The following is a 143,108-nucleotide window of genomic DNA, read 5'->3' as shown; positions in this document are numbered from 1 at the left end:
GAGTGGCATTAAGGATACGAAAATAGGATTTGGACTCGACAATATTTGCCTAGAAAATACAGTGATGGAAGGTCATGGAACACCACAGTTACTTTTAGAAATGGCATAATGTGAAAAGGCATAGACATGATTTTTTCTTATTGTCTTTCATTATAATTTTTTATTAGAGATAGATCATTTTCAGGACTTCCACCTTTAGCTTAAATTTAAGCTTTTTGACTGTGCTGGTTCTCTTGTATAGTAATAAGGCCAGAGCATCTTGAGCGCAACTCCGGCAAGAGCTGATTGCTAACAATAATAAAGTGCAATTTCTCAGTGCAAAGAGCATTTGCACGAGTTGATAAAACTATTGATTATCATCCTTTGGTGTAATTTGATGAACCGGCGAAGAGTGGAAGAGTGGAATCATAGCGAGGTTAAACGAGGTAGAGGAGACCAAAAATGACTTGGTTGGAAGGAGTTAGGAAGGATATGAAGCATATGGATTTGCATGAGAATGAGGTATTTGATCATAAAGGATGGAGGAGGAAGATTTTAGTGGATGACTATACGGAATAATTACTTTTGGTTCATGTAGCCGACCCCACTTATGGGATTAAGTCTTTGATTGATTGATTGTTGTAATTTGATGAACATATTAATTTTATGTATGCAAGTGTATTCATTGGCAACTAGGATGTCGTGTTTTGTTTATGATCCCTTCTGTGCATGAATTTTGCCAAGATGTTCTAGCATCTTATTGAGAACAGTTGTTTTGGTTTTCCTTGCAGGCATGATATCTACCTGACCCAATACAGGGCCATGTTTGTAACTAACTGTGTAATTACTGCCAAAATGGTTTTTCCACAAGGAAGCAAGAAACGGAGAAAGTATAGGAAGGCTAGAGAGCCTGTGGAAGCTGAAGAAGCAAGTTCGACTAGTGTTGAAGCAGTTAGGCAAGTTTGCTGCTCAGTTTGTTCTACAGAGGTCGGAGTTATAGACAAGGATGAAGTTTATCATTTCTACGACGTTCTTCCAAGCGAGTCTTGAGTCCTACCAAAACATCTCCTCAGTTTATTTCATGGAAAGATCCAGGTCTTAACTGCCTGTAACTCCTTGTGCTGAATCTGCTGAGTTACTTTTTCCGCCTGTTTTAGATCAAATGGCTCTCCAGTTAGATGGCTAGTTAATAATGCAATACCAGCTTTCATCTTCCGGTTTATTTTGTATATATTCTTCTTTCTAATGTCCTATAACAGGTGAATTGCTTCTAAAAATCCTCCTGTTCCAAAAACCCATCATTACCGTGAAAGAATATTTTGCTGCTGAGACAGCTTCGAATCAGTTCCATATTATACATTCCTCTGAGTAGAGTTCTTGAGTATTTTTCCCTGGTGGTGTTATAGAAATCTAGATACGAGGTCAGGGGAAATATGAAAGTGAGATATAAGCTATTAAAAATAAAAGTAATTACAACTTATGCAGCTGGTTTAAAGCAATATGCTCGATTCTTATATTCTTATCTCAGTTGATTGCCTACAGGTATAAAAGATAAGGGTAAATTCAACAATTGTCTACTGATAAATTAGTAGACAAAGTATATACTTTGCACGAATATGTATTATGGACAAATAGCCTCAAGCTTCACGGTTTCTTAGTTTAGTATTGCAGGCCAAATAATTGGAAGTTAAAAGGTAAGGGTAAATTCTCAAATAACTATAGAATATAGATGGGAGGATAATTGAATCAATGTGGATAATTGAAACATATAGGGTACCTAATACAATTCAAATAGGAGGATTTTTGACATTTTGAGGGATCCGATCAAAAAACATACTTGTATCTTTGAATTTATATGATTGGTTAATGAGTTATTTAGTGACGTAAAGAGTAGTCAAATCGCTTGAATGAGTTTAATCAAATGTAGTCAGGTTGGGTCATTTCTCATTTCAGGTTCGAGTCATAACCAACGTGCCCATACAAATGAAATTTTGGTTCGAGACATTTGGGTTTTAATTAAATCGTTCTCCGGCGGAGTCGGTTTTTACTGTAACAACTCTATACCTCATGTTAAACTTAAAACCGTTGCAGCCTGGGCCCAAGCTCAATGCTATACGGCCCACAAGTCCACAGCGCATTGTTCTTTCCTGCGTCAGAACCTTTTGCCCCTCTTTCTCTCTCTTTCTTCAGACATTCTCATCCTCTTCACCTTGTTTTCTGCAAAGTGCAAACCACTTCCAGTTCCAGATTAAAACTTGAAGGTAAACCTCTTTTTAAAGTTTTAAAGGCCTAAAATGAAAACTTTAAGGAATTTAGCATCATTCTTTTGGTAATTCTATCTTGTAGACCATAATTCTTATCAAATGATCAATAAAAATTACAACTTTACTAACTGTTCAATTTTTGGTGGTTTTTGCAGTTTCAATTTCACAAGAATTACCGAAAATTGGGGAATTATTGAAATCTATGGAGTCAAAGGCGCCACCTTGTCACCCTACTTATGATTTGAAGGCTGTCATCAAACTTGCTCTTGCTGAAGATTCTGCTGATAAAGGTCCCTTTTTTATCACCATTTTCCACTTTTCCTTTTTTTTTTGTTTAATTTATTTAAATTCTGCTATTATGGGTCTTCATGAATTTAGAATAACCCTTGAATTTAAGGGGTGACGGTTTATGGGTTATTTATTGAATTTTGGGAAAGGGTGTTTAAAATGAAGAAAAAAAAATCATGAACAATGGTCTTTGTGTGGCAGATTGAGATTATTTAGGACATACAATTATAAAGTTGGTATTACATACAAGAGGTTGGGTTGTTATTAGTCCATTTTTGTATAATGGTTGTCAACTGAGAATGGTTTGATAAGAGGGTGGTCTATGGGCGTTCTTATCAAGGGCATCTTCATCTAGGAAAGATGCTTCGAATTTAATTGCATCGGTGTTGATGATGAGGTCTATAAATAAGTTTGTGTCGCCAGTCCAATTGCAAGAAATGGAATTTAGTAAAGGTTGGAATTGACTTGAATTCAGATGGTACAATTGTATAGTTGTTGGAAATGAGATGTAGATGTCTGTATTGACATTTTAATATGCTACTTTCTAGATGGTTGGTTGGTGATGCTGTCCTGAATTTTTATAATCTCAGATTTTTTTCTTTATCGTTCAGCGTGTACTTTAGGGCCTTGTCATTGAGTTGAATATAATTGTCTGCCTACTCCATATTACAAGAAGTTAGAAGGTATCAACTGAATGAGTTTAGAATTGGTCAAGAGATCAAGTAGTAACTTTAAATGAACTATCTGTAACAAGTGGCGTCAAGCTTATGATCACTCCATTACTAGTGAATCATAAAAGTTTGAACATTGTCCTGATCCAACGGTTGTTCTTTATAGGGGATGTGACATCTATGGCCACAATACCGGCTCAAATGCAAGTGGAAGCCCAATTTTTGGCAAAAGAGGATGGAATTATTGCAGGTATTGCCCTTGCAGAAATGATATTCCATGAGGTGGATCCTTCCCTAAAGGTTCGATTGCATCATTACATTTTATTGACATAGTGTTGCTTGTTCTGCTTTTTTTTTGGACCTCTAAACAGTTACATTATCTATCAGGTGGAATGGTGCCAGAAGGATGGGGATCATGTTCATAAAGGACTGAGATTGGGCAAAGTGTATGGTAATGCACTAGTGACATTAGCCATATCATTGAAAAAATATCCAAAATTTCTTCCCCAATAACCAAGTCTATGTTTTTGTGCAGGAAGAGCACATAGTATTGTAGTTGCTGAAAGAGTGGTTCTGAATTTTATGCAAAGGATGAGTGGGATAGCAACCCTCACCAAGGTATATGTTGATGTTGTGATATAGGGAATGCAACTGTATTCTGACCTTGCAGAAAGCTGATTATCACCTTGATGCTCTGCTCAAGTGCATGGACATTTGACTTGAATTTGACTTACAATTACCAAATATCTTAAATGAGTTCAATCCTGTTCGCTTGCATTGTAGATATTAACATGTCAGTCATTCATTATGATCGGTTGATAGATATTTCCGATTAGCTCCAGGCTCCAGTATATATATAGTGTGAGGATTATTATTTTTTTTGGAACATGTACAATATACTCCCTGAAACCATTCACATGTTACTGTCTTATATATCATCAAGCTCTTAAACCAGTATTTTGTGATTAAAATGTTGGACCAGATGTGTTGGTGAATTCACTAGTCTAGTTGATAGTTTTGTTGGTTGAATAGATTGTTATTGATGTATTCACTTGCTTCTAGGAAACAGAACTAAGAGAGCATGACTATTAAGAAGAGGAAAAGGACCTAAAGGTTGTGAGGTGAAATATACAAAATATACAATTGTATTAGAGAGACCTAAATTGTTGTTCAGCTTGCTTGTGCTACAAGATTGATTTTGTTAAACAGATCGCGGTGTCTAAAGTATGCTACCCACTGATATCACTAGGCTTGCATTATGTGCTATATTTTAATGGGTGCTTTGTGGGGTTTGGAATAGTTCTAATATATTTGTTTTGTTACAGCTCGTGTATGACAAAATAGCTAAAAGTTTCATTTGTCTTCAGGCAATGGCTGATGCTGCAAGTCCTGCTGTTATTCTGGAAACTAGAAAGACAGCTCCAGGTTTACGCTTGGTGGATAAGTGGGCGGTGTATATCTTTCTCCTGCTAATCAAGTTTTGTTAATGTTCCAAGTAATGTTGCTGACCTTGGTGTTCTTCTGCTGTTAGGTTCTAATTGGTGGAGGGAAGAATCACAGGCTTGGTTTGTTTGATATGGTGTTGATAAAAGATAATCACGTATCAATAGCAGGAGGTATCACAAAAGCCCTGAAGTCCACAGACCATTATTTACTGCAGAATAATCTCCAGATGGAAGTTGAGGTAGTAATTTGCTTTCCCTTTTTTTAGTTAGCTTGACTTAGGTGAGTCAAGTGCTCTGGAGGAATGTTGTAATTAAGGCAGTTGTGACCAAATTTGTAGCACTCTGATCCTGCTTTGTTTGAAACAGGTAGAGACCAGAACCCTGGAGGAAGTTAAGGAGGTGTTAGAGTATGCATCCCAGAATAAGACTTCCTTGACGCGGATCATGTTGGATAACATGGTTATCCCACAATCTAATGGAGATATTGATGTTTCCATGCTTAAAGAAGCTGTTAGAATGATTGATGGTAGATTTGAAACTGAGGTAGCTCCTAATCTACAGCTATGTATTGCCACTTGGGAATTGATATGTGACTATATTTTCTCTTATGCAAGAAAAGTTAGCATTGATGTGACATTATATCTGCATTTAACCTGTGCATTTTGATTAATGTTAAGTAAATATGGAAACAAGTAAAATATACAAGGATTACAAATGCTACTGCTAACAATCCTCCTCACCTCTTTTTCACCCCAATCAAATAAAAAGAAATCATTCACAATTAATTCTTAAAGGAATATTCGTTAAAGGGAACATGGAAGCTGTTATAGCAGAATCAATCTTCAGACATGCGATAATAAAATTATAAAAATACAGCCAGCAGATGCCTACTAGAATGAACAAAGAAGGAGGGCTTGAATGATATGTGAATACCATATCTGATGCTGTGTATTAGCAAATCTAGTTACCTGTGACTTGCAAAGTAGATTATGTGCTTTCGTTGAATGTTTCTAAAGCTGTTACCTTTGATCTTAGTTCTATTGTTTCTGTATGTTGTGGACCAGAAATAAAGTGTTCATTTTTACGAAATGTTGGTTGATTCTTGACATGTTGGCAGATTTTTACCAGTCTGGGACTAGATACATTATGTAACTCGTGAGGTCCTTTTTTTCTTTTGTTTAGTAATATTATTTTCTTAATTCATATCGTAACAGGCATCTGGAAATGTTACCCTTGACACAGTACACCAAATTGGACAGACGGGTGTGACCTATATTTCTAGGTAAGAGCAAAACCTTCTGGTTTTTCATTATTGACGTCATGTGTCATCAGGTTTTGATATTTTTGTGTTTAAGACTTGTGGTCCGATAAGTTAATTAGTTGAGCATGGTATTGTAGAAAAAGGATTCGAAAATGAGGCAACCAATTACCCTTTTGTGTAATTGAAGGATGCAGATAACTTAGCTTCTTATCTCTGGGGGCCATGGAGTATTGTGGATGCTCTTCCACCCCTAGTTTCAAATTAATGACTTTTTAGGTAAAAACTAAGCATGAATGATGAATTTGGTTGGAAACGCGGAGATAATATGAGTTTGATCTGATTAGCTTGCCGCATTCATTGATTCATGCAATTGGTCATACAGTAACTGACCCTATAGGTACCTGGAACAGATTGAAACTTACGAGCTCCTTGGAAGTTATCTTATCAAATAATAAAGTGACCTATTATAATGGGATGTCTAAATTATGAAATGGGCTTGTTAATTACAGTAGATTACTAACATACTACTGTAGTTGTTACTTGCCACATTCATGGTTTTAACCTTCTTATTTTCGTGCTGTCAGCTTTGTTCCTGTTTGCTACAACTCTATACAAGCAATCAATGCATACTCTATTCCTAAATTAACCATTCATATTTTAAAAATATTCTCTTGATTCTGCAGTGGTGCTTTGACGCATTCAGTGAGAGCACTAGACATCTCCCTTAAAATTGACACAGAGCTCGCGCTTGAAGTTGGGAGGCGTACAAACCGCGCATGATCTGTAGCCTTGTGAATTGGCATGTGGTGAAGTTTACCTCCACCCTTCTTTCTGACTATCTTTACTAAACAACTTTTAGTTCCTGCTAATACATGTCATGAACGCTGACCAAAGAGCAAAGTGCCCTTTGTTTTCTTGATACACTTGATTATACTGCACTATTAACATTGTGTTCAGTCCTTGTATCCGTACGTAATGACATTGCTGATGCTCATCGTAAGATGCTGTCTTCATTATGCTTCCCCATTCTCCCTTTCACAGCATGACTGTTACACCTAGACTCCACCATTTGCGGCCTCATACTAGTTCATAGTGTGTTACGACTGTATGCACTTTGGCGGAGCTTGATGGTGCTTAATACTCCATATGCTGCCCTTCTCTATAAAAATACTGTAATTTGGCATTCTTGTATCTTGTTGGTTTGATTTTGTACGGAATGACTATTGAGCAGTTTTGACTTTACTTAATGAATTAATATAGTGATTTTAATTTCCTTCTTTCTAGAATTTATTCTTCCATTTTCGTAAGGTTGTGCATCAAGGTTGTGCTACTATGTCGTCTATGTTGCATCAAAAGGTGGTAACTCTACCAATAGTTGCAAAAGCTCACCATGGACTTTGAATTTTCGCAATTTTGCATTAGCAATTCTAAAACTATACTTAATGTAACATTTTATTAGATTTGTTTCAATTTACTTGTTAAAATATTATTTTTTAGAGATAATATAATAACGTGTCAACTTAAATGAGAAAAATGGAATAATAAATCATAAACTATTTAATTCATTGTGAGCTTCGACATGATTCAAGGCCATGCTAATAGAAATTTGTTGTAGGGTTCTTTAAATAATTTTCTAAGCATAGACCAACATATAATTATTACATAGTATTGTTATTTTATAATAACAAAAGCAAACTCTAAAAAAAAATTAATAACACAAGCAAACACACTCGTGTGTCAACCCTAGGAGAAGTAAAAAGGGCTTTTGGGTCCTATAAAAAGGACCCATTTGGACTCCCTTATATAGTATGACCAAGTCCAACTTTGGGTCATAGTTGGGGGCCCATATTATACAAACCAAACGACAAAAAATTTCATAAGAAATAAAATATTTATAAAAAAAAACGAATCAAAACATTTGGATAATCTTACACAAAAAAAAAAAAAAAAAAAAAAAAAAAAAAAGGTGGTTATAAATTATGCAACATGCATGACCACCCAAAATAATACAAATAATAATTAGATTGTAATTAAATTGTTTAATGTGATTGCTTGGATGTACTAATCTATACTTTTGATTATTAAAATTAAAACAATTATAAGCCAAAGGAGTACGTCAAATCCTCTAGCATCATTTTCAATCATAGTTGTAGTTAAATTATTATGATTGCCATATCTATAGTGGTTAGTGAAAGTAATCATATATTTATTGTTTTTTGAAAGAAAGAAAATTAGTCCTATTATAATAATCCAAGTATTTGGGGGACAAAGAATGCACCAAAAAATGCCCTATTTGATATAATGCATTTGTAACTAAGTGCTTTTATGTAACGACATTTTTCATGTCACTCGTTATCTATAATTCTATATGATGTATGTTTGATTTTCGTGTTTTTTGGGAGCAACTCTTGGATTAGATTACCTTAGACTAGACTAATCTATTGTTTGTTATTATATTTGCTAATAACAATATTTTCGCAAATGAGTTTTTTTTTTATTTTTTTTATTTTGGGTATATCATACTTAATACTTAATTCGTACATGATGAGTTTGTTTCACCTAATATATTTATACTCTATATGGCAAACACTGAACTCATGAGATATTTCCATAACCATCATACTTATCTTGGTGCAAGGTACACCAAATGGTATTTTGATCATTTTGATGATTATTGAACATTTGGTATTTATTTAATTACTCCGAATCAAATTAGCAGCAACATAACCTTATACCCGAGTAGGTATATATAAATATAGCCTGATAGTGGGCCAATAAATATTGAATGGTGAAAATTTCATGAGCTAATCAAATGAGCTATACTATCCATTTCCTGCCATTAAAATATTGATTATGTGTGTTAAAACAGTGGCGTAAGTTTGATTTCACTTTTCTTAATCAAATCTTAGTAGCACCTAGCATCTTAATATTTAAGTAGATGGTGTAGTATGTGATTCTAATAAGGGTGCAATATGACCCAATATGTTGAGCAATATTAGAATAGTAATCTAATGACAGAGATATAGTTTTGGTTAACTGCTACAAAGTTTGTCTATCCAAAGTAGTTCTAATTTGCATGGTTTGAAATAGGGAATCGATTCTTATCTAAAGTTATTTTATATGAATTAATTAATTAATTTTGTCTGAAGGATGTTATTTGTGTGTAAACTTGTTAAACAAAAATTTGCTTGGATTTGCCTAAATCATTTGAGCTTATTTGAAATCATATTTGTTGAAATAAGTCAAAATAATTTAAAAATAAGTTGATTAAACATCACCTTAGTACATGTACATAAATGACTATTCTTTTTTAGTGAATGATACAAGTTAAATAATTGTAAGGTTTTGGATTTGGAAATCAATAGGGATTCGTGAATTAAATTGCGTTCTATAGGGACGAATTATCTTTTTCATCCAAATTTTGGCTCTAACTACAACTTCCAATCAATAATAACACTCCCATACACTTCCAAGCACGTTGATTTGATCATACAAGTTTTAAACGTACAAAAAACCTTAGTTTTAACATAATTTCTTTATATCAACCTCAAAACACACCATAAAATTTAAATAAATACTTTTGTGCCTACTCCGTAAAACAATATTTAGATAAACGTACCCTAAAATTCTCTCAAAACAAAACAAACATTTTAAGTCAATTTTTAGTACAATTGTTTCATTATTTGTGTATTTAAGTATTTAACAAAACTCTAACCACGTATTATGCTGGAAAAGGTGGGCCACAATTGATAGAAAACAAGAGTACAAAGGTCAAAAGTTGTCACTAATTAAAAAAATTAATTCTTGAGATAAAGCTAATGTTGACTATAATTGGAGGAACTATTATGCTAATTGATTAGGGGATTTTGCTCCCACCAATCGGAATGCGCCACGTGGGCCAATCAGGTCCTGCCAAGTGTCCCCCAGTTGGACCTCTCAGGGCTTTCCACGTGGCACACGCTTATTCGTCCACCCTGGACTTATTATGTCATGACACGTGGCATACTCCATGCCTAATGGAGAAGCCGGTCACCTAGGCCCAACTTCCGAGGGAAGCCCAATCAGCCCAAGGTTAACCTATACCTAGATTGGCACGTTTCCCGAGGTTATAAATACCTCCCTTAATCCTCATTAAGGGAGATTACGCAGATTACACACATTAAACACTTCACCTAGAGAGACCCAATCACTTTAATTTCCGCATTAATTACTCCTTAATCAAGTACTAACTTGACCGTCGGAGGCGGATCTCCAATCATCTGGTACAGGCGTCCGGTTCTAGTCTCGGAATTGTAACTCTCCCGCAGGACATCAGAAAACCCCGAAACATTTTGGCACCGTCTGTGGGGAGAGTACTTCTGAGATGGCACCCACGTTTGTACCGGCTCCTGAAGAGAGACGTCCCCTGGACGATCCTCTAGTTCAGTCGGACCACGATACTGAGAATGAATTTGAAGTTGAAGCTCACACAGCTTCAGACGGGACCCTAAGGGCCCGACGTACCCGTCATACCGAAAGGAGGGAACGGGAACATCTTCAAACTGGAAGCGAGCCAGCAGGCGCACCGCCTGTTCGGCAGCAGCCGACTGATGGGTCTGCTCCCATCACAAGGAACAAACTCATGACCTTCATGAGGGACTTCAAGGGAGAAATTCAAGAGTTGATCAACAAGAAGCCGCCTGCTCTGGACAAGGAGTAGTCGGCTAAGAAACCCTCCACTTCACGGAAGAGGAAGCCAGTTCAAGGGCGAGAGGCGACCCCTCATCCTAAATCTAGGAAGTGGGAGCCACCTGCCCTTGATTTCACAAAATACCGTTTTTCTACTCCAGGAAATAGGAAACCTGTTCGTCATATTCAAGCGGACGGGTCGAGGAAAACATACACAGACGCTCGGCTACTGCTAGAGCAGAAGAAGAGTGACCGATTGTCAGAGTCGGCCTCTACTTCAAACTTCCAAGACAGTCTGCGAAATACCTCGATGAGGCATACTCAGTCGTATCATGAGGGTCAGTTAGGCGGCACCTCCCGTCAGTCCGGCTTTCATAGCGACCAGGCGGTACCAAACTTACCGTTTGTACCGCAACAACAGTATTTTTTACAGCCACCTCCGTTTGGTGGACATGCAGCAAAAAATGTCCAACCTATGGACTGGCAGCTACGGTTGCTTAGACTTGGTGAACAGCCGTCGGCCTTCTCCAAGGAAATTACCGAAGCCGCTCAGCCGGCCAAAGTGAAAAATGTATTAGTAGGCGCCTATGATGGCACTACTAACCCAGAAGACCATCTGATGGCATTCACCAACCTGATGTACCTTCAAGGGTTGGATGATCCCACTTGGTGCAAGTGTTTCCCAGCGACTCTCAAAGGAATCGCACAACAATGGTTCGGCAACCTGCCGACTGGTTGTGTAAATAACTTCAAGACGCTTGCTTACTTATTCACCTCCAACTTCGCCATGAACATCCCTGCAAAGAAGACGACCCTTGATTTAGGAACAATTCAGCAGGGCGAGAAGGAGGGGCTTCGTTCTTACATCAGGCGATTTAACCTGATGAGAATACAGATTCAAGGGTTACCGGATGAAGTAGCCTATACTGACTTTTTCAGAGGTCTCAAAGACGGGTCGACCTTCAAATTTGATTTGGTCCGAAAGAGGGTGGCGACTCTTCAAGAGGCCTTGATTGAAGCGGAAGCCTATATATAGGCGACTGATCTTTGTATTACGGTAAAACAGTCAGACGGGAAAAGGTCCGACAAAAGAGAAGGACGACAGAAGCAGTCGTCAAACAAAGACGAGAAGAGAAAAGAGGTCTGGGCAACTGATTCCTCTAAACAGCCGTCCCAGAAGAAGAAAAAAGAATTCAAACCATACTCCCCAAAGTATGTGTTTAACAAGGATAGCCAATTTATCCTAAAGGAAATCAAGGGACGGATCTCAATTGAGAAGCCGGTCCCCATGAAGGGTTCTGCAAACAATCGGAACCAAGAAAAATTCTGTGATTATCATGAAGATGTTGGTCATCACACCAATGAATGCATCACTCTCATGCGGTATCTGGACCGCCTGGCTGAGCAAGGTGACCTTGACACTTATGTCAAGAAATCTACGGGGAACACTTCCTCGAAAAAGCAGTCGACCAAAAAGAATCAATAGGCCGACAGCTCCGATACAGATGATGCAGTCGTCTACACCATTGCAGGCGGCTTCTCAGGAGGCGGCCCCACTATTAGGGGCAACAAAGACAATATCAGACGGTTAGATGTAAATTCCGTTCACCAAGAACGGCCCTCCAAATATTCATTTCCTGAGATTGTCATCACCGAACAAGATCTAGGAGGGGTAAGAGGGCCGCATGACGACCCTATCGTTATTGAATGTAAAGTGGCCAACCAGAGAGTTGGCCGAATCCTCATAGATACCGGAAGCTCCTCAGATCTCATCAGTAGCAAATGTCTGTCGAAACTAAAATATCAGACTGATTGCATACATCCGGCATCCCACCCTTTAGTAGGGTTTGGAGGAGGAGTCGTCCACCCAGTGGGACGAGTGGATTTACCCATCCGCCTTGGCGAAAAAGGGGAAGGACGACACATGGTAGTCCGGTTCCTGGTAGTAGAAGAACTCTTGGCCTACAACATGATTTTGGGACGACCAACCCTGAATAATTCCAAGGCTGTTATAATCCCATCTCTTATGTTGCTCAAGTTTGAGAGGGATAATGGAACAGTCGGGTCCCTAAGGGGAGATCAGAGGATGGCCCGAGAGTGCTATCTCTCGGATGTCAAGCCCACTGTTATGGCCACTATGTCGAGCGGTGGAAAAATAGACCTTGACAATGTCAAGAAGAGTGCGCGTGTTCAAAAAGCAGGCGGCAAGAAGAGAAAGGCATCCCAGACAGGGGCCGCAAGAAAAGACAGAAAATAGCAATCATTGGCAGAGGAGCGGTCGGATGAATTCCGCCCTCAGCCAGCTAGTGAGCATACGGACCTGATCTTAGATGACTCGCGTCCTGACAGAACAATCAAGGTTGGGACGACTGCTCTAAGGTGACGACTTTCACAAACTATTGAAAGAATACAAGGACATCTTTGCATTCGAGGTCCATGAAATGCCAGGCATTAGTCCTGATCTGGCGGTACATAAACTGGCCGTGGATCCGAAAAAGAAGCCGGTACGGCAGAAGAAGCGGAACCATGGCGAAGAAAGAAGTCAGACGGCAGCCGCCGAAGTTAAAAAATTACTTGATGCAGGGTTCATTCGGCAATGTTACTTCCCAGACTGGGTTGCAAATGTGGTGCTTGTTAAAAAGCCGAATGGCACCTGGCGAATGTGTGTAGACTACACAGACTTAAACAAGGCGTGCCCCAAAGACAGTTACCCTCTGCCTAAAATTGATAACCTGGTCGACTCAACAGCCAGCCATGCTTTGATGAGCTTTATGGACGCCTACTCTGGTTTCCATCAAATTCCTTTATGGAAGAAAGATCAGGAGAAGACGGCCTTCGTCACTGATCAGGGGTTATACTGTTACACGGTCATGCCGTTTGGTCTTAAGAATGCCCCGGCCACTTTCCAGCGAATGATAAACACTGTGTTCTTTGATCAAATTGGGAGAAATGTCGAGGCATATATTGATGATATGATTGTCCAGTCTAAACTTCAGAAAGATCATCTGTCGGACCTCCGAGAAACTTTCGCCTCACTTAGGCGGCACCATGTCATGCTCAATCCCAGGAAATGTTTCTTTGGAGTTGAGTCTGGGAAATTTCTCGGATTCCTTATCAATCAGAGAGGAATAAAGGCGAACCCTGAGAAGGTGCAGGCGGTCATCGACATGCATTCGCCTCGTACCATCCGAGAGGTTCAGAAGTTAACAGGTTGTCTGGCGGCCTTGGGAAGATTTCTAAGCCAATCAGGCGACAAATGCCTATACTTTTTCCAGGCAATTAAGAAAAAGGCAAGGTTTGAATGGGGGCCGGATGCTGAGGCGGCCTTCCAAAAATTGAAAGTTCACTTGCATTCCTTGCCGACGCTGGTCAGCCCTTTGCCCAAAGAAGTACTCTACATGTACCTGGCCGTCTCTGATCATGCGTTAAGCGCTGTTCTCCTTGCTGAAAGGGACGGCTGTCAGCTCCCGGTCTACTTTGTCAGTCACGTACTGAAAAATGCCGAGTTGAGGTATCCTTTAGTGGAGAAATTTGGTCTTGCACTCTTCATGGCTGTTAAAAAATTGAAACCCTACTTTTTGGCACATGCAGTCGTCGTGTATACAGACCAACCTATCAAGCGGCCACTGACCATCATGGATTCGTCAGGCCGAATGATCAAATGGGCCATAGAAATACAGAGCCTCGAAATTACCTTCGAGCCTAGAAAAGCAGTGAAGGGGCAAGCCTTTGCTGACTTTATTGTTGAGATGACTCGTCCTCCTGACTCTCAAGTTCCAGACCAAGTCTGGAAGGTATATGTGGATGGAAGCTCTACTTAAAATGGTTGTGGAGCAGGCGTCATATGTCAGTCTCCAGAGGGCGACAGGTACGAGTATGCTCTACGCTTCAGTTTTCAGGCCTCAAACAATGAGGCAGAATATGAAGCTTTACTAGCCGGAATCCGCATGTGCAAGGCGGCAGGGGCAAGAAAAATAGACGCCTGTTCCGATTCACAATTGATAGTGAGTCAGTACAATGGCGAATACGAAGCAACCCATCCGGCCATGATCAAGTATTTACAGGCGGTCCGACAAGCAGTCGGCTCCCTTGAGGATTTCCATCTGACCCAAGTGCCGAGATCAGAAAACAACCAGGCGGATGCACTTTCAAAATTAGCATCATCCGCCTCCTGTGATACTCCTCGAACTGTTTTTTGGGAAGTAATGGAGAGGAGAAGCATTGAGGAAGACCCTATTGGAATCTTAGACAGAAGCTCAACCTAGATGGATCCAATCAGGGCATATCTGACAAATGGTACCCTGCCGGATGATCATCAACAGGCGGCAGCACTGAAAAAACGAGCAACCAGTTTTGAAATAATAAAGGGAGAACTTCACAAAAGGGGGTACCTTCAACCCTTCTTAAAGTGTGTTACTCCAGAAAAGGGGCGAGAGATACTAGATGATCTTCACTCTGGTTACTGTGCTTCCCATATAGGCGGTAGGACGCTTGTTCAACAAGCAAGGCGGTAGGGCTACTTTTGGCCTACTTTAGAAGCAGATGCGATGGAGATGGTGAAAAAATGTGACAAGTGCCAAAGGTTTGGCAAACTAATTAACCGTCCGGCTACTGACCTCACTACCATTCATAGCCCACTACCGTTTGCTAAGTGGGGCATGGATATTCTGGGTCCATATACGCCTGCTACAGGCGGAAGGAGGTACATACTTGTTGCCGTCGACTACTTCACTAAATGGGTAGAGGCGGAGGCTGTAAAGGGAATCAAGACGAAAGATGTAATTTCATTCATTTGGAAAAATGTCATCACTCGGTTCGGGGTTCCCATGTCTATGGTTTTTGATAATGGTCCCCAATTTGAGACGCCTGTTCTCAAAAGTTGGTTGGGTGACCAAGGAATTGCACACTACTTTGCATCTGTCGGCCTTCCACAAGCAAACGGCCAGGTAGAAGCCTTTAATAAAATCATCTCAGACGGTCTCAAGAAAAAGATTGAACGAGCAGGCGGCCTATGGGCGGATGAATTACCACATGTTCTCTGGGCCATTAGGACGACTGAAAAAGGGGCGACTGGAGAAACTCCATTCCTCCTAACTTATGGTGCGGAAGCTGTTCTTCCAATAGAACACTACGAGCCGACTCTTCGAGTAATGCTATATGACGAAGAGGCAAACTGGGAAGCCATGCGCCTGGCATTAGACTCACTTCCTGAAAGGAGGGGCAATGCTGTCTTGCGCCATGAAATTTACCGCCTGAGAATGACTAAATCATACAACAAAAAAGTACACAGGCGTCCACTCAAAGTGGGGGACTTTGTACTTAGAAAAATGGAAGCAGTTGGAAGGGCTAATGAGTCTGGCAAACTAACTTCCAACTGGGAAGGACCCTACCGAATCTGTGAAGAGGTCAGGGACGGTACCTACCGTCTGGAAACACCAGACAGCCAACCGTTGCCTCGAACTTGGAATGTAGATAATCTTAAGAAATATTTCTTTTGAATGATATAAATAGTCAAGAGCTACTTAATAAAAGTTTGCATACTTAATATTCAATTTTGTACTAAGAGGGGCACGCCTACTAACAAACAGTTGGCTACTCTCCATACTCAGTTTTCATTTTGTACTTAAGAGGGGCACGTCGCTTGTTTCACTCAACCGGCTACACTCCCATAATACAGTTCACCAAGAACTATCAAAGGCTCATAGCTAAAATGATCAGACCAGGCGCCAAGCCAATTGATCAAAATATAAAAATTCAATTCGACCTGTCCCAACGTTATAGCAGGCGTCCGACGGCATCCATCCGGATGAAATTCGTCGCAGAGAGCAGCTCCCTTTTTGGGTGGAACATTGTTCTATAAAATCATTACACGGAACCTATACGACTGTCTAACCAAGACAACCACGTGGCCGTTTCCCGGACAAGGATATCTCTCACTTAACTGACTAATCACGTCAAGCAAGTGTTCGCAGTAACCATCCGGGTCAACCGACCAACTGAACTACTTGGGATAAGAACAGTTGGTATTTTATGAGTTAAAAGCCAACAAACATTGGCGAATAAAGGGGAACAACCGGTACCCACCGCTTGATACCTCTACTACTCAGTTACTTGGCGACTAGGTAACAATCATGTTTACTTGGTCACTCCTTAAAAATTTAGTATGAAACTAAAAAGGTGTTCATACAGCACCTGTTCACACTAGATTAAATATGGCGGGGAACAGTCGGCCTAGACGGCCTAAAGTCTCTAGCCTAAAAACATGACAAGTAGGAAACCACTTTCCTACTTGGTTAGTTTTACAAATGACAGAACCGCCTGCCTAAAGGGGATCCAGTCTTTAAAATGGTTCGAATACCGATTGGATAAATGGCTGACTGATCGTCTAGCCTGGAAACAGACAACCAGTCGTCCAGGGGCATAGGCGGCGTGACTAACTATCCGTACCTGTCTGCAACTATCGGCCATGTAAAACAGTCGGTATAGTGTACAATTGGATATCAGAATATTCAATACTTAAACAAATTTGAAGCAAAACAAAAATATTCATTAAAAGGAAGCCGGTCATTGAAGACCGGCAAAATATTCAGAGCCCCGGCCCCCTAGCCGGGTAAATACAAACAAACGGCACGCAGGCCGGGGAAAGAAGACATAAAGCTTATGAAGGGGGCAGATCTTCAATATTAGCAGCTGCCGCCTGGTCAGCACTCTTTTTGCTGGACTCGGCTTAAGCTGCATCCTTCTTCAATGCATTACCCCCAAGCGGCACAAGCGCCACTACCGGCTGCTCCTCCTCCTCCAACGCCTCTTCCTCAGCAGCCGCCAGGATCTCTTGATTATATCTATCAGAACACTAGCGGTACGTTTTTTCCCAGGAGGCAAAGTCGGCATTGGGGAAGAGGCGACCCCAAGTCATGCGCTGGATTTGAGCAGAGTCTTCCATCATCTCCCGGAAAAGCTCTTTCTTTTCTTTCTCGGCCTTTTCCGAGAGCTCCTGAGTAAGACTCTTCTCCTGTGTCACCAGTCGTTCCTTTACGCTCGCCAAGGATTTCTCCAAGGTTTCGTATGAGGACATCTTTTGGCGAAGAGGTCTCAGCTCAGTCTTGAGGTTGTTGATGGTCGCCTCCAGCTCGCTATTCCTCTTCTGGGCCGCCTCTAACTGAGCCCGGATAGCGGCGGTAGCCTGCGCCTGATAATAAAGAATATCAATTGTCAAAACTTCATTTTGGGCAATTTGAAACATTGCCTTATCACAGTCAGAGGCGGCCATAGCTTTTGCAGCCTTTACCTCTTTGTTCTTCCGGTCAAGCGGCTTGCGAAGGCCGTTCACTCGGAGCAGGGCCTAAGTAAAAAAGGGGAACAGGCGTCAGTTTCCAAACAAAAAAGAAAACAGGCGTCCTGGAATTCAAATACTCAAAAATATGCTAAGTATACCTCAGCAAGGACCCCTGCAATCCCGTCTAGGTCAAGGGTGCCGACACCCCTGACCGCCTCCCTTTCAGCTGGAGGTAAGGCCTTGATCATAGAATTGGCCACTTCGACCAAGTCAGGCTCCTGAGGGCCGGCTGCATCAAGCATAAACAAACGGATTAGACCTAGTAAAGAAGGGAGCAAGTCTAAAATTTACAAGGACAATTTCATACTTCTAGGTGGCCCAGCTGAAGTTTTAGAAGAAGTGGCCGGCTGTTTCTCAGCCGCCGCATGTTTCCTGGCAGAACCAGGAGAGCTCACAACAGTCGTCCTCCAGGCTTTGGGGTCCGGCTGTTGGGAAGAAGAAGCTCTTGGAGCGCCCGTCTAAAAAAGAAGAAAAGAGTCAATATATGCATAAACACAACTCCAAAAAGAGGGTGAAAGGTTCGAAGCCCACCAAGGGTGCCCCCTTGTTGGGGGAGTCGGTTGAAGACTGTTGCATGATGGAGGCCCGCAACATGGCCGCCGCAGTCTTGGAGGCGGTAATTTTTCTCATGGCGTCCGCTGCAAAAACAAATAGCAAAGTTAATAAAAGTCATAATAAGAAATGCACGGAACAAAAGAGTATTCGACAGGCCGGCTACCTCTTGAGCACCGACTGCTGAGGCCACAGGCGGCCAAAAAGTACTCGTCGTAGAGCCATTTGAAGCTCGGGACGCAGTGCAGGGGTACTTGCTCTCGTACCCCTGAAGTAGAGTTCACCTTCGACTCTACTTTGAAGAGTCCTTTATCTAGGATCTCTTTCTTAGCCTTGGGGGGAACAGGCGGCATGCTGCGGCCGCCTGCAAGAAGGGGTGGATTCCTGTTCCACCTGTTGAAGCGCTTGTTCAGCTCTGTGTCTGAACTCTCAATGATAAGGAAGGTGCTCCGCCAGTCCTTCCATTTGTTTGCTTTACCTCTCGTCATGAGGTAGCCCCTGTGGCTCGTCACTTGATACCAGCCGGTACCGCCTGCCTTAGGGGTCCGGCTGAGGTAGTTCATGTGGGCGAAAGCCTTGAAGTTCGGCTCCACCCCGTGCAGTTCGCACCCGGCCACATAGCCGAGTACGTTGACCCAGGAGTTCGGGGCTAACTGCCATAACCCCAACTCATACCCATCCAAGATCCGCTGAACAGCCGGATGTAGTGGGAAGCGCAGCCCAGCCTTGATGGCCGCCTCGTAGCAGCCAAAGCAGGCGCCATCATAACTGGTACCAGCCGGCCAGACGACTGTGTCTTCTGGATCCGGCACGAACACTAAAAAGCCGGGGCCCATTGTGTGGTTTGCGATAAAGCTCTCCACTTTCTCTTGCATGGCCGTGATCCGGCCCCGAGGTACCGTGCAATAGTAGGGGGTATTTTGCTCTCGGTGAGAGGCGGATGGCTCCGCCCAATCGTCCCCCTTCTCAACTGCGTGAGAAAGCCTCGCCTCTTGTAGGAGACTGTTTTTCTCTTCTGTGTCCAGAGAAGCATGGCCAGAAGAGCTAGACTCGGAATCGTCCTCTGACGAGTCCGAAGAGGACGACTCCTCCCCTCTCCCGGAAGGGCCCGCCTCCTCTCCTTTAAAAGGAGCAGGAGAGAATGTAGAATTGTCAACTGTAAAATGGGAAGGGGTAACTTTGACTCCTCCCTCAGAACTGCCGGCTTTCAAGCCGCTTTGTTTCACTTCCACATCTGGCGCCTGGTCAGATGTTTCACTAATCGGCACCCTGTGGGAGGAGTCGTCTGAGTTTGAGATCCTGGCAGTCTTTTTTGTTCTGGCCATCATGCTCTGCATAGACACAGATACAATCGGACTTTGTATAAAGGGCAAAGATGGGTCCAGAAAAGGGCAGGCGGCACTCCTAGTCCTAGATTCAGCCGTCCCCGGTGACCGGCTGATCACTAACCTAGGTCGTGTCGTGTGTTTCCGTGGTGCCATTTCAAAAAAGAATAAAGTAAAGAGAAAATTAAGAGTAAGAGAACCGACGGTTACCTGAACGAGTGACGATTGATGAAGTTCTGAAAATCCTTTGCAGTCGGCTTGTCAGAGCAGGCGGTAGGCAGAAAGGGTCCAAAATGTCAGAGCAAGTTCAGGGGTCCGAATGTTCTCTCACAAAGTTTTCAAGTGTGAAAATGACCGAAGTCAACACTCCTTTATATAGGCGAAGTGAGAAGGCGAAGGGTCACTTCCAGAATTCAAAATTTTGGCGGGAGAATCTCTCGGCCTCTCGCCGAGTGACACCTGTAGCAGGCCGTCGCCTGTTACAGGGCGACACCTGTCACAGGTAACACGTGACCAGTCACGTGCCACCTGTGAGGGGCAAATGATTAGGGGATTTTGCTCCCACCAATCGGAATGCGCCACGTGGGCCAATCAGGTCCTGCCAAGTGTCCCCCAGTTGGACCTCTCAGGGCTTGCCACGTGGCACACGCTTATTCGTCCACCCTGGACTTATTATGTCATGACACGTGGCATACTCCATGCCTAATGGAGAAGCCGGTCACCTAGGCCCAACTTCCGAGGGAAGCCCAATCAGCCCAAGGTTAACCTAAACCTAGATTGGCACGTTTCCCGAGGTTATAAATACCTCCCTTAATCCTCATTAAGGGAGATTACGCTGATTACACACATTAAACACTCTCACCTAGAGAGACCCAATCACTTTAATTTCCGCATTAATTACTCCTTAATCAAGTACTAACTTGACCGTCGGAGGCGGATCTCCAATCATCTGGAGCATCCGTTTGTTTTGCATGTACAGGCGTCCGGTTCCAGTCTCGGAATTGTAACTCTCCCGCAGGACATCAGAAAACCCCGAAACACTACTCGTATACAGATTACAGAGTATTGATGTCAAAAAGCTGACAAATACAGTATTACAAATAACTGACCAATAAATAATGACCAGTACTAATGACATAATCCAATTAATATTGTTAATAAACTTTACGGAATGTATAGTACTGTATATTTCATGCTAAAAGTATTTTCAATGCTAAAAGTATAAAATACGAGTAACCAATTAAATTTAAATGTGTACTTTCACACCTATAAATCTTATCCAAAAAGAAAAATAAGAATTAAAGTGTTTCGTTTCACTTTTAATCAACCCCAAATTTTTATGGATGAATATACCATGGTATAGTAACCTACAACATTGATCATCACGTAAAATATGACCTAAAGCTTACATCGATTTAAAACACTCAAATATGTTGAATATCAACTTGTGAACTCGAGTTTGCGATTTGTTCTCTCCAACATGTGTTATTATAATACTTTGTATCATGTTAGTACATTCACCTCCATATAGCTCTGAGTTATGCACCGCAATCACCACTACTTGGTTGTCCATTTGCACTTGTAATTTTGGGATTCTCATTCTTATAGCCAGTTTAGTTTCAAAGTCTGCTTTAAAAGAAGCTAAGAACAATAGATTCATTAATACATATATGAATTGAAGGGCCAAGAGATTATAATAGTAATTAAGTCAACATTTTTAATATTTCAGCTACCTTTTTAAAATTAAAAAAAAAAAATGACCAACCATTATATACCTATATCCAATTATTCACACAATATAAGTAAGTTATTTTACATTGAAAAATAAAATAAGTTTAGACACACGTTCAAGGGTAGCTTTGTGATGCATGTCAAAGTGTGAATTGTGCACCCCACTAGAAAGGTAATTGCCAATTTTCCATGCTGTTGTAATGTTTTGTATCTTCTGTGTTTAATAGAAAATTACACTTGTGCATTAAGAAAATGGAACCCACTTCTTCATCCTAAGCTATTTTTAGAAATCGACTCCCATATGTGGCAGAATTAGTAAGACAAACAGTGAGAATTAAAATGTGAGTTTATTGATCATATTAATCATCACATGGATTATTAATCTGTAAGGGTAAGTTTGGTTTAATTAATTTCGACTATATCTTTTTTTACTTCCTACATACATTTCAATAAATAATTGTGTTCTATACAAGACTTATAAGTGTTGTATAAAAAAAGTTATAAACATGTATTGTTCAATCCGTTTCAGTGTTTATTATATTTAAAAAATTATTTTATTTATGTATAAATCACTAGAGATGTCAAAGGGTTTGTAACAAGTAATTTGAGACATATGAAGTTTATTTAAGCAACTTTGATTTAAGGTATACTCGACCTTAGAAAAAATCTATACTTAATTAATTGTACATAATTAATGATGGAGTATATAATAAATCGATTTCGGATTTCATCCAACCTTAGCTTAAACTTTTCGTTGAGATGACGGTCCTTCAACATGGTATCAAGAGCCAATGTGATAAGAAAGTGTGATAGAGTATATGAATCGATCTTGGCCTTCAGCCATCAGCTTAAATTTTGGTTGAGTTGGCCTTTTAATACATAATTTTAAATTAAAAATGCTTAGATTAACAAATTTTAGCTTATTTCAAACAAGTTTTAAAAAATTAGCCTCATTATGACAATAGGCAAATATTAATAATGCATATAAGGCCTTGTTTAGTTCAACTTATTTTTACTTATTTCGGAAAAAATAAGTTCAAATCAGATCAGAAAAAATAAGTTCAGATAAAATCATCGTTTTATGTGTAATTTTTTATCGCTAAATATCTTTAATTTCGTAATAAAAAAATTATGAAAATACATATTAATAAAATACACATTATTACAAATTTAGCAAATCCCACTTAATATATTTTTTTCTTGCAGATTATCGTACACTTAAGGTCAAAGTTTGGTCAAATCAGCCAATAAGATCAGATCAGATCAATTCAGGCCAGTTTAGATAAGCAAAAATAAGGTGAACTAAACAGGGCCTAAGTTACAATATTTGACTAAAAAAGAACCAAATCCTATATATTATCATACTTTATCTATCAATATTAAGGTGCTTAATCTAGTACATGCCAATGATTGGTAATGGTCTAAATAAAAGAATATCAAATCAAATAAAATATGCAACATGTTTATCTTTACACTATTTGTCAATTATCTCTAAAGTTTTGAGGGGAAAGAAAAGGTAACAAATGGGATGGCACTACTGTAAAGATAAAATTAGTTGGTGAAGAGAATCAAGAGATGAAGTGTCACCCTAAACCAACTGGATCTATGAGACAATCACCTATAATAATTTTTTGTTTTTTATCATCGACTATTTATTTTGAATTTTCAATAGTTTGCCTTTTTTTTCTTTTATGTTATTGGATGGAAGAGACATACGATGTAACGTAACTACGCAAGTATAGAATTTAACGAAATAATTTCAGTGAAAGAAGCATGCACAAAACGCGTATTGTAGTGATTGTTTGCTAACTTGGGCTCTTTGAGTAGAGGTGGTAGTACAAGTTGACTTGTTCCGAACTTTAATTAAAATGGTTATCTTCACTTGAAAATTTGAACTAAGGTTTTTTTTAAAGAACTTTTTTTCATGGTATGTTTTGCACTATTTTGATTTGGTTGGTTTATCTCATAACTTTGATTGTATTGTATAATATTATGGTATTCTTGTACATAAGAAGAAGAAAAATATATACTTTGTATTATTGTTATTAAATAAACCAAGCAAGTTTGGTAGAATTAGAGGGAAACTTACCTTATAACTTTGAGATCATAAGCTTATTGAGACCCATTAACTACATTTGCTTGGGAGTAGGGGGATTCCCTTACCTCCTCCTTTACTCTCAAACATTCAACTTTAATCATTAACACTTAATTATTGTTTTGTTTAAAACATGAAAATTGAAAATATGCTTAACAAAAATCCAATAATAACATATTACTCCTCATATATATTCCCTTACTTACTACTTTACTAGTATAAAACTTCTTTATGTTTTGACTTTTTTTTTTTTGTGAGACATTTATTAATTGTTCAAATGACTATAACTTATAAATAACATCTATTTCTAAATGTCGTAGAATAAAGCAATACTCCGTATATGATATGTGAATAGTGATTAAAGTCATGTTTAGTTCACCTTATTTTTATATATTATTTCTAAATGTTGTAGAATAGAGCAATACTCCGTACATGATATGTGAATAGTGATTAAAGTCCTATTTAGTTCACCTTATTTTTATATATTATTTCACATTAGATCAGAAAATATATCTATAATTTCAATTAAAAATATTAAGATAATTACATCTTTTAAATTACACATTGTTACAAATCTAATAAGACCCAATTAAGTTTGGTCAAATCAAATAATCAGATTAGACCAGATTAGGTTAGATTAACTAGCACTGATATCAAAGTGGAAAAACAATTACTAGTGTCAAACAATAATGAGACTATGTAAGTATTATATAATACATCAAGACTATATGATTACTCAAAACTTCTTCTATGCCTACATGCTTTAAATTTTGTCACAACTTTAACTTTTTATTTGATTTAACTTTTCATATCTTTTGCTAATGTATAATTAAAATATCAATTTCTTAAAAAAAAAAAAATTGAAAATCAAAATGTGTGCTAAAAGTCACCATATGTTAATTAAGTAGGGGCAGAAGGAGTACATTATATAACATTCATTTTTTTAGTAATTGATCAAAGATAAGTTAGTTTATGAAAAACAAATTATCTGTCTGTTTTCTTTTAAATTGTAGCTTGATCCATATTTTTTAAATGTTACATTAAAAAAAAACCAAGAAATTACCGTTTTATTTTGTCTGAACTTATATTGTTGCAAAGCTTAAGGCTCCATGTACCATTCCTTTCCAATTACTTTAATAAGTTTATCGAACATAATTAAACAATACTTCCCCCTTTTTGTTTTAAGTGATATAATGTCTTTTTTTTAACATACTTGATAGAATATGATAAATATTCTAGATATTATTCTGTATAGAAGGATATAGTTTTGTGAATATTCTGTAAAAATCTTTGAGATTTCCTAATGTAGTAGGACTCATTGTTGTAACCCTATATATATGATTCAATGGAATACACTCCAACCCAAGGAGTTTATATTATCTAACATGGTATCACAGCTTAGGTTTTAGATCCAATCCTAACTTCCGCAATTTTTTCCCTTTACCGTTTTTATTCTGCCCTAGCCATCTACCCCTAGCCACCCCTAACACCATTGCCGCCAATCACCATGGTCAAGGAAGGTGAATCGTCAATCTTTCATCCGGCTCTTGGTGTTAGTAATATTAAGAATGTTATTCCTCTAATTCTTGATCGTGAAAAAGTTCAAAATTCCAATTGGGTTGAGTTATTTGAGTGTTATGCTCATGCTTTTGATGTTCTTGATCATATTGACCCAAAAACAACACATCCTGTAAACCTATCCGACGCTATGTGGAAAAGGCTTGATTCCGTTGTCAAGAATTGGATTTATGGTACTATTTCTACTTATTTGCTAGAAACAATTTTGTGCAAAGGGGATAAGACACAACAAGTTTGGGATAAACTTAAGGGAATTTTTCAAGATAATAAAACCACTAGGGCGGTTTATCTGGAAAACCAATTTAATCAATTGCACCTGTCAAAATTCTCTGACTTCTCTTCTTATTGTCGAGAATTAAAGAACTTGAAGGATCAAATTTCTAATGTTGATCAACCCGTGTCGGAGCAAAAACTCGTAATTCGACTAGTTTCAGGGCTAGTGAATACATATTTTGATATTGTTGCTGCAATGATCCAACAAACTACCCCGTTGCCTTCATTCGAAACAGCAAGGTCACCCTTGAGAAGTCACGGCGAGCCAATGACTCATGGTCACAGGCATCCTCTTTTGTAGCTCAATCCGGCAACACTACAAGTTCGACGGCCCATAATAGCAGCAGGCGGCACCGGCCGGTCAGGGTGGCGGCTCCAGTGGTCGTGGTCGTGGTCGCGGCCGAGGTCGAAGCAAGGGTCGTGGTCGATCTCCACAGCAGTAGCAATCACAACAGCAAGCTCCACAATGGGGCGCACCTTAGCGTTGGAATGGCCCAACAAATCAAGCCCAGCAAGCCTCCCCACAATGGGGTCAAGCGCCATTCCCACATCCTCAACAATGGGCTGGCCCACGACCCCCCTACCCGGCACAGCAACAAAGGCCTCAGCAGGCCTATTTCTTTGGGCCTCCACAACAGTCCCAAGCGGCTTACTCTTCTCATGGATCGGAGTATGGTTTGACAATGACTCCAACCGAGTTGGGAAATGCGTTTGCAACAATGAGTTTCCCTAATTACGATCCGTCTTGGTACATGGATTTCGGAGCAACTTCTGACATGACAAATAATGCCGGTAACCTCTTACCCCTTTTTAATTTAAGCACATCTAATTATATTCAAGTGGGTAACGGTCAACGCATTCCAATTACGGGTTATGGTCATTCCACTATTGCTAATAAATCTCTTTCCTTGCGTGATGTTTATTTAGCTCCCCAAATTATCAAAAATTTAATTTTTGTTAGAAAGTTTACTTCTGATAATTCTGTGTCAATAGAGTTTGATCCTAATGGTTTTTCAGTGAAGGATCTACGAACGGGGAATCTAATAACCAGATGCAATAGTACTGGGGTCCTTTATCCTGTGACCACGGCACCGACAACTTGTCTAGCCACTTCTCTCACAGCCTTGTCTCCATACACGTGGCACAACCGCTTATGACATCCCGGGGCACCCACTTTTAATTTTCTTAGAAGTAAAAATTTGATTGATTGTAATAAGGAACACGACTCCACTTTTTTCGTAGGTTGTCAATTAGGAAAACATACTCGCTTGCCTTTTCATAATTCCAATAGCACTACTTAATCTGCTTTTGAGATTATTCATGCCGATTTGTGAACTTCTCCTATTCGTAGTGATAAAGGTCACAAATATTATCTAGTTCTATTGGATGATTATACTCATTATGTGTGGACTATTCCTCTTGTGTATAAGTCTCAAGCTTTTCAAACCTTTTCTTAATTTTTGGCAATATGTTCTAACTCAATTTGAACGTCCTATTAAATCCTTTCAAAGTGATCACAGTCGTGAATTCGATAATGACCCGTTTAAATTATTTTGTGTCAAAAATGGATTGGTTTTTCTCTTCTCTTGTCCTCACACATCTTCTTAAAATGGCAAAGCCGAACGCATGATTCGTACTCTTAACAATGTTAAGCGTACTCTATTGTTTCATGTCTCTCTTCCACCGTCTTTTTGGCATTATACCTTAGAAACGACCACTTATCTCCTATATATTCTTTCTACCAAAACATTCAATCAAATAACTCCGGCTCAAGCTTTATTTGGGGTTGTCCCGTCCTATAATCATCTTAGAGTCTTTGGGTGTCTTTGTTTCCCGAACTTATCAGCAACAATGCCTCATAAGCTTGCACCTCGCTCCACCCCGTGTGTTTTCTTGGGCTATACTTCCGACCACAGAGGCTATAGGTGTATGGATGTCACCACTAATAAAATCATATCTCTCACCATGTCACTTTCGATGAACATACTCTTCCATTGACACATATCACTAAGTTTCAATCGACTGATTACGATATTCTAGCTTTGGATGACCCATCACCAATCTCGCAACACCATTTCCGTATGCAACCCACTCCACGCCCAACCAAACAGCCCACTCCATAAGGGGGTTGTGGCGCAGCTTAGCAGGCCACAGGTGGGCTGCGACACTCACTACCAACCCACGGCCTAGCTGGTGTTGGGATTCCTGCGGCCCAGACAACAACCCAGCAGCCTCACCCCACTAACCCAGCACCTACGACCCAACAACACAGCCACGAGCCCACCTCGCCATCTAGTCCACATCCCCCAAATCAGCCCAGCAGCCCATTTCGCCAACCAACCCAATCCTTTCTCCAGGCACCTCATCCACATACACACCACCCCACTTCGCGGCCTCACGCCAATTATTCCGACTAGACCACCGCCATTATCACCTCAAATGCAAACTAGGTTTAAGCACGGAATAGTTAAACCAAACCCCAAATTCGGCCTATCCGCCATCATCCGTTCTCCGCTTCCAAAAAATCACAAACAAGCCCTTTCTGACCCAAATTGGAATGTTGCGATGCGTGATGAATATAGTGCTTTAATTGAAACGGGGACATGGGATTTGGTTCCTAAGCCTGCGGGGGTGAATATTGTTAACTGTATGTGGTTGTTTCATCATAAATTGAATGCTAATGGTGATCTTGAAAGACACAAAGCTCGATTAGTTTGTGATGGTAGGTCTCAGGTCGAAGGGGTTGATTGTGATGAAACCTTCAGTCCCGTTGTTAAACTGTCCACTATACGCACAATGTTGAGTTTGGCTATGGCTCGTAAGTGGTCTATTCTCAATTTATTTTCTTGGCATTGCTGTTACTCGTACTCCTTCATATCTGTTTTTTTCTCAGCAGAATTATGCACAAGAAATTTTGGAGCGCTCAGGCATGGCTAGTTGTAAACCTGCGGCAACTCCAGTGGATACTCAATCCAAGCTTAGTGCAGGGACAGGACCTAAATTTCATGATCTAACACTCTATCTTAGTCTTGCAGGTGCATTACAGTACCTTACTTTCACTCGCCCTGATATAGCTTATGCAGTTCAACAAGTGTGTTTATTCATGCATGATCCCAGATAGGCTCATTATGAAGCATTGAAATGCATTATGCGTTAGATTCAGGGTTCCATTGATCACGGGTTACATTTATATCCTTCATCATCCATGCACTTGATCACTTATACTGATGCAGATTGGGGCGGGTGTCCAGACACTCGTCGTTCGACCTCGGGTTATTGTTGCTTTCTAGGGGACAATCTCATTTCCTGGTCGTCCAAGTGTCAACCTACTCTTTCTAAATCCAGTGCAGAGGTAGAATATCGAGGCGTTGCTAATGTTGTTGCCGAGGCATGTTGGCTTCGTAATCTTCTTTTGGAGCTACATTGTCCTCTCCGGCAGGCCACTGTTGTTTATTGTGATAATGTCAGTGCCATTTATTTATCTCATAATCCCGTACAGCACCAACGCACCAAGCACATCGAAATGGACATTCATCTCGTTCGAGAAAAGGTGGCGTTGGGGCATGTGTGGGTCTTGCACGTTCCATCACGTTATCAGTTTGCGGACATCTTCACGAAAGGCTTACCTCGACAACTATTTTTGGAATTCAGATCCAGTCTCAGCGTACGTCCTCCTCCCGCTATGACTGCGGGGGTGTGATAGAAAATGATAAATATTCTATATATTATTTTGTATAGAAGGATATAGTTTTGTAAATATTCTATAAATATCTTTTGAGATTTCCTAATGTATTAGGACTCATCATTATAACCCTATATGTATGATTCAATGGAATACACTCCAACCCAAGGAGTTTATATTATCTAACAATACTCCATCTAAATATTAAATTTCTCTCCTCTTATGCTTCCCCATCAAAATTCAGTACTATTTTTTTTTCCTCTCACATCCCTTATTTTTTAGTACAGAGTAACATATAACTCTATTATCTTTTCTCATACTTAGTAATTTTTTTAATACTCCATTTACCCCAGACCACTTACATCATTATATATCGAAGTCAATTAAAGGTGTGTTCTATTCACTTGATTTTTACTCATCTGAAGTTACATGAACTTATCAAACATTATTAAAACTTACTTTAGTTGTAACTTGAACTTGGATGACCTTAATCAAAACTTAACTTTTCCGAACTGAACTTATCAAAATCATTAGATCTGAAATAAGTGAGAATAAGATGAACAAAACATGCCCTAAATTGCCTAAAATTGTGTCGATTAAAGTGTAATCCCTTTGTGTTTTTTTTTTTTTAATTAGTTCACCATTAGCGCTTTTTGCCTTTTTTACATTAATCATTTAGCCAACTTTAACTTATATTTGTAAATTACTCGTGTACAGTTACTCCGTGATGTAGTCTTGTAGATACCAGTTAGAATTGTCGGAACACTGATTAAAAAATAGAGATAAGGGAGATGGGGCCCATGAGACAATGGGGTCCAGTAAGTACCCCACCACCCATGTGCCCTCCTTCCTGTCTCCACCAGCTCCTGCTTCCTTCTCTCTCTCTCTCTCTCTCTCAATCATTTCTTTCTCTCTCTTCATAACCCAATATTCCTCCAATTCTTCCTCCCCCACTTCACTCCTCTCCCCTTCGTCGGCGGGCTCCCCCTCCTCCTTTCTCCCCTATATCTTATTATTTCCCTCTTTTGGGCCCCCATTTTTTATTTTTTCTTCCATATTTTTATAAAGATTTCAAATTTCACATTCCGTAAACTTTCCCCCATGTCGGCGACAGACGGAACAACCAACGGCGGCGGCGCTTTAATCGAACACCCTCACTCTCTCTCCTCCCAACACCAGCAACCTCAGCAACAACAGCAACAACAACGGCAGAATAATTCGACAACAACCGCCACTACGGCGCTAGCAGTTAAGAAAGCGCCAGCTAAAGATAGGCACAGTAAAGTTGACGGCAGAGGTAGAAGGATAAGGATGCCTATTATTTGCGCCGCACGTGTGTTCCAGCTCACACGTGAGCTGGGTCACAAGTCCGACGGTCAAACCATCGAGTGGCTCCTCCGACAAGCGGAGCCCTCGATTATTGCTGCAACCGGCACAGGCACCACACCCGCCTCGTTCTCGACTTCTTCTCCTCACTCTTTGGCTTCGCACCATCATCTACGTACTGCGGGGCTTTCGGCTTCTGGGGACAATAAAACGTCCCCGTCTCCGTCCCCGACACCGTTTTTGCTAGGGAAGCGGCTTAGGACTACCGCCGAGGAAAACGAGGCTCAAAACGGCGTCGTTGACAAGGAAGACGTTGTAACAACAGCTTCACTTGGCCCGACTGCTGGCTATTGGGCTATTCCGGCCCGGCCCGATTTCTGGAGCTTTGCTGCTGGGCCTGAGATGGTTGTGGGCCCGGGTGGTGCTCTTGGACAACAAGCGGCGGCTGCGGCTGCTATGGCGGGTAGATTTCTCACTCATACGCAGCAACAGCAACATGTTACGCTTGGAGAAGCTTCTAGAGTTGGGAATTACTTGCCGATTGCGCAGGGACATCATCTTAATCTTCTCGCTTCGTTGTCGGGAGCTCCGGCTTCTGGTGCTGGTGGGTCTTCCGGCGGCCGGAGAGACGATGATCCTCGTTAATTCTTGATGAATTTGCATGAATTGGGAGATTGTATTGTAAGTAAACCAAAAAAAAATGTGCATTTGCTGTTTAATTTTGTGTGTTGAGAGCAGGGAATTTTTAGTGAATTTTGTGTAAAATTAGGGTTTATGTTTATCGAGTGTGAGTGTGTGTTTTCTTTCTCGAAGGGGAGGAAAGAAGAACAAAGTAGGAAGTTTGCTGTTTGATTGATTAAATTCAATTTTAGGGTTTTTATTTTTAGGGTTTAGGAATCTCTTTCCCTTTTTTTAGGGTTCCTTGTTTTTTTGCTCTGCTGCTGCTGTTCTGTTCAAATTGGAAGGGGAGGAGAGAGATTGAGGATGAAGAAAGACTGGATTAGGTGGTAAATTGAAATTCATTGTAATTTGTCAGCAGAGTTTTTGAATTTGTTCAAATGAAAAACTAAAAAATTATAGGAAAAACCTATGGGAAGGTTTTTTCCTGTGAATGTGAAGTTGCAATCTTTTTGTAATTCTATCTTCTTTGATCAATTGCATAATCCTTTGCAACTCTTTTCATTTCACCTCGGTTCAGTTGAATTCGTGGCGTGGAACTCGTTGTGCTCATCGCCATTGGTGTGGCGAATGCCCGGGTTTCTCAGCTGTAGTAGCTCTAGCATATTTGGGGACTGTTGTGTGGTTATTATGTAAATTTTCTTCTGTTTTGAGCTACTTAGTGAAGTATTAGAGATTGATTAGATGATAGCCTTGTGCTCTGCTGTTGTGCATGCATGCATTGAGTTGTGGTGGACTTATGCTGTGGATGTTCGCTCTCAATCTGCGTCGCCGTGATACTAGGCTGCTGAATTTACCTTGTTCAGTGATTAATCTGTTATGTTCTTGTTAGCCTATTACATTTTGTGCGATCAAATTAGCTTGTAGCTAAATTATGTATGTATCTCTTGTATGTAATTGTCTGTAAATTGTAACTTGATTGCTTAGCTTTAATTTATTTTGGTGTGAAAGTAATAAAGGAGCCCATCTTTTGCTGTTCTGCAAACAATGTTTCTTATTTCTACGGAGTACTTTTTTTTTTGTTGTTGTTATACAACACGATAACACAACACGAACTTCATATGTTACTTAGAGAAACCCAAACTCCAACACAATGTGAACACAAATCAACCCGAACTGTTATTATTTCAATTTCTTACATAGTCTTTGACGTATTTGGTGAACAAGCTGAAATTGACACGAAATCATTCACAAACCCGATCTATGTCTTTGTTTTGCCAGCTTTTAGTTTTATGTGAGTTTGTATCATTGGTGTTATGAGCTGTTGAGGAAAATGATTGTCATACTTAGCTCTGGTTTGAGGTAACTCTGTTCCCCCAGTTCTAGTAAAAAGCTTTAAAGAAAGTTGTGGTTGTTTTCTTGGAAGTTTGTTTCAGTTTAATTTGGCGATTGTTATCGCGTTCTCATTTAGGCAGATTCTATATTGATGGAGAGGACAGAATTGTTGGTAAGATATTACGATTTCCTCTTTTAGGTGGAGTGATGATAAATTGATGATAAGGAACGCTTGGATGCTGTAGTTTCAACTTGATAGTGTGTTGATTGAGTCAACACATATTAGCTGTCAGGTTCAGGAATTGAATGACCTTGTTCCTGGTGGGGTTTTTTGTGGTTGCTGTGATTCTGAAAATGACACCCCTTTTCTTGCTTCCTTAGAGTTTTCATTACCTTCACAGTACGGGGTAACCGACTTTTAAACCCGAATGTAACATCGTTCCAACCCTCCGAGGGCCCTGTCCATGGTGCTGCAAATCTGTAATACCTTAAATAGGCTAAACAATGATATATAACCATTTCTGTTTAAGACAATGTCACTGCACTTTACATTGTCAGACCATCCACCTCAATATTCGTCGACGCTTAAAATCGCCAACATTGATGGATGGCAACATACTCAATACATAAACACGCGCCCAAATTTCTGTTAGTCTTGCTCTGAAGCCTTGATTTTCCCTTCAAGGCTTCATGCTCAAATCTCATACTGGAAAATAAGCTTAATGATACTATTAGTCTTGGCCATTTTTTATCCCTTCATAATTTTTTAATGAGCTTAGAGTTAGTAGGAATAATAATGAAGTTGCATGGAAACTTCTTGTTCTATCAACTTTTGACGACAGTAATGTTGTAGCTTTATTTAGGTAATGTTCATATTATGATGTGACCAAATCCCTAATGAACCCAATTAGTGGCTACTAATTATATGCCAGATTTGCACTAGGTGTGTTTATATGATTATATTAATCATGTCATTAGAACCTTTTGTGTCCTGTCAATTTGTCTGTTTCAATTAATGTTATCTTGCAGTTTTAAGAGATTAGTGCTGTACCTAAGCCTAATTTATACTAGTATACTATTAACCACATTCCACTGTAATTGATATATGCCAGTTTTTAAAACCATATAGCAGCAACATCTACTAAAGTGATCGTTTGGTTGGCATAAAAAGCGAAGTAACACATTTATCTACACTGGTTAAATCAAGGCCAAAACGAGGGAAGTTATTTACCTAACAACCGACCCTCTACATTTACCATCGAACAAACTTTTATGCTTTAATTTCCACAAAGTGGAACTCAGCTTGTTACAAGAATTTCCTAGAAAGCGCAACTTCTTACATTTAATCAAACGATCACTTACTTAAAGCAACGACGGTAGGGTATCGATGGGTGTAAGTGTATAGTCAGTGAATAAATGGTATGTTTGATTCAAAAACACGAGGCATGCTAAGAACCAGCAGGCAGAAAGTAAGTTGAACACTACACTCTGCAATGTAAGTGGCAAAATTTAGTGGTGAAAACTGAAAAAGAGAAGGATGGGAGAAGAGAAAAGACATACATGCAAAGTTACAGTACAAGTACTCCATCCTCAGCCTTTTTTTTTACTTAGTTTATTTATTCTGGGCTCCTCATAATCAATGCCAATGATTTTTCACCAGCTCATATTACTTAAGTTGTTGGTTCCCCTTTTTCCTACTTTTGGATCGATTTTGTATTCATTTATTTTCTCACTCTTTAAAGTTTATGCTAAACTTGGAAACAATATATGAGTACTTGAATAAATTTGACTACTTTTTGTGTTAATATTAACAAAAAAAATAAAGAGTTCTATTCAAACAAAAAAGGAAATATTTATTAGAAAATAATGTGCATGTTTTTATTTATTTAATTTTTTTTTTTGTTATTTTATCTTATTTTTATTTGAGGAATAATGTGCATGCTTTTTAAACTCGAGGATTTTGAATAATGAATAAATTTTGAGCTTCTTTGATGAATATATTAGGTTATATTTTGGATTTTCGTAGTTGAAACATGTTAATTTTGATAATTGATTTCACCCTACATAGTTATATTTTGTTAAAAGTACCGTATAGTAACACATATACGGAATATGATTACAAGTTTTGATAATCTTAATATTATTTATAAAATTATACTCTTATTATCTTCTTTTGAAAAATAAGATGGTAAAGTTTGTTCGTTAAAAGTAGTTAGAATAAAGTAAAAGTAAGTACGTCAAATAAAAACACCTCAAAAAAAAAATCAAATACATCAATAAGAATACGTAAGGGGTTATATGAAGCAGGTGATGTTGCTTGAAATCGTTGGTTGAATGGTTGTTGTTCTACTTATTGGTTAAATGTAACCAATTAACCTCAACCGACTCGATTGCCATCTCTAATAATGAGTAACACATAACACTAATGGATAATATACTCAACTATGAAGCCGAAGTTAGAGTTTGATTGGATTAATGGAGCTAGTAATCGAAGAATTAAACTGTATGGCACGAAAGCACACTGACAATGAGTGGGGCAGTAGTAAAGAGCAGAAAAACGTCAGTTCCCTATCTATCCCAATACAAGTTGGCAGTTGGCAAGCACTTTACTGTGTACATTTAGTGAGTACTTGTAACTAACATGTGTTGTGTACTGGATCTTATGTCTTCATGTTTGTCCTACTTTTCACATCTTTCTTGGCTGCTATCATGCATCACAGCCACACACCCATCACTATCGCGTACCATCAGGATTCAGGAGACGTTGGTTCATGGTTTAATTGGCAAAATTGATCCGTATCCGATAATTAAACTCAAACCCATATGAGTAGCTATCTCGGTAGTTGCATAATTTGATCCCAGGAATTTAGCGATGGACCCATACAACCTATATTACTTAAATTCAAACTATAAATGACTCATCCATCGAATACAACTAGAGTATATGAATCGAGCATCTTACGGAAAATATAAGTATGTAGTATATGAAATGAGGAGTTTGGGCTTGGGTTTATTTGGTCATGTCAAATTGTAATATCCAAATCCAAGGCCTGATGAAGTCCAGATATATCTGGGCCTAGCCTAATCAATTACAGCAGCATTTTTTTCATTCCACTTAAAAGAGAGATATGGAGTCTAAGGTACATTTTTTTTTTGGGATATTCTATTTGGTGGCCTCGTGGTTTTAAAAATTCTACATGGAAGACGAACTTTTTTCCAACTCTTTTCAGTGGCACCAAGGTTTAGAAAAATATACATAGTGACCTTTTTTAGGTTTATAGCTAACCTTTTTTAGCTAAAATGGTTAACCTTTTGATTTCTTTTTAAATAAATTAATTTAAAAAATAAAATAAATAAATGGTTTTTGTTTCAAGCAACCGTGACAATGGCTGTTTAAATGTTAAACTTCCCTATTTAAAGAAATTGGTTGTTAGGAGGACACACTCAGCCATTTACCTCGATTGTCCTTATCTTGAGATCTTTGATTATACTAATAAATGCTGTGATGAAATAACATTTTCCCATCTCCCTTGTTTGAGGGAAGTGTATTTGAGGATTTTTTGTAGAATGGACGGCTGCTGCTTATCTAAGTTTGTTCATCACCTCACCAGAAACGCTCCTAAGCTTCACCATTTATTTCTTGTGGTAATTACTGAGGTTGGTGAAAAAGTTTTGAGTTTTTAATTTGTAAGGTCTATGCCATATCACTTTAAGTACGTATTTCAGATATTCCTTCTGGTAAGTACTAACATGTCTGTCGTATATCTTCAGGTACCACCAACGCTTGCAAGCATTGTTACGCATAGTCTGAAGCAGCTGCATTTACATTTATGCGTTCCTGTAGGTTTTGATCTTTTCATTATAACTGATTTCTTGCATGCTTCTCCCATCCTTGAGGAATTACATATAGAGGTTAGTCATTATTGACTTCGTCTAAAATCTCAGAATCCATGCTGATTATAATTCTGTTTTTTCTTGGCTATTTAAGTACGTATTTCAAATCTGTCTTCTCGTAAGTACTCGATCTCTTTGTTGATATTTTAAATTTTTCGACGGATTTCAGATGAAGTATCGCTTTGAAATCAAACGGAGCCCCATAAGACAGTATCCGGACCGCCTACATTCTCAGTTGAAAAAAGTTACGATCGAAAGATATAGTGAAATGTGGAAAGAAATGGAGTTTGCAATATATTTGCTTAGAATTCAATTGCACTTGAGCAACTGGTCATCGTGCCGGAAAAAAAATATAAGTTGAGGAAGGAGCTAAATTTCAACTTGCTCCAAGGAGTACATCCGACTGCCGAAGTCATAATACTCCCTCATAAGTCATAAGCAATCTTTATGGGACTCCTTATTCGAAGTACTCCATCCGTCTCATAATATTTGACACAGTTTCTATTTCTCAGTTCTTAAATACGACACATTACTAAATATGGAATGAGATAACTAATAAAAAAATATTTTTTTACATTTTTTCTCTCCTCACCTACCCCACTAAAAAAATAGTTTTCACATTTTTTCTCTCCTCACCTACCCCACTCCCACCCCACTTATTATCATCTTACAATATAAAAATATAAAAAAGAATCTTTTAAACACTAACAAATGTTTTAAATAGACCAACTTGTAATTTTCTTAAAATACGTGTCCACCTCAACGTCTCAAGTATTATGGGACGGAGGGAGTATACGAAGACTTGGATTCCCTTTACTTTTTTCTAATTTTATTCCGTTGTCTTTATATGTTATCCGTTATAATTCGGAATATGAATGTATTTATTAAATTTAAATTATACCTCCTAAGATTTTTTATATTGCAACAATTGTAATTTAATGCTAGCTAGGGCGACTAACGCGCGCTATAGCTAGTCACGTTCAGGAGCTCTTTCGTTTTGATCTTATGTCACAAATTTAGTTGTCGACAACATTGATGAGGGAAAATATGTAAACAAATGTTTTTAGGGATATAAATGTCTGTACACTATTTTTAATAGTTAGAATAAAAAAGACAATTAACATTAATAAGGGTAAATAAGTAAATTAACATTTTAAAGGTTATAATTGTCCTAACACTACTCATAAGAATTATTTCATACTTTTTATAAGGTAGGGACTAACACTATTTTCATAAGAATTATTTCATACTAGGGGGTTGTTAAACGTCGCTCCCAATTTACCAAACATCGCTCGCATTTTTTGCTTGAACTTCCGTAACTACCCCTTGTAAATAAATACTCACAACACTCATTTCTGAAATCACATTTTACTCTCATACTTCACTCTTATTTAATTTTATCTCTCTAAAATTTAGAAAAAAAAATAAAAAATTAGTAAAATCTGAAAATTAAAAATTAAAAAACTAGTAAAATCTGAAAATAAAAAAATAAAAAACATCCACAACCCACCAACGACAGCCACCAATCCAAGGAGGCGAGCAGAAATCCGGCGATGGCAGACCGGCGGCGAATCCGGGTGACGTACGATGTCGAGGCGACGGCACCGAGGCGACCAGGTAGGGGTGAAACAAATTCAGGTTAAAACCGAACCGAACCGAAAACCAAACCGAATAAGAATTATGGTTCGGTTTTTTTCGAAAGTGGTTAGGTTTGGTTTTGAAAAATTAAAAATTTCGGTTTTCGGTTTGGTTTCGGTTTGAGAAAGTGAAAAACCGAAAAAAACCGAAAAAAATCGAAAAACTGAAATTATGGCCCAACCTAGCCCAATATTCCAGATTTTACCCTAATCTATCCTCTTGACTTCAGACACTCACTTCTCACTTTCTCACCCTACTCTGCTTCTCTGCTACAGTGGTACTCACCACTCTCACACTCTCGCTCTCCTCTTGACTGTCGACCACCGTTCACCGTCGAGCGTTCACTTCTTAATTCCTCCAAAGGTAATTTTTAAAACTTTGCATATCAAATTATCAATTGCGAATTTGCGATTATGTATTTATTCGGTTTAGATCTGAAAAACGAAAGCTAATTTTTAGGGTTTTAATCATGAATAGTGTTAATTATGAAAATTACTATTAAAGATGAGTTTGAATCATGATAAAATTACAAATTACAAGTACAAATTAGTTAAACATTCAGATCTGTTCCTTCCCTTGAATTCTCTAGTATTTTGGGTGAATATAAACTCGATTGTGTTGATCGTGCTTCTTCCCTTTCGTTTTAACTTATGTTTTTTTAAAAAAAAAAAATCATATTATCGAAGAAGAATCGTGGGGTTTAATACTTTAATGGGTTTAATCGTTTATTCTCAGATTTCGCAAGTTTAATGGTTTTTATTCTGTTTATTTTGCTATTTTTAGGCATTTTTATTGCGTAATCTATTGAATTACTGATCTTTCAGTTTCTAGGTTTTACTTTGATATGTTGTGATGTTGTCATTGTGTCAAGTATCATTGATTTTCTAATGTATCTGCTCTTCCTCTGTGACTCTGTTGACATGCAAATACTTATGTTGGTTTTTTTATGTCTTGCTCTATGCTGGCATGCTGCTGACTTGCTCTTGCTGCTGACCTGTTGTTATGATGTTGTTGTTGGCCTGCTGCTATGGTGTTGCTGCTGGCCTGCTACTTGTTGCTGTTATGCTACTACTATTTCAAGTTGGAATGTTGAACAATTTTTTTTTTTTTTTGTGGATGAAGTGTTGAATTCTTGAATTTTTAGAACTTGTTAATGTTGTAATGTTGACCTGCTACTGCGTTGCTGTTTGCTATTTAAGCCCAAAAAAATGGCAGATTAAAGCCCAAAAAATGGCAGATTAAAGCCTAAATAAACAAGGCCCAAAAAAATTCGGTTTGGTTCGATTTTCCTCTTTGGAACCGAAATTAATACGGTTTGGTTTGGTTTGGTTTCAAAAGTAAAGTGGTGCGGTTTGGTTTCTAAAATCCAGAAACCGAATTAGAGTGGTTCGGTTTCGGTTTGGGCTATAAACCAAACTGAAAACCGAACTTTCACCCCTACGACCAGGTATGGCTTTAAATCGAACAAAAAATTGCAACACTATTCATCCGCCTGAAATTTCCGGATGTCCGAGGTGGATTCGTCTGAAATTTCCGGATCCTCCTTGGTTCATCCAAAAATTTCAGGCAGAAATCCCAATTTTTTTTTCTTTTTTTTGTTTTTTTTTTCGTGATTAATTTTTTTAAAAAACTGATTAATATTATTATTATTAGTAATGTTATTGTGGTTTACATGTGGTTCTTCAAGATTTGTATGATCCGATGCAGCTCCTCTTCAATGATGCGAGATACATTTCGAAGTATAGCAGGATCACTACCAATGACCTCATCTACCAGGGAACGAAAATGTGCAGCTTCCTCGGTTGAATTGTTAACGAATACAGCTATATCAACACCATCACCAATAACCAAGGTCCTCTAGGATGGATGAATTTGCCTAATATACAAGCCTGATTGTGCAACTAGCGAATCATGTATATGGCAAGCACATGGTAAACCATGGGTCACACGCATTGCACATCCACAACGCTCATACACCTGGTAACTCAACTCCCTCATCCTTATCGTCTCATTATCGAGAATTTTCAAACAATGTTTGAGACACTTTGCCATTTATACGTGACAGTGACAATTGTCTGTACTTCTCACCAATTATCGATCTTGATGCCTCCAGACCATTTTGAATTGCAATGATCTGATTACCAATATGACAATGTACTCGGGCCCATACGGTATCCAAAGAACCTGTCGTTGATTCAGATTATAAAAAATATTATGATTTTTAATTAAAATTACCTAAAACTAAGTAAAGACAACAACTACAACATTATAACAACGAACCTGTCGATGATTCAAACCATGTCTTCACTGCCGAATGTTGGCTCTCAGCTCTACAATTACTCGTGTTACCAAAGTGAAAAACTTGGTTCGTCCAAAATGTCACAAATTTGATTTTATGACAAAGCTATGTTCTCTCAACGTAAGTAATCACTGCCGGATAACTTGCCCACCTAGCTTTCATTATATCTACAACAACATTATAATCCGCCTCGGTTGTAGCATCCATGATACGTTTCCATTTGCCATTTTTAAAACCCGCACCGATCTTCTTATTTTTGAACATATCAGTCACCCTAGCCTCCACATCTTTATTAATGTGCCATCGACAAAGTAAATGCGACGTCTTTGGAAACACTTCTCTCAATGCCGTACAGAGGCCAAGCTCACGGTCAAACAAAAATACCGATGGTTCTTTATCATACCCAATCAACTCCCTTAATCTCTACAACACCCACCGATAGCTTGTCGTGCACTCGTTGCGCATGAACACATAACCAACGAGGAAATTCTGATTTGTCGGTGTTACACCTACTATCTCAAAGAACGGCATCCCGTATCGGTTGGTCTTGTATGTCGAATCCATACCGATTACATGTGGGTATGTGCGTAGTATGTTGACCGTGATTGGGTGCACCATAAATGCATGTTGTAGAACGCCGAGGTCATCGGCCATGACCAAGTAAATATACTGACTCTGTCTCGCCAAATAAAGAAATTGTTGAACAACTCCTCTGCCTTCAGACATCTCCGTTCTCAAGTCATTCTGGCAATTGTAAACGTGTCTGATGTTTAGATGATCATCAGGAAATTGCTCTGCAATATTTGCCATGATGTTACGTGGTGCAACCTTGGACTTTGTCATGTCACGCACAACCTTTTTTGCATAAGGGCTCAAGCCACTAATTTTACGATGACCCTCCTGATACACAATCATTGGGTGGTTATGGGTCCCGGTTTCATCATTTTTTGCACGGATTTTCCAATTGTCTGTGATGAATTCATAATATATCTTGATGTAGAAAGGACAACCATTAGCTTTGGTTTTTGTGTCCTTTCGTATTGCATTCTCAAAATCTCCCGACTTGCTCTTTCCTCCCCGATAACATTTCAAATATTGATATAGCCGACCATCTCTGATTTTGTTGTAAGACGATTTAACCAAAATAAATCCCAGATTTATGGAAACAGCATCCGCCCATTTAACTGCATCATCAAACGTTGGAGATAACGTGACGTGACAAAATTCACACTATAATTCACACCATCACCGCCGTCTTCAAACTCCAAATCCTATAAAAATAAAAGAAAACATACAAAATTCTCCAATATTATTTTGTTTTATTATAATATTAGTAACAATATTTATAAAACAATAATAATACTATAATATCACTAATCACAAGTTAAATAATAAGATTGATCACAATAATATATTTAAAACACTAATAATAAGCAAATAATAAATAAACCAACATTAACTAATATCACAACATTCCCTTTAAAAAAAAAACTAATATCACAACATTAACTAATAAACCAACATTAACTAATATCACAACATTAATATTATCGCATTAACTAATATCACAACATTAATGTAATCCCCCGTAATTTTGTGAAATTTAAAATTATATGTTAACATATTTATGTGAATATTTAATTATGATTATTTATTTACATAATTTATTTTACTATGATTTAAGCAAATAAATTTAATGTTTATAAAGTTAATAAAATTATTTCACTACCCATATTTTAATCATAAAATATTATGCAAGCCCAACCCATTAATTACTAAGCCTGTTCTTTTATCTAAAACCCACTCACTTTAAGCCCAAGTAACAATCCTAGTTTTATTAGAACTAGGAAACCCAAAACCCCACTTCTTATTATTTAAACCCACCTAAAATTTTCCACCTTTTCACTCCAAAAATCTTACGTTCGAGTGTTGCTGCTACTGACTTCCTTCTTGCTCATCCTATTTCACGATCAACAAAAAAAAAAAAAAAAAACCGCTGCTGCTACACCAGCCACCGCAGCCACCGAGCGCCACCACCACCGGCGTCCGCCTGCTGCCGCGCCGCCTAGCACACCACCAAGGCACCAACAACCCCCTTGCGGTTCTTCTTCTTCTCTTTTTCAATTCCTTCTCCTTTCCTTCTTATTTTTACCCTAATCCTTCATTGTTTTGATACTTATTTTTATGATATTGTTAATTGATTTTAATGGTTTAATCATGTGATAATTTATCTTAAATTATGAGTTTTATGAATCTTATTATACACTTTAAAATTTTAAAAATTTTGTTCATAAAAACAGGGCTTAAATATGTTAGTTTTCATGTTTTGGGGTTTTAAACTGTGTTCTACAAGTTATTTAATTAAATCATGATTATATTGTAATTCTACTATGATCATGATGTTTAATTCAAAAACAAATTTTCAGTTTTCCGTAATCAAGTTCTGATCTCCGTTCTTAATTTTTTTTAATCACGTTTAGATTCTAACTCGTTCGATTTTTACAATAAAATAGTGTTTTTGTGTGTATACAACGTTTTAATTAAAACTCACTACCTTTGGTAATGATCACCACCCTCTCGTGGCCAAATTCAGCCTCTAAATATGGTGTTGGGGCAGTTTTTGATTTTTAACGAAGGTTTAATGTTTAAAATAAATTTTTCAGATTATTAAAGTTTTAATCTTGGGTTTAAATTGTATTGATTTCATGTGTTTCAAGTCTCTAATTTCATTAAACAAAGGTTGTGGTTATTTTATGATTATAAAGTTTGGAACTTTAAAGTTTAATTGCAAAAATAAATTTTCAGATTTTTGGTTATTGTTTTTGGAGTCTTTAATTACATTGAATTGAGGAATTTTTGGGTTTAAAGTCTACTAACTTTCTATATAATGTATGTAGTGATAAAGATTTCTATAATTTCAAGATTTCATGTGTAAAATAAATTTTTAGATTTTCATAAAGCTTTAAACTAGCTGTAATTTCATGAATAAGTATGTATTTTAAGGTTTTTATGTAGGAAACTTAAAGAACTATATTTAAGCTTTTAATTCTAGTAAAAGGGAAGGTTTTAAAGTGTTGTTTAATTGAATTTTGAAGGTTTTAAAGTAAGTTATTATTGTTGTAAATTTAATTGCTTGGGTATTGATTGAATTATTATTGTTTGGTTTAGGAGAGGACTTTGTAGAAGGCGGTTTCTAGTTTCTAAAGTGGTCAACCAACTCGTTTACTCAAGGTACGTACAAGGATACGAAAACCTTGACTTTAGGAGCATGTTTAAGGACTTGAAAAATTAGAATCATGTTAGGGAAGCTTATAGATTGGTTGAAATTGTTTGGTAGTGAGTTTGATTGATGATTAATGTGATGATTGGTTTGATTCATGTATGAGAAATGCGTATTGATTTTTCTTGTAAGTGTTATTTATGCAATAACTTGCAAGATGAGCTAAGAGGCTAAGGTACATAAATATGTGGAATGAATTATCTTATTACTCGTTCATGTTTATGAATTGAAATGGGTAAAGGGAGAATTAAAGTCTTATGAGACGAGGTTGATGATTTGAGGTGCCTTATGCACTTAAGGTGTTTATACACCGAGGTAGTTAAAGGATTTTATAATAAATATTGCTTGTCACTAATAAATCAAGAATTGAATTGGAGATTTAAATTGTTTGAATGATGGATGTATGATTGATTGTATTATTTTGCATTTGAGTCATCACCAAGTTTAAACTTGTAAATCACGTAAAGTGCAAGATGGATGAGCAATAAAACTCTGGATTTGTGCACATCTAGAGTATTGACAATCAGGGGTTGGGGTTCACGGGGTATTAGTCGTGTACTTTCTAGAGGTCGTCTAATCTACGAGTCTCTTGTTTATAAATGCTTTTTAAACTATAAGGAGTTAGATGAGATCTCATACAAGCTATGGCCACGGAGTCGCGCCCGTCTGCCGTTGGATGTTTATTGATGTTTTCGAAAGGAGGCATGGGGTTTTTCTTTTATTGATGTTCCGAAATGGAGCATGGGGAGACAACCTTGTCAATTGCTTAATCCAATCAATGAATGAAATGAAATGAATTATTGTTAGTAATTAGTGAAGTCTTGGTAATGACAACAGTTGAGGAATGTGTTTGAGCCAATAACTAAATTGTGTGTGTTGATTGTTTATTAGTAGCATGCTAGGAATTCTTTGTTATACTTCGTAGTTTGTATGTACTCAGCGTTGCTGATTACGTGCTTTTGTGTGTCTTTTTCCTGGTCATGGCCTTTGCCTTTCAATGACCCTGTAATGATCCAAATTTTACACTTGTAATATTGAGGAGCAGATTAATCACAGGTTTTTACATAATCAGAACTTGCATCAAGGTGGTGGGATTTTGAGCGGAGTGTTGGATATTTCCACAGTATATTTCATTTCATAAGTTTGGATTTATTTAAACTCTAGTTTGATTTATTTACTACTTTGTTGGGTTTTGAATAAGGTTCTTAATGGTTCCAACTTGTAAGACTTAATTTGGTTTTATTCGTTGGTTTTGGAACTTATTTATAATTGAGTTAGTTTTTCCGCTGCTAATTTTTGAATTAGCCTTAACGTTTGAACACGTGGCGGTAGCACGCCAGTAATTCTCTTGCATTTTATTAAAGGAATTTATAGGATTAAAGAGTGAATTATTAGGGTGTTACAATTAACTAATATCACAACATTAACTAATATTAACTAACATTAACTAACACTAACACTAACACTAACATTAACTAATATCACAACATTAACTATTATTAACTAATATCACAACATTAACTAATATTAACTAATATTAACATTAACTAACATTAACTAATATCACAAAAATAACTAATATTAACTAATAATACTAGTTATAATTACTCAAATTATCACAAAAATAATAATAATCACAATAAAAATTATAATTATAATACAAAGATTACATTAATAAATTTGATTAATTGGTTTTAAAAAAAAAACTGATTTGATTAATTAATCAATACAATACAAAAAAAAAACAAAAAAAAATAAGACATCCGCTAAGGTGGATCCGCTTAAAAATTATTGCCCCCATGCAGGATCGAACTACAGACCTTCAGTTTACAAGACTGACGCTCTACCACTGAGCTATAGGGGCATTTTGATTCTTATTCTTGAACAACTACGAAATATAGCAATAAATACTTTGTTGTTTAGTTTTTTTTTTCTAAAAAAATTAATTTTTTTGGGAGAAATTCAGCACATAAGAAAGAGAGAGAGTGAAGAATCAGGAGAGAGAAAAACAATGGCGAACAAGGGCGGAGGAGGAGGAGGATCGGCGGTTCGTGCGGCGGAGATGGAGAAGATGAGCATTGAACAACTAAAAATAGTGAAAGAACAATCAGATCTTGAACTCAATCTTCTTCAAGACAGTTTAACTAACATTCGTACTGCTACTTCTCGTCTTGAACTTGCTTCTACTGCACTTCACGACCTCTCTTCCCGCCCTCAAGGTTACCCTTCTCTTCTACTTCTCTGATTTTTATTCAAACATAAAAAAGATTTGATTTTTGATTAAAATTGATTATGATTATTGTTTTTGAACAGGGAAGAAGATGTTGGTGCCTTTAACTGCGTCGCTTTATGTTCCTGGTACTCTTGATGATGCTGATAAGGTTCTTGTTGATGTTGGAACTGGTTACTTTGTTGAGGTCTGTTTCATTTTTCTCTCTATTTTTATTGATTGTTGTTGTTATTGGGGTTTTAATTGCTTGAGTTAGGGTTTTTGATTGATGTTTGATGGTTATGTAATATTGGGTTTTAATTTATAACAGCATTTTTAGTTGATGAACTTAATTATTTGCTATGATTTGATGTTCTGGTTTAGTGAGCATTGGTTATAATGTGTAGTTCAGTTAGTGTTGATCGTTTTATTTGCTATTATGGTAAGTGGTAAGGGTGTATATTTGTACTCGCTCTTAGTTTCTGTCATTCCGAAGAATGGTAAAGCATGTCGTTTGTCTACTCGTTAGTTCTACGTTTGTTGTTACCTCAAATTGATCAATCCCTTGCCTTTCCATTATTAAGAAATCTTGAGTTTTAATGTTTCGATGTAATTACATTTTTGAGGGGGTGGGGTGGGGAGTTTGGGAAGTTGGGGCTTGTTGTTTTTTTTCTATCTTGTGTACTTATTTGTTGTGGAAAAGAGGGTGTGATTTCTGTCCATTTGTATTTTGATGTGTGTTGCATATCCTGTTCAAGATACAATATGGTTTGACTTTCTTATGCTTTGCATATGAATCAGAAAACAATGGTTGAAGGCAAGGACTATTGTCAGCGCAAAATCAGTCTGCTTAAATCTAATCACGAGCAACTTGTTGAGGTATTCCTAATCATCACTGTTTGAGTTTTTTTTTTTTTTTTTTTTTTTTGGTTGAAATGCGAAATTACTTGTTTTGGCAGATGGAATCATGACGATAATGCTATAATTTGATGTTGTGAAATATATGGCATGACATTTTGTTGTATTCTTATTATCTTCTTTCACATAATTTATTAAAATGCACATTGTGGGCAATTGAGTAGAAGTCCAGAAATACCTTATCGTATGTCTGACTGTTGTTTATAAATGATTTGTTGACTATCTATTTGGTTTTTGTACTTTTATGTTTTTTTATTGACATTCCTGATAACATTCCTTAGGAGGTTTTACTTACAATGAAATATACACATTCAAGCTGCTTGAATAAAGACGTCACATTTTTTTTTGGGCTAACCTGAGTATGAAAATTCTTGGCTTTGTATTATGTGTTACTTTATCCTTTCTATTGATCTTGTAGAAAATAAGGGTATTATGTGAGGTGTCCAAGATTAACCTTTGTTTATCTATCTAGAAATATGCTGCTTTTACTAGAAGTTTTGTTTAAGGGATTAGCTAGTCAATAGCAAAAGTCCAATTGATCTTTTTGAGCCTTTTTGCTTTTTAATGCTTATAAGAAGTACTTCGTATATTTCAGCAGTTTTCTCTAGCAAGTTAAGGTTCTAAAATGCAGACACTGTTTAGGCTATTCCTTTACTTCGTGTTAGTGACCACAAAACAGAAGAATCTTTATGGTTTATGCCGTTATGGCATGCCTATTATGCTGAAGAGAGGTTATTAGATGTTTAAGAGCTTGTGCTTTTGGTTGCAATTTGTTCTTGGATGGAAGGAATATTGATGAATATTATGAAACAGAAGGTAGATTGCTAATAAGTGCACCCATAATGGTAGTGTAGAAATTTGAACTTTCTTAAGACATCTTTTACCTATGCTCTTTCGCCCTGACTTTGGTACAAACATACCATGAGCTTAAGTCCCTGGGGATAACAATGTAAAGGCTCTTGCTTAGATTTTAGTATACAATGATTGAAAAGTTTCTGATGGTTGATACCTTGGAATTCTCATCAGACTAGGGCATTGTCAAATCTAAAATGGTTTTGGGAATTTGGTCAATCTCAGTGTTTTGCTAATCTTCTTTTATATTTAAGTCAAAAAAATAGTGTATGATGGATTGATGACTGTAGGAACTCTGATGCCTCAGCTAAGGGTTAATGAGCTATGAGGTCAATGACCACCATAGGTTTTTCTAGCTAATTAAATCAAGATGTTAGTATCAATTGATATGGTGTTTTCACTTTCTTTGTTGTGCCCAAAAATCCTTTGCTGGCACATTCTACAGTCCCTTGGTCATGGTGCTTTGCCACAGATATTACCCCTCCATAGTTAGGAACTTCGAGCAACTATAGGTTATGATTAAACTATGCAGTGGGAAAATTTGCTCAGATCAGGAGGGTAGTTGTTTGAGATATTTTAAAGCACTTGTTGTCGACCAATATATCTTAATAATGGGTTTGAAATTTTTCTTGAAGACTAGGATTTATTTTTGGCCATTTGGGTATATGATGTGTATTCCCTTGATCCCTCCACAATTTGCTGCTTAAAGAGTTCTAAATTGGGCTGTCCTTCAACTTAATGTGGTCAACTTGAAATATATTTATACCTATCAACAAGACACTAGCAAATGAGGAAGAGGATCTTTGTGGATGACCACTGACACTATTTATGGTTGTTGTACCCTTTATCCAGGGGGTTTTGTAAAATATACTGCTTTCAGGCCTTTTTGACCTTGTTTGTCCTGAGACAGTAGTGTATATCTTGAGATACCCTTTTCTTACTTGGTATGATGAAATGAACTTCATTGTAGCGGTAGTATGGTGGAAAATGATTCCTTGTACAATCACACTTCCTCCATTTCACTAAAATTCCTCACTTGCCTATTTAGAATGTTTCAAAATGACTGTAATACTTGGTCCATTCTCTCTCTTTTCTCCTCTCTGTCTTTCATGAAATAGAAGTACCTTTTAACTTTTAACCTTTTTGCACTCTTTCTCTTGGATAAAATGACGTGGCAACCCCAAGTGTTGAATTACAGTGAAATGTTGGAAGTATTATACAGTTAAGAATGAAATTATTAACAGCTGCTGATTCTAGTCAAGCATTACAGCTTGAATTGGTGCTCCTGAAAGAGTAATGTTGCATAAGTAGGATCTTGACAATTATGTTGCTTCCCTTCTTTGGTCTCTGTTTTGGCTGCTCATGACTTCCTTTATGTCTTGATTATCCTCAGTGTAACAAAGTGACGTGATTTGTGTCATTCTAAGTCAAAGATTGATGTCTTCATCTTCGTTGTACTGCCTGCTGGCTACACCCTCATAACTTTATGGTGTTGTAATTGTGCCGTGCTTTTAAATTTGAAGGAAACTTGGGGAGTGGGGGTGGGGGGGGGGGGGGGAGGGGTAGTATAGTAGCAAGTCAGTGTAGCTAATCAAATTTATGTTATATGGCAAAATTCAGGTTGCATCAAAGAAGAAAATTATAGCCGATGAAGCCGGAGCTGTACTACAGGCCAAGTTAAAGCAGATGGCACCAAGTTCATGAGAGAATCTACTTGTAACTCAGTTTTGTAATTCAGCATTATGGATCTTTAGAAATTGTAACGGTATTTGAATTGTCTTTACCAATTACCATCATATTTATAGGCTTGATAAAAGTATTTATTTTTGGAAGATAATGTGCCTCTATTTAAAAAAAAAAAAACACACACACATATATATATAACGAAAAAATTGAATTGACTAAGTTAGCTAAATATGATCCTAAATTCCTAATTGAATCCAATGGAATACATTAATATCCTTGAAGGTTATTTATTTTTGGAAAAATTCTCTTTGGTACTCTTGTGTTTTTTAATCTTCTTTTTGATGAAATGCAAAAAAAAAACTTATTATTTTTGGTAATCGTGAATTTTAATATAAATTAGCCATTAATATTAATGATAAATTTTGATTAAAATCTATAATTAGGTTATTGCTAAATTATTATTTTTTTTAAAAAAAAACCACCACCTCCCTCCCCTCACTAGCCTAGCCACCTTGCCCCTCATGCCCAGCTCGACCCCCTTGCCCCACCGGCTGCGCTCGAATCCTCCCCTTGGTGTTAGCGTCGCCCCGATCCCCCACGGTGCTCCCTTTTACCCCTAAACCACCAACTCTTATTGGGAGTTTTCGAATTGGGTTGATTCGATGTAGAGGTTTGGAATGAGCAATTACAGGGGGGCGAACTATAAGGAAGATATTGAGAGAATTTGAGGAATTTTGTTAATTTGGAGATGGAATTTTAGGGTTTTGTAAGAGTTGAACATCCATTGATTTGGAAATGAATCTGTTGGATAAATCACACCCTTAATGTTGCAATAAAAGATTGTTGTGGTTTTTGTCTCTTGGGTTTTGAGTGTGATTAGGTCTAGCTTATGGTTAAAGTGTTGAACCACTCTTTATGTGTCATGTGTAGATCTCAAAAGAATGCCCCAGTCACATTCCTACCTTACGGTCATCGTTTTGATGCTAAATCCCAAAGAAACCTCCTCTTCTTAGTCTCTCTCCTCCAACCACCATGGAACCACCTCCTCACCATTGCACCACCACCGCAGACTCATCCCTCCCAACCCCACAATGCTTCAAATGCGGCGCACCCACCGACCTCCCACCACCACCACCCCCACCCGACTCAACCTCTCCTCCTTCCTACATCCCTATCCGCCTCCCCGCCGTCAACCTCCCTCCCGACACCGCCGCCAAAACCCAACAATCCATCATCCTCACTCCCGTCCCTCAACCCCACCCTGTCCCCCCTCTCTCTCCTCCTTTCCACTTCACCACCCCCGTCAAACGCATCACCTCTCCTTCCGACGCTTCCCGTTTCGTCCATTCCTTCCCCGGCAAATCCTTCCTCTCTTTTGTCGCTTTTCTCTCTCACTCCATTCGCGGTCACAAGATCTCTGACCCTTGCCCTGTTTCCGACACCCTTTCCAAAATTATCTCCGTTCTCGACGCTTTGAGCTCATGGGTTGATGAGATTCCGCCTGCCCTGCAATCCGCTAGATATGGGAATCCTGCTTTTAGGGTTTGGCATGAAAGAATGACTGAGAATTCCCACAACTTTATGCTTGATATTTTGCAACAATCTGATCAACCTGAGATTAGGGATTCTGTTATTGAGCTTGTTCCTTATTGGCTTGATAGCTTTGGTAATGCGTCGAGGATTGATTATGGGACTGGGCACGAGACCAATTTCGCTGCTTGGTTGTATTGCTTGGCTAGATTAGGGTTGATTCATGAGGAGGATTATCAGGCTGTTGTTTCTAGGGTTTTTGTTAAGTATTTGGATTTGATGAGGAAATTGCAGCTTGTTTATTGTCTTGAACCTGCTGGTTCTCATGGTGTTTGGGGTCTTGATGATTATCATTTCTTGCCATTTGTGTTTGGGTCTGCTCAGTTGATTGATCACAAGTACATGAAGCCGAAATCGATACATAACGATGATATTCTTGAGAATTTCTCCAAGGAGTATTTGTACCTTTCTTGTATTGCTTTTATTAAGAAGGTTAAGAAGGGGCCTTTTGCTGAACACTCTCCTATGTTGGATGATATTAGTGGGGTGCCTAATTGGAATAAGGTTAATAGTGGTATGCTTAAGATGTATCGTGCTGAGGTCCTCGAGAAGGTGCCTATTGTTCAGCATTTCCTCTTCGGTTCCATCATTCCGTGGTATGATCACCTTTCCTTTCTCCCCTAGTCCTTTTTCTGAGAATGTTGCATTTCCGAATTATGATCACATCTATAGATTTAGCTACTGAAGCTCTGTTGTAATTGTTGATGTGTGTGTGCCAATGGCAATATGTATTTACTATTTGTGGTATTACTTATTAATCATTTGTGTTTAGCTTTAGTGATTTAGAGAATTTGGTTTATCTAAGCTTGTGCCTTGTTTAATTGTATGGTTTCTGTGATCTTTATGGATATAATAAATAAGAGTAATGGTTGGTAGGTTATTTTATGCGACACGTTTGGGTGGGCTTCTGAGTCGTATCAATAAACAATAGTGTCCTATGGAGTTTGGGCTTTGAGTATGGCACATTAAATGCAGGTTGGGCTTTCAAGTTGGATATATAGACAATTAGGGTCATGTCAATTGTGGGTATGAGATGACTTGCATCAACTTGCTATCATTATAAATTGGAATTTGGGCATTTACTTAAGTGATGCTTTAGAAACTGAAGATTTGGTCGGGTTGACTCATTGATGCAATGTTGGGATTTCAAAAAGCTTCCAAAAGCCACTCCGTTATTCTTTACTCTTCAAAGTAAAATTTATGATGATCCGTTGAAAATTTGAAGCTATGTCGACATTGGTTAGAATGGAAGTGCTGTGTAACTTTTACTTTCCCTTGATCTGCTGGGGTGGAAATTAGGTTGGTGGTTAATAGGCAAATTTTCATCTAGAGCAAGGATGATGATGACTTAATAATTGGAAAATGATTCTTTGGATGGAATTACATTTATTTATGTTTGAAACCAATCATCTTTAGAAAGTATTGGTAAATATTTAGAACTTGGAAATGTACTTTGGAGAGCCATGTTCATACTCAGACACAGGACAATTGACAAAGTGATCAATAATATATTGAGTAGCTCATGTCAAACAAATGGATAGTGTCTTTGCTTGTCATTTGTTTTTGGAAGGATGGGCAGAAATAGTTTGGGTGTCAAGTGGGAGCCTTGGTTAAGATATAGGACTTTAGAGTATGTGTTATGTAATAAGTCTGTTAATCTGGGTTAGATGCTTGTGAGAAATGATGAATTCTAGCCTAAACAGTAGTTCTCAATACTTGTGAAATTTTTTGGGAGAATTTGTTAATGCTGTCAAAATGTGTTGGTTGGAATTATGACATTTGTTCCATTATGCATTAAGATATAGGATCATCACTATTGTCAAAGTAACGCGAAACCTAATTTTGATGTAATTGTTTTCTTTTGCCTTCAGATATCTTTAAAGTTGGATATAGATTGATTGATGTGTGATGGGAATATTGGCTGATTCCTAATGTCACATTGCCTGTAACTTATTACGTGCTTTTTAGCTGGAGCCTGTAATTGGTTATGGTGTCAAATAGAACTGCACTCTGCAGTCCATTTCAAGCTGTTCCGACTCGCTCAAGCAAAGTTCACCTTTCTCGTGTGCTTGACAGTTATCATGAATGTTTGGCCCAGATTTTTCTGGTGAAGACAAGAGTTCCTTTTAGCTGAGTTCTAACTTCATCTTCCATATCTTACAGCCTGGAGTGTAGGGTAGACTTGTGACTCTTATCATTATCAAAGTATTCTTAGGAGGAACTTGGGTCAGGGGGTCTATCCACAATGAAATCCTTGCCCTGAAAGAAATTCTAGAGATGTTCATAATGTACATATGATTTTTTGTATCATGTGTGGGCTTTGGTGTTTCACTTTCAGGGAACCATTTGAATTTCATAGTGAGCTATGACATGAGCATCTTACCTATCTTCATATATTTCTTCTTACTAGTTTCCAATTTCACATATATCCATTTAACTTTTGAGCCTTCTTTGTAGAAATGTTATACTAGTACGAGTAGCCTAATTCTTAAAACTGCTGATAAGGTCTGTTATTCGACATTCTTTTAAAACTGCTGATAAGGTTCTGATATATTGCATTCTTTGTAAGGTAATACTTCTGCTTGGACAAATAGGGTACTTGAGGAATATTGTGAACATTATTCAACTTGATTAGCTTATGTTCTACTAAAGTCCTCTGGTCAACTTATGTGATGAACATACTGGAGACGTGTTGATTGACACTTCATTGTAGTTATTCTTACTACATCGCTATCTTGACTGCCACATGCTATTTTGTGGTTTGGCTTAGTTAAAAAAAAAAAAAAATTAAGTTTCATTTTTAGCTGGTCTATATAATCATTTCTCTAAGTTAACCAGCATGGGAATTTTTAACTTTAAAGTGCTACTCTGTATAGTAGAGGGTCATATTACAATATCCTAGCTCTGAATTTTGTTTTTCTTGTTTGTTCAGGGAATGAGATGCTGCATCTTTTTTATTTAGACCTTCATCAAGAAGACAGATGGCCTGCCACACATGTGTGAATGTTAACTCGAAAATGACTGGCTGATTGGAATGGAGAACAATGCTTCGAAAGTAAATACACTCTTCATTGTTTGAGACAGAGTATTTCCAATTTGGCTGTTATTTTAACATTTTGTAGTTTGTACATGCATGATGATGCCTGTGTGAGCTAGGTCAGAAAGTAAAATAACGACTACATGTTAGGTAATAAGTGATAGTGTTTGTCATTGGATCTTTTGAGTATTGGCACTTCTTCACACTAGTTCCCTGAGCTATATGGATAATGTTTTCACTCGTATTTAAAAGAAGTGTCACCTTGCACCTTTAGCACGTGCATTAGATGGCTCTTGGGCCTTCTCTTGCTCATGGTGGACGGACTCAACTACTCAAGGTTCGCAGCAATTGATTGTCTGCTCATGTTTGTAGGTGACAGCTCCATTATTTCCATCTATAATACGGAGTATGTTTGTTGTACTACCTTCGTCTAGTCTAGTCTAGTTCTGACATCACTTATTTAATTACATCATCAACATGACAATCGATAATATACAGTGGAGTTTTCTTACTTGATGCTTAGCTTGTGTTGTTTTTCAAGATTTATGAAGCCAGAAACATGATCACCTGAGAAAGACCCATCAATAATTAATATCTTCAAGATATATGAAGCCAGAAACTTGATTATTTCAAAATATTGAGTAGAAACCTTGACATAGTTTGGAGACATTTTCTTGTACAGTAAATGATTCACTTGGTGTTAACTTTTCATTTTGTTAATGTATTTAAGTACGTAACTACTTGAGCAAGTCATCTAAAATCTGCTCAAAGGTTCTTTGCTTCTTTCTATGGTTTGGGCTCACGGTGGCCATAGAGAGCAAGCCATAACCAACACATCGAGTAGTCTTTACTAGATTCTTTGATCTTTTTTTTTTTTTTTTTTTTTTGGGTTGCTCTTTCTACATGGGTTTCAACTTTCAAGGTGAGCTTGCAAGGCACACATACAAGGCATGTTACGGCCTTAAAGCCTGTTTGCTGACTATGCCAAAAACTGAACCCAAATACCTCACGATGTCTTGAACGAGTGTCAGTGTTATCATTTAGGCTGCTATGCTCAAACCAAAGATTTAAAGATGATCCATGAACTCTAACTCATTGGGTTGCAAGCACACCTTCAGTCCGTATTAGTATGATATAGTTCGCTTTTAAGTTTAGCCTATGCAGATTTGTTTTTGAGCTCTTTTTCATAAAACCTTATACAATTAATATAATTGTATAGGTGCACACTTATAAGCTAGTTATTCCTTATTTTTTTTCATATGAAACTTGGATTACATACCCTATATTGCGAGTATAATCTAATATATTTAACATAGAGAGAACATATCTAAAGCATATGAGTCGAGCATGATATCAAGTCGAAGGTGCTTTACATGATTCAAATCAAGTGGACTTCTATCACTTCCTAATTCCTACTACAAATTGGCAAAGTTTAACAACAGAACATGTTCTAACTTCTAATGAAGTGTATTGTTGTAAGTGAAAACTTCTAAAACAAAATCACACATCATTTCATGTTGTCAAACAACTATATGTCATTGATGTCTTATTTTCCTAATTTATTTTAACGATAGTATAAATAATACTCAGTATATTTTCTTTTCCAACAATTCAACAATGATGAATTGTAAAAAGTTGTAAAAGCTTGCTAAATTTATACCACTAAAGATGTCGGAAAGTATGATAATGTAAGATCGATGAAAAAAAAAACAGGTTAGATAGAAACTTTGCAGTTTCACTAAGCATGAAGATATGGTTAGGGCAAAATAATTAGACCCCACATCACATGTCCTTAAACTCTAAAGGGGTTCTACAATCAACATTTGTGATCGGGTCACCTTAGTGGATTTGGCCATAATCCCTACTTTTTAAAGATACAACTCATAATATAATAATCACAAGAAATTTTATAGATATTTTTTTTGCCAAATATTAATTAATTTGTTATATGTATGTTTAGATCGTAACGTTTGTTTTAATATAGAGTAAACTGACAACAAAGCATGTTTGTCCTGCATATTTGCCGGGTGTAATTATTTCATATTTTTATGGTCGGTCTTTGACTAACTTCCTTAATCGAGCTTAATTTATTTTGGTATAGTGAGAGCTCTATACGACAATGACATAGACAATTTTATATTTTTATTTTATATGGTGATCTATCTTATCAACTAAGCTAGTTAATAACTTATGACAATTTTACTTGTGATAAACGAACGCAAGTAACTCATTGTATAAATTAGTTTAGCGACGATATGACGTGACATTTTTTCATATATATACTTTTTTTTTTTTTTTTTTTTTTTTTTTTTTTTTTTTTTGTATCATGAGTGATTTCATGCATGCTTGTCAATGCATTACTTTGGTTATTAATATTTTTAATCATAATTTTGTAAAAATTATAAAAAGTTGATATTTGAAAAGTAAATTTTGAGATAAATCTAACTACATTCCATATGACTATTTTTCCTTATGGATAAATTACAAAAGATGGTCAAAGTAGATTATATGAATAGTATAAAAGTCTTTATGGTGCAGTAAAAGAAAAATGGAGGAAGTATATAATTAATCTCACTCCATATTGATGTATTCTCACCCATACATTGATACATAATTCATAATAGAGTGAATTTATAGTATAATGAAAGAAGGGTTTGTTGTTATATATATATATATAAAAGGAGGGAGTCAAATGTGAACATGTTCTATTAAATCAAACGTTAAGTACATGGTTCGATGAATGATTGTATGCATTAGCACTACCCAACAAACAATTATACAATAAAAACATATTCAATTAGTTAAGGCATTAAGTACATCGTTCAATATAATGAATGATCAATATCAAGCATTATCATTGCCTTGCAAACAACTATATGAAGTATACTCCTCTTATTTTTATTAGGTGCATTGACTTTGTTCACTATCTTTGACTTGAATTTTATTTACCAATATTCATAGCCAAAGTTATTTTATAACAAATATTCATTCATCAATCTGACACGGTGCACTTATTTTATAACAGATTATTGAGAACGCGGATAAATACCAACCGGGCTTAAAGTCTTTAACTACTAGGAGTATTAGTGATTTTTTTTTTATTTAATAACAAATAAATAATAATACTCCTTATGGTACAATTATAAGTTAGATGCTCCTAGCAAATTGATAATAATACTCCTATATTGAAACTCATTTGTCAATGAGAAAAATAGGAGCAAATAAGTGATATGATAAGCTATCACAATCATGGAAAATGTATGTTAGGCATTAAATGGGTTGGGTTGTCTAATATATTAAATGGAATTTGTCAAAAAACAACGTAATTCAATTTCAATTTTCATGAACCAGTCGTAATAGGTGGAGTGGTGGACTTTTCAGACACCATTCAACCCTTAAATGTCTTCTAGTTTTGACCATGATTTACCAATTTAAGCCACCCACATTTTTATTTCATGGAATTTTTATATTTTTTCTTCTTATGATTTTTGAGAGCCATATTTGTCAACATATATAAAAATAAAAATAAGGACTCGTAAACTAGGGGTACCATGTGGAGTGTGGTGTGGTGCATGTATAGAGCAATTCGTTTGAGTGATGCTCATTGCTCAATATTAGGGTTTAAAAGGTATTAACAATATTGCCAAAAAAAATAAACTTAGCTTTGTCCAAAATTTTACAAACCACAAAAAATGATATATATAAATAAATAAATCCTCAATAAAAATAAAAAAATTAAGAAAAAAAATCATACTTTGATTAATTAATGTTTTTAATTTCTTCATAATTCTCTGCAATATTGTTTAAAAAAAAAATAATTCTCTGCAATATATTCCCAATATATACAATATTATTTAATCTTATATTTTTTTTATAGATTCATTTGGTTGGAGGGATCAAATTTATTTGTGATTTTTTAAAGCATAACTTTTCCTTTATGAATATTTATTACTGTAATAGATACATCGTATTGCATGTAAGATCATTTGTGGATAAACTTTCATTTCAAAAGTACTTCGTATATAGATTTTTTTTTAAGGACTGTATATAGAATTTCTTTATTAACTCATGATTGCCATTTACAAGGACATAAAAATTAAGATATTGTCTAACAATTTTTTTAAGGAACAAGGGTACCCATTTGTAGGGTTTGGACTTAAGTTAAGTCAAACACCAACATGCTCAACTTAGTTTAATTTTACTTCACTAAGCTCAAGCTTATGCTTAAATTCGACTCAAACCGCATCATTCCCTTCAAACTCAACTCAAAAGATAACTTTCGAATTTGAGCTTTGTTGAAGGCAAATTCAAGCCAATGAATTATGAGCCCAACAAACATTTTAAATACTCTGCACTAACAACCAATAATATTATTGCTACTGTATAACAATGTAAAAAAAAATTTTCACGTCAAATAGAACAACCTTTATTACGAAGTACATTAGTATTACACCTTGAGTAACAAATTCAAAATTTATTCAAAATTTTAAGTCGAGACTCGAGACTTAATTACTTATTTATTTCAAAATTTTAAGTCGAGACTCGAGACTTAATTACTCGAGACCCGAATCAATTAAATACTGTATTAATGCTTTATTTATTTCAGAAAAGAAACAAAAGGGTAATCTACCAAAAATATAACCTCCACTTTCCTACAGAAGAAATTTGAATTTTTGATTTAGGTGCCGGCATGATTACACGCATCTCAGAATCACCAGATTTGAAACGTAAACCAGGAATAAAAAACACAAGTTAAAAAAATTTTGTGTCTTTCTTTTTAATATTTTCAAATCAACTTCCCCAATTTACAATTCCTCTGAATTCAACACTAGTAGAAAGAGGAGAGAGAAAGAGAAACCATTGCAAAATAAGCTGCTAAATCCTACACGCCTTGGATTTCCTCAACTCTACTCTTCCCTCATTTTCTACTCATTCTTTCTAGTTTTATATAATTTCCCTAGTTACATTTTCAACAATCTACTCAGTTTTTTCACTGTTCTTTGCTTTTTGCTGGATTTTTGCTTCTGGGTATAAGAATTATCCTGATTTTGTGGGTAATTTTTGAAGCAAATTGCTGTAATTTTTGCTGGTGAAACCCAGGTTCTATTTGTTAACTGTCAGATTGTGAATTCTGAGATCTGTTTCAAAAGATTTAGTTCTAATTTGGTCCAAACAGAGGTTGATTTTTTGGTGGGTATTTGATCAAGGCAATATTTGAGACTCCAAATTTGTAAGTCTGCAATCATTTTTTGATTCAATTGTTTATCCAATTTTATTGGGAATTGCAAGAATTTTTCTGGGTATTTGGGAATAGTGGAGTATAATTTATGCCTCATTGCTTGTGTTTGCATCTTATGTTGGTGGGACAGGTAGTTGTATAATATATAGTATAAGAGTGGGTCAAATTGAGGTTAAACTATATGAAATTGAATTTTCTGCATATTAATTTTGTGTACAAATTGTGGGGTTTGATTAAAGGAGACTACTGAAAGGTTGAAGAAGGTCCCCTATTGTGCTCACCAGATAAGTGATCGAAGTGGGTCCTTTCTGATAAAGTTTGATAATTGAAGTCCCTTTGTTGAAAGAAAGCAAGCTCTTTTTTGAGGAATTATTGATCTTTTAGCATAATATGGCACCTGCTGGGACTCATTCATCCTCAGGATCGAGGAATTCGTCGGGTAAGAAGGCGCCCAAGGGCCGGGTACCACCTTCTTTTAACTCTATTAAATCGTTGCCCGCCGGAATTAGGTTGATGGAGTCATCTGAGAAGGAGGGGCAATCAAATGGGGGTGATTCTGACTATAATAACTTAGAGGGGGTTGAATATGTTGCTGGCCAAGGGGAGCAGGTTAATGATGATTCACCTTATGGGGAGAGGGCTGTGCCTGTGTTGGATGAAGATTCTGAAATCGGTTCTTCGCCTTTGCCTTCGGTCCCGTCTATTGCTGACTCAAAATGGAATGACACTGCTTCTTATGCAAAGAAGAAGGTATATTGCCTGCTCTTTGATAGCATGTCTTTTAATGAGTCATGTATAGTAATTGTTTTTTTTTTTTTTAAGTTTCCTTGATCAACTGTAGTGATTACTGATAATGTGAAGCTTAGCTTTGGATTCATGTTTTCCAATCTTTAATTTCATTTCTTTGAGATAATAAATGCATTGCTTGTTCTTTGTAAGTTTGTAATCTGTGGTAGCATTCCCAACTTACGATCAGGATGCTTATAAGTCATCTCATTGTTGCAAACCTGCTATTGGTGCCACTTATGTCAATAGTATCATTGCTTTCTAGGCTTAAAATGGAGAAGCCACTTTGTTGTACTCCCTTTGTCCATATGTAATTGTCACATAAATAGTTCAAATTACATCATCAGCTTAACTTTTAATACTGTACAAACTACAAAGGAAACTTCTGGTTTGTTTGAATTTGCTTTTCACTTGGCTTGTTATATTGAATGTTACCCCTGATTGCCTCTTCCTAAGGATTATTATTTGTAGTAAAACTTGACATATGAAGAACAATTGTGAATTAAATGCGGGAGGAAAGAAAATTGTAACATGAAAAGGTAAAATTCTTCTTCTTCAAAAAAAAAAAAAAAAAAAAAAAAAGAAAATTGTAGAAATAATTAATCTTGTTGCTTCTCTTTTTGGTTTGTATCATCTGAGCCTAGATTGCTGTATCATGCATCCAGTTTATGAATACCCTTTTTACTAGTTATGTGGGTTCAGTATAAGATAAACCTGAACTTCATTTATTACCTTGTCGCTTAATATCTTTCATTGACCTTTCATTTGATAATATTTTTTTTTCCTCAAGGATTTGTGTACAAATAAGGTAATGTTTATTCATATTAGGAAATCAGATCAGACCACATCCATTTAGATCATATTAGATAAATTTAGATAACATCTGATGAGATGAATTGAACATAGCCTAACTCATTGCTGTTCTGAATTTCTGGTACATTGTTAACGTAGCCACATCTCTGATAATAATAGGGGTGTGTTCTGTTCACCTTGTAAAAAGGGTTTCAGGGCTAGTCTGGCTTAATAAGAATGTACCCTAAATGTCAAGCCACCATGTAGTCTGGGCAATACCTTCGAGGTAAAAGTTTTCTTTGGATTACATTTCTTTCCTCACACTTGGTAGTGTGCTGGTTCCATTAACTATTCGATTCCTTACTGATGTCTCACTTAATCTACTTTGGAGTCTATCAGATACTTATCTTTTGTGCCGTACAATTTAGAATTTTACTTAGTTCCTATATAATTACTTTTATTATTTGAGGAATGAATATTGAGTCTTTATTTTGTTACAATAGTTTTTAGAGAATTTTCCGTTTGTCATGAACCAAGTTATGAGACATATAGCTGTTGTATAATATTCACGAACAATAGTCTTTGTTGTTGTGATTGTTATGTTATGTGCTTATGTCTAGTCATCATCTAATGATATCACAGGTTTTTGTTGGTGGAATCCATATGATAAGGTTTCTTTGTACTCATTGTTGAACTTTGCTCTTTCAGAATGTTCAGGCTTGGTACCAACTCTCTGATGGGAACTGGGAGCTTGGAAAGATCATATCTGCTTCGGTAACAGAAAGTATCATTTCTCTACCAGAAGGAAAGGTAATTGATGATCTGAGAATGGAGTTTCTTTGAAAATTACTTTTTCCATGTTGATTAATCTTCTTCCTGGCCTCCATCATTAGGTTTTAAAGGTGCAAAATGATTGCTTATTACCAGCAAACCCTGATATCCTTGATGGCGTGGATGATCTAATGCAACTAAGTTATCTGAGTGAACCAACAGTTCTGTACAATCTTCAATACAGATATGATAGAGATATGATTTATGTGAGTCCTTTTCTTGTTAACTGTTGGCAAAGCATATGTATTTGTTTTCTTTTTCCTCACAACTTTTATTTCATTGTATGTTAGACTAAAGCAGGCCCTGTGTTAGTTGCCATCAATCCTTTCAAGAAAGTTCAACTATATGGAAATGAATATATTGAAGCATATCAGCGTAAATCCATTCAGAATCCGCATGTGTATGCAATTGCAGACACAGCCCTTCGGGAAATGAAACGAGGTGATTGCCTTTTTCCTTTTACATCCTTTATCTAGTGCGTAAGATGAGTACATTTAATAAAAAAATTACTCTCATATTATGTATCTCTAATATTCTGTTCTTTTTGGTTGACAGATGAAGTGAATCAGTCTATTATCATAAGGTGGGTGTAATCTTCAAACTTGTGTGTTCTTGGAATTCGTATGTATCAAGATTAGTTTTTGCATCACCTAATCAATTATTTCTTCTCCCTCTTTTATTAATGATGTTTGTGTACTGTTGAGGTCTTGTGATTTGAGCTTCTGAAGGTTTCTATATGTTGGCAAGCAGGTCAATAAATGGTTTTATGGGGGGCTAAAGCATTGATTTGATTTTCCAGTTCATAGTTGTTTCTGCTTTTCTGTTTGACCTTCTTCTATTGCACATTTGTATTTCTTAATCTTTTTGCTCATATTATTACGATCTTACATACTACTCTACACCAGGTCAATTAATTTGTTTTCATCCGCAATTTTAGTTTCTGTTTCATGTAATTCATGTGCGATGTGCAGTTTTTCCAGCATTTTCAATTGGTCAACATCATTGGTCCTGAATTATTTGGCAAGATGATCAGCATAATTTCTTTGTTTAGGCCCAGTTATCATAGCTAGTAATTCACTTATCAATTTTAGTAATCCATAATTTCCAATATACCCTCTTTCTTTGTTAACCTTGTCATTTTTTACAATTCTCACCATTTATCCTACTATTTGCTTTAAAATCAACTTATCAATTTTAGTAATTCTTAAAACTTGTTTGAAGTCAACTATGAAATGTATGGTGGAACGAAGGGAGTAGTATGCTTGAAGTTATTTGACTATGTACTTCCTTTTCACAAAATCACTGGCAAGCACCTTGTAAATTTTTTATTTGTCTGCTTTTTGAGTGGAGCAACAGAGTTGTATCCTTTTGCAGTGAAAAGATAACAAGGACAAGTTTAGAATTTAAATGAAGATGGACAAAATGTTGTGATGAGAGCACTCAACTTATTGCTACTGAAACTCATTACATATTTATGCAGTGGTGAGAGTGGAGCAGGAAAAACGGAAACAGCAAAGATAGCTATGCAGTATTTAGCTGCATTAGGAGGTGGTAGTGGAATAGAGTACGAAATATTAAAAACAAATCCCATTTTAGAAGCTTTTGGCAATGCTAAGACTTTACGAAATGACAACTCAAGTCGATTTGTAAGTAATGTCTTTAATTTTGAGGATTCAAAATTTATAATGGGCAGGTATACTATTGAGAGCATGCAATATTTACATCATTTAACTTGGATCAGGGAAAATTGATTGAGATCCTCTTCAGCGAGACTGGGAAAATTTCTGGGGCAAAGATCCAAACTTGTAAGTTTGATGATAGCTCTGTGAATTTGCCTTTTTATCTGGTTGTTTGTTTGTTTACTCTCAATGATATTTGAAATTGATACATTCATACTCAACTATTACTAACCTTTTGTCCTTTGTTCTCATCACATAATTTGTTTTGTGGATGCAGTCCTACTTGAAAAGGTTCGCTCATCTTCTGCTGATTTCTTTGCCTTAATTTGCTTAAAAATCCTAGTTTCTGATGTGACCTCATTTATGAACAGTCCAGAGTGGTGCAATGTGCTAAAGGTGAACGTTCGTACCATATATTTTATCAACTTTGTGCTGGAGCTCCAGCTGCACTTAGAGGTATGTTTGCCCTTATGCTTTTTCCATCTTTTTTGTGTTTTCCCTTGTATTGATCTTTTTACTGTAGGTGTTATTTGTTAACAGTCTTTACAGATCTTTACTTTCTCTACATTTCTGTGTGAAGTGTTCCGGTTTTGCATACAATATAGGAACATGTTTAATTGGGTAGACAAGTTCCAGTTCAGATTAGTAGTTTCAGATGAAAAGAACTGAATATGTTATTTATGATTTGGTGAGGTAAGGCCTACCATGATCAATAGTCAAAGCCTTAATAGTAGGGCACTGTCTGCCAAATTTCTCCTCTATAATGTCAACTTTACTCTTGTTTTCCTAATGTATTTAGTGTCTCATTACAACAATAACCAAAAAAAATAAATAAAAAATAATTCAGATCAAGCCTGTCACCTCGTGCATTTATGAATAATCCATTCTAGGATCTTGGACTCATATCATAGGTGTCAATGTATGTGATTTGCTATCATATGATTCATATCTATTTTACTCTTTTGTTTGATTTTTCAAATCTTGAAATTAGTTGAGTGAAATAGAATTTTGCAGTTACTTGTACTTCCGTGAATTATTTAAATATGATGAGCTTCAATCAGCTATTATAAGTTTGACAGTATGCATCCTTCACTTTGAGCCCTCAGCTGTATTATTGGACTTCCCAAAGTTTAAGTCCCTCAGCGTGTACACAAAATTTCCAAATTCTGAACGGCCAATTTCATTTTGGTCTGGTTGCATGAAGATCCTCTGAGTTATCACTGTTTTCTGAAAAAAGTCATTACCTGTGACCATTTTGCTGTTTTGCTTGCAATGTCATGATGTACTGTTCCTATGATCAATTTGTTGTAAATCTCATATATTCAATATCCTTTTCTTCCTGACACACAGAAAAATTAAATTTGAAGAGTGTTGAGGATTACAAATACCTGATGCAGAGCAGTTACACCATTACGGGTGTGGATGATGCTGAACAATTTCGTATTGTTACGGTAGTCTTTTTCTCCTTGTTCAAAAATGATTTTCAAAATTTTTAATTGTAAAAGTGATTTTGATCCTTTTTGGATGTTTTGAAATATGTTGATAGGCCCCTGGACTTTGCTCTTGTTATTTATGTGCATCATTTTCAGGAAGCTTTGGATGTAGTTCATGTCACAAAGGATGACCAAGAGAGTGCATTCGCAATGCTTGCTGCGGTCTTGTGGCTAGGAAATGTCTCTTTTACGATCATTGACAATGAAAATCATGTAGAACCTGTGGCCGATGAGGGTAAGCTTGTCCTGGAATGTCAATCATAGCTTGTGAAACTCTTCTTTTTCAGATATCTTTAAAGTTTAAACCCAGAAAGAACATGAACCAGAATTTGATAATCTGTGCATTTGATTCATACAATTTTTCCGCGCATTATGGTAATACATTGATAATCTTACCACTTTTGTACAAGTAACACCATTCAAGAAATCAATTTTGAAAGGAAAATTATTTAAGAAAACAAATTAAAACAACTATGCAGAGAGTGGGTCTTTTCTGGCCCATAAAGAACCTGTTTTACACCCTTACGAACAGGGGGGAAAAAAACCTATTTTCTTATCCACCACCTAAAATTATTGTTTATGTAATGTGCTTGTAAGAATTTTTGTTTTGATTGTGATTTTAACTCCACTTTTGTTATTCTTCCTTTTCCAGCTCTGCTTACTGTGGCAAAATTGATTGGTTGTGAAGTTAAGGAGTTACAGCTTGCTTTGTCTACAAGAAAAATGAAAGTTAGAAATGACATAATTGTTCAGAAGCTGAAGCTATCTCAGGTAAATGATTTTCTTTCTTTAGAACATTGACATCAACACAACCCCATGGTATCTTAGGCTCTTGCTAAGGCAAGGCCGCACAATATGATCCAAATTCCAAAATGCAAGGGATCTCTATTACTTCACAAGAAATTAGAAGTGCGTTGTGCATATTGTTTACTGAGTTACGATATATCTAGTGAGTCATAGTCCGAAACAAAAGAAGATAAAGTATTTTTATACACATGTCTCTAATTATTAATGTATTCCTTTCCTGTAATTAAGGTAAAAATCAATTTAAGTGAACTTTCTGAATCCAGACACTTTGGCTCTTTATATTGGTTCTCATTCTTACTCCATCTTTTATCTCACATTTGGCTCCATTTATGGTCTGTCTTGCATGCTGTTGTTATACTAAATTGGATTGTCAAAGTATTGGCCTAAAAAAAGTACATTAGCGGGAGCAGTAAGCTATATTTACAAAGAAGCTGATCGAGCACATACTGTACCATATCAACTTTTTTTTTATTTTAATTTTAATTTTTTTTAATTTTTTATTTTTTTTATGATAAATGATAGAGAGGGTATTATCCAAGATAAAAAGGAGAGCTAGAGTTAATGCCCTCAACTCAACTGCTGCTTGTAATATAACAATTGACTTCAGCTATACAACAGTTTGAAAATTGAAAAAACTTGACTCTTGACACAATTAGGCTTTGCTCTCTGAGAAACTAGGATCTCTTTCTTTTCTGTTAACGGCCCAAGCCACAGAACCATCCTCCGCATTGCTTACTCCTTCCTTTTCATGTCATAAGAACAATCTTTGTCCACATAAGGTCGATCCCAAGTGCCCAACTCATTACACAAAGCTAACTGCCAATTACATGCTTACCATATCATCACCCTGTCTCGTTTTATGAAGTTCTTGCCTATGTTGTGATGAGGATATCAGGTGTAAAAAGCCTTGGTCCTGCATTATCGTTACTGACTACTGACTTGACATAATGGAAAATGTATATTGTTATTATTTTAAAAACACAGATGGTTTTGATGCTTGAGATGCAAGGCTCATTATAATGAGTCTATTCGAGAAGTAGTTCTTTCACACCATAATATAATGCGTATTAAGAAATGAGATTTCATTCAACATTTTAACAAGAGAAACTTGACATTATTTTACCACCAATTACTTCACTTTGATAGTGTAAGATCATGCCACTTTAGTTTGAAAGCTTGATCGTACAGTGGCTTCACTAATTGTCGTAATTGATATCCATACTAACGAGTAGATGAAGTAAAATCAGTTCTCAAATTTTGGAAATTGAGACATCATTGTAAGAGTATAAAATGACATGGATTGGAGGGATTTATATTAATCTGATTGGATATAGGATAACATTTTTATGAATCTTATTAGTGAATTTTTGGCTGATCAATTTTGATGTTTATAACATATTAATATCTTTCAGAACTATATCCAAATCTTTGCAATTTAATGTTGAACAGATTATGTAACTTTACAGGTTTACATCTGTTGCATCTCTGCTTGTATCTGCCTAAAGATAGGAAGTTTGGTACCAACTAGTTGTCTCCATTGGATTTGGAGTTTCGGACCTGAATACATGAGACTAGCTGTTTGGTTAAACTATAGATACCAAAAGAGCCAAGCATAAAGGACTATATGTGATGAATTAAGCATGAGATCAAACAGATTTGAACATTAGGTGAATAGTTTTCAGTCTAACAGATTAGATGAGGGATTGTGCTTCTTGTCATGTTTTGCCTGACCCTTATCTGATCTTAAGTTCCTGCTGGGCATTCAATGAGTTGTGTCTTTTTGCATTTTAAATTTTAATATATTCTAAATGACATTGTTAGAGCATGTAAAATGAGTTTGGATTTTTGGATTGATCTGTACTTTCTTTTTCAGGCAATTGATACTCGTGATGCATTGGCGAAATCTATCTATTCCTGCTTGTTTGATTGGCTCGTAGAACAAATCAACAAGTCTCTTGGTGTTGGAAAAAGGCGTACTGGAAAATCCATCAGCATTCTCGACATATATGGTTTTGAATCATTTGAAGTACGTTTTTTTTTTTTAAAAAAAAAAAAATAAAATATTATTACCGATTTTTTGTTGTTTTTGCTTAACCTTCCTATCTATGTTTTCTTTCCCCCTGGGCTTCTGTTGTTCTCACTTAACTTTCTATTTCATTTCTTTAACTAACTTCAACATACTTATTATATATTTTGATTCAGAGAAATAGCTTTGAGCAGTTCTGCATCAATTATGCAAATGAGAGACTGCAGCAGCACTTCAATCGTCATCTGTTCAAATTAGAGCAGGAGGTTAGTTTGTAAGGAAAGTTTGGATATACCAAACTCCTTATTAGGTAAATGTATCTCTATAAAATTTAAGGTCAGGCATTACTTCCTTTCTGCCGAAGTTTGCATGCCACTAAACCATGCCCATATGTGATTGAAGCCCTGAAGGGGATGATGATTTTCTGAATAAAGTGTGATGGGGTGGTTGATTATGGCTTGCTTCGTTATCGTTGTACATTAATCAACCTGTAGTTGTTAGTAATGATAATGATACTAGTGAATTATCTGATTTCTGAGAATGAAATTTGGCATATGTCATATATCCATACATACCAATAATATTACTATACCTGACTATTTATTGATTTTAATCCAGGAATATATTCAAGATGGAATTGATTGGACAAAAGTTGAATTTGAAGACAACCAAGCTTGTCTTAATCTGTTTGAAAAGGTAATATCTATATTTCTGTTCATTTGAAGCTGAAACACTTAAAGGACTGTTAATATTAAATTTTGACTGCGACGACACATTCTGTTGAATATCCCGTTTGTTATGCAAAAAACCAAATAATGTACTTTGTATTTCATGTAAATTCTACTGGAGCATGACCCGTCTTTTTTGCAGAAACCTCTTGGGCTGCTGTCTCTACTTGATGAGGAGTCCACCTTTCCGAATGGCACAGACCTTAGTTTTGCTAATAAGCTTAAGCAGCATTTGAAGTCCAACTCATGTTTCAAAGGAGAGCGTGAGAAAGCTTTTACTGTGTCTCATTATGCAGGAGAGGTAATGAGCAGTTAAATTCTTTTAGTTTCGTTTGCTGTATTCAATCAATTGTGATTGTATTTTGAAAATGCTGAATGTTAGCAAGTTGTTCCTTTTGTCATAATCATACTCTTGTTATTCATGATTTACTTAAGCAAATTTGTGATAAAATCACTCATTTCTCTCTTCAATGTTATGGAAGGGAGGACTATATATCTTAATTTCCAGAAGAATAGATGGGATGCATCTTAGGTTGTTACTTATGACTATCTGCTGATATATATCATTGGTGTGATGTTACTTCACTTTGCAGGTTTCATATGATACAACAGGATTTTTGGAGAAGAACAGAGATTTGATGCACTTGGACTCTGTTCAACTTCTGTCTTCTTGTAAGACTTCCCTCCCACAAAAGTTTGCATCAAGCATGCTTGTACAGTCAGAAAAGCCTGTTGTCGGTCCTTTATTCAAATCAGGGGGAGCTGATTCGCAAAAATTGAGTGTCGCAGCAAAATTTAAGGTACATATCCTGTCTCTTTGCTATGAATTAATGTAGCATTGGTGGGGAGGTTGGTTACTCTGATTGCAGTATCAAACTAAACTTATATAACTCAAGGTCTGAGTAACTTGCCCCTTGATCTTTAATTGACCATGAAGGGCAGAAGGCTGTTTTAACTTCGCAGGTTGTGTATAAGTTTAGTTGAAGTTCTTTTGTAGTATCATTTCAAACTATGCTCATTTCTTACATCTAAGAATTTGCAATGATGACAAAAAGAGTGAGATGCCTGTTTCTTAGTAATGACCTGTTCTTTTTATTTTGGGGGTAGAGGGAACAAAAAAACTGCTAGTATAAGCTTATATTTCGCTGCTCAACTATTCTAACTGCATGTATGGTGTACTTAGGGTCAACTATTCCAGCTAATGCAACGTCTGGAAAGCACAACGCCCCATTTTATCAGATGCATTAAACCAAACAACTTGCAGTCTCCTGGAATATACGAACAAGGACTTGTACTACAACAACTAAGATGTTGTGGTGTCCTTGAAGTAGTTAGAATTTCAAGGTCGGGCTTTCCTACCCGAATGACACACCAGAAGTTTGCCAGAAGGTGTAGATCTCTCGTGTGTAATAATTTTATAGCTCCCAATATTTTGTCCATTTACAGCTCTCAAATTATAGTTAACTTTCATTTTGTTGTTGATTTAGGTATGGCTTTCTTCTTCTGGAGAGTGTTGCATCTCAAGATCCGTTGAGTGTTTCAGTTGCAATTCTTCATCAGTTCAATATCCTACCTGATTTGTATCAAGTTGGTTACACAAAACTATTCTTCCGAACAGGACAGGCAAGATTACCCTTTTGTTTTCCCTTTGTTCGTTTTTTAATTAAATTAATCTGAGTCATTGTTACTGCTTCCATCCAATATTATTAGTGACAATTTTCTTGTCTAGATGCTTTTTAATATTTGTCAAGTTTTTAATAGTAATAATAGTTATATAGATGGACATTCTGATCTTAAAAGTCTAAATGGTGATTGGGTGGTTGTGAATTGTGAGGCATTGTAATTAATGATGTATACATTATTTCCCCCCTTAAACATGAGCAAGTATTAGTGGATGGTGGGTGTATTAGGTTTATATAAGGCTATGTTCTGTTAAAATACACGGTTTGCCTTCTAATAGTAATTATAGTACCCTGTATTACTTAAATAAAGAAAGGATTATCTTACGTGATAAAAAAAAAAAAAAAAGTAGTTTCTTTTTCAGTCACTTGATAGAAAGACTACTCATGTAGTTTTTTATATTTTATCTTTAAATGGTAAGGAGGACCCTGACCTCAGTCCTCACGGTTTTCTTTATCCTCATGTAGTTACGTGAGGATATATGGTCAATATATTAATTATTAATGCTATACTAAACATACCAATAAGAAAAAAGAAGTCACAAATTACCATTTACAAAAAGTAAGGCTTGTTTTCGGTAGTGGTATAATGAGAAACAATGAAAGTCCAAGGTTGTAGAGAATTCTGCTTACTGTATTTCTCTTGCAGTTTGGAAAGGGAAGGCCTTTGGATAGACGGTTTTTTCCCCCTAACATATCTTAAACCTCCTGAACAAGAATCGGGAAATATGAGGATTGTTTATCTTCATAATTTTTTAACCTGTTTGTGATTGTTAACCATATTAACAGAAGTATATTTAATGCTCAGATTGGAGTGCTTGAGGACACAAGAAATCGGACGCTTCATGGCATTTTACGTGTTCAAAGCTGTTTCAGAGGGTACAAGGCTCGGTGCCTTGTGAAAGAAACTGAAAGAGGAATTTGCACACTTCAGTCATGTAATATTTCTCCTCGGACTTATTTGTCAACTATCTGTATTAGCATGAAAATAGAGATGTTCTGTTATCACTGTTCACATTTTATGTTTATGAGTCTATTTGAAAGCCGATGAGAATGAGACAATATGAGTATTAAGACCATGCTTTGAATTGTTTAACACATCAGGATTTGATGAATGAATTATTTAAATTGGTTTGGCAGTCATTCGCGGTGAGAAAACCAGGAAGGAATTTGCAGTCTTACTTAGGAGACAGAGAGCTGCCATAACTATACAGAAACAAATAAAGGGTCAGATTACGAGAAAACAATTCTTGGAAGCAACTGATGCATCGATAGTGATACAATCAGGTAAATTCAGTTCTTTTTGGTTCTGATTGGATTGCCTTTTTTAATATATAGTTTAAGTGGACCATGTAGTGTAGGTAATTTGCCTCTTCTTTTCCCCTTATACTGAGTGGTGGCTAGGGGAAATTCAGATGGTAAGAAAAAGGTACTCCCTCCATTCCATAATAATCGCAATCGCAACACTAGGCATTGCACAAAGTTTAAGGAAAATTATAGGGTAGGGACCATAGGGGGAATTTTATAATATACTTCCATGTATAGTTCAATCAATCAATCGAAGCCTTAATCCCATAAGTGGGGTCGGCTAACATGAACCAAATTTGATTATTCCGTGTAGTCATCGACATAAATCTTCCTCCTCCAGATCCAATGCTTCATCCTCATGCAAATCCATACATTTCATATCCTTTCTAACTCCTTCCAACCAAGTCATTTTCGGTCTCCCTCTCCCTCGTTTAACCCCTCCATGGTCCCACTCTTCCACTCTTCACACCGGTGCACCTTCGGGTCTCCGTCTTACATGCCCAAATCAACGCAGACGATTTTCCCTTAGTTTATCTGCAATGTCTGCCACACCTACTTTCTTGCGAATAACCTCATTTCTGATTCTATCTCTTAGAGTGTTCCCACACATCCACCTTAACATGCGCATTTCCGTAACCTTCATTTTTTTAATGTGCTCCTTCTTAGAAGCCCAACATTCTGTACCATAGAGCAACACTGGTCTTATGGCAGTCCTGTAGAATTTTCCCTTTAACTGTAAGGGAATGCTTCGGTCACATAACACTCCTGTGGCCGCTCTCCATTTAAGCCACTCCGACTTAATCCTGTGAGCTACGTCTTGATCAATGTCACCATTCTTTTGGATGATTGACCCAAGATACTTAAAGCATTCAGTCATGGTCAAATCTTTTCCATCCAAACTCACCACTTCATTGCTTGTCCCCCTCTAAGTACCAAAACGACATACCAAATATTCAGTCTTACTCGGACTTAGCTTAAACCCTCTAGATTCCAACCTTTGCCTCCATTGCTCCAACTTAGCGTTAACCCCATTCTTATTTTCATCCACCAAAACGATATCATCTGCGAACAACATAAACCATGGAACCTCATCTTGAATTGGTCTATTTACTTCATCTAGAACCGTTGTAAAAAGAAAAGGGCTTAATGCAGACCCTTGATGCAATCCGATTGTAATAGGGAAATCTTTTGTCAACCCTCCACATGTCCTCACATTTGTTGACACATCCCGATACATAACCTTAACCAGGTCCACGTACCTTCGTGGGATACCTTTCTTCAACATTGCCCACTAAAGTATCTCTCTTGGCACCTTGTCGTATGCCTTCTCTAAATCAATAAAGACCATATGAAGATCCTTCTTCTTTACCCTATAAAACTTCATCATTTGTCTTATCAAATGGATTGTTTTCATAGTAGATCTCCCAGGCTTAAAACCAAATTGGTTATCCGAAATGCTTGTGCATGCCCTCAACCTATGTTCAATCACCCTTTCCCACAACTTCATAGTGTGGCTCATAAGCTTGATCCCTCGATAGTTAGAACAACAATCTTGAGCGTCTCCTTTGTTTTTATAGACCGGGACCAAGGTGCTCTTCCTCTAATCTTACGGGATCCTTGTAGCCGTCCATATCTTGTTGAAAAGGTCTGTTAACCAATCAATACCAATCTTACCCAAACACCTCCACACCTCTATTGGTACACCATCGGGGCCAACCGCCTTCTTAGGCTTCATCTTCTTCAGTGCAATCTCCACCTCTACTCTTCTAATCCTCCGCACGTACTCCATGTTGATATCTTCATCACTCACGGAGGTATCTCTTGTCACAACTCCATTACTTCCATTAAACAATTCATCGAAGTACCTCTTCCACCTTGATGTCCTCCTCTTGTACTAGGACCATTTGGTTCTTATATTTGACACACTTCACCATGCCAATATTCTTCCTTGTCTCTTGTCTTCTCTTTGCCATCTTATAAATGGTCTTTTCTCTCTCCTTGGAGTCAAGCTTTTCATAAACCTCCTGATAAGCCTTTTCTTTTGCTTGGCGAACAACTGCCTTTGCCTTACTCTTAGCCTCTTTATACGCTGCAAAGGTTTCGTCACTTCTACATTTTCCTAAGGCTAGATAGCATTCTCTTTTTTGCTTAATTATTGCTTTCACCTCTTCATTCCACCACGAAGTATCAAGCTCTTCCCCTTGATTCCCCTAAGACCTCTTTGGCCACTCTCAGGAAACAGTTCTTCATTCGTAACCAAGTCATGTTTGGATCCACCTCTCCATTCCAATCCGCCTCCTTAATTACCTTTTCTGTAAAAACCTTAGCCTTTGCATTCGTTAGAGTCTACCGTCTTATCATTGGCTCCTCCTATCTTCCTTTTTCCTTCGCCTTCTCTTTCAAACAGATAGTCATTACCAAAAGCCATTGTTGGGTGACCACACTCTCTCCTAGGATTACCTTGCAGTTTAGGCAACTTTGTCTATCCGTGCTCCTTGTGAGCAGGAAGTCTATTTGTGTTGCATTTGCTCCACTCTGAAAAGTTATCAAGTCTAAATCCCGCTTCTTAAACCAAGTATTAGCCAAAATTAAATCATATGATTGGGCAAAATCCATTATAGCTTCACCACCTGCGTCCCTCTGCCCATACCCAAAGCCTTCATGGACACTCTCATAGCCATCTCGGCTCTCCCCAACGTGCCCATTTAAATCACCTCCAATATATAATTTCTGTGAGTGGTGGACACCCTGTACCACCTCGTCTAAATCCTCCCAAAATTGTGGTTTATCTTCTGCATCCAAACCAACTTGGGGAGCATAAGCACTAATAACATTCACAATCTCCTTGCCACATAGCAACTTCACCCTTATCAACCTATCAATCTTCCGATAGACCTCGATTACCTCTTTCGACAACCTCTCATCGAGAATCACACCAACTCCGTTCCTAGCTCCACCATTCCTAGTCCTGTGGTTTCTTGTCCAACGTACCACACCTTATACCCCAAAATCAAGCCTCGAGCTCCTTCTCCTGTCCACCTTGTCTCTTGGAGGCACATGATGTTTACGCGTCTTCTCTTCATCACTTCTACCACTACTTCCCCGTAAGAGACCACACATTCCAAGAACCAATCCGCAAACTAGAGTCCTTTCTCCCACGCTCCCTCATAACACACTCACTCGTACCACGCTCCCTCCTGTTCCCAACTGCAAGCCCTTGATCATTTGACACCACACTTGGGCAATGTGGCGCGTCGCTTCCGGGCGACGACCTAGCAACCCTTGCATACTTACCACTGCACCAGGTCTCGGAAGTGCAACGCGTTGCTCAGTAGGGAACGCCCCAATGGCACGCCCTTGCTCATTTGACACCACACTCGGGCAATGTGGCACGTCGCTTCCGGGCGACGACCTAGCAACCCTTGCATACTTATCACTACACCCGGGTTTAGGAAGTGCAGCGCGTCGCTGAGTAGGGAACGCCCCCACGAAAATACCAGTTTGGCTCATGTCAATGGATGTGACAAAGTTTTACACTGGTTGGGCCTACCGAAACCCTCCTCCTTTATCCAGGCTTGGGACTGGCCTGGCGGAGTTACTTCCATGTATAGTTATTGGAGATATATTCATTTGTTAGTTGGAGAGAAATAATAAAAAGAGGTTGGTAGGAGAGAGAAATAATAATATAGTAGTGGTTCCTTTTTAAATATGGAAGGTTGGCAGTTATTATGAAACGGACTTGAAAAGAAAGTGTTGTGATTATTACGAAACGGAGGGAGTAATGCAAACGCTATGATGGGTGTTATGTGATACTCCTATATTCAACCTTTAATGTCTTTACTGCATCATCATTGATTATCCTTTCATCTCTAAATGTACGGAAATGGAGATATATCTTTTTGGCCAATTGCTACTTTTGATTTATGCTCTTCGAAACTCTTAACTAATAATAATTTTCCTTTATGCTCCTTTGGCATAAATCTCTTACAGTTATTCGTGGCTGGCTAGTCAGAAAATGCTCTGGAAATATTGGCTTGCTAAATTTTGGTGACAAAGCGGTAATCACTCACTCTTTCTGAAACTTTCTGTAGTTTATTAAAATGATTGATTATTTGATTGTTTTGATTTGATCTCCTTGTTAAGCAATTTTCCTTTGTAAGTATTTTTATTCTAGTTTTTTTACATTTTGACAGAATTGTTTTCTGCATGGGCCAATAGCCAGCCAGTAGTAAAATTTCTTTGCATTGAGTATGTGCCTAGTTTTGGGCAGCAGGGCATGCAAATTGAAGCCTTCTAATTTCATTATTATCCTAACTTGAAAAGGAACTTGAGCTGCTTCAATCTAGTTATTTATGTAAGATATTGGGTAGCAACTCTAGCAAATTTGTGTCTATTTAGGGTTTTGTTGGGTTTCAATTTTGCTAGTATGTTTTGCCCCAATATTTTGATTCTTCTTATAAATTTGAATAACTATTATTCTTCATTTTAAATAAACCAATTAATGCATTTGTCTATTGTCTCAAATAGGGCAATGAATCAGATGAAGTTCTGGTGAAGGCCTCTTACCTTGCAGAGTTGCAGCGACGCGTTCTAAAAGCTGAGGCAGCCCTTAGAGAAAAAGAAGAAGAGAATGAGATCCTTCATCAGAGGTTGCGTCAGTATGAAAACCGTTGGTCTGAGTACGAATTGAAAATGAAGTCTATGGAAGAAGTTTGGCAGAAACAGATGAGATCACTACAATCTAGCCTTTCTATTGCGAAGAAAAGCCTTGCAGTAGATGATTCAGCCAGGCATTCTGATGCATCAGTAAATGCAAGTGATGAGAGAGAATATAGTGGTGATACTGGCGGTGATGTTACCTTCAGAAGTCAAGAAAGCAACGGGGTTAGGCCTATGAGTGCTAGTTTGAGTGTGATTAGTCGGTTGGCAGAGGAGTTTGAGCAGAGAAAACAAGTATTTGGAGATGATGCCAAGTTTTTGGTGGAGGTGAAGTCAGGTCAGGTAGATGCTTCTCTGAATCCTGACAGAGAACTGAGAAGGCTTAAACAGATGTTTGAATCCTGGAAGAAGGATTATGGAGCGAGATTGCGGGAAACCAAAGTAATTTTGCATAAGCTTGATAGTGAGGAAAGGGTGAGTGACAAATTAAAGAAGAAATGGTGGACTAGAAGGAACAGCACACGGTTAGGCTAGAATTTTAGTTTGTTACAGGATTGATTACTGAACTGTGAGGGCTGTCATGCCAAAAATTATATAAGCCTATGTAATTATGAAATTGAGTTGGTTCACTGTGCAGCATAGATCCTGCCCCTCCCAAAAAAAAAAAAAAAAAAAAAAAAAGGAAAAAAGAAGTGAAGCATAGAATTTAAGGTATATGTGTATCATTTTCGGCTTTTTTTTCCTCTTTCAAAATTCTTCTTTGTATGGAACCTGAACTACAGTCAAAAGGCTATGACACCGATTTTTGTGTTGTCGTCTTCAGCCAGACGGATTAGTAGCAGTGAGTTGAATGTTTCAGCTGACTATTTTCTATGGCGAAAATGTAACTAGGTTTTTTTTGGTGTATATATTTGTTTGGTGTAGTGAAGTTTATAGTATTGCTAGCTGCTGCCTGTCATTTGGAACTATTGCATCATAAACACTGTTACTATGTTACATTCTGTCAAACTATTTTTTTTTTTTTTTTTTGTCGTTTGAAAAGCACAGAATTGAAAAGCATTACCAAGAGTAAGTGTGACTGAGAGATGCAAAAACAAAGAAGAAATTTGCTGAAGCCTTGTTGTATGAACAGCAAAGCAAGCTACTTAGTACTCACTAGTGTCCTCAGCTATATGCCTATATTGGCAACATTCCCCTCCCCGGCTCTCCCTCTTAGTTCAGCGGGTGAGGGAGGGAGCGAGGAAGAGAGGCGTTGGTGTTACTCCCAACATCCTTAAATCCTTTATGTTGTCCCATTATATTTTTGGAGGTCAAGTTTTTTTTAAAAAAAATAAAAAATTTACCATGGATTCACATTAATCTTTAAGAAACAATGTAATCAAATAGAATATTGTCCACCTCATTTGAATATACATCCTTTGTTCAAATGAAGATTTTAATGGCTTAATACATATTTTGTATATTGTAAAATTCTAAAATGGCAAACGAATGATTTTTAAAACGATAGAAAGGGTAGGTTCCATAACCAAATCGAAGACCGAAAATTTGAAAACAAGACCCGAGATCATGTTGATTACACTAGGATCAAATCAATAAAATTGGTCCAAATCTATTCCAAAATTGACTGGATCGATTTAATTATTACGGAGTATTGAGAATTTTGAATAGTAGTACGGAAATGGAAATACGGATTAAAAGAAAACTAATTGTAAAGTTTATTTTCAAACATTATACTTCGTAAAAGAGAAAATTAATCATTCTAAAGACTTTTACTAATTCAATATAAGCCTATTTCTACCGAGTTTTTGACTAGATTGGACCAAATACTGATAATTATACATTTCGACTCAAATATTGGACTGATTTTCTTAGGTCTGATGTGGTTGGACTTATTTCTAGTTCACACAAGTTTTTGAGCATCCTTCTTCTTTACAAAAAAAAAAAGAAAAAAAAGAAAACACCTCCCTTGAATTCGTCATTGTGGTGGTTTTTGAGCTTTTTCTTCGTTGAAGAAGCTTTTGAGGGAAAAATTATCAACAAATATTCTTTTAATTCAATTTAGGGTTCTTTTAAGGTGGTTATATTATTGCTCATAAACGAGAAGAATATACTTTAGTAAGTTTAGGGTCAATTAGTTAAAATACCAAGAATGAGACACCAATTTAGTTTTTCTTCTTAAATTTTCTACAATTTTTATTAATATGAGTTTTAATCACAGTTTGACATAGTTTTTCAGTAATGTGAGTATCTTATCTCAGTAATTTAATTGATTATGTTATTAAAATGAGTTGATACTAAAACAAGTCACCGAAGTTTGATAGAAGTTGCAATTTAAGTCCTCCCTCCTTCCTTTTATTAAGTGCTTGTTTTTTGAATTAGGTGTCCCAAAATTAAGTGATTATTTCTATTTTTTGTTTCATTTATAATTACCTACATACCTCAACTTTATACCTTTTAACATACTAAACTTCCCTAAATACCCTTTAAAATTGGTTTTTTCTTCTTAAATACTCCCTCTGTCCCTTTATTTTTGCTCCATTGCCATTTTTTGAGTCAAACTTTGAAAACTTTGACCATAATTTACCGTTAATTTATAAAAGATAATATAGTCATGAGTGGTCTTGTTAGATTCGTCTCATTGTATATTTTATTAATATCATGTTTTTATAATTTCTATGTATATGAAAATAAAGATATAGACGTTTTAAGACGCGTCTTAAAGACCGCGCACAGTCAAATAGGGCAAAAAAATAGGGATAGGGGGAGTAATATTGTTACAAACCATCTTATAAAACCCCGGATTCTGACGGTTGACTAGCATTGCCGGCGTTGACCTAGTATGTGACCAACTAAACCCCCTTTTCAGTTAATTTTTCCCCTTTTCCCTCCGTTATTACTTCTTCTCTCCTCCACCCCAATTGAAGCACTGCGACTGGAATTTCACCATTGAAGCTCAGACCTGATGCCCAGACGCAATTGAGGCAAGTACTACTTTATTTTGTAAAGTTTGAGGAAGTAATTCCATGTATACCAAAATTAGGGTTCATACATATGAATTCGAATTTGTTGTTAAATTAGCCTTTATTAATTCGAATTTTTACTACTCCCACTCAACTGGTTACATGTATACTAAAATTAGACTTTATTTGATTTAGTCAATTATTGAACTATTGATTTTGAATTTTGATACACTGGTTAAGTAATGAACTGATTTTACCTTTTGTTAATGTGTGTATTGCTTATACTTGATATTGATATACTTCGTATGTAATTTCAATTTTGCAATACTTGATACTGATATACTTCTATGTAATTTTAATTTTGGTGTCAAATTTACAACAAATGTTTGATGTCTTTGATGTACCAGCACTGTTTGAATGCAATAAGGAAGCAGGAGAAAATGCAATACTCTGAAGAATGGAAGTCGTTATTTCCGATTTCTTCGGTTCATTCTCCTCCCCTCCTCCTTACCAAAAACCCGTCTTTATTGGGACCGCTGTTCTTCAATCCCGTCCCTGAGTCTTTGTCCCTTCTCTTCTCGTCGCCTGATCTCTCTCCTCCTTTCATCCCTCCTCCTCCACACCTCTCTTTACCCAGATTCCTTCAAGTTTCCACATCCCATGACGTCCTTCCTACCGTTGCCTCTGCTATTTCCGCTTCCTTAAACTCTGAAGAGCATTGTAGAAGCTCCAACTATATCCCCCATAACCGTCTTGAGCCCCTATACTGCCCCAACGATCAGGTTTTTGTTTTCTTTCCGACAGGGTCCAATCTTGATTGTGTTGGATATCTTGTTTTATCAGTAAGAGATTCCAAATTGGTTGTTGATTTTAGTACAGATGGTTCTGTTTTGACTTCCCAAATTAAATTTGATCATCGGATTGTTCAATTGACAGCGTGCTCTCTTAGTGATTGTACATTTCCTGATGTGGGGGGTCCTGCTTGTGTTGGTTTCTTATTGGCTTGTAATATGTATGCTGCTAATTGGTTTAGTGTTCGAACTAGTGGGCACTGTTTAGACTCCAAGAAGCCTGCTTTGGTTTTTATGGGCAGTAAGAAATTCACAAGTAGCATGGTGGCTTATGCTTGTTGGAATCCACATCTGCCTGGAGAGTGTGTGATCTTGTTAGAAAGTGGAGCATTGTTTTTGTTTGATATGGGTTCTTGTGTGGATACAAGGTTTAAAGGGAAAAGAATCAAAGTTGCTTGGGATGAACTTGGTGAATCAGCAGGTAGTGGGTGGTTCAGTTGTGAATTTAGCTGGCATCCGAGAATGCTGGTCGTGGCAAATTCAAAGGCTATTTATGTGGTTGATTTAAGATTTGGGAAATGTCAAACAAGCTGTTTATTGAGGATTGACATGCTTGGAGTGAGTGACCTGCATGCGAAGGATAAGTTTGTTGTGTTTTCAAAGGCTGGAAATGATGGTTTCTTCTATACTGTGGCTTCTGAGCAATGGCTATTTTTATGTGATGTTCGCAAACCGCTATTGCCAGTTCTTAGATGGGCTCACAATGTGCATGAGCCTCGTTACATGACTGTTTTGTCTCTGTCTGATCTGAGATCCATGCCACACGATAAAGATGCAGGAGCCTCTGCTGTTATCTTAGGATCATTTTGGAACAATGATTTCAGTCTTTTCTGTTATGGCCGTCCTCACCCTGCTACTGCAAAATCTTTCTCTAGTAAAATTTCAAATTTCTCGAATTCTTTTTATGCATGGGAGCTTCCATCACCTCTCTTGTTGGCTGGTCAGAATTGCCACTGTGGCAGTTGTCTTTTGAGGGAGGAATTTGCAAAGGATGATCTTCTTGAGTGGATTGAATGGCAACAGAAAAGGGAGTCAGTTCTTGGCTTTTGCATTCTGAACAAGCATCTCTCTTCTTTATTACCGAAGGCCGGAGAGCATGGGGGTTTTACACTTTTCCGATTGATGTCCACTGGAAAGCTTGAATCTCAGCAATACTGCGCCTCTTGGAAAATGGCAAGGATTGTGGCAACCACACATGGAGAAGTGAATCCTCTCAAAGATTCTTTGTTATGCTCTATGGGTGATGAGATATATAGATATCCCAAGAGGTTCCGCTACATTAAACTTGAGAACCTTAATTATCATTTGAATAGTAATCTGGCCAAACTATTGTTTACCAAATTTAAGAACATTCCAGCTTCCGCAGGCGTAAAGAAATTCTCTAATGAACGTTTCCATATAATTATGGGTGAGAAATTAAAGTCATTTGGCTGTGATCCACCAATGTCATTCCTTTCAGTTGCTGATGTTTTCAGGGATGTTGACATGCCAACAAGCCTTTATGAAATTGTGAGTAGACTAATGTGGACCTCCTTACCTATGAATATTTTGGAGGTTGCTTTTCCAGAGTATAGTGAAGTTCTTGAAGTTGAACATAAAAAGTTTTCTCTGGATTTTCCAGTCATTCCTGACCAAAACCAGTCTCCTCCTTTCTTTCTAAGAGACCCTTCCCACTTCACTAATCAGAGGTCAGGCAGAGGACGACGCAGTGAAGATTTTGTGGGTCCTGTTTTTCCTCTTCCGGCATTAGTTGTTCTGAATGAGATCTCAAGATGTGGATATTCTTTCGTGGGTGAAGTAAATGAATTCTCGCCTGAAGACATATTTACCCAACAATGCAAATATGTAATGCGTTTGACCAAGGAATTGGGCACCCTTATTGTTGGTGACAAACCGGACAATTACCGTGCAGCATCACTCAAGGAAGACAGGAATGAGTCAGAACCAAGACCGGTATTCATGTATAAGCCATCTGCATTTTTGGATGAAATTGAGGAACATACGGTTTCTGATTTAGGGGAGAGATTCAATACAATAGTTGCTAAGTTTGCTGAGGATGACAATGATTTCTTTGCTGGACTTTGCCCAATGGAACTAAAATATGATGATGCCAAAAAGATGGAGTTCTCTGAGGCGGAGTCAAGTGCGTTCAAATTATTAAAAGAACAGTTTTCACACTGGCAGAATGACTTTATGCCATACCACAATCTTCAAGTGCAACTTCAAAAAAATCAGCCACATTTGAGACCTGCAAAGTAATTGCAGGATCTGAGACATTCTACAGATGATTTGCTTCTGATTTTGCTGATTTATGCATTTCCCTGCACAAGAATCAATTGTAGTGTAGAATATGTACACTGTAGTCATAAGATTTATATGTGATACGCAAACACAAATTTTGGTAGCATCAATAAATTTGCTCAATTACTGGTATTCTGATTATGCATCTGCATTTTTCTTGTTGAATTTTTTGGGTTGAAGTTAGTATTAGTTTTATTTGAAGTAGGGTCATAGAAGTTGCAGCCTAAAATTAATTTAAAAAACCGTTTCACTATGTAAAGGTTCTATTTTAGTCTACCAACTTGACTGCATTAACCGGATTAAGAAAATTGTTGTTGCTGCAGTAATAAGAAAACCGATATATTGGGATATGGGCCAAGTGAACTGAATTACCTCTACTTCTTGAACTCAAGCGAATTGATAAACTGCATTATAGCTTTGTGGGTACAAAATTCAACATTTTTGTTGATTGGATATATTTTGGTTATTTGCTGTGCATGAATCCAAGAAATAAAGTACATGCCTAGATTTCCATTGGAACCAGGTAAGTTTCTCACTTGCAATTTCTTTCGTTAATCGTTTTTTCCCCCCTGGGTATTATTGCATTCCTTTTACTTGAAATTTTGCACCTTTTTTTTGGGTTTATTATTATTTTAATTGTATAATTTGTGATGTTCATTGTAGAACTATTGACTGAAACAGTGAAACGGGTAATTTGTACTTTTATAATTTATATTTTCATGAGTTTTGTTGAAATCAATTTAATAGATGGGTGTATGTATTGGGTTTTCTTGCTTTGTTGGATTGTTATTTTGTTGATTAGTTTGATGGTGGAAATGAACAGTTTGCTGGGAAATTGAATGTGCAGCTGTTTCGATTCTTTTTCTTAATTTGGTATTATACAAAATTTGTACTCCGAAATCAGTCTACAAAACTCGGTTTACTGCTATTAATTTGTAAGAATTAATTTAAATATTGCTCCAAAAAATTTCAGTCAGATAAAAATTTCATAATATTGTCTAAAGTCTAAACATGCTAGAAAATATATATTTTTACTGCCCCTAATTTTATGAAACACACATCATCTCCAAAATTGGCCGTCGAAAGATAAACTTGTCTGTCCGCCTTTCTGGTGTGAGTTGGGAATCTCAGGATTGCGATTACTGCTGACTTGCTGCTCAATTTTGTTGGCATAGTTCTTTCTGCTCTAGCCCATAATCACAACATTCGGTGGTCAAATCATATCCTTAATCCCCTATTTGACTTCGTTCTTTTTATTAGTATTTTTAATACTATGTTTGTCCTATAAATCTATAATCAGCAATTTGTAAATCTAATATTATAGTTTAATGACATTATTCATTAATTCCTCTACCAAAAGTTTATTCAGCTTAGTGACACCATACAGATGCGGCTAATTCTGTCGACAATCTGATTTATCAACCAGCACAATTCCAAACAAATGTTCTATTTGTCTTTGGTCCCATAGTGGATAAGTTCATCGCCAAGCAAAATGTAGTAGCCTTTAAGTACTCCCCTATTGATTTAAGTATAACACTTTGTTTGGATAGAATGAAATGGAAGGAAAATAAGAGAAGAGAAGAGAAAGGGAGGAGGATAATTTCTCTTGTTTGGGTAAAGGATTGGGGGAAGGAAGGGGAAGGAGAGGGAGGGATTTATCCTCTCTCTTTAATATGTATAATCCCTCTAAATTTGGAGAAATTTGGAGGGAAAATGGAGCTCACCTTTTTCCTCCCTTTCTCTTCCCTACCCTCTCCTTCCTTTCCATCTTTGCTATATAAACAAAGCGTAAATGTTTCAGCCTGAGTCTTTCTTATGATGCATCATACTGCTTGTGTTGATGAAGTGGTGATATACTGATGTGGGCCCATGTGGCACCTTATTGTGATTATTGTACCTAGTCTTTTTCAACGTTTTTGTGGTAAAATATGGATGTTAAGGAGGAAATTGTTTATTGATGTCATTTGAGGTAATAGAATTTGAATTTGAACAGTTGAAAAATGAGGCATTCGATATGTGTGTGAGTTTTTTTTTTTTTTTGTTGTTGAAAATCTTGTAGGTAAATGCCAACTTTTTTTTTAATACTGCCCATCAGGGGTATTTAGTAAAATTTTTGAGGGAGTGGGAGGATGAGAGGGGTGGGGGAGGTGGGGAGAAGGTGAGGATGAGGATGAGAGAGAAGGAATAATATCGTCCAGACGTCCACTACCTTTGACAGTGAAGGAAAGGAAGAGAGGGGGGGGGGGTATATTTCTAATTCTTATTTCCTGGTTGGCTGCTATTTTTATGTACATATATTTGCTAGATAATTAATTTTTTAGCTCTCTAATTGACCTTTTAGTTGGTTGTTATTTTATTTAGATTAGAGGATTTGTTTGGAACACTCTCATTTAGGCTACTTATAGGGCATTTTTGAGTTAGGATTAGGGGCTTTGCTTTGAACTCTCATTGCTAGATCACAGATATATGGTGGTAAATAGTACATGTAAAAATACATTATGGTTTGCTTTGAATGATTTGTTAAAGATCTAACATAGTGGACCTTTTCATCCTACCCTCTTACCAAGTTACTGTGTATGCATTATTACTTGGACATGGCTACAAGTGTATAATACAACACCAAGAGTATTAGCAATATGTACAACATTTCTTTCTTTTTCTGACATTTTGTTTTAACTTCTGCAGCGTTGCTACTGATTATTTTAACATTGTAGTAGAAATCATTCCTCCATTATTTTGAGTTAATGCTTTTTTTTTTTTTTTTTTTTTTTTTTTTTTTTTGGGCAGCGATGATTTGTTCAAGTTGTTGCTAATTGCAATTCATTTGTTGGAAAGTTGTGTCTTCTTTTCAGATTTGCAGCACGCTTAACTTTCCTTCTACTCATCTTATTCATTGTTCTTAAATATAACTTTGGTTGCTGTTAAGCTGAAGCGGTTACAATTTGTTCTTTATTTATTATTTAAATTAATTTTTGAATTTTCCAGGACAAACTTTCACCTCTTAAATATCAGTTTTGGTAGCTCCTCGTTACTAATTCATCGTTTCTTTAATTTTTTGAATTTTCCAGGACAAACCTTCTTTTTTTGTCTTAGATATACTTTACTTTTTGTCTACAGTTGTAACTATTATTTCCCTTTTCTTCTTACCAAATAATTGGTGGTGGTTAATCTGTGAAATTTACTATGTTTATTGTTTGATTTTGTGGTTTTTATGATGTTGAATTACAATTACGATTTTATCAAATTATCAATATGCATGTGATATCTACTGTTAATTCCTCTGTTCCTGTTTACTTAATCTAGCTGATTGTCATTGTAGTTTATGAAATAGGCAAATAACAACCTAACTTAGCTTCCATGTATCATGGGGCACTTCACTTTCTGTATTTTTCTTATAATCTGGTTCCATCTTATGGATAAGGATAGAAAATGCAAGGAGGTCAAAATGAAATATATGTCTTACGGATCACTGGAAAAATCATAGAAGAAAGTATTTTTCTTGCTATTGTTTCCTAGGATTGGACTTTTTTGTGCCTTCTCCATATGAACAAATAATTTCACAACATGTCTATCTAATGAAGTTTTCTTTGCTTGTATTTTGGAAAAATAGCACTTCAAACTTGACAAATCTCATGCTGCTCTCATCTTTATACACAAGGCTGAAACTTAAAAATATTTTAAGATAACCGACGTGGAACTAGATCAACTAGCTCCTTGGTTCAAGAAATTCATGGTGAGATTCTTCAGTCGTGTACTCAAGATTTTCTTTGCCTGTTTTATATTTTGTAGTAGCTACCCATTCTCAATCAGCAAATTGTTGCAGGATGGATTGCTTTTGTTGTAGATCCTGTATTTTTGGTTCTTCTGCATTAGGTGTTAATTTATTACTGGTTTTATGCAATTACAATTTAACTGTTAGTTTCGATTCAGCTTTCATAGTTTTGTACCTAAAATTTCATGTTTTAGATATTGATCTATTTGTTAATTTTCATGTTTTCTTTCCTCAATCAAGCCATATGAAAATTTATTATGGATATAATGAGTTGTATTAATTAAGCCTCGTAAAATTGGAAGTAATATCGTACTTTGGTTTTCAGAAAATTTGACGAATAAACCTAAACTCCCTGATAAGAATTCTGCACTCATTGCTGTTATTGCTTACAAGGTATGTGTTTGCTTAAAAAATTAATTGAGCAGAATTGGTGCAAGTTAATATGAAATATAGCTTGGAAAATTCTGTGTTTGATATGTATATTGTCTGCTGTGTTATTTAATTTTTCCAGGCTTCACCCAATTCAATTTGAGTTCAATTATAACAGTTTCTGGAAAAAGTTAAAAAAAAATAAAAATTGATTGATGTGATAGTTGATAAATATTCTTAGGCAAATCAAAAGCCATAGGAGGGAGATGATGATGATGATAAAAATGATATTGAAAGTGATAGGCCTTTTCTTTGCAGTTGCTGTAGGTGTTTCCTATCAACCTAATAGTTTTCTGTACTTCCTTTTTTTTTTTACATCAATTTGTTTGCAATTTTGTTCTTCTCTCCTCAATCTTAGTTACTCTCTCTAAATTGTGCTTGGTCATCTTCCTCATCTTTGGTAAGTTATTTGATTTTACCTAAATTAATGAATTGTCGTTCTTGTTAAATTTGAATTCGTTTCGTTTTCGTTCCTGAGTAATAAATTTCGTTGTTTCTTTTGAATTGTTGTTGCTCCTCTTTTTCTTTCATTTCGCTTTCTCTCTCTAAAATTGGGGTTTGAGAAGATGTAAATGTAATCTCATTTCCCCCATCTCAATCCCCTATTCCATCCCAATTTGCTAGGGTATTGGTCTGACCCTCTGATTTTAATCTCTCTTTCTTTTGATCTTCTTGTTTTGCAGGTTGATGTAGCTTACCTGTGTTCTTGGGACTGTTGATAACTTGTGATATTATTCCATCAGACCTTACTGTTCTGGTAATTGTGTGGCCTTTTGAATGTTGCTACATATAGCGTTGATGCCTTCTTCCAATGGTCTATTTCCTATCAGTGTGTTCTCTTCCTTCCAAGACCTTCCTGTTCAGATTACCTGGTCTGCATATGCCTTCTTCCTGTTCAGATTACATGCCATAGAACATCTATCTATGCAGACCAGGTAATATAGTTGTACGTCTTTTTAAGAAGCATGGTCTTTGAGGTTCTATGGAAGATGGATGCCGTGCCATTCCAAATGATTTTTGGAGCTTTTGCTACAACGAGCTCAAGAGGCTGACTGGAAACTTCAAGGAAGTTCTAGGAAAAGGAGGCTTTGGTGCTGCTTACAAGGGTGTTCTGGCAGATGAGAGAGTAGTTGCTGTGAAGAAACTAGATAATGTTGTGCAAGGAGATGATGAAATTTGAGGAGTGAGCATATGAACCTTGCTCTCAACTGAAATCCTTCTTGGCTGGGAAGAGAGGTCAAAAGCTGAAATAGGCACGGCTAAAGGTTTTGCATACCTTCACCCGGAATGTCGAGAATGGGTTATCCATTGTGATGACAAACCTGAAAATATTCACTTTGAAGATTTTTATTGATCTCTAAACTTATGCTCTGTTCTCCCTATATAGAGTAATACATTAGTAGTATTACTAATTTAATCATGATTCCAAATCAACTAACATTGCATAAAATGATAAACCGTATATCACATTCGTATGACAAGGTTGTTCATCAGTCTAAGATCGAATCAGATTGAAGACAGAAAATTTAAAATTTAAGACCTAGTGGCCGGATCAATTTTGGATAGAGTGGTAAGACTAGCCCAAAACCCGAATTGGACCAAATTTAAAATTTTTCAGTATTTAATTTAAATTTTTTTTAATAATGTTATAAAAAAATAAATATACGTAGTAAGAAAAATGATTATTTGGCTTGTTTTCAAAAGAAAAAAAAATGATTGTTTAGCTTGTTCGACATCGTTTTTTGTTTTCACTTTTTGATGAAAACAAAAAACCAAAAACAGGAAACAGGAAAAAAAGTGTTTTCATTTTTCTGTTGTCAGTTTTCAAAATTATTATGATTTTAATAAGTTTGAATAATTTTCTATTTATTAAATGATATATATCATATGATTTTGAAAAACAAAAAACCAAAAAACAGAAAATCATAGCGATACCAAACGAACCCTAAGTGTTTAATTTTTGCAATAGGAGAAAATCCAAGTTTATCTTTCGTGATAAACCTGTAAATATGTCTCTTTCACAATATAATTTTTTTTCACAAGTTTCCTCATATAAATACACAATATTCAATAGTTCAGAGAAAATACTACTCCATACTTTATATCTTTGATAAATTTTTTGTCAAATATGGATCCGCAATTATTGATTTATTTAAAAAATACCATGTTGACTGGATAAAATTATTATTTACGATTTTACGGAGTACAATTTTGCTAATTTGATTAACAAGATAAATCGTGGCTTCATCGATAGTTCAAACTCCTGTTTTCCTATCCAGATCGGGTTTTTAATACCGCTACGAATGGGTACGGTATCAACACGAAACAGATAAATTGCTTAAACAGGACAGAATTTGGAGGATGGGAGATACACATTACAGTATTACACATTTACACACCTACACCTTGAACTCTCTCGTCAATCGTCACAATTTCTACTGCAAAGTGTGAGTGAGAGAACTGAGAATGAGTTGTGGATGCAGAATAGCCCAGCATCTCAAAGACTGGGATGGTTTTGGGTTCGGGATTCCCTCTTTTACTTCTCCCAATTTCAGATTTTCTTCTTTGATTAAACCCCAACTACAACATTCTAAACCTCGATTTCACAAAATCCCATCTTTTCAATGGACCAAAACTTCAATTACAACAAGATTACTTACTACAAACTACCCTTCTTCTTCTTCTGCCAATTCATTCTCTTTCATCAATTGTCTTCAATCTAAGTTTCCCCATGAAATTCCCACATTCAACGATTCCTCTTTCAGGTTTTCTTTTATTCCTTTGTTTTTGTTTCAATTACTATACCTTATTTTTTTCATTTTTTTTTTTTTTTTTTTACCTAATTTCTTGATGCTTTCTGATGTTGTGATCACGAATAATTATCTATGAGCGAATAAGGATAAGTGGGTTTTGTTGATTATATTGCTATATAGCTTGTTTGTATATTAGAGTTATGAAGAATGAATTAATGGTAATGTAGAATTGTTAATTTACTTTGGAAACAATACTATTTGATCATATATTGATTGAAAATTTTGCTTTTGGGTTGATTTGATGCATAAGTTTTACTAGGTTCACAATTTTAAGTTAAATGGTAGCTCATTGACTATGCTAAGTGCACTAACGAGAGAAATCTGTTCGTGAATCGCAGTATTTTCGCAGGCGATGATGTTGGGGGGAAATTCGGGTCTTTTTACTTTGTTATTGAGTGTGATATAGATGCATTATAGTCCACAGAAGGGATATACTGTTGCAAGAGGCATATGAGACTGAAGACATGTTGGTACCTTTTGTGGCTTTGGCTTATTCGGCGAAATTAGTTTAAATTAGTCGATGAGAATGTAAGCTTGCTAATGCTAAACCTAGGAGAAAGTTAGCTGAAAGCGAAACAGTAGTTACAGAAAAGTTTTAGATTTGTTTGGCTGAACTAGTTGAAAATTATAGGCTGGCTGAAATGCTAGTCTGAAAGATTTATCGAAGTTGAAAAGTTAGCTCAACTGGGGTAGATACATTTAGTTGAATGGATGACCTAGCCGAAATTGGAAAAATTGGTGTAAATTGGGAGTTGAAAGGTAATTGCTGAAAATCGAAAAACTTTCTTATAAAATACTTCTTAATTGGCACAGGGAGGGCCTGTGCCAGTGTGGCCTGTGGGAGTAGTTATTCCTTGTGCTAGTTTGCTCCAAACCTTCTTGTATCTTGGCGAATCTTTCGCTGTTGTATAAGCTGTTCCGCTTAAACAAAAAAAATGTGACTAATGCTCATTTTAATGCTCATTGTTTGAAGTAAAGACTCCATGAGTACTAAAGATGGACAGAGATGAGGCAAAAGAGGCTTTGCTATTAAAATATAGATCTCATATTAGTTATTGTAAAAGCCTATCAATTCAGGCTGATGTTTTAGACACATTATATGTATATCTCTTTGTGTCATCATGTTAATATCTATTTTCTTGTTTTTATTGGGTGAAGCCAGAAGGAAGATGACCGCGAGCTTTCATCTGAAGGGTTGTCATCAATAGCAGGTTCTCTTTGACTTCTTAAAACTTTTTAAAAAAAATACATTTCTGATTAAGAATGTTGTATAGTGTCCCATATTTGTTTATTTAATTGTATTTTTGGAAGCCTTCCATCTTCTTTTGACTTCCCCTTCATTGGCACTTCACTCCGTCTATATTTATATATAATCTAATTTTTTTCATATTCTCTCTGCCCTTAAATAAAGGTGTTGTTGCACATAGTCAAGAGAACCGAAGTTGGTAACTTCTGATGTACTCACTACTCAATGCATTTTTATCTAATAAGAGTATTTAGATGATGGATGTCTTGGTGTCTGATTTTTACGAATTTGCAGTTGTAAGTTTAGCTGATAAGTTGTAAAAATAATGGAGGAAGACTCTGAATGATGATGATAATTGAATTTAAATCCTTGTCCTTAGGCAGTACTCATCATTTACATAATTTGGTAACTTGGTTGCTTGACACAGGGATGAGGATAATTAAATTAATCAGATGTTGATTGCTGAATCAATGTATGCATAATTTATTATATATGATACTCAACACAATTGTTGTTCTATGAGGGATCTCTGATCAAGAAGTGTAAAGAACGTTAGCCTTAGTGAGTGTAATTCAATGGATTAAGATCCAGGTATTTTAGACTTAATCATATGTTATCAAACTACAAATTTATAATTTTTGGTCAGCTAGGAACTAGTAGTATGTTAAGGTTGATTTCCTGAAAGAAAGAGAGGACTAGGTTGTACTCTTGTAGATAAGCCATAAGCCATACTTAATCTGTAATGCTGAATTTTAAGGTGAGCATTTTTATTTTTGGTGATTTATATACTCTAGATGGGCTGCTTTTAAAAGAGATTCGTCATTAACTGTGAGAATAGTCTTTTCTATGTGTAAATGGTTAATTTTTATTTTTTGGTTTTTTTTTTTTAAACAGGAGGCATAGTAGCATTGGGGAAGTTTGATGCCCTACACATTGGTCATCGGGAACTTGTAATTCAAGCATCTAAAGCTGGAGCTCCATTTCTTTTGTCATTTGCAGGGATGGCAGAAGTGCTTGGTTGGGCACCTAGGTATTTGCATCTTGTGTATTTGTCTGCTTAGTTTTTATCCCCTGTTCTTTACAATTAGCAAAATTTCTCCTCTGTTCTTTATACAAGTATATCATAACAGTTGGAGTTTCATACATCCCAACACATAGTTCAAATCATTTATGTAATAAAAAGTACAATGTATAAAAAATTTGATATTTGAAAGTTTACAATGAGATAAATTTAGAAAAATCCCACATCACTATATTTTTCCTTGAGTAAAAACCACTATAGATGGTCAAAGCGTACTGTGTAAAATCTTTAAATAGTGTAACTAGGAACCCAATTGTTGCATTAAATGAAGAACAAAGGTAGTAAATTAATAATTATTCTGTTCTCTATACATGTGATTTGTCTGCTCCAGTGTATCTTTGCTTCCATATTTTATTATTCTTTTTACAAAGGAAGGGAAAATTGAAATAAGAGATGATTTTTTTAAGCACATTGGTGAGTATATGCTGGCTTGCAAAACTAAACTTGCTGTTATTGCACGTTTGCAACTGTGGAACAATGTCATCATCAGGCCTAACAATTTAGTAGTGTTATCCTAAAAAATATAATGATTACTTGTATTCACCCTTGGTTAATTTGTTCTCTATGCAACATTTATTTGCTGAGCTTGGTTTTCATTCTTTGAGTAGATGCTTGAGGGCTAGAGTTGTTTTAAAAGATAATAGTCTGATTTTCTTGTTTCTGAACATTACATACAGTATGTTTTATAAACAGGTCTCCCATTGTTGCAAAATGTGACCGCCATCGTATTCTTTCTTCCTGGGCTCCATTCTGTGGTAACGTTCCTCCTAAGGAGTTTCTGATTGACTTTGCAAGTGTAAGGCATCTTACTCCTCAGCAATTTGTGGAGAAGTTGTCTAAGGAGCTTGGTGTCCGTGGAGTTGTAGCAGGTTTTCTTGAAAAATCTTTATCACTTCTTGTATTGATTTGTGTATCTGGTATAATTTAATGATCTTATAATATTTTTCATGGCAGGTGAAAATTATAGGTTTGGGTATAAAGCTGCTGGTGATGCCTCTCAACTAGTGAGGTTATGTGACGAGTATGGAATACAGGCTTATATAATAAATTCTGTCATGGACAAAAATCAAGACATGGTTAATTCAGCCATATCAGACAAGAAGGAAAGAGGTCAAGTCTCATCTACACGTGTACGTTATGCTCTTAGCAAAGGAGACATAGGCTATGTTTCTGAGCTATTGGGTCGTCAGCATCGCCTCATATTATCAGCTGAAAAGAAGGATGAGTTTGTTGGCTCTAGAAACCGTCTTTCTGCTTCTAAATCCTATTTATTAAACCTACCACCGAAAGAGGGCTTGTATGATAACTGCTCCCTTATAGTTGGTGATGAAAATCAGTTGCCATGTAGGGTGCTCATTGATTCAACACATATCCATCTAGAATCAGATGAAAAGGATCTCTCTCTTCTTAACAATCATCACCTTTTGGGGATTGAGTTTTGTAGCTGAATAAATATTGACGACTAGATATTTGATGCATGTGCTAAAGAAGCTGAAGATGATACAAAGTCAATGGAACAGGTACTTCAGGTGAAAGAAACCTGACCTGCATCAGAATTTCTCATATTGATTTGCTGATCTCATGCTTGCCATATTTGGTCCCAACCTAATGTTCTTGAAAGTGCTCCGATGGATAGGATACGATGTCTGGTACTAGTACGGTTTGGTTCTTGGATAATTGTCCTTCAATTAGCAATCAAACCTGCATCTATTCAAGGCTGAAGGTTTACGGTAGTTATTGCTGCAGCATGCTAATTTTACAACATACTACTCATTATTGATAGTTTAGCTCTCAATTTTCTTATTTTATTATTTTTATCTTTGAATTAGTTGCTGAGCACCCATGTAAATGTATTGCATTGATAGTCTAAGTGCTACAGATCATATACTGATATACTTGGTATATTTTTTGGGTGCAGAAAGAAATAAAAAAATAAAAAGGGGGAATTACAGCCTTCTTCTGGAAAGTAGGGGTTATGACGTTATGTATTTATTTCTTGAATGTGACTTAGGAAAGTTGATGAAAGATATTCCTTGGAATATACTCCTATTACTCAATGACCAAAATATGGGTCATGGGGATGCTATTCTCACCAGTCACCATGCTATTTTTCATGCAAAGAATATGCGGCTATGTTTTGTCGACAAATTAAGGCTTGGCTTCTTGGAAAGAACTAGAGAAGTGATCTTGGTCTAAATCAACAACTTGGAATAGTTATTTACAATAGGTCAATAGCGTAAAGAAAAATAACATTTCCTCCGTTCTAGTAATATTATAACAATTGGATTTTTACACTATTCATCACGCTTGTTTGACCACATATTATGATTTATACGTAAACTAAAAGTCATGTGAAGTCTTGTTAGATTCGTCTCGTAAAATACTTTCATAATATCAACTTTTAATAATTTTTACTCCTATATAATTATAGATATTTAACGTGCTTTGGGTTGCGCAATATTTAACTTTCTCTGTTCTCTTTTAATTACAATGTATGTAATTAATATATATATATATATATATATATATACTCATATTTACTCATTTGACCTCATTTGTTGATTTATGTGTTGGACAAACTATAATCATTGTGAGATCTTATCAGATTCATCTCGATTTATATTTTCATAATAGCAATTAGACTTTATGTATTATTATTTACTTACAAATTTAGATGTAAGGAGTGGAAATTATGCATTGGTAATTATAAAAGTCAAAACGTTGCAACTAAAAGAGAACGGATAATATACAACTCTTAAGCCTGTAAATACACATTATTAATATTTTTTTTATTTATTTATAAATGCATTACGAAATCACATGTTGCAATTTCATTAAAACAAAAAAATGTTTGATAATTTTCATATTTAATTCCTTATTTATTATCCTTAGAGGGTGTTTGTTTAGGGGGGATAAAAGGGGTGGGGCAAGGATAAAAAATAGGGATTGAGGAAATGTAGTGTTTGTTTAGAGGGATGAGGATTAGAAGGGGGGTTAGGGATAGAGATAAAAATATCTACTTATCCCTCCATTTCTATAACTAAGGGAGGTGGTATAAAGGGAAGGGATAAGAAATGGGTATTAAAAGACCAAATTACCCTTAATGAAATTGAATGGGTAAGGAGAAAGGGTAGAAGTTAGTAAGGGTATTTTTTAAAGGTTGAATAACTTTTTTTTTTTTTTGACAAGGAATAACTTTCTTACTACAGTACTAATTAATACTATTATTTTAAAACAGGAAGTTGGAAGGACATTTGTCCTCTTCCCGTTTTAAAATAGTTTTTTTTAATTACAAAAAAAAAAAAAAAAAAAAAAAAACATACATCTCTTCCATCCCAATGCCCTAATCATGCCTATTCAAGAAAATAGTTTTTTTCATCCAAAAAAAAATTATTAAAACAGAAAATCACATCAAACAATTCTTCAACAAATGTATACTAATATTTTAAAACAGGAAATTTAAAGGACACTTGTCCTCATCCTGTATTTATGATTTTTGTATTTTTGATTTTTTTTCCTTCTTTTGTTTCAACTAAAGTGTAAAAAAAAAAAAAAAAAAAAAAAAAAAAAAAAAAAAAAAAAAATTACTCTCCTAAATGATTCAATCCCCTCAAGAAAAAGATATCAATTTTCATTTTTGTCTCTTGGGTTTCACTAAATTGCATTATATATATTAAATTTCAATCACACTAAAAAATTAATAATAGTTTATCTTTCCCCTCTCTAACTTTTTACGCTTTCTCTATTTACCCTAACTCTACCATTTCTCTCCTTCATCCTAAATCTATAATTTATATTAAGTAATTAAAAAAAAGTTATTGTCAAGAAGTATACATACTTCAAAAAATAATAGCGGTATTGAATTTAAGGGACCAATCAAACGTATGTTTTCTCAACTTTATTTATAATTCGTTTTTTTTCAAATTTCTTTTCACTTTTTTGTTGCTTTGGTATTTAATCATTTTTTAACAAATTGCGCTTTAGAACTTTGTCTAGGTTTTTATAAAACTTTGTATTTCTTTTTTCCTTTTTCAATGTTCAAAGATAATTATTTTTATGAATTTTAATATTTTTAAATTTTATCATGTGTCACTATTTTTTCAGATCTCGAATTTTTTTAAGTTTATGTAGGATTTAATATTTTTCAATTTTTTTTTTCTGAAATTTGTTTTTGAATTTTTGGGTGATTGGTGTTTAATCGTTTTTTTAAGAAGAATTGTGTATCAATATTTGATTTTTTAAAAAGGTTTGCATAATTAATTTTCTTTTACAAGGTTTAAAGATCGAGTTTTTATAATTCTATTTTCAATATTTTTTATTTTGTTATATATTTCCTTTTCATTTTTTAAGATCTCAATTTAAATTTATTTATTTTTTACTTCATTTTTGTCTATGATTTTCGTTTATTGTGTTTTTAGTACTATTTTTGTAAATTTGAACTAGATTTGCAAAATATTTTTTTTATTTGATCTAATTTTAATTACGTTTTTAAATTGTTATTTCCACTTATTGCCAACATGATGTTTTTCATATGGCAGAGTAGTTATTTGTATTCTTTCCTTGTTGCTACATTGTACTTTCATTATATAATAAAATTACGAGTACCTATTTTAATGTTCAAAATGTCCGGTTGCACATAAGGCCATAAGCTAGACTCTATATTGAGTTTTGTTTTTTACATTCTGCTCTACTATATATTTTTTCTTTAATAATCGATTTTGATTTTCTTTTCTATTTTCATTTTTCGATTTCTTTTAAGTAATGTTGATTTGATTTATTTGGTGATTTTATGTGTTTGTAGGTGAAAAATTCAATATTCAACAAAGGAACAATATATTTGGATGGAAAGTACAACATATCAATTTTGTGAAGAGACAATTGGAAGCATTTAATAAGAATTTCATATGATTAGTTTTGTACAAATAATTTTATTTTCATTGTACTCTCATACGGTTTCTTTTTTGAAAGAATAGTGTTTCTTGATATTAACTAAAATAACATAAATAATAAAAATCTTAATCAGAAGTATTAGTGTTTGATTAATGTTGAATGATTTTATTATAAATTATTTTGTATTTATCAATTTATCATTTAATGCATCTATTTATATATAGGCTAGCTAATGTTTTCCATCACATGTACGTTGGGTTTGGGTTAAACTTGTATGTATTGGTAGATAGTTTTTTTGCTTGATGCAATTTGTATTTCTTACATATGATATGATGTAATTTTTTTTTGTGGATTAGAATATATCGCATTACATTACGTAGTTTTTATGTTACTAACAAAATACAATATAATTTATATTTACATATGTTTTGATTTTAAAAAAACCTAAGAACAATTTAAACACACAATAGTAAAATTCTTTAATTGAAAAACATATACTTTCTATTTAGCCAACAAGATTAACCTGTGCATCGCACGGACTAAATACTAGTTATTGATCAAAAACCAAAGACTTGTTTATTTTTACGTCTTGTCTTATAGTAGCTTTGAATTTGTACAATTTTACCCGTAAAATAATTATATTTCTTTATTAAGTACTCCCTCCGTTCCTTAATTTTTGCCCCATTGCAAACATATAGGTCAAACTTTTAAAACTTTGACTATGAATTCTCGTTGATCAATAAGTGATAATATATTCATGTGGCATCTTGTTAGAATTGTCTCATTGTATAGTTTATTAATATCAAATTTTTATAATTTTTACGCGTATAAAAATGGAGATATATGCGTTTGAAGACGTGTCTTAGAAACCGTAAAAAGTCAAATGAGGCTAAAAATAAGTGACAGGCGGAGTACTCGTAATTTTTCTTCAAAAAAGGTAATTGATGGAGTATAAAAAACTTGGACCAAATTTCATTTCAAAAGAATATTCCCATCAACTGTCCCCAATTGTTTAGGAGGATTCGTTTTAAAACGTGAAAAACAAATCAAGGATTCTATTCTACTCTACAAATTGTAGTCAATTCTGAAAAAAGGCCCAAAATTGAATCCAATTTCCAAAGTTATTGCGCAAATTAAAGAGAGGCAGAAAGCGTTACTCCCACGCGAACAGCCGCATTTTCCGGCACCACCCAACAATCCACCTTACGCTAAACACAAGCATTCCCATTCTCATTTTCATTCTCTCTCCTCCTTCATTCTTTGTTTGAATTAATCTGAGGAGAGGGAAAACTTTCATACCCTTTTCTCATTTTAACTTCAGGTCACTTTTCTTTCTCTCTCTTAGCCTTTGATTTTACGAAATTTTGTTTTTTTAGTGAATTAATTTGTTTAAAGTTTGATTTTTGTTGAAATTGGATTAAAACCCATGTAATTGGTTGCATCAAGTTTGAATTTTGATGTCAAAGTTGAGAGATTTTTGTATTAGATGGTGTTGTGCTAATTGTTCAATTTTGGGTGTTTGTTGAATGTTTGAAATTTCTCATTCATGAATGTTTGTGTTTAAACTGCCTGATTTTGTGTTTGTGGGTCTGATTGAGTTTGAATTAACCTGTGGTCCCATCTTTGCATTGTTGCATTTTTCCATTTCCCACATTTTACACTAGCTCTTGTTCTTAATTCACCATCATTATTACGGAGTATCAATGTATTATGATTAAAATATGCTAGTATTTTAGGTTATCAGAGAGTTTGGTCTCGTGTTAGATGGTCTGACCAAAATGTTTTATTTGTTGAACAAATTAATTGTTTACCTCATTTTCTTATCTTTTGATTTTTGTATATTTTTTCATAGATTACCTGTCGGACAATCTATTACAAGAATTTGCCGGATATCATGAATTTTGTTGTTATTGTTATTTATGAGTATTGTACAATCTTATCTCTATAACTTAACTGCCAACTACCAATAAATTGTGGGAAATGGAGAAAAAAAATGAAGAAGAATAGAGGAAGAAAAAAAATGGTTGTTGGTAGAGGTTATTATTTTATTAATGTCGCATTCAAAGTCTTTTTGTGAATGAATGTAACAAGTTGGTTGATTATTCACATGTGTACGCGTCATATTGTGATGTGTATGAGTGTTTGTGTAACATGACTCTTGCTTGTTTGATTACCCTTTTGATAAATGGGTTGTCTTTTGGAAATAGAATATGGTCCTCATGTAATGTCACCTAATCTTGTTAATAGTTAATATGACTTGGACGGTTGGACCCAATTAGTCAAACATAATATACTTTCTTGAGTTTTGAATTTTGATTATGATCCTTAATGTATTTTGTGTCATTTTAAGTGTGGGAATTATGGAGATAAACGTGTTTGCTTTTGTTCATGTGCCAGGGAGTAAGGCCTTTGACCGTGTTAAAACTTCTTCATATACTTGGGGTTTGTTTATATAAAAGGTCGGGCTGTCAATATTGTTGACAGCCCGATTTTATTGAAGTCAGTCAAAAAGTCCAGGTATTGATCAATATTGTATATATATGTCTTCATTTTCCTGTTTGTTTTTCTCTTATTAGTTGCTTTTCCTTTATTCTTGGAAGCAGGATTTCCTTTCCAAGTCACTTATCAGAAATAATATTCTTTTCGTTTGGGCAAATACTTGTATGAAGGCTAATTGAAGATTTGAATATTTGATATACTCTGAATTACTCATTGTGTGTAGGTGATCTCACTTTCTCTGGCTCTTATTCGTGGGTCGCTCTGTTTAGTGATCTGTGTGAGTTTCTAAGAAATAGAGCTTGATATTGTTTTATGAGAGTTTTTGAACTTGCTGTGCATCATGGGTACCTTGTCTGGAAGCTTTCAACGACCTCTATTCACAGCTGCTGCTGTTGCCGTGGCATCTGTTTCAACTGATCTTCCGAACAAGTTAACAGATACCAAACAATCTGATCCTTCTGTTGCCTCAGAAACATTGGCTTCACCATCTCCCTGTGACTCAGCTCCAAGTTCAGGATTGTCATGGGTGTCTAACATTTCAGTTTCCAAACTTGCAAGGTTGTCGTTTGTGACCAGAATCCGGGTGCCAGTGCCTAATATTAACTATCATCCAATACCAAACTCAAGCTGCAGTTTTGCTGGAAATTCAGTAGGGTTATCTCCCATTTTGGTTAACCTTTACCAGTCTGCTGAGTTAGCCAAGGCCTCAAAACCCAAAACATATTCTTATCCTAGTCCAAGCGTGCCATCCTCAGACTTGTACAGGTGGCATTTGCCTGAGCCTACTACTGTTGATGTTGCTGGCAAGTCAGATTGCTCTTCTGCTAAATCTAGGACAGTGGTTGTTTTGTTGGGATGGCTGGGAGCAAAGCAGAAGCATTTGAGTAAATATGCAGAATGGTATACTTCAAAGGGCTTTCATGTAATCACCTTCACTTTTCCAATGTCTGAGGTTCTCAGCTACCAGGTTGGTGGGAAAGCTGAGCAGGATGTTGAGTTGCTTGTAAACCATCTTGCTGACTGGCTAGAAGAGGAGCATGGCAAGAACCTTGTTTTCCACACCTTCAGTAACACGGGTTGGTTAACGTAAGTCTCCATCTCATTGTCTTACTCACCCATTTTATCTTCATAATTTGCTTGTTATTTTGCTAATTAGATGTTCTTATATCACCTTAAATAGATACGGAGTTGCTCTAGAGAAGTTTCATAAGCAGGACCCTTCTTTAATAGGAAGAATTAAAGGCTGTATTGTGGATTCAGCTCCAGTTGCATCCCCAGATCCTCAGGTAATTATGCTGAAAAATTCTCTTTTTACATGTATGTGGAAATCAAAATGTATTTTTTTAGTTGCTTGGTGAGGTGAATTATTTATATTCTATATTTTTATTAGAATCTGTTCTCTGCCTGCTATTCTTCTTTAGATTCTTGACTGTGAGCCATTTTGTCACTCTACTTGTTTGAGGATGTTTCTTCATGGTCTGAACATGATTTGGCCTATAAAGGAGAGTATTAATGCTCAAGCTTTTTAGGAGCTTCTGCACTTTTCTAATGACAACATTACTTATCTCCAAGCAGGTATGGGCTTCAGGTTTCTCTGCTGCTTTTTTGAAAAAGCAAAGTGTCGCAACAAAGGGGAGAACAGCCTCATGTGATTCGGACGAAGAGGAATCTGTTGTTGCAAGAAGTGTTAATGAGCTAAAACCTGCGGTGACTGAAACAGCTTTACTGGTACTCTTGGAGAAGTTCTTTGAAGTTGTATTAAACCTTCCTCCTGTGAACAGGTAATTACTATCCTTTTCTGGGTTTAACTTATTGTTAGTTGCAGCTCCTTAAGAGATATGATCACTGGTTTACACAAATCTGATTACTTTTCACTTAGTCAGTACCCGACATTAGGATTGATACTAATGAATACAGCATGTTTGAAAACGTAATACCCAAAACCATGTATTGTTTTCTAGAGAATGTTGGCTTCTCAATGGACACATTCTACATTCTCATGAGAATTTACAAAGTAACAATTTGTCCATTGATGTTTGATGCCTTAAACTAATGTGTCTGCATGTCTACGTTACATTGTAGTGTCCAAGTGCCCATGCTTATATTTTTGATGCTTTGATGGAGGCGACATTCTTATACTTTTATCTGTTCAATTTTTACAGGAGACTGACAGATGTCATGGGTTTGTTGTCGTCTAAGCAGCCGAGCTGTCCGCAGCTATACATATACAGCTCTTCAGACAGGGTTATTCCTGCAAGTTCTGTGGAATCATTTATAGAGCAGCAGCGGAAATCTGGGCATGAGGTTAGATCGTGCAACTTCATCTCTACGCCTCATGTAGATCATTTCCGGAATGAACCACAATTGTATACATCTCAGCTAACCAAATTTTTGGAAGATTGTGTACTTAAATGTTGCAAAGGATCTTTTAGAACAGACACCATTGATTCTTTATACAAACCTATTCAAGGTTACATGTGATAGATAGGATGATTTTTAACTGATGATTTAAAGAACAAGGGTAGTAAGATTTGCCCTAAAGCCTCTTGTAACAAGTTACACAATTGTACAAAGCATTAAAAGTTTCAGCCTCTAGTCGATGTTTTCCTGCAGCTACCGTTTGTTGCATGCTGTATATCACCTCTACTTTACTGCTTTTCTGATCATCCTACAAATGCAGAATTGGTCTTAGTTTTATATAGTTTGTGCTCTTTGGTGCTATAGTATTGTCACCTGTTTGGTCACAGAGGACAACAATCCTTTCTTTAATCAGCCATTCTTTACTGGTTATTGCATTCACCTAGTCTTCGTCGAAACTTGTAGCGTAAAACAGAATTTCAACATCAAAGACTACTTAATCAAGAATAGGAGTGCATCTTGCCTCACCTCTTATGGTCCAAAGCTCCAAGTGAATCCGAAATAGGCCATGGTCAGGTACAGCTGAATAGGCTTACAACCTTTTAAATAGGTGACTTGCAACTCAAAATAGCTATACGCTAATAGTAGCGAATGTCTTGTGTCTTAGATACTCGCCAAAAAAAAAAAAATGAAATAAGAAATTAACATCAATCTACATTATCACATTATCGTCCCCTCACCGGACATCATTCCTCTAGGTTGTTCCTCTTTCTGTCCCTCCTCACCTAGCGTTGTTTATCTTCACCGGCCACCTCTCCAAGCACCGGCATACACCATCCACCACGTCGTGTTAGAATGAAAGTAAGAACTCAATTATGAGCAGCCAAGTGGAAGTTACAACCACCTAAATTTGTTGTGTTGTCTATAATGAGTGGGACACCAAACAATGTAATGATTGGAATAATCTTTAAGTTGATGTTAATGATGAATCGTGATTGTTGAATTATGCAGACAAATGAGTAATGGCACTATGACAACATATTTATTGTATGGTAGACGTGATAGTACTACTTTATAATGACCCATTCTATTAGCAATAGAGATGAAGTAATGTTGTGACAAGTGAATGGCCAAAAAGAGAGAATGGCCTTTCTCAAAAAGAAAAAAAAAAAAAGAGAGAATGGCAAAGTTAGTTGAAAAGACAATACAATTTCAGCTCAAGTTTCCTTGTATAAATTTGGATGCAACCTATAAATGATTAAATGCCATCAACCATTTTCAATTAATTTAATTTTTTTTATATGAATATTTGTATTTATTTTTTCAAAAGTTTTCAATTTATAAAAAAGTATTATGTAGGTTTAATCTATAATAAATGTCTACGAATAAAACATCAATGTATGATTCTAGTGTGAATGAATTTGAAATGAGTTTGTCAATGTTTGTATTTTTTTTTTTTTGAACAGGTCAATGTTTGATACTTCGTATAATTTAGTTAGGTACCTAGGCTCACTCATTTAAAAAAATTCTAAATGGAAATGAAAAAGAATTAAATAGACAAATATTGATTTAATCAATTGATTTCTTCCTTGCTTGTAATTAATATAAGTGTTCTTATGTGATACACAAATATTGGTCACGCAAAGTTGCAATCTCATTATGAAACACTGAAACTACATTTATCTATGTTATTTCATTTAACCCTAATCTACATCTACTTGTTAAATTAAAGTAATTTATCAAATAATTAAAACAGTTAGTTGGCTAGGCTAGGCAAGCGTTTGTTCCATTAAAAACTCACGCTATTGAAGGTTTACATTGTTTGATGAGCCATCAGCACATATAACACTTATACGAAGTACTTCCTATAAATCTAGAATTTATTTTAAGGTTTAATGTGGGTGAATGTATTTTTAGATATATTCAAGTATATGATAGACACGTTAACATTAAGTGATGAATATATTCTTGCTTTGTTATCTTAGAATGCTTTATTATTGATGAGAATAACGATCCCTACCTATTGTAATGTATTTCTTCCAAATAGAAGATTACGAACTTTCTAATTAAAAGGTAAAAATAGGAAAAAATGCACGTCACGTGCATAACCAACAAGTTCAGTTGGAGTTAAGACTTCGGAGTTGGAGTATGTTATATTCTGTCGTCTCTCTTCCTCACTCTCTATCAACATTCAACAACCCATCATTTTCCAATTTCAATTGAGAAAGGGGAAATTGGGAATTGAGATCAATCAAATTAGAAATTAGGGTTTGCTTTTCAAACCCTAATCAACACCCCTCTTCTAATTTATTCCCCTTTCTCTCTCCTCCCTAATCGAAGAATCAATGTCAATGGCGGAGATGATGTCAAAGGAGAGAGAAACTCGGTACACCCACAACAATGGCGAATCAACAGTGTGCATTAACGAATCCCTAAGAGACGATGAATTAAGAGCAATTCTTGCGAAATTAGAGTGCACTAAAGATAAAGAAGTGTTCGGATTAGTGTGCAAGAGATGGCTCCATCTTCAGAGCTCCGAGAGAAGAAAGCTCTGTGCGCGCGCTGGTCCCCACATGCTTCGGCGCTTGGCTAAGCGGTTTGTTGGGTTACTTGAACTTGATCTGTCGCAGTCTTTGTCTCGGTCTTTTGGGATTACTGATTCTGATCTTTCTGTTGTTGCTCATGGGTTCCCTTGTTTGCGCATTCTCCATTTGTGCAATTGTAAAGGTAATTTTTTTTTTAATGAAAGATTGGAAATTTTGATATTTTGGGTTGGGTTGCATATGGGTTTATGTGAAAGATTTCAACTTGTTGTAATTTCTGTGGAAAATTGACAGGTTTTGGGTTTATTCGATTTCAATAATTGTCTGTTTGGAATTTGAATGGAGGGGTAGTAGTTGAAAAGGGGTGTCTTGAGGAAATTTGATTAATTTTGTAAGAAACTTGTTTTATTAAGAGAAAAAATTGACAGTTGTTAATTGGGATTGAGTTCAATGTGGTTTTATATAGTCCTAGCTTGTTTATGAGCTCTTAAATGTTGAATGTTGAGATTGGAAACAAATTGGTGTTGTGTTTATTTTTGTATAATTGGAAGTTTCTTAGGTGAGGCTTTCACTGAAAGTACTCCCAATGGTTTAGTTCATTCTGGATTTGAGAAAAGGGAGTTTAGCTAATCAGCTAGTGGTTTTGAACTTTAAATGACTTGAAATTTTGTGTTTTAGAGTAATGAAGAATGAGCAAAAATAAGAAAGTGATGGGCTATAATAAGCAAGAATTCTTATGCTTTGAAATAATGTTGAAAGAACAAAAGTTATCATTTTGGTTCTGGTTTTTAAAAGCACCTTTGGGCCTCTCTTTGAAGTTTTAGATTTTGTTCTTCTTAAATCAGGTGAAAGGAACTTATATTCATCCAATTTTACGCACCACACCTCGCTCATCGATTTCATAGTCTCCAAAACTTTAATGCTATTGGCTTTCTTCTTTGTACTATTATGGATTCTCTCCGGCTGAAGAAGCTGCAAAATCCAAAAATGATCTTTCGGTTCAATTTCTATGGCAGAATTGTCCTGAAATTCTTAATGCAAGTGTGCTACATGATTTGCAGGTATTACGGATGCTGGACTAGTGGCAATAGGAAGTAGTCTTCATTCTTTGCAATCTCTGGATCTATCACATTGCAAAAAAGTGACAGACAAGGGATTGTCTGCTGTGGCTAAGGGCTGTAATGGCCTAAGATTCTTGCGCCTTGAGGGCTGCAGATTCATTACCGATAGTGCACTAAAAGCTCTGTCTGAAAATTGTCGTAATTTAGAAGAATTGGTCCTGCAAGGGTGCATGCGCATAACTGACTCTGGACTTACCATACTTGCCAGTGGATGTAGACAACTCAAGTGTTTAGATCTGAACAAGTGCGCCAATGTAGGAGATGCTGGGGTCTCTAGTGTCTCAGAAGCCTGTTATGCTTCTCTAAGGACTCTTAAGGTATGGGATTGCTATAAAGTTGGAGATGATGCTATCTCCAATTTGGCTAAGGTTTGCAAGAGTATAGAGACTCTAATTATTGGTGGTTGCCGGGACATAACTGACGAGTCTATTAAATCCTTGGTGTTCTCTTGTCATTACAGTCTTAAGAATTTGCGGATGGATTGGTGTTTAAGCATCTCTGATTCTTCAGTGAGCTGCATTCTTATGAATTGCAAGAATCTGGAGGGGCTAGATGTGAGGTGTTGCGAAGAGCTGACCAATGGTGCTTTTAGTGGATTAGGCAGAGGGGATGACCATGCAGCAAATCTGAAGGTCTTGAAGCTTGGTAATTGTCCGAAGATCACGGTGTCTGGACTAGCCATTATTCTAGATTCTTGCAAACTCTTAACATACCTTGATGTTTCTTCATGCCCACACATTACAAAAGCTGGTCTTGATGAGGCTGGACTTCTGATTCCCGAAACCTGTAAAGTGAATTTTAATGGAAGCCTAACAGAGCCGGACATGTTGGTTTGAGCGTGTTAGTCTTTGGGCTTGACATACATACATTGTGCATCCTTGTTCGGTGTTTTGGCATGTGGAATAAAAAGGTAAGGGTCATGCTATCCTCTACCCTTTCGCACTGTAGTGAGTGTTGGTGGCGTGCATCCCGTTATTTTGTTTCTATAGTTAATTTTTTCTGGTGCAGAATTCTCTGTACAGTTTGGTGTAGAACATGTACTATAGTGTCTTTGTAGCATTGTCTGTTGGACTTCATGGCAATAATTATGATATCTGTGATGTAATCTGGTAATTTAAGTTAAGATCTTGTATAGATATATTATAACACGTTTCCGAGTCTGCCATTGTTTTGCCGGGGCACTAATTTGTCTGTTTGGACAGTCGCAAGATTGATATGATGTTTTTCGTTGAACCAAACGGAGCCATAGTTGTTTACTTCTATATTGTTAGATGATGCAGATATCCTTAAAGTGCAAAAAAGGTCACAGCTCAGTGAACGATGCGATCATTTTCGTGTGTGTATTTAAACTAGACCTGGCAAAATTGACCATACTTGACCCGAGCTTTGTACTTGTATATGAAATCTCATACTATGATTTTGACCTGTTAAGAAATTGCCTTGAAAAGAAATTTTTGGAACATCTATTTATTGATAATATCTTTGTATTATGGAAGTAAAGAAAGCAGCAACTAAACAAGATTACAAAAACTTGAAACTAACAGTCCAGTGTATATATTATAGTACAACCAGTGGAGCTGTGGGTGGGATTATATCAGGCATTGGTTTTGATGGCGGTGGGTCTATTTCTGGCACGTTAGGCGGAACAACATCAGGCGGCTGACGAGGTGGAACCTCCGGTGGTGGGAATATATCAGGTCCAGGGATGGGCGTGTGTGGAATCTCTGGTCCTGGTGGATTCGGTGTGGGATCAGGCGGTGGTATATGCGGTTTAATCTCTGGTTCAGGTGCAATGATGAACTCGTTGGGTTCTGACGGGGTTGGAGGCATCTCAACCGGTGTAGGCAGGTTAACCTCTTGAGTACGCCTCGTAGGGAACTCAGGTGGTGTCGTGGACATGGACGAGGTGGCTAAAGGCCTAGGAGTAATGGTTAGGTGGTTGGAAGGAGAACGAGGAGTTATGATTAATTTGTTAGGGGCATAGAGTGGTATAGATCTCTTCAAAAGATTGAACAAAGGAGATGAAGAAATGCAGTTTGTCATATCTTCAGATTTTGGACAAAAACTAGAACAAGGATATGTTCAAACTAAACTTCACTATACAAATTCTGTTTGCTTGGGTTCCCTGTTAGTGACACCTGTAGCTATACGTGTTACGATTTACACGTGGACATCATTCGTTTTTATTTTATTTTAAATTTGTTAATTAGTTATTCTATTTAAATATTGAATTTTTATCTTGTAAACAATCTGACCAAATTCGATATGATCAGAAACATTATGTTCTTACCTCAACTTAACCGGTTTGACAAATCTATTTACAGATCTTTTCCATATTGGTGAATGAGTCAACTATAACTTAGTACTCGTAGTACTCAGTACCTTTTTTTTTCAAGTGTTTAATGTTACTTAACTTCAAAGGATAAACAACAAACCCCATAAATTAGAGGGTAAAAAGGCCCAATATAGTAAAGTTTCATTAGCCAATTGAACAAGTTGATATTCTTTTATAAAATTACAGGAAAATGATATATACAACCCTTAATCTAAAAGGGGAAATAATAGGTGAAAAATTACATTTAAATTGCACTAATTATGAACATGAAATTTTATAAAATAATACAACATTAAAACTTATATACCACCCTTGGAATTATACTTCACAGCACGCATCGTATGTATAAGTTACAACCCGATTATAACTTTACCTTTTTCGGTCATTAGATCAATTCGCTTGTGTTGACCCCTCTTTAGATCGAGGGGGTGTCAAAATGCTAAAGAAAGATTATTTGATTACTTTTGATAACAATAATGTGAGTGTATACTATTAGTTGTGAGCAACAGCTTAATTTGCATTTAGTTATGTCCTTTTCCTTCTTTTCCCTTTTTATCTTAAGCATATTTCTTAGCTCGCTCACGTATGCATATTGTGTATCCTTCTTTTTCTGCTCTTTAATTCGATCTTTTTATACTTTTCAATCAATTGACAAGAAAAAAAAAAAAAAAGAGAAGAATGAAAAAGAGAAGTCTAAACATGTATGCTTTTCGATTAACACTCCCTTTCATTTATTTTATTGTGACAATTTGAGCCTCGCGATTGGTTTAAAGTTAAAACTTGTATGAAAGATAAGTACGAGTTAATGGGTGTTTGTAAGCATAAGTACAGTAATGTATTGTTTGTGATAAAACAAGCTAAGGAAACAACTTTAAACTCACCCAATGAATATCAATGTTTGTGTGTTGCAGCCATTGCTCAAATAGACAACATTTATCTCCCTTTTTACCCAAAAAGCAAGCTAATAATTAAGCTAGATTATATTTGGTCATTTTATTTGATCTTAATTGGGTGTGGCTTAAGTAAGTATGGATTACGAACACTTTAGTAGTATAGACTAATTGAAATTGAATGTCATTGAAAGGCAATCAAGCCTATCAAGGTGTGCAGTACAGCCATGGAGCGGGTATTCCTTCAAACTGTAAGAGACTCTTTACGTTAGAACATACGACGACACATTATTATGTGCTGGGTTGTGGGTCGTGTTGGGTTGTGTTTTGTTTGAAATTCACTACATGTTTTGACACTGACAAAATAACTTGAACAATCTTGATTTAGGAACATAACTGCATAGTGCATAAGCACAACACAAGGAGCATGTATGCTCAAGTTGTGCCTTAACCATCCTTTAAAAATTTATGGAACAACCCAAAGCCATATTTACGTGGGTTAAACTTTACTCAACCAAGGAACAACTGTGAAGGTCATAGCTCGTATATGGCGCTTTATGTGACAACTTGGGCTTTGATCATATATAGAGATCGAGAATCGAGATGAATACGTACATACAATGTTGGGATATGCAATTCAAGTCGCACATAAAAAAAGAATGAGGAAGTGAAGATTCTTTATAAGTAAGAGCACACTCCATTAATAATAATATATGATTTATACTGGATAAATAAATGAAGAATATACAAGCTAGATATTCGTATGTAAACGAACATATACATGTAAACATACTTCAATTTTTTTCCCCAATACAACTTATGAAAGTATTGATCATGGAATTTTAGTAAGCTAGATATTCTCCATTTAATGCATTCATTATAAGCTCAATACATGCCTTACATGGTTTTATTATTTCCGATAAAAGCCACAAATCTTAGCTAGCAAGTAATCTATTGATCAATTCGATATTCAATTACTACAAAGAATAATACAATGTAACAATGGATAAACCAATCTAAGTACAATGTAATCTCAAATCATCTGCTACCTAAAACTCGTGGAGGAAAACTTCTTTTTCCCTTCCTAGCTAATAGAGGTAGAATTACAAAACTAACCACACTTAACTCTACATTTTTACAAACAACAAAGAACTCGATCTACTTTAGTTATAGTACAAAATGTGTATTACTTTCTTTGTTCTTCTTAATTGAATTTGTTTTTCATCTCAAAAAACGATTCCAAATGGGAAGAACAAAAAATACGGAGAGAGTAGTAAGTGTAGTGTATGTATTTGAGCTGATCGAGGTCCAACATCTTCGATTTTAGTCCAACGTGCTCTAGCCTTAACTAATCAACTCGAGGTCAATAAATTAAGCTTTGGTAGACTGCATACTTGTTGTAGGCATTTGAAAGTTTTGTTGTATGATCGGAATCCCATGAACCAAAACTCAAACTCGTCCGAGGTCACCACTTGTAGATACTTATGTGATGGCTTTTTCGTGCTTTCGTTTTGATTCAATCTTTCAATCTTCCTTAATGGTATCACAATCTGTATATGTACAAGAAAATTCCACGTTAAAATTTGATTAATGACATAACTAAATTGCACGGGAAAATTTAGTACTCCACTTTGATAATGTATGTACATGCATGTGTATTGTGTATGAAATTTTGTAGGACAAGTTAAATTAATAGTTACCTTATAATGACACCTAAGAGGTTCTCCGGTGGTGGTGGAGGTGACTCTTGCGATTGGATGGTCGCTGCAGAAGGCGAGTTTCTCTGTAGAGATGAATAGGCGGCCGGCTATGGGACCTGCCGTCGTGTACAAACTGCAATGAGAAGCCCTTAACAACTTCTCACCCTCTCGCACACTAAATATTCGTTTGAATACTCTGTCAACCCCTCCAACGAAGCTCAATTTTCCTTTCACTGCATCGTTTGAAGAAAATGATGTTATTACTAGTTCAAATTACATTATTAATAATGTACCGTAATTGTTTATTAATTTAAGATCGATATAGAGAAATCAAAACATTACAAGATTGTGGCCAGGCAAATGAGATAGGTATGGTTTTTATCAAAGGCTCGTATAACATAATATACATACGTACCAAGTTTATTCATCGTGTTAAAACTGATTCCACTCTACGTTGTTTTGAAACAATCAAAGATCCATCCACTTTGCCGAATGAAGGTCCAGGCAATAGTTTGATGGTGGATGTTTTCCTAGTTTGATCATAACTTATTGTTGATAACCCATTTGGAAGGAGATGATCTCCGATCATGCACTTCAAACTCCTTGATTTAAATGCCTCGGAAACATTCATTTTCGCTTATAATTATCAATGACACAATCACCTCTTAATTAATAAGATGGAGCAAATTAATTATAATGGTGGTGATGGATTAGAGAAAGAGAATAATGATTTTTGGTGGTTGGTGTTGGGAATATAGTTTGTTATGCAGAGGTATATATAGAAGGTGGAAAATATTGTAGAAGCTTTTAGAATGAGTCATGCATGTCACATTGGCGGACCTGCCCTTGTGCATGGTGAGTCAAATGACTCACCAGGGCCCAAAAAAAATTTCTAAGTTTTTTTTTTTTAAAAAAAAAAAATAAAATTATTTTCTTTGGTTGATTTTGTTGTTGTTTGTTTGGTAAACTTTGAACCTTTTGTTAATGTTGTTGGGTTTTTGATGAAATTTGAACCTTTTTGACCATGTGAATTGTAATCAGTGTTTATTTAGGGTGTTTATTGATGTTAATTATGTCTGTCAAATTGTCAATACACCATTGACTTTGGTAGATTTATATGGGGTTTTGCATATGTGCTGATTTGATTGGCGATTCGGACGATTGCTTATGATATAGTCGACCCACCCTAATGATATAGTCAATTATGTCTGTCAAATTGTGAATGCACCCTAATGCTTGTACAGATTTTAATCTTGTCAATTATTAGAGAGCTAAGCTTGTCATGTTGTCAAATTTTTTTTTTACATATTTGGTTATCGATTGTGACTCATCAGTCGGAAATTCCTGGGTCCGCCAGCATGGATCATCAAAAAAGTAAAATTAAGGGCCATCAATAAAAGATTTATTTCTTGGTGAGTAAGTTGATGAATTCATGCATATTTTATTAGCTTTTCAAAAGTAATAACGAACAAATCTAATCCATTCTTTTTTATTCTTTTAGAAGATAGAAATAATGAGTACAAAATCAAGTAACATTTTATTACAAGATCAGTATTTGGTTAGGGTAATTAAACAAATAGTGTCAATTAAATTAGGAAAAAGTGGGGTCAAGGTTTGTGAATGATTGTTGATGGTTAATAAACTTTTGAGTTGGCAAACGAACTTTGTGATTGTAGCTAACTTTTGAACACTATACAACGGCAAGTGGTTTACTAAAGGTTGTTCATTACTGCTTGCATTAACCTTATCTACTTGTGGATTGAGCTAGCTAGCTAGGTGTGTAAAATTCAACTATCTATAAAGTAGTTAATTTCATTGTTTTAGATACTTTGGCAATAACAGGGTGGATCGGCCGACATGGATAGGGTTCTTCAACTCAACCGTTGATTATATATGATTACCCACTTAAAATTCAAACCGTATCTTGTACTTTCACTTAAACTTAACCAACCCAATTCGATGATAAGTTGATTGTTTTCGTAGCCTTTGGACACTTTTGGAGACTAACACTATGTTTATATAATAATAGTGAAGGGAAAGGGAGGGGAAGGAGAAAGAGGAAAGGGAAAGACAGGTGAGGCGAGGGAGAAAATCACCTTCTATTTTCCTTCCAAATTTCTCCAACAATGAAGAAATTTGGTTTAATTTATTTAAAAAGGAGGGAAAATGGATCCTTTCAATTCCATCCCTTTCCCTCCTTACATTAGGTATTTAAAGATTCCAAATAAAGAATGATGCATCATTTCTTTTTGGAAAATTTTACAACAACAAACTAACCTTTGCCCCATTCTCCCAAAATGAACCAACCTTTAAATCTTCCCAAAATAAACAGAAGTTTGCATTTTTCTCCCAAAATGAACCAAACAAGTCACCTTACTTGTATACCAGGTAAAAATCCACTTATCATTAAATCATTGGTCAAGGTTTTTCTTTAAATTTTTAATTTTGATAGATTTTACAAAAAAAAAAAAACAAAACAAGAAGTTAAAAAAAAACCACCCTTTCCCACCACTGCCAGACCCCTCACCACCAGCCACCCCATTAACCTTCACCGCCATCACTTCCACCTACTATACTACCACCTATGTACACCACGAGCAACAATCACCATAGAAACCAACATACCAACCACCAAACCACCGAAATCACCAACCAACCAACGAAACCACCAACCAACCAACGAAACCACCATACCAACCACCAAAACCACCATACCAACCACCAAAACCACCATACCAACCCACCCCACTAACACCAAGATCCAAAAATTAAACCCACTACCCGAAACTGTCATAACCATCCTTTCACCACCACCAAGATCCAAAACCCACCCCATCGAAACCCTTAATTTCTTTATCTTCCAATTGTTCTTTCTTTCCACATCCGTTTCTCACTTTTTTGGAGTTTACGGATTGTCGGTTTGGGAGTTTCATGGGGAGCGGGGTGTGATCATAAAATGCAATGGAAGGGGGAGGGGGAGTGGGAGTGGTGGCCGGAAAGGGGATGGTCGAAAATGGGAGGAGAAGGGGGAGGGGGAGTGGTGGCCAGAAAGGGAGGAGAGGTGGAGGACGGGGTGGCTAATTGTGGGGGTGGGGAAGTGGTCTGTTTTGTTTTAATTGTATTTTTTTAATTATTTTGTTAATTTGTAAAAGATAATTAAAGGTTTTTACTTTTTTAAAAAAAATAAAATTAAAGGAAAATTAAAAAAAAATGATTGATTTTAAAGGTTACTGGTCATTTGGATTCATGTTGGGAGGAAAAAAAAAATGCAAACTTATGTTTATTTTGGGAAGATTTAAAGGTTAGTCCATTTTGGAAGAATGGGGTAAATGTTGGTTTGTTATTGTTAAATTTTCCTTTCTTTTTCTCTTCTCTTCCTTTCCCTCCATTTCTCTCTATCCAAATACAGTGTAATGGCCATGGAAGGTCATTTTGTAGGCCTATAGCAACTAGCATGGAGTGGGAGTTCCGACGTTCCTTCAAGCAGTGCAGACACTCTATGCGTTAGAATGTGTTGGGTTGTGGGTCATGTTGGACTACCTTTTTTAATGTTTGAAAATCACTACACATACATAATAATTTAGGCTCAAGTGCACAACACGATGAGCGTGTAAGCTCAAGCCATAGACGAAGCTAAGGGTGGGCCTATCTAGGCCAGGCCTACCCTATGACTAGATATTATTTTAATAAGTGTTACACTTTGATCGGCACATAATTTTAGGCAATATAACTGACTTAAATAAAATATGAGGTAAGTGGATGGTTGTAGTATCAAAAGATGTAAAAGAAAAATAGTGAGGTTGATAGTTTATTGAAAAGTAATGAATGTGAAAGGAAAAAAATAATAAAAAAAGTAGTAGTGGATTTGGGTGGAGACCATGAGAGAAGAGAGAAATTATATTTAAATGTATTTTTTTGTCGAAAAATAAAGTGTAACACTTATTAAAACGCGGTCGCATAAAGTAAATGTAACACTTATTAATACACAGAAGGAGTTTTAATGAAAGATTTGTTTACCCAGCATATCACTCTTGATGCATCGTGTCAGGTATGTGGCTATGAGAATGAGTCCATCATTCATTCTCTTTTTCATTGTGAGGCAGCCAGAGAAATATGGAGACATGGTGATTTGGTGAAACACTTAGATGGGGCTCCTGCAGACTCATTTAAGGAGAGATGGAGGTGGCTGGCGCACATATTGAAGGCCAAGGATCTGATTGCAATGAAAGGCAGAACTTGTTGCTGTTGGGCCGGCTTCGATGGGATGGTGGATGAGTATTGTGGGTATGCGCGGCAAGTAATATGGGTGCCTGCAAGTCAAGGGTCTGGTGCTGCGAGTAATGATGCTGCGAGATGGTTTGCACTGGACCTTTCTCTCAAAGTATCACTATTTTGGCGGAAATCGATTTAACTTATAAATATACTCGTGCCACCTTTTACTCAAAAAAAATAAAGTGACATTCTCGTCAAAGATTGTTATAAATGATAATGTACGTGTTTTCTAATTTTGTAACTATTAAAAACATGTTGATCATATATAAAATCTTTTTTTTTTTTTCAAATTTAAAGCATTGGTTACTAACTAATCAACTTCCTTTGTTTTTTTTTTTTTTTTTTTTTTTATTAATAATTGTGTTAAATTAGTATTTGACTTTTTTTTCCACTTACCTTTTTTTTAAAAAAACAAGACAACGAGTATTATTATTGCAAATTAAGTTACACCAAAGCTAAAATACTTTGGGGAAACGAGTTTGATACAAACAAGTTCATTATTAATTGGAACCTTTAGGCTTCGTTTATTTTGGTGGAAAACATTTTCCTGGAAATGATTTTTCTTCATCTTTCATTTTCCTCTGTTTGTTTTGATAAGAGATGGAAAATAACTTTTCTATAGGTAGAAAATTGCACTTTAGAAAAGGAAAACAGTTTTCCTTAGAAAAAGAAGGTATGCCACATTTTCCTCTTCAATCATTACTTCTCCTTAATACTCTCACCTTCCTTTCTTTTTCTCCTTAAATTTTCCTCTAATCAAACAAACAAAGGAAAACTTTTTTTAAAATCATATTTTCATTGAAAATTGTTTTCCTTGAAAAGTGATTTTCCATGACAATTGTTTTCCTTTAAAACAAACGGAGCCTGAATTGAAATATCAAAATTGCATTAATTGCCTTCAAAAGGCGTAATTGGTAGTTCAAAATTAGTACACCAATATTTTGCTCCTCTATATAATAGAGATTAAGGTTAGACTTAATATTGGAATATCAACAAAAGTAGAGATTATTATTGTTATTATTTTTTCTTTTTTTAATAGTCAACACAAAATAAAAGGAAAAACATAGTCATGTTCCTCCTCTCTCCTCCTTCCTCTCTCCAAAACCCTAGCCTTCATTTTTGAATTTTGAAGGGGCTTCCATCGGTTTTAATCGGTGGAAAGCCCCAATCCTTGTTTCTTTAAATTTTTTTAGGTTTATAATAATGCTTCCTCCTTTTGGGAGGAATTTTTCTCCCTCGAAAGAAAGGGTTTTCGATCTCCTTCGAAAGACAAGGGTTTTTCGACCTTCTTCGAAAGACAAGGTTTATCTCCTCTTTTCAGGGGAAAAATTTCTTAGTTTTGAATCCATGATATTAGATCTAATGGATTGTCGTGAAATTATTTCGTTGGTGAAAAAGTTATCAAGTTTTCGAATACAGACAGATGAATCAGAAGGAAAACATCCTCACGGCTACAAAGGATCGTTAGATTGTCTCTCCAACGAGGCTGTATTTTCCAGCGATATAAGCGGGAGATGTTCCACAGTGCAAGATCTACTCGACGATCGTAGTTTTTATGAAGGAATTTTTTATTTGATTCAATATCTTATGTATTTGTTAACGTCGAATCTCTATTGTAGATGTTGTATGACTTTTAATTAATGAAATATTTTTGCTATTAAAAAAAAATGAACAAATGGGAAAAAAAGAATTCAAACACCTAAAAATCAAACAACAATAGGAAAAGTGGAGCCGACAAAAGTGACACAACATAAATCAAACACTAAAAAATAACGGGTTTACAACACAATTAAGTATACGGTAAACACAACATGACGTGATTATTTAAGTAGATTAGATTAATGTAGAGATTCTCAATACAAAGCTAGCACGACTTAACAAAACCAATTAAAAAAAAACCAGTAGTGTATAAAATTATTGATAAATGTATTGAATGAGGCAAGAGCTTTTCATGTAACACCACAATATGACAAATACAATAATACATGTTTGCAACTCTAAGGGAAATGAGAGATTACTTTAGATGGATTATTATGACTCCCACAATCAGACGTACTTTCTTGAGCAAGTTGAAATTGGCCCCCTTATCCACTTGGAAATATTTTCTGCCACGACACGGCACAATACATTTGCAACTTCAAAATAAATTTTTTTATACGGTAAGAAATTGGGGGATTTCCCCACCCTATCACAGAAATGGAAGAATGAGGATCAAACCCTAACCACTTATGAGGGGGGCCTGTCCTCCAACTCCAGAATAGATGGGGATTACTTATGATGGGATATTATGACTTCCGCGGTCGGATGTACTCCTTGGAGCAAGTTGAAATTTAGCTCCTTCGTCAACTTAGATGTTTTTTCCGGCACAATGACTAGTTGCTCAAGTGTAATGGAATTTCTGAGCAAATATATCAAAAACTCCATATCTTTCCACATTTCACTATATCTTTCAATAGTAACTTTTTTCAACTGGAAATGTAGGCGGTCCGAATACTGTCTTATGGGGCTTCGTTTGAATTCACAGCGATACTGCATCTGAAATCAATTGAAAAATTTAAAATATTAACAAAGAGAGTAACAAGTTTGTAACAGATATTAACATCATCTTTAGTAATATACTTCCTTTTCTTTTTTTACACACTTTGACTTTTGCCCTATTCAATCTTGTTTGTATCATATGAATGTAAATTTAATAATATCCACTTGTGATTAAATTGATAATTAGAAATATTAACAATTCAGGGGTCATCAAGAATTGACCCGGTCCAAGATTTTTGGCGATTCTGGGTTTTTAGTCAAATCTCGGTTCATACAGTTCTTATATTAATTGTTTAAAACTTGGTTGACCCGGTACATATATACCTCTTTATTAATAACTCTAGTTTAATTTTTTCAGTAGTCGTCTGCTTCCTACCTCTCATCCTCCCTCCATTTTCTCATTTCATTACTAGTGTTTGACTTACTTTGACCGTACATATATACCATTATTTTTATTTTATTTTTTTTACTTGGTTGTGGTTTTATTTTAAGATTTTGCACATATAACTATATAAGTGCTTGATTTAATTTGACTTGCCCTTGATTAAATAAGTGCAATTTGATAATGGGTTTGCGAGGTCAAGATGGAGAATGACTGTATAGTGAGGTGGTCATTAACGCCATTAAGCGCAAGGATGTGGGAAATAATTATTTTCACCTACTACAACTCTACTTGATGATATTTCTCACAAGGCTAGAGTATTTTATTGGAAAAATTATTATTAATAATAAAATCTTTGGCCCACTTTTTTAAAATAATACAACCTTTAGATTATACCTAAATATACAACCTTTTGGGGGTTACTATTTTCAACAAGACAAAAAACTTGTAACTGGTTAAACAATTTGTCAATGACACGTGTTCATATAAATATATAATTAGTCTAAATTAATAATTTTTGATTTTTTTATAATAAATATATTTTTATTAAAAAAATTTAAAAACCCCAACCCCAACCAGCAGCACCTTTCCGGGCGACAATCCTCCACGTCGAACCCCAACGGCCCAACCCCTTCCCCCGGCGACCCACCTCCCCGATGAATACGGGCTGGGTTTCAGGTGGTGGTCACGAAGGGGAAGGACGGTCAAAGGGCTAGGTGGCACATTTGTTAGTTGTTTGGGAGGTCGGCGGTGCATTTTTGATGGTTTGGTGAGGAAGACGGGTTGCCGGAGGTGGTGTAGTGGTGGTGTTGGTGGGGAGGAGAGAGAAATTTAAGAAAACTAAGACAATCATAGGAAAAGACGTGGCATAGTTAACATGTTCAACAGGTTACAACCGATTTTTGCCAGTCCCAAAAGGTTGTAATATTCATGTATAATCCAAATGTTGTATTAATTAAAAAGAACGGCCAAAAGGTTGTATAATTTTTGACAATTTTCTTATTTTATTTTGTATTTGTTCTTTTACTAAGAGGGTAATATAGTAGGCACACTATCTATAATTTTGAATATTTTCAAATTTATTATTTTAGGATTCTAACATTTTGAATGATAGAATTTCAAACTGCATATATGTGGTAAATTTTCTAGATTATAAAATTTTCGAATTATCTTTATAAATTTTAAGATCTAAATTTAAAAAAAAATAAAAAAAGCTAAACCCAAAAACAGTTTCGATCTCTGGTCTGCAGAAAACATAAAATCTGGTTCCGATTCAATCCGGTCCGATTTTGGACCAGTGTACAGCTCTAGGCAAGAGTGATAACAAAGAGGTAACAACTAATAAAACGGAAGTAGTATATGCTATGGAGAGTAGTGTCACATAATTATTATTTTTTTATATATATTTTTTTTGACAAGGTGTCATAATTACTTAAATAACCAAGAAAAAAGAGAATTATTTTCAGCATGGATTCTGAAATTTAGACGAAGTCAATAATGACTAACCTCTATATGTAATTCCTCAAGGATGGGAGAAGCATGTAAGAAATCAGCTATAGTGAAAAGATCAAAACCTACAGGAATGCATAAATGTAAATGCAGCCGCTTCAGACTATGCATAACAATGCTTGCAAGCGTTGGTGGTACCTGAAGATATACGACAGACATGTTAGTACTTACCAGAAGGAATATCTGAAATACGTACTTAAAGTGATATGGCAATAAGTTTAAATTTGAGGTCCAATTCCTCAACTCTCTTTCCGGTAACACTAGCAATAAGTTTAAATTTACTTATTTTCGGTGCTTTCCATATCTCTAGAAACTGATTAACAGCTTTGACAAACTCATCATGAGCATTATCATTTTTTCCTAACACACTTAAAGAATTAAACTCAAGGATGGAAAGGCAATCGGGAAGGTCTTTCCACCTAGGTGACAATGACCTTGTTCTAACAGCATCTCTTATCGGCAAGAAAGAAAGGAGGTGAATAAGAATGTCATCTGGTAATTTGCTTATGTAATCCTCCATTTGATCGATCTTGTTACCTTCAATCCAACAGAAGACTTTAAACTTGTTAGGTTTTGTTGCAATTGTAACACTTGCTTCAAGAAAACCGTACAATAATTGAAAATTTGAAACTAAACAACAACAACGACGATATACCTTCATTGACCCCGGAAATTTATTCCGACACCTTTCATCACTCCCGGAAATTCGGTACCCTATATCATCCCTTGGAAATTAAATTTGGTAGAAAATATAAGCCTTGGAAATTCATACCGGCAATTGACCTTAAGCCCAGAGGCCCCAGACATTAGTTTTAGTAGGTGTCAATTTGCTCTATTGTCACTTTGTCATAGTGCAATCCATCGTAGACCATATACCTTGTGAAGTATATTGTTAGTAAACTTTCTTGTAGCACTGTCATCCTTCCTTCCTTCCTTCCTTCTTTGATGAAAAAAAAAGGGATATTCTATTTGGTGGCCTCGTGGTTTTAAAAATTCTACGTAGAAGACGAACTTTTTTCCAACTCTCTTCAGTGGCACCAAGGTTTAGAAAAATATACATAGTGACCTTTTTTAGGTTTATGGCTAACCTTTTTAGCTAAAATGGTTAACCTTTTAATTTTTTTTTAAAAATAAATTAATTTAAAAAATAAAATAAATAAATTAAAAAAAAAAGCCAGCCACCATCAACTACCACCCTTCCTCCCTGCCACCACCAACCCCACACCCGCCAGCGCCCAGACCCACCCTCGCCGACGTGCAGGCCTTCCCAGCCGTCGCCAATCCCCCTAAACCACCACCCCATCCCCGAAACCCCCTCCCTCTCTCACCGAAACTCCATTAAAAACCCTTCCCTTACCTCGAAAACCCCAACCGGCCCTCCTCCCACCTCGAGAAAACCCGTCGTCCCTCCCCCCACCACCGCGCCACCACAATCTAGCAGCCACACCTCTCAATAAGCGACAGCAACCACAAATCGAAGCAACAAAGCATAAATCCAGCTCGATTTCAATTAAAAAACGGAGCAGGCGCAGGAGGGGGAAGGGAGATCGGTGGTGGTGGCAGCAGCAGGAGGGGGAAGGGAGAAGGGGAAGATGGCTGGAGGCAGCAGGGGTGGTGGTCGGAAATGGACAGGGGAAGGGGAAGGGAAGGGGGCCGGAGGAGGCAGGGGTTGCCGCCTGCCGGAGGTGGGCTGCCACCTGCTAGGGTAGGGGTTAGGGTTTTAATTTATTTATTTTATTTTTTAAATTAATTTATTTAAAAAAAAAATCAAAAGGTTAACCATTTTAGCTTAAAAGGTTAGCTATAAACCTAAAAAAGGTCACTATGTATATTTTTCTAAACCTTGGTACCACTGAAAAGAGTTGGAAAAAAGTTCGTCTTCCATGTAGAATTTTTAAAACCACGAGGCCACCAAATTGAATATCCCAAAAAAAAAAGAGAAAATTATATTACCATCTACTAATTTATTGAAGATATTTTATCGGGAACTACAGAACTACCTATAAATAGCATAATATGTGAACAACTATTCGAATTTTTTATCACAAGTATTATATACCGTGCAAAATAACCTAAATGCACGATTTACTTAAATGTGTTCACAAAAAAAAAAAAAGGTTTACTTAAATGTATTAAATACAATATTGCCCTTTTTAATTCCCATTATCCTGATTTCATTCTTAAATTATTAAGCCCATTTTCTCCAATTTTGTATGTTCTGTATGGTTCGTATAAAAAGAAAGAACGTTTATACTTGTTGACGAAAGAAAGTGATAAGCAATTTAATGTCGTTTAAGCGATGTCTCAGCTTCGAACCTCACCGTATGCATAAGCTCTTGTTGAGAGACTCGTCCACTATAAGCCAGGTGTGCAACCCAGGCCAGATTCGAATGTGGTGAACCAGGTGAACATAAATAAAAAAGAAAGAAAGTTTGTGTCATTTTTCTTTTACACCTCCTTTTTCCCATTTATTGATCCAACTCTTATCAATCCCTCTTTATAATAATAATTTAAGCCCTAAAAAACTCTAGTACCCTTTACCCCTTGAAATAATTTCCAATACCCTTCATTGAAGACTTTAAACTTGTTAGGTTTTGTTGCAATTGTAACACTTGCTTCAAGAAAACCGTACAATAATTGAAAATTTGAAACTAAACAACAACGACGACGACAACACAACAACTACTACACAACAACAAGTCGACGACGGATAGTTCGGATATCCATTATCCGAGTGTTTAATGTTGTTTAAATACTAATTTACAGGCAAATTAATTCACTCAATTTAGCACTTTCTCATAATTAATATAACAAAATTAAGAATTCATTCCATTATAATTTCACGCACCCTCCTTCAAATCATATACACAATAACAAAAATATTATCATTTACAAAACTTAGCAAATAAATTGAAATGACATACTGGTATATAAATCAAAATTTAAAACCAACAAACAATTGATGGCACCTTAGGGTGAGGGAAGCTTCGAGTATAGGAGGGGAGTGGTGGAGTCGGCAGTCGCCGGATGTGGAAGTTGCCGGAGATTAGAGTCGCGTGGATGTGGAACTCGCCGGAGTTTAATCTACGAGGTTACGCAGGAAAGCAACTTCGGGTGACGGGAGAACCGTACCGGCAATAGAGAGGACTAGAAGAGCACTGGAGGGAAGCCAACACCGTGAGATGACTGAGATCTGAGAGGCAGTGAGGAAAGAGAAAGGGGCGGTGAGCCGGTGAAGGGGATCTGAGAGGAGAGAGATGTAGGATTTGGCGTTAGGAATTTTAAATAAACCCATTACAAAAATAAAAAAAATTAGGAATTTAAAATAGAAAGAAATTAGGAATTAAAAATAAACCCAGTAAAAAAATCTTAAAAGATAAAGAAGCAGTGAGGGGTTAGGAAAGGATTCTAATTGGGTTAGAAAAAAGACTTCTAGAGCTTTCCAACGTTACAAATTCTTAAATAGACCTGGTTCACACAAATTTATTGTGGACCACTAACATTAGAGATATTATGATTGTTTTATTAATAAAAAAATAGAGATCACTATATTAAAATAAAGGTTATTATGTTGGAATAAAAGCGATTGTGACATTATAAAAGTTATAAGAGGTTAATTTTTTGGGATGTAAACAGAAATAACATTAAAGGCCACACAAGTTTTAATAAAGGTTACTATGTTAAAAAATAAGGATACTATGTTAAAGTTACGGTCCTAATGTTCCAAATAACGTTAGTTCTGCGTGTATATAAATCTCAGGTCCATAATAATATTATTGTGGACCAGGTCCACGCAAGAATTTCTGTTCCAACGATATATTATTGGTCTTAATTTGAGTTCTGCATCAAAAGTTAGGATAAAAACATAAAACGCAAACATAAATTCGAGTTTTGAAAAATTTAGGCGTTTCTCCACTAGAGTTTTGAAAAATTTAGGCGTTTGGCCTCCACAAAAAAAAAAAAAAAAAAAAAAAACGACTTTAATTCCAACGATGTGTCCGATGACCTTGCCCACGGTTGGTGGTGGTTTGTTGAGAGGAGAGAATGTACGATTGAGTTAGAGGCTAAGGAAGAAAAATATGGAGTACACACGAAGGTATATTTGTCCATTTATATTTAAATGCGGGCGTTACCTGGTAAAATAAGGTCGTCGTTTAACAATCCCCTTATACTGTTCAAAATTTAAAATTTGGAATTTTTTTTTAAAATAAAAGAGATTTATTTATTAACGATACACCAACAAAATTTATTTCGATTAAACGTGGAGTGCGCGTTATAGTACTATTTAAATTTAAAATTTGGAAAGTTTTTCATTTTTATTTTTTTTTTGAAAAAAGAGAAAATTATATTACCATCAAATTTATTGAAGACATTTTACCAGGAACTACAGAACTATCTATAAATAGCATAATATGTGAACAACTATTTGAATTTTTTATCACAAGTACTATATACAGTGCAAAATAACATAAATGCACGATTTACTTAAATGTGTTCACAAAAAAAAAAAGATTTACTTAAATATATTTAAGACAATATTGCCCTTTTTAATTCCCATTATCCTATTTTCATTCTTAAACTATTAAGCCCATTTTCTCCAATTTTGTATGTTCTGTATGGTTCGTATCAAAAGAAGAACGTTTATACTTGTTGATGAAAGAAAGTGATAAGCAATTTAATGTCGTTTAAGCGATGTCTCGGGTTCGAGCCTCACTGTATGCATAACCTCTTGTTGGGAGACTCGTCCACTATAAGTCAGGTGTGCAACCCATGCCAGATTCGGAAGTGGTGAACCAGGTGGACATAATTAAAAAAGAAAGAAAGCTTGTGTCATTTTTCTTCTACACCTCCTTTTTCCCATTCATTGATCCAACTCTTATCAATCCCTCTTTATAATAATAACTTAAGCCCTAAAAAACTCTAGTACCCTTTACCCCTTGAAATAATTTCCAATACCCTTCATTGACCCTCGGAAATTTATTCCGACACCTTTCATTACCCCCGGAAATTCGGTACCCTATATCATCCCTTGGAAATTAAATTTGGTAGAAAATATAAGCCTTGGAAATTCATACCGGCAATTGACCTTAAGCCCAGAGGCCCCAGACATCAGTTTTAGACCAGACAATGCCCTGGTCTGATGAGAATTCCAAGATATCAAGCTTCAGAAACATTTCTGTCATTTTAATACTAATATCTAAGCAAGATCCTTTACATTGTTGTCCCAGGGACTTAAGCTCAAGGAATGTTTGTACCAAAGTCAGGACTAAAGAGCATAGGTAAATGTTGTCTAAGAAAGTTCAACTTTCTTTCTACACTACCATTATGGGTGCATTTATAAGTGATCTACCTTCTGTTTCATAATATACGTCAATATTCCTTCCATCCAAGAAAAGCATCAAATGGCAACCAAAAGCACTAGCTCTTAAACACCTGATAATGTCTCTTTCGCATAACAGATTGATTCTTCTGTTTTGTGGTCACTAACACGAAGTAAAAGAATAGCCTAAACAGTGTCTGCATTTTAAAACCTTAACTTGCTAGGAAATCTGCTGAAATATACAAAGTACTTAGTATATGCATTGAAAAGCAAAAGGCTTAAAGAGATCAATCGGAGTTTTGCTATTGAGTAGCTAATCCCCTAAACAAAACTTCTAGTAAAAGCAACATATTGCTAGACAGATAAACAAATCTTTGACCCCCTCACATATTATTTTAGTTTTTTACAAGATCAGCAGAAAGAATAAGGTAACACATTTATAAGCCAGGAATTTTCCATACTCAAGTTAGCCAAAAAAAAAAAAAAAAAAAAGTGAAGTCTTTATTTAAGCAGCTTGAATGTGTCTGTAGGTCATTGTAAGTAAAACCTCTTAAGGATGTTATCACGAATATCAATGAAAAAAACATGAAAGTACAAAACCCAAATAGATAGTCAACATATCATTTATAAACACCAGTCAGACATACCAAAAGCATAAGGTATTTCATGACTTCTAAGTGTTCTAACTCAAATACCCACAAATACATTATGTGAAAAAAATAAAAGAATAGAACAAAATGTCATGCTATACATTTCACAACATCAGTTTATAGCATTGATGTCATGATTTCATCTGCCAAACACAAGTAATTTGGGATTTCAACCAAAAACGAACTCAAACAGTGATGATTAGGAATACCTCAACAAGCTGCTCGTGATTAGATTTAAGCAGGCTGATTTTGCGCTGACAATACTCCTTGCCTTCAACCATTGTTTTCTAATTCATATGCAACACACATCGAATGCTCAACAAGAATATACAAATGGACAGAAACCACACCCTCTTTTCCACGACAAATAAGTACACAAAATAGAAAGAAACAACATGCCCCGAATTCCCACACTCCCCACCCTGCCCCCTCAAAAATGTCATTACATCAAAACATTTAAAACTCCAAATCACCCAATAATGGAAAGGCATGGGATTGATCAATTTGAGAGAACAACAAATGTAGAACTAACAAGTAGACAAAACCACATGCTTTTTACCATTCTCGGAACGATGGAAACTAAGAGCAAGTACAAACATACACTCCTACCAGAAGAGTGAGTAAAACGATCATCACTAACTAAACTACACATTACAAGTTTACAACCAATGCTTACCAAACCAGCACATCAAATCATAGTAAATAATTTAAGTTCAGCAACTAAAAAATGCTGCTATAAATGAAAACCCAATATTAAATAACCATCAAAAATCAATCAAAAACCCTAACTCAAGCAATTAAAACCCCAACAACAATAACAACAAGAATCAGTCAAATAACAGAAAAAATGAAACAAACCTCAACAAAGTAACCAGTCCCAACATCAATAAGAACCTTATCAGCATCATCAAGAGTACCAGGAACATAAAGCGACGCAGTTAAAGGCACCAACATCTTCTTCCCTGTTCAAAAACAATAATCATAATCAATTTTAATCAAAAATCAAATCTTTTTTATGTTCGAATACAAAACAGAGAAGTAGAAGAGAAGGGTAACCTTGAGGGCGGGAAGAGAGGTGGTGAAGTGCAATAGAAGCAAGTTCAAGACGAGAAGTAGCAGTACGAATGTTAGTTAAACTGTCTTGAAGAAGATTGAGTTCAAGATCTGATTGTTCTTTCACCATTTTCAGTTGTTCAATGCTCATCTTCTCCATCTCCGCCGCACGAACCGCCGATCCTCCTCCTCCCCCCTTGTTCGCCATTGTTTTTCTCTCTCCTGATTCTTCACTCTCCTTTTTTTCCCCTCCCTTTCTTATGTGCTGAATTTCTCGCAAAAAAAAAAAAAAAAAAAAAAAACATTGGTGTATAATGTGATTCTCCAAGATCCTGCATGGGGTCAATTAATGTTATTTTTTTTTTACTATTGGAAGTAAAAAGGGTAAAAAGTAATTTTTTTTTTTTTAATAACCACTTTATTTTATTCAAGTAGAAGAAATTTTAGGTATTCCAATTAAACTAGCTAGAATGTTTCAAATCAAAACTTAAACTTAAAAAAACTCCCTCGAAAGAAAGGGTCGCTCTCTCTCTCGACGAACAGTGTTGCTGTCGATTTTGCCAGCCGCTTCTGCCTCTTACGGTCCTCTCTGTTTTGATCTAAGAGATGGCGGAGGATATTATTTATCGATATGCGAGGGCTTGTGAATAATGAGAATAGGCAACACATAATCTTGCAACAAAATGACAAATGTTGTCTTTTGTAGGAAAAGACAACAATACTTGTTTGTTACCTTGATCTTGAACAATCTATACCACAATACAATGCAACAGTTTAAAAAGTGTTGCTTTAGTGTATGTAAGACAACAATATTATAAAATGTAGCCTTTTTTTAACATTAGGCAACATTTATTTCACATATTGTCTAAAAAGATAACAACAATAAAATTGTTATCTATGCAACAAGTTTAGAAACGTTTTTTCAAGGTATGTAAGGCAACGATTGTTATATGTGTTTTCATTGCTTTATGGAAGCCAACAATTGTAACACTTTTACTTACTCCCTCCGCATTTTATTACTTGCTCATTTCTCCATGCGCGGAGTTTTGGAAGAAATTAGTAAAATATTGTGTAAGGTTTTCAAAAAAGAAATGAGCAAGTAATAAAATACGGTCGCAAAAGAAAAGTAAAGCAAGTATTAAAATATAAAGAGAGTATAGTTTTGTTAACTTAACGACACAAATATGTAACAAAATCATATCATTCTTTAATGAAGTAATATGTAAGCTGTAAACCTGTAATCATAATATTATTACTACATACGGGTATTCAGATCAAGAATTATGTATAATCTTTTTTACAATTTTGTTATAATATTTTATTTTAGTATAATATTGATATTGTTAAAAAAAATCAAGATATTTAATTTAGAAAGAGAATTCAAGATACAGTATACTACTTATGTAATAATAACTATAGTATAGTCGATGAAACTAAGAAATAATTATATCATTTATACATAGGTAAAAGTTCAAAATCTTATACAATTTATGTTTATATTCCAAAAAAAAAAAGGATTATATAAGATAATATGACATATAATCATCAAAAGATCGAATTCAGACAATACAATTAAAAAATATGCTAAGAACTGCATTACCACTTCCTGACAAAACTCATAACAAAGAAGTTCATCCAGTATACTAATTACCAAACATCTAAACAAAATTATATTGCTTTGGAACACATCATAACATACTGACATACTAATAAAAAGATGTAAGTCAAAGAGTGAGAAACCCATATCCTCGTCTTCACTTCCCTCCTTTAGCTTCTTTTCTTCCTTAGTTGCCTCTGCGAGAGCTACCCCACCTCGTTAACTAACCTCGTGTAGCTATGTCAAAAGCTCAAAATTATGTTATGCTGCTTGCTAGTTCTTAAGACTTCTTGAGAATTCTGCTACTAGCCGGAAGCAGGGATCATTCAACTATGCACAAACTGCTTTTGAAATCTACAAGGTTTAAGATCATCGAGGATAATTAAAAAATCTTCACATAGATTAGCTTAAAAATTTTATTTTACTGAAGTACTGATGAGTAAGAATTTAGAAGTCCTTCGTAATGTTGATTTGATCAGGCCTTCACTAATGAGATATTTTTCATAATTGATAAGTGAGATGATTGCATCTAGAATGAGACAACTTGAATGAAGTACTTACAGTTAGAAAAGTGAGTTTGACCAGCAACAGTTGATGAAGTAGTTGGGTTTAAAGGGAATCCTAATGATGCTCAGTAAAGAAAACAGGGGCTGGCATGGTAACGCCACAACTTTTGACAAGCATAATCATGTTCAAAGATATCTACAAAACCCAACCTATGTTCATAATCATGTTCAAAGATATCTACAAAACCCAACCTATGTTATTACATACAAAATCAGCTAGCCCTATTATGAAAATTGCATTTCTATAGCAGAATATGGGGTGATGGACGAAAACTGCAAGAAAATGTTGTAAAAGCTCAAAGTGGCTTATGCAAAGGTTTGCACTGAATTTTTTTGGCTTTTCAAGAACAAGTTTATACTTCAAATTTAGATGGACTAACCAAACTATCATCAGTTACCATGTTATGGACATAAACCTAGATAATAATAATTATTATGTTACCAAATGCATTATACAACCATAAGGAATTACTTAAATAGCACCTAATGTATAAGCATATAAATTGATTTCATTAAGTCCATTATAATTACTTCCCAAACACAAAACCAAACTAATCCCAACAAGAGATACTCCAAATAGCAGTTAGTAATTAATGAGCATGAAAAAGATAGTACTATATGCTTATTAGTCGGTTTAGGCTGTGATTTGGTAAGATAGACCAAAATCTGATTCTCGTATGTTATAATTCCAAAATATGACATGGATGTTGTAAAAATATCAATCAACTCACAAAATCCCCAAGATCTTATCATATTTGTGTCTAATTGGTATATATACCATATATCTGTGAGAATACTAATACTTACAATTATCTAATTTTACTTACCAACATGATTTCACCCAAAGTAAAATATTCTCATACTAATTCTTATTCACAAGTCCAATTTAACAAACACTATTGCAATCAAACAAAACCAAAATTGCATAAGCTAGAATGCTTGATTAAGCATGACATAAATTTTACAAAATAGCTGAAAGAATTCACCATAATTTTACCCGAGTTGCTGCTGCTGCCTGTAGCTTGCGACTGCCTGCGGCTGGTGACTATCTGCTGCCAGCGGCTAGCTGTTGCTGCAGATGGCGAATGCCTACTGGTGGCGGCTAACTACTGCCTGCTGGAGGCTGATAGATGTTGGCTGCTAGCTGTTGGCTGCAGGGTGCTAGCTGCTGCTAGTGGCTAATGACTAAGCTACCTGCTGATGGTGGGTAGCAGCTGCCTGCTGCTGGCTGCTAGCTGCTGCTGCTGGCTGCTAGCTGCTGCTTCCTGCTGCCTGTTAGCTGCTGCTGCGACTATCGGCTTCCTGCTGCCTGCTGCTGCGGGTGGCTGGCTGTTAGATCACCTGGTTTGTATATATGCTCCTTTGGGCTGCAAGAAAGTAAAACTTGTCAATTTAAATATTTTGAGAATCATTATGAGTGACAGTCCATGTATTCCAATCCTTTGTAAGATAATAAGAAATCGTACCAAAAACAGATTATACTTCATTGTTGCACAATCCTTTTCTCAATATTACAAAAAGATTGCAGAAACACACTTGCAACCATCATAAGCCATAAAACAATATGCAAATGAAGTGATATTTTAGCAATTAAACAAGTAATTATACTAAAAATAATCGATCTAAAATATGATTTCACGGATTGACATTAATAATATAGAGTATCAAACAAATTTAAGCACTATCTTAATCATAAGCTTGGTGCAGATACAAACTCTAGAAACCAAGTGAGTAAAACTGGACTAGCACCTAATCCCACGCCCACCAAACATCGAGCTACTAGCAATACTAAGAAGTTTGGTGAAGCTGCACTCAGTAGACCAGCTGCACATGTAACTACTGCTGAAAACACAAAACCTTTCCTGAAACATACAGAGTTGCAAATAATTTAGAAATATTTTCATACGAGAATGATATGCTTATATTATTAATTATGTCCTAAAATCTATCTAATTCTCAAAAGTTATAATTCCAAAATATGACATGGCAGCAGTAAAAATATCAATTAGCTCACACCAATGCTAATTCCATAATCTAATTCTCAAACTTATTCGTATTTTAAAGTCCAATTTAACCAATACTTTTGCAATCAAACCAAATCAAAACTGCTAAAACTAAAATGCTTGATCAAGCATGACGTAAATTCAGCATATTTTTACCAGATTTAAGCTTGAAATGATATTATTCCAATATCGACAAGCTGCTGCCTGCGGTATTCTGCTGTCTACTGCCTGCTGCTAGAGCTGGAAAATGCCTGCAGCTTTCCAGGCTGGTGGCTACATGCTATTGCGTGTGGCTGGCTAATAGAAAACTCTTAACATCTCCTCCAACAGTCATAAGCTGATCTACTAGCATTACATGCAAAGTACAGAAGCTAGTTTAAGAGGTCATACCAGCACCAAAAGCAGTTTCTGAAACCCCGTAACGATTGCAAGCCTGTGAGACATAAAAGGGGAGAAATCAATAAAGTACAGTTCAGTCAAGCAAGCAAGTAGCTTTGAGCCAGGCAACGCAGGCCAAGATGAGATATGACTACTGGAACTTCATATTTATTTGATTTGGACAATTAACTGATTATAATCCGAAACAAACAGATTAAGCTTCATGAGATTATCAAATAATCCCAAAACAAAACCAAAAAAAATAACCAAACTTTTGATCATTAAAACAAATAATTTTGCAGTCAAACAAAACCCAAAACTGTTTAACCTAAAATCCCTAAGCTTTTATTACTTCAAAGTTACTAAAAACAGAATACTAGAAAGGACCAATCATATTTCCAAAGCTTCATCTTCACTTTCTTGCATGAAATCCCATAGTGTATTATCCTCGATTTCATCATCTGAATCATCAATTTCCGGCGCTGCTTGCATTTCTAACATGTATTCTGGAACGTCAACAATAGTGGCAGGCAAGTCCTCTCTCAACCAACTAACATCATAGTCATCAGCAACAGTTGCCCCTGGGCGAACACCATCACTAGCAGATTCATTCCAATAAGAAACTCCAACATCACCATTTGATTCTTCACTCATATCAAAGAAGTCTCCGGGGATAGTTTCCATAACGTAATGCAAATGCTTTTCTTTGGAATCTTGCACATAAAAAACTTGGTTTACTTGATTAGCCATCACAAAAGGGTCATTAGTATAGCATAACCTTTTAAAATTTGCACATGTTAGCCCAAACTCATCTTGCTCCACTTGAAACCAGTTACAGCGAAACAATACCATTTTGAAATGCCCAAAATAATCTAACTCAATGATATCCTCCACCACTCCATAATATTTGACGTCCCTAACAACAGGATTTTGATCCCTGGAACTTGCAAAATTCGACATTGAAGATGTTACACTAACTCCACTACATTGAGTTTTCCTTTTTGACTCATGTGCAGTTGTATGAAATTTGTTACCATTTATTAGGTACCCTTAAAAACTTCTCACAGTATAGTCAGGACCTTGGGATAAAGCCTTGATTTCTTTGGAAACATTTTCTTCCCGTACACGGTCCTTGAACCATGCTCCAATATCATGACTTTGTTCTTGTGCTCTCGCCCACCTACTCCGCTTATCTCGTCTACCTTGACTTCTTTGACGATTCACTAAATCTTGATGTTCACTACATACATATCACAAAGCAACTTAGTTGTATAAGTCAAATTATAAGTAATAAAGATTAAATATAGTTAATATGAAATAATACCAATTTAAATTTACTTACTGACCTTATGTAATCACTTATTTCATCACAATTAAAGAGTACATAGCGATGAGCTTTCATCAAAGTGTCTTCATCTAAAGAAACCTTTTTGCCTTTATTTTTCTTTTTTACACCTAAAGGACGTCCAACATTAGGAAAAAGGCTTCCATCTTCATTGGACGCAGTATCATCATCATCATCATTTCTAGGTGCTCGATTCAACTTTGAACTAAATTCATCGTGAAGATACCGAGAACAAAAAATAAGGCATTCTTCTGCCAAGTAGGCCTCTGCCACGGAACCTTCGGGTCGACTTCTATTTTTTACATACGACTTCAATTTACCCAAATACCGCTCTTTCGGATACATCCAACGACTTTGAACAAGACCCCCAAGCCTTACCTCCTCTACAAGATGAAGTGGAAGGTGGACCATTATGTCAAAGAAACTGGGGGGGGGGGGAATATCTTCTCAAGTTGGCAAAGTATCTCTATGATTTCAGATTCAAGATCGTCAAGATCTTTAGGCTTTAGAACTTTCCTACATAGACCCCTAAAAAAGGATCCTAGCCTAATCAAAGTCGATGCTACTTGCTTAGGCAAGGTATTCTTTACAGCAACTTGGAGCAAATAATGAAGCATAAAGTGGGCATCATGGCTCTTGTAACCAGCAACTTTCCTCTCATTGGATTGGACACATCTGGAGATGTTTGATGCACAACCATCGGGAAACTTAGCACCTTTTATCGCACTGCAGAACAAGTCTTTTTCACTAGAAGATAAAGAAAAACAGGCTTTGGAGTATAAACGCTTCCCTCTATTATTTGTTCTCTTTGGATGGAGTTCATTTCTTATACCCATATCTTGTAAATCAAAGCGGGCTGCCACATGGTCCTTAGGCTTTCCTGGGATATCAAGCAAAGTACCGAGCACACTGTCACAAATATTTTTCTCAATGTGCATAACATCAAGATTATGACGCAAGGTATTAGTTTCCCAATAAGGAAGCTCAAAGAAAATTGATTTCTTCTTCTAAGGAAATTTCTTTATGCCCTTCTTTTGAGTTTTCCCAAACTTATTTTCAAACCCTTCTAAATCTTTTAATACCTCAGAACCTGAGAATCTAGCAGGAGGAGGAGGCCTTGTCTCTACATAACCATCAAAAGCTCTCTTATTATGACGCCATGGATGATCTTCTTTCAAAGAGCTACGATGTCCCATGTAACACATTTTCTTGCTATACTTCAGGTATTTGGACCAAGTCTTATGATTGCAATTCGGGCAGGCAAATTCTCCTTTGGTGCTCCATCCGGACAACATTGCATAAGCAGGGAAGTCACTGATTGTCCATAACAAGGCTGCCTTTAAAGAAAATGTTTCATCTTTCACAGCATCATATGTCTCAACTCCAACTTTCCATAACTCCTTCAATTCCTCGATTAATGGTTGCAAGTAAACATCAATGTCATAACCCGGAGAAGAAGGACCAGGTATAATCAAAGACATGATATTATACTCGGACTTATTATATAACCAAGGAGGTAAATTATAAATGGATAAAACAACAGACCAAATACTATATGACACACTCATAGTTCTGAATGGGTTGAAACCATCAGTAGTAAGACCCAACCTCACATTTCGAAAATCACTTGCAAATTGAGGATGTGCAACACCGAAATCTTTCCAAGCTTGTCCATTAGCAGGATGCCTTAATTTGTCATCTTTCTTGCGATCAGTTTCATGCCATGTCATGAGTCCAGCCGTCTCAGAGCACATGAACAACCTTTGTAGACGAGGTTTAAGAAGAAAGTAACGCAAAACTTTTGCAGGAACTCCTTCGTCGGGCAATGCACCTTCCTCTTTTTGCTTCTCATTTAACTTCCACCTAGAAGCTTTACAAACATGGCAAGACTTGTCATTTGCACGTTCTTTCCAATACAACATACAATCATTAGGACACGCATCGATTCGTTTGTAATTAAGTCCAAGGTCCTTCACCATTTTTTTAGCATGATGAAAAGAAGTGGGAAGCTTTGCAAATGGAAAGGCAGCACATTGAAGCTTCATCAACCCGCCGAAAGAAGAATTGCTCCACCCGTTAAGGCATTTAAGTAGATAGAGTTGCACTGTGTATGAAAGCACAGAAAAATCCTTACAGCCGGGATATAATTCCTCTCGTGCATCCTCTAACAATTTATAAAACTTTTTAGCACTCTCATGAGGACCCATTCGAAGTTCTTCTGCTTCAGAGCTTGAACCTCCTATAACATCTCTGAAAATATCATTAAGCATCTCATCCATATTGTCTAATGTGTTTTGATTATCACACTGATGCCCATCTCCCCTTGAAGAAGACCCTGTTGTCAATCCTTCGCCATGAAAGTTCCACACTTTATACCTCTTATTAAATCTGTTAGCAATTAGGTGATTGAAAACCTCCTCCCTTGGGAACCAGAACCTGTTAACACACTTCGTACATGGGCATAAAATTTCCGATTCATCATCTTCCTCTGTGTCCATGGTTGAATTTAGAAATGCAAAATCTAGAAAATTCACAACTCCTTTGATATATTCTTCGGCCGTGTGGGGTGCATCAGTCCAATCTTTGTTAATGTTTTCCATTATAATACTCTATAACATAAGATGTTATATGGAGGATCAACAACAAAGGTAATAAACTAAGAGACAAATATTGACATGAATTCTTGGGCTGGCTAAAACAAAATAAGAAGACAAACTTTCTGCAATAAAAATGCATATTCAATTTTTATAACAACAGAAATTCATATAGTATTGGGGACAAAGCAAGGGTTACTGATGAAAAAAGAAAAATTTTATTAACTTTAAAAATTAGATAAATTAAAGGTCACAAATCTCACAATACGAAAATTGAGTCACACCCTAAAAGAGATACAACCAAAGAGATTGGTAACAAGCACCTAACAATCCCATGCTAACATTGTAAAACAAATCTCTTTCTAGATAAGTAATCAAACAATCATTCAACATCGATACACGAAAAATGGAGTACATATTAGCCAATGCTATTAAATTATGATAAGCAATTTAAAGTGGCAGACAATTGATAAATGGAATTGTGGTTAGTAACTAAAGTAGTGGACAATTTGAAAATTCAACTAGACTAACAAAGATATACACAAGCAACTAGAGTACGACAACCAAAAAAACAAATAATATAAAAATAAAGAAAGAAATAAAGAGAATTAGATACATGCAGAAGCAATATAGAACACAGATGCTACGAATTACTCACATGAAGCCGGGTATTGTGTTTTTCTATTTCTGCACCGAATACCGTGACTTTATCGCACCAAATATCAACAACCTATGGAAAATATACAAAGCAAAATTGAGATTGCAAATTTTAAGTTAAATAAAAACAAGGTACAGTTACAAAATCAGTAATTATTTACGAAAAGATGATCATACTGAGAAATTAATTCAGTTGGGATGTTCAATTACAAAATAAACTAGATTTCTGAAAATACTATACTCCGTAAATTGGAAATTTGATCTGATTAGCACAAATTTGAATGATAATAAAATTATAAATTGGAATCAAAATAAAAGTATAAACTGAAATCAAATGAAATTATAAAGTGAAATTAGGTTTAAGTTCATAAAGTTGGGAAGCAAAATTCAGATTGCAATCAAAAGTAGTAGAAAGAAATCTAGAAAACGATTAGAATTATGGGCGCCATCCACTTCGTCCCCTCCACAGCTCCACTCCACTCAAGCTTACAGACTGTCACACCTCTAAGCCTTCCAACCTCACTGAACATGCAATTGATGCAAATTAATTAAACAATTCTCTACCTGAGTGCCTGACCCAGCCCATGAGCCCGACAGACACTCCCCAGGCTCTAGCCCAGCCCCGACAGCCACCCCCTCCCCCTGCACCACCACCGAAACCACCCTAAATTGAGTATATACTCAGTGGCGGACAATTAAATACACGATTAACACAATAACACTAGATTGTGAAAATCTAACCTTAGAGACTGCTTCAAAGCCTTCAATGGAGGAGTCGAGCTGTCGAGGAGAGAAAGCTCAGAAAGTCAGAACTCAGAAGCCGCTTCAATGGAGAATTTCGAGTACGCTTCAATGGAGAATTTCTAGTACGATGATTGATTTTGTGGGAAGTTTGTTATGGGTTTGTTTGTTTGATTTTGTGTGCCTGCCACCTACTAACGAATTAATTGGGTTTGTTTTGTTTTTTTTTTTTTGTTTTTTTTTTTTCTATGAAATTTTCTTTTTCTTTTTATACAAGAACACTGCTATATTTTACTGAGTATTAAATCAAGAGATGCTAAATCCAAAAATTTCCTACTAAGCATTACCTTTAAGCCAATCTTTAATAATAATAATAATAATAATAATAATAATATTAATAATAATAATAATAATAATAATAGGTATTACTCCGTAAGAATAAAGTTTTGTAATCTCAACTTGTTAATATTTTTTACCAATATAAAATCATATTTATCTAAAGTCAAAGTAATGCATATGTGTCAAGTTTCACTGTGTCGATTATATAAGGACATGATTAGTATCAACTGGTTATATGGTATCAATTCAATTACGGGTTGATCATTTAGTGATTAGATCATAATGAGTCAAAGTTACCATTTTAGTCCACCTGATCCGTTTGGATTAGATTAGTTGTGTCAATTCAACTTGTTATGTTCGAAAACAAGTTGGGTTAACATCAAATCAGCTCAAAATAGTTTGGATTACAACAGATATCTGTATAGATCGATGTTGCGTCAGGTTAAGTTCATGATTGTCAAACCAGAATCAGTTGAGATTAAATTTGATGAAATTGGCATAAGACTTATTAACATAATAAAACAATGTGACTCACTATATGATTCTTTTTCTTCTATATAATGAACTTGACTTTCACATTTGTATAATTAAAAATAGATTGTCATAATGGTCAAGGTTACCCTTTTAAACCATCCGGTTTGGGTCAGATCAGTTTTTAGTTGGGCCAATAACTATCGGGTCCATGTCAGGTTTGAGCAAAGCCATTAACTTCGTATTGGTTAATGCTCAAATTGGAGTATAAGGTTCAACACGGGTTTGGGTGGGTCTATTTCATATCAGTTGATTTTGGGTCTCCTAGATTTACAGTTTTGCTGATTTCGATTCAATATTACATTTGTATAAACCTTCATAAAAAATTATTACAAACAAGACTTTATTGTGTTCAATTTTATTCCTCTTATTTTACAAAAACATAAGCTCACGTAAGCTTAGATAAAATTAAATATGCTTCAGAGAAACTTGAAATAGTTTGGTAAGGTAACTTTTTTGCCAATTTCGGATAACTTTAAATTTTTTGGGCAACTTTGAAGCCGATAAGATTTTAATGTAAATTGCCATTGAAATAAGTTTTATAAGGATATTATAGTTACTTTTACTTACAAACCTTAATTTTTATCTGTTTATAGAGCGTAAATTTATCATTAGAACATACACAATATTTTATTTATATCGGGGGTAATATTTGTTCATAACAGACTAACTAATAATCACTTTAGAGAAATATTAATACAAATATACAATATTTATTGTACATCCAATTTTTATTTTATTTATATTTTTTCCTAAGAAAAATAGTTTGATTTTTATTTTAAATTTTTTTTATCCTAATAATAGATTACTATCCACAAACTATAAAGTTGCAACTAGCTTTTAGCCATTTTAATTTATTTGTTATATCACATTACATTTTTGTTTCATAAGATTAAGATATTTTTGTAATCCCACCCAAGTAAGGTTCTCTAGTTTATTCCCAAGCATCTTTCAACCAAACTTTAAATATAATTTAAAACACAAAAAAAAAAAAAACAAAAACAAAAAAAAAAAAGAAAGAAGTGAAGAAGTCGGTCCTATACTCCAAAAGACCAAAACCCATCATCCTCAACAACTCATCGTCAACTCCTCAACTCCACAACCCCGATTTCTTCTCCAAACCCGCGAAATGGTGAATTATTTTGGGCTCCAAAATTTTTTCATTATGAATCACCAGTTACTCCACTTTTCAGTTGTTGATCTCATTATACACCACACTCATCACCTTAAAATCATCATATCTATCAATCGGTTACTTACCTCCTTTCTTTCTACTCAGGTGAGAGTTAATTATGAGATAAAGTAACTGTTTTGTAATTAAATAGTTGATTTGATGTTGGATCTGATTATTAGATGTAAATATCTTCTGGGTTGTCTTAATTCTGTCTTTTTTTTTTTTTGTTGGTTATGTTTCTGGGTTAGCTTTATTATAATCCCTTTTTGTTATCCCTGATGTTATCCATGATGAATGAACCACATTTTGTGGGCTTGTTCTTGTGATGATGATGTTTATTTTTGGTTTTGACGTTTGAATTTCTGGAACGGGATTATGGGATTTTTGTTTTAGACATAGTTTATGCTTTATGAATGAGGAAATCCCTTAGTTTTTCATGCGATTAAATATATAAGTTGATTGTTTTTCTATGATTAATTATTGGTATGATTGTGCTTCTGTGATTCATTTGATGTGATTATTTTCGAAATGTGGCAATGCTAGGATAATACGATGCAAAGTATTCTTATATTCCAAAATCAGTAATTAGCATTAAAGGTTTGATCATTAGCATGAAAGAGAGAAAGTCCTTTAACTAGTATCCAGTTACTGATTGATTGTGCTTCTGACTTTTTTCGTCTGATTTCTTCCATTTTAATTTATTTGTTATATCACATTACATTCTAGTTTATAACAATTAATGCTGATTCTGATATTGTGCATAGTGATAAAATTATGTAATGTGTTGTGAGGGGAAAAATTAGTGCCAAACTTCAACATTAATATTATGTTGTGTTTGTATTACATTTTTGACGTAGAGTGCGTTAATGTCTCAAATTTCAATGAAGTATTTATAATTAATTGTGCAGCAGACTTAAGTTTTATAAACAAAACGGGCCAGTTTAAAGTTCAATACCTAAAAGAGTATGAGTGGTAAGTTACCTGAGTACTCATTTTTTAGTTTTGATACTTAGGACAGTGAAGCAATTCTCATGATGATTAGTTAATTAGTGTGATTCATCTGTATGTCTGTTGATATATTTAAGTTTGAAGAACATAGAAATATTCTCTGACATGAATCGAGAAATTTCCAGCTACCTTGTCAAGACCTTCACATTTTAGCTCCCATGTGAAACACTAGCTCCCTTCTCTTAAGTGTTCCATCCTAGTGCTGCCTCCCACGAGTCTATATTCCTCTTTTTTCGTCTGATTTCTTCCAAGCCCCATCCATCTAAGAAACAAAATCAGGGGTATCCCTCTCCAATTCTGATTACTTCTTTATTTGTACAAGCTTGCTTTATGAGTGCTTATATATATATGATTTGTTTTCTTTTGTATAATTGGATTCATTTTCAAATTAATTAGCTCCAAGTATGACAAAGAAAAAAACCACTGAGCTTGGAGCTATAAGAGGTTCAGGTGATGAGCATCAAACTCATGAACCAAGAATGGCAGAACATGAGAGGCTGAGAATGGAAACGATTAAAAAAAATTTGACAAGAATTGAAGAATTAGGTTTGAAGGAACAGGCTAAGTCACTGATGGCGCGAGTTCAAAATAATAGAGGCATCAAAGTAAGAATAAAAAGAAAAAGGTTTCGGGAGACGATGAGCTTTATAGGCCTAACCAAGATATGGAGCATGAGCTTGATTCAACCGATGAAGAGTTTCCCGTTCCACAGTCTAACACTAAAGAATAGTCCAATTCTACTCGATGGAAGGTAGTTGTTTCTATGCTATACATTTATCAATAAGCATGTCTCTTATCTTTACTTATGTAAATTCTGTATGCATCAAAATGTGTTGTGCTGCTACATATATGTGGATTTAAATTAAGAATGGAACACGCACTATTATCTCATGCAAGTATGAAACTAGGCATAATGATTGATGTTTGAATGTTTTGCTTTGCTATCAACTCTGAACATGTATTGGTAGCAAATTTGTCAGTTCTCTACAGATTTAAATAGTAGTAAGAACCTTATTTCCAATTCTTTCCCTATGACTATGCTAACAGTACATAGGATGCTGCTATACCCCAGCTGCCCTGACCTCTAGCTCTCTTTATTGATGTCTTGGTGTACTGCTACAGCTTTATAATGTTGTTGTTGCCTATTGCTTTGCGGTTGTTGAAACATTAATTCTACTACCCTAATGCTGAGTTCTCTACAACAATGACATCAAACATTTAAACTACGAATAAAGAATTGATGACTGGGGTTAGTTAGTGGCAAGGCTGCATGCATCTTACCTCCTGAGGTGCTATATATGACCCTCTCAACAATGGGACCAACAGTAGAAATGAGGTTAAAAAATGCAAACCAAAAACTTCTAATCTATTTTTAACAATAAACTTTTAAGTTTGAGATGTCATCCACAAACTATCACCATGTCACCATAACTTCCTCTTAGCGTAGTCATCAGTCAGTCGCATCTCAGTATCTCACATGGCAAGTGCATTCATCTTAAAGTTTGTTCATATAGTTAGCTTTTACATACTTGCACAATGAAAATACTCCTTGAGAAATATAAACTCATATTAGTTATATACAGTTTATCTCCATAATATGTATAAATTCTGTTATCTTTCTACTTCATGAATTTCAATAGTCTTACATTATCCTCATGTTCAGATATAAAACAGGTCTCAACGGACATGCCTTAAAAACCAATAGATACTACTTACTAGGCACAGATTTTCTAAACACCTCGAAGTGCCGAACATGCCTTAAAAACCAATAGATACTACTTACTAGGCACTGATTGTCTAAACACCTCGAGGTGCTATTTATATAGTTATGATTCCTCAGCATGCAGTCAGAGATGCAAGATTTTGCTTTCTGACTGGAAAGTGAGAATATGAATAGACAGCAGTCAAAACCCTTATCCAAGCAAATTCTTTTATACCCACGTTACAATAACCTAGAAATTGGAATCTTCTTTTGCACTTCTATCATTTCCTTACACCTATAGTGGATAAGTACATTCAAGTAGAGGCCAGGGGATATGAAAAGGAGGAATTAAAGCAAGATTGGAAAGACTTGGGTGAATGTTAGGACAATTATATCTCATTAAAAGAAGAAGGGAACTTATCAAACGTGGATACAGGGTTGAATTATTCTTTCATAAGATATTTTTTACATAAAGACCATCTTAGGTTGGGTTTAGACACCATTACATGTGAGTATACTCTTACCTACTCCATTACATGCGAGTATATAATCAATCACAGTAACTTTGGCTGCAATAAGGTACCTACTCCATTACATGTTTTGCATACATCGAGGTTTAATTTCGCTGATGTATGTTTTGGGATGTTGGGTGTCCAGTTACAGCTTACATTCCAAATTAGACTGAAAGGCATAACCGACTCCTGACACAATGCTGAATAGTGTTTATCTATATTCCTGAACATGAGGTTATTTGGTCATATCCTTGCTAGTCTTAGGGTCAACTGTCAAGCTGCTACAACATACAATCTTGCATTACACATTTACACTGTATCCCGTTGCTTGCCATTTGTTATTGCTACGAAAGAGAATTTAACTAGAGATATGAAGTGTGAAACTTTTTTTTTTTGCAAGACATTATTGTTTTTTGTATAATGTTTATATATATATATAGTAGAGTATTGTATATCTTTCTTTTCCTTGTTTGGTCACATTTGCAGATTCGCAAAATGAAGGCTCTGACTCGAAAAGCAGTAACAACAGCTTTGACTTTTAAGAAACGTCGGAAGACAGTTGATTTGGCTTCTTCACGTGGTGGCTTATCTACCCTTAATCATACATCTCAGCAACAATACTTAACCAGAAGAGAACTTGATGAAACACTAGGATCAGAAGTCGAACACTTAAATCGAAATCAAAATGATAAAGAAAATGGCAAGCTCTCTTTTGTTTTTGTATTTTAAAATGTTTACCTGTATGCACGATCAATCATTATTATTTTTTTTTTACTTTGGAATTTCTTTGCTCATGTTAGGTGAAAAGGATAAGCCTAGAAGAGGACCCACTATGTGCTACAACGTTCATGGACGTAGTAAAGAAGAACTCTTGGAAATTACCTTGAATGAGCATGGACAACCTATTGGTCCAGATGACAAAACATGTAATGAGTTCACTAGTTTCTTAGGAACAATAGCCTGAAAAGCAAATATCCTACCATTGACTGTCAAGAATTGGCCCATACTAAGGAACGAGAAGAATGAAGAACTCTGGGATTATGTCTTGGTGAGCTTATTAAACAAATATGATAGAAATGTTTTATAATTGCTTACGTTGTGTTATTTTGTCCCTCCTACCATCTCTTGGTGAGTTACTCATTTCTCTAAAGCTTAGTCGAATTCTAGAGCTTTAATTTTAGTTCACTGTATAATGTGTTAGAGTGTCATGTTTAACTTTCTTTATTGGTATATCTTATTGTAAAAAATAAATTAATAAATAAACCCCTAACTGTCATTATTTCTACTGATCTACTACGGTTGGCAGGGGCAGCTGCAGGCCTACTGCGGCTAATGCGTCTGCCTGGCTGCTTGTTGCGTCTGCTAGCTACTACTGCATTGTATTGTGACTAAATAATAATTGAATGTACTAATTAATTAATGCTAGAATTGTGCAACTGCATGGATGAAATAATGTTGTTTATAATTCTGTGTTCTAAGTGGCAGAATAGGTTTCAGTGAGCTGTTTTCTTATGTTCTTGATTTGTGATTAAGATTAAGTGACAGTGAGTTGTTTTGCAATGCTAATTTGATCACTTTTATGTAGTTCCTTTTAATTTTATTGTTTTTGGAAAATGTGTAGAAGTGCTTATACCCTACGATTTACCAGAATGTACTTAGTATGACAGTTGAGGTTGGAGTCCTTTTTTTGTAATTAGTCCTTATACCCTACAATTTTTAATATGTTACTATCATAGAGCTAGTCTATTTAGTGGTACAAAGGTGAGATGTAGGGTGTGCAACACTTGTTTTCCTTTATATGTTTTTGAACTTTGGTATAACTTAATTTTTTTGAATTGTGTAGAGACATTATATTGTCCCAATTGAGGCCAAAAAATGGGTTTTGCAAACCATTGGCGCTGCTTGGAGACGATACAAATCTTATTTGAAAAGAGTACACTTTCAAAAATATAACAATGATCAAAAAAGGATGATGGAACGACCAAAACGAGTGCCAAAAACAATGTTCAAGGATTTGTTAAAGATTTGGAATGATGACAAATATAAGGTATTTACATCTATATAAGTCTCTTATATTCCCCTCTCCTTATAACGAATGCATATTTCTTGTCTTAAGAAAAAAGTTATTTATTTATTTCACCATCTTAATCTATCAGGAACGATGTATGCAAAATAAAGCAAATCGGTTAGTTGGAAAGGAAAAGAATATTATGCATACTTCAGGCCTAAAGAGTTTTGCTAGGGTTTGATATAAGTGGGTGAGTTTGTTTGTTTTCTTTTCTCCCACTCTTATTATTGGTTTTATTTCATTGTTAAAATGATCGACACTCATCACTCTTGTATAGAAAAAGGATAATAAAACAACACAAAATCCTACTTTAGCTCAAATGTTCATTGCAACACCAAAGGAAAAGCTAACAAAGCGAAAGCCTGGTGACTTAAGGGACAAATTGATTGTAAGATTCATTCCCATTTCATGTAGTTAATTTTTTTGCATTTATTTTTGTCAATACTAATTTTCTTTCTTTCTCTTTTTAACAATCTAGGATGAACTTCAGGATTCAGAGAAGGATGTTGATAGTGTTATTTCA

At 35.8% G+C, this 143,108-nt stretch overlaps 14 protein-coding genes, 1 non-coding gene and 1 pseudogene across 24 annotated transcripts in view; 11 read left to right on the top strand and 5 right to left on the bottom strand.

Annotated features, from left to right (window-relative positions):
* Positions 1-1,327, top strand: part of LOC110716310 (E2F-associated phosphoprotein-like) — a 3,572-nt gene extending 2,245 nt beyond the window's left edge. Inside the window, exon 3 of the mRNA XM_021894922.1 lies at positions 771-1,327. Within this exon, the coding sequence (XP_021750614.1) occupies positions 771-1,029 (259 nt within the window). The 3' untranslated portion in view covers positions 1,030-1,327. The remainder of the gene's footprint in view (positions 1-770) is intronic.
* A 779-nt stretch (positions 1,328-2,106) lies between these two features.
* Positions 2,107-7,185, top strand: LOC110716285 (nicotinate-nucleotide pyrophosphorylase [carboxylating], chloroplastic-like). Its single transcript, XM_021894895.1, has 10 exons — positions 2,107-2,240; positions 2,399-2,533; positions 3,369-3,502; positions 3,590-3,653; positions 3,738-3,820; positions 4,570-4,653; positions 4,734-4,886; positions 5,014-5,190; positions 5,862-5,929; positions 6,592-7,185. The coding sequence occupies exons 2-10, from the start codon at positions 2,446-2,448 to the stop codon at positions 6,686-6,688; spliced, it is 948 nt and encodes a 315-aa protein (XP_021750587.1). The 5' UTR covers positions 2,107-2,240; positions 2,399-2,445; the 3' UTR covers positions 6,689-7,185.
* Positions 7,186-25,122: 17,937 nt separating this feature from the next.
* Positions 25,123-25,767, top strand: LOC110716366. Its single transcript, XM_021894982.1, has one exon. It carries the CDS (start codon positions 25,123-25,125, stop codon positions 25,765-25,767), a length of 645 nt encoding a protein of 214 aa, XP_021750674.1.
* A 4,253-nt stretch (positions 25,768-30,020) lies between these two features.
* Positions 30,021-32,089, top strand: LOC110716255 (transcription factor TCP7-like). Its single transcript, XM_021894864.1, has one exon. It carries the CDS (start codon positions 30,250-30,252, stop codon positions 31,117-31,119), a length of 870 nt encoding a protein of 289 aa, XP_021750556.1. The 5' UTR covers positions 30,021-30,249; the 3' UTR covers positions 31,120-32,089.
* Positions 32,090-45,330: 13,241 nt separating this feature from the next.
* TRNAT-UGU lies at positions 45,331-45,402 on the bottom strand. The gene has a single exon. It is a non-coding gene; the product is annotated as a tRNA-Thr (tRNA).
* A 100-nt stretch (positions 45,403-45,502) lies between these two features.
* On the top strand, positions 45,503-49,351 carry LOC110716296 (probable prefoldin subunit 5). Its single transcript, XM_021894908.1, has 4 exons — positions 45,503-45,757; positions 45,852-45,955; positions 46,549-46,626; positions 49,138-49,351. The coding sequence occupies exons 1-4, from the start codon at positions 45,550-45,552 to the stop codon at positions 49,219-49,221; spliced, it is 474 nt and encodes a 157-aa protein (XP_021750600.1). The 5' UTR covers positions 45,503-45,549; the 3' UTR covers positions 49,222-49,351.
* A 759-nt stretch (positions 49,352-50,110) lies between these two features.
* On the top strand, positions 50,111-54,341 carry LOC110716265 (serine/threonine-protein phosphatase 2A activator-like). Its single transcript, XM_021894875.1, has 2 exons — positions 50,111-51,389; positions 53,726-54,341. Exons 1-2 carry the CDS (start codon positions 50,236-50,238, stop codon positions 53,730-53,732), a joined length of 1,161 nt encoding a protein of 386 aa, XP_021750567.1. The 5' UTR covers positions 50,111-50,235; the 3' UTR covers positions 53,733-54,341.
* A 4,117-nt stretch (positions 54,342-58,458) lies between these two features.
* On the top strand, positions 58,459-76,853 carry LOC110716294 (myosin-1-like). 2 transcript variants are annotated; one of them, XM_021894907.1, is made up of 24 exons: positions 58,459-59,060; positions 59,312-59,819; positions 61,356-61,457; positions 61,541-61,684; positions 61,769-61,919; positions 62,034-62,061; positions 62,959-63,124; positions 63,220-63,283; positions 63,435-63,448; positions 63,529-63,613; positions 64,508-64,608; positions 64,747-64,885; positions 65,303-65,421; positions 67,331-67,483; positions 67,660-67,749; positions 68,102-68,179; positions 68,354-68,512; positions 68,805-69,011; positions 69,395-69,600; positions 69,699-69,834; positions 70,699-70,828; positions 71,031-71,177; positions 75,189-75,256; positions 75,726-76,853. In XM_021894907.1, the coding sequence occupies exons 2-24, from the start codon at positions 59,460-59,462 to the stop codon at positions 76,389-76,391; spliced, it is 3,513 nt and encodes a 1,170-aa protein (XP_021750599.1). In that variant the 5' UTR covers positions 58,459-59,060; positions 59,312-59,459; the 3' UTR covers positions 76,392-76,853. The 2 variants fall into 2 exon arrangements, with proteins under 2 accessions (XP_021750599.1, XP_021750598.1); XM_021894906.1 differs by having other exon boundaries at positions 59,309-59,819.
* A 1,794-nt stretch (positions 76,854-78,647) lies between these two features.
* Positions 78,648-82,110, top strand: LOC110716278. Its single transcript, XM_021894886.1, has 2 exons — positions 78,648-78,838; positions 79,225-82,110. The coding sequence occupies exon 2, from the start codon at positions 79,258-79,260 to the stop codon at positions 81,925-81,927; it is 2,670 nt and encodes an 889-aa protein (XP_021750578.1). The 5' UTR covers positions 78,648-78,838; positions 79,225-79,257; the 3' UTR covers positions 81,928-82,110.
* A 6,315-nt stretch (positions 82,111-88,425) lies between these two features.
* LOC110716298 (FAD synthetase 1, chloroplastic-like) lies at positions 88,426-93,276 on the top strand. The gene is made up of 5 exons (XM_021894909.1): positions 88,426-88,935; positions 90,142-90,194; positions 91,124-91,259; positions 92,004-92,179; positions 92,265-93,276. Exons 1-5 carry the CDS (start codon positions 88,637-88,639, stop codon positions 92,756-92,758), a joined length of 1,158 nt encoding a protein of 385 aa, XP_021750601.1. The 5' UTR covers positions 88,426-88,636; the 3' UTR covers positions 92,759-93,276.
* A 3,917-nt stretch (positions 93,277-97,193) lies between these two features.
* LOC110716284 (transmembrane protein 53-A-like) lies at positions 97,194-101,745 on the top strand. 2 transcript variants are annotated; one of them, XM_021894893.1, is made up of 6 exons: positions 97,194-97,521; positions 98,598-98,717; positions 98,923-99,785; positions 99,880-99,985; positions 100,275-100,480; positions 100,862-101,745. In XM_021894893.1, the coding sequence occupies exons 3-6, from the start codon at positions 99,040-99,042 to the stop codon at positions 101,178-101,180; spliced, it is 1,377 nt and encodes a 458-aa protein (XP_021750585.1). In that variant the 5' UTR covers positions 97,194-97,521; positions 98,598-98,717; positions 98,923-99,039; the 3' UTR covers positions 101,181-101,745. The 2 variants fall into 2 exon arrangements, with proteins under 2 accessions (XP_021750585.1, XP_021750586.1); XM_021894894.1 differs by lacking the exons at positions 97,194-97,521; positions 98,598-98,717 and having other exon boundaries at positions 98,766-99,785.
* Positions 101,746-103,171: 1,426 nt separating this feature from the next.
* Positions 103,172-105,869, top strand: LOC110716266 (F-box/LRR-repeat protein 4-like). The gene is made up of 2 exons (XM_021894876.1): positions 103,172-103,784; positions 104,662-105,869. Exons 1-2 carry the CDS (start codon positions 103,403-103,405, stop codon positions 105,555-105,557), a joined length of 1,278 nt encoding a protein of 425 aa, XP_021750568.1. The 5' UTR covers positions 103,172-103,402; the 3' UTR covers positions 105,558-105,869.
* Positions 105,870-106,278: 409 nt separating this feature from the next.
* LOC110716365 (proline-rich receptor-like protein kinase PERK10) lies at positions 106,279-106,764 on the bottom strand. The gene has a single exon (XM_021894981.1). The coding sequence runs from the start codon at positions 106,762-106,764 to the stop codon at positions 106,279-106,281; it is 486 nt and encodes a 161-aa protein (XP_021750673.1).
* Positions 106,765-108,886: 2,122 nt separating this feature from the next.
* On the bottom strand, positions 108,887-110,542 carry LOC110716304 (annotated as a pseudogene).
* Positions 110,543-115,679: 5,137 nt separating this feature from the next.
* On the bottom strand, positions 115,680-125,640 carry LOC110716302. Its single transcript, XM_021894914.1, has 5 exons — positions 125,374-125,640; positions 125,176-125,279; positions 124,527-124,604; positions 118,345-118,485; positions 115,680-116,453 (listed from the first exon to the last, which is right to left on the bottom strand). The coding sequence occupies exons 1-5, from the start codon at positions 125,576-125,578 to the stop codon at positions 116,187-116,189; spliced, it is 795 nt and encodes a 264-aa protein (XP_021750606.1). The 5' UTR covers positions 125,579-125,640; the 3' UTR covers positions 115,680-116,186.
* Positions 125,641-126,806: 1,166 nt separating this feature from the next.
* LOC110716301 lies at positions 126,807-135,616 on the bottom strand. Of its 8 annotated transcripts, none has more exons than XR_002510465.1 (6): positions 135,252-135,616; positions 134,512-134,583; positions 129,927-129,969; positions 129,693-129,833; positions 127,529-129,395; positions 126,807-127,321 (listed from the first exon to the last, which is right to left on the bottom strand). XR_002510465.1 is itself a non-coding variant. In XM_021894913.1 (4 exons), the coding sequence occupies exon 3, from the start codon at positions 133,857-133,859 to the stop codon at positions 132,267-132,269; it is 1,593 nt and encodes a 530-aa protein (XP_021750605.1). In that variant the 5' UTR covers positions 133,860-133,868; positions 134,512-134,583; positions 135,252-135,616; the 3' UTR covers positions 129,977-131,154; positions 131,261-132,266. The 8 variants fall into 8 exon arrangements, 1 of the variants encoding a protein (XP_021750605.1); XR_002510464.1 differs by having other exon boundaries at positions 129,693-129,829; XR_002510461.1 differs by having other exon boundaries at positions 126,810-127,321; positions 127,529-128,900; positions 129,283-129,395; positions 129,693-129,969.
* Positions 135,617-143,108: the final 7,492 nt, after the last annotated feature.

This window comes from Chenopodium quinoa, unplaced genomic scaffold (assembly GCF_001683475.1).
Source record: "Chenopodium quinoa cultivar QQ74 unplaced genomic scaffold, ASM168347v1, whole genome shotgun sequence".
Taxonomy (NCBI): Eukaryota; Viridiplantae; Streptophyta; class Magnoliopsida; order Caryophyllales; family Amaranthaceae; genus Chenopodium; species Chenopodium quinoa.
The sequence above is the reverse complement of the archived record's forward strand: the minus strand, read 5'-3'. Positions and strand labels throughout refer to the sequence as shown.

Bases quoted from the DNA above. Each gene is read 5' to 3' on its own strand.
- LOC110716285 (XM_021894895.1), top strand. From the start codon at position 2,446: ATGGAGTCAAAGGCGCCACCTTGTCACCCTACTTATGATTTGAAGGCT. The intron at 4,654-4,733 runs GTGTATATCTTT...TTCTGCTGTTAG, and splicing joins GCTTGGTGGATAAGTGGGCG to GTTCTAATTGGTGGAGGGAA. The intron at 5,930-6,591 runs GTAAGAGCAAAA...TTGATTCTGCAG, and splicing joins GGTGTGACCTATATTTCTAG to TGGTGCTTTGACGCATTCAG.
- LOC110716278 (XM_021894886.1), top strand. From the start codon at position 79,258: ATGCAATACTCTGAAGAATGGAAGTCGTTATTTCCGATTTCTTCGGTT.
- LOC110716266 (XM_021894876.1), top strand. From the start codon at position 103,403: ATGTCAATGGCGGAGATGATGTCAAAGGAGAGAGAAACTCGGTACACC. The intron at 103,785-104,661 runs GTAATTTTTTTT...CATGATTTGCAG, and splicing joins CCATTTGTGCAATTGTAAAG to GTATTACGGATGCTGGACTA.
- LOC110716301 (XM_021894913.1), bottom strand. From the start codon at position 133,859: ATGGAAAACATTAACAAAGATTGGACTGATGCACCCCACACGGCCGAA.
- LOC110716302 (XM_021894914.1), bottom strand. From the start codon at position 125,578: ATGGCGAACAAGGGGGGAGGAGGAGGATCGGCGGTTCGTGCGGCGGAG. The intron at 124,605-125,175 runs GTTTGTTTCATT...CATATGAATTAG, and splicing joins GGACTGGTTACTTTGTTGAG to AAAACAATGGTTGAAGGCAA. The intron at 118,486-124,526 runs GTATTCCTAATC...GTATATCTTCAG, and splicing joins ATCACGAGCAGCTTGTTGAG to GTACCACCAACGCTTGCAAG.
- LOC110716284 (XM_021894893.1), top strand. From the start codon at position 99,040: ATGGGTACCTTGTCTGGAAGCTTTCAACGACCTCTATTCACAGCTGCT. The intron at 99,786-99,879 runs GTAAGTCTCCAT...CACCTTAAATAG, and splicing joins AGTAACACGGGTTGGTTAAC to ATACGGAGTTGCTCTAGAGA. The intron at 99,986-100,274 runs GTAATTATGCTG...ATCTCCAAGCAG, and splicing joins TTGCATCCCCAGATCCTCAG to GTATGGGCTTCAGGTTTCTC.
- LOC110716265 (XM_021894875.1), top strand. From the start codon at position 50,236: ATGGAACCACCTCCTCACCATTGCACCACCACCGCAGACTCATCCCTC.
- LOC110716296 (XM_021894908.1), top strand. From the start codon at position 45,550: ATGGCGAACAAGGGCGGAGGAGGAGGAGGATCGGCGGTTCGTGCGGCG. The intron at 45,956-46,548 runs GTCTGTTTCATT...CATATGAATCAG, and splicing joins GAACTGGTTACTTTGTTGAG to AAAACAATGGTTGAAGGCAA. The intron at 46,627-49,137 runs GTATTCCTAATC...GGCAAAATTCAG, and splicing joins ATCACGAGCAACTTGTTGAG to GTTGCATCAAAGAAGAAAAT.
- LOC110716365 (XM_021894981.1), bottom strand. From the start codon at position 106,764: ATGACAAACTGCATTTCTTCATCTCCTTTGTTCAATCTTTTGAAGAGA.
- LOC110716366 (XM_021894982.1), top strand. From the start codon at position 25,123: ATGGTCAAGGAAGGTGAATCGTCAATCTTTCATCCGGCTCTTGGTGTT.
- LOC110716255 (XM_021894864.1), top strand. From the start codon at position 30,250: ATGTCGGCGACAGACGGAACAACCAACGGCGGCGGCGCTTTAATCGAA.
- LOC110716294 (XM_021894907.1), top strand. From the start codon at position 59,460: ATGGCACCTGCTGGGACTCATTCATCCTCAGGATCGAGGAATTCGTCG. The intron at 62,062-62,958 runs GTGGGTGTAATC...ATATTTATGCAG, and splicing joins AATCAGTCTATTATCATAAG to TGGTGAGAGTGGAGCAGGAA. The intron at 67,750-68,101 runs GTTAGTTTGTAA...ATTTTAATCCAG, and splicing joins TGTTCAAATTAGAGCAGGAG to GAATATATTCAAGATGGAAT.
- LOC110716298 (XM_021894909.1), top strand. From the start codon at position 88,637: ATGAGTTGTGGATGCAGAATAGCCCAGCATCTCAAAGACTGGGATGGT. The intron at 90,195-91,123 runs GTTCTCTTTGAC...TTTTTTAAACAG, and splicing joins AGGGTTGTCATCAATAGCAG to GAGGCATAGTAGCATTGGGG. The intron at 92,180-92,264 runs GTTTTCTTGAAA...TTTTCATGGCAG, and splicing joins TGTCCGTGGAGTTGTAGCAG to GTGAAAATTATAGGTTTGGG.